Source organism: Rhineura floridana, chromosome 15 (genome assembly GCF_030035675.1).
Source record: "Rhineura floridana isolate rRhiFlo1 chromosome 15, rRhiFlo1.hap2, whole genome shotgun sequence".
NCBI lineage: Eukaryota > Metazoa > Chordata > Lepidosauria > Squamata > Rhineuridae > Rhineura > Rhineura floridana.
The window spans coordinates 13,321,261-13,445,260 of NC_084494.1; the positions used below are offsets into that span (position 1 = coordinate 13,321,261).

The 124,000-nt window shown below is 44.7% G+C and overlaps 1 protein-coding gene across 5 annotated transcripts; it reads left to right on the forward strand.

The window, feature by feature from the left end:
- Positions 1-53,968: 53,968 nt before the first annotated feature.
- Positions 53,969-121,636, forward strand: GRHL3 (grainyhead like transcription factor 3). Of its 5 annotated transcripts, XM_061597120.1 has the most exons (17): positions 54,034-54,181; positions 69,078-69,213; positions 79,149-79,335; positions 80,405-80,466; positions 82,557-82,893; positions 84,890-84,969; positions 85,790-85,943; positions 86,832-86,943; positions 87,610-87,704; positions 94,004-94,162; positions 97,793-97,871; positions 101,132-101,265; positions 102,838-102,875; positions 103,581-103,669; positions 104,230-104,315; positions 107,670-107,734; positions 120,671-121,636. In XM_061597120.1, the coding sequence occupies exons 3-17, from the start codon at positions 79,183-79,185 to the stop codon at positions 120,783-120,785; spliced, it is 1,758 nt and encodes a 585-aa protein (XP_061453104.1). In that variant the 5' UTR covers positions 54,034-54,181; positions 69,078-69,213; positions 79,149-79,182; the 3' UTR covers positions 120,786-121,636. The 5 variants fall into 5 exon arrangements, with proteins under 5 accessions (XP_061453105.1, XP_061453104.1, XP_061453103.1 ...); XM_061597121.1 differs by lacking the exon at positions 69,078-69,213 and having other exon boundaries at positions 53,969-54,070; XM_061597119.1 differs by lacking the exon at positions 69,078-69,213.
- Positions 121,637-124,000: the final 2,364 nt, after the last annotated feature.

Consider the following 124,000-nt stretch of genomic DNA (forward strand, 5'->3'; position numbering starts at 1 on the left):
TCAAGAGGACATGTTGCTGGCCGCATCATTGCAAGCCTTTCCCAACCTTTGGATCCCCAGATGTTGCTGAAATACAATTCCCATCATTTCCACTGAACATTGGCCGTGCTAGCTAGGACTGATGGAAGTTGTAGTCCAACAACATTTGGGGATCCAAAGTGTGGGAAAGGCTGAGTTAGGTGATGTTACTGGAAGGGTCGGCTTTATCATTAGGCACAACAAGGTGGCCACCTCATGCAGCAGGCCAGATCAGCCCAGCACCCACACTAAGCTAGCCTGCTGCCCACAGGTGTGGCTGAGGACTCTGTTTTGTCACTACTGTTGAAGGCAACATCTGCACCAGACATGTAAAGCACTGTTATAACAGGTTAACAATCATGGCTTCCCCCAAAGAAACCTGGGAGCTGTAGTTTGTTAAAGGTGCCAAGAATTGTTAGGAGACCCCTTATTCCCCTCAGAGAGCTACAATTCCCAGAGTTCCCTGGGAAGAGGAATTGATTGTCAAACCTCTCCAGAAATTAGTTGGCTCTGCTGTCATTGGCTCTGGCTCCATGCATGTTGGTCCCTCTGTCTTCTGTCCTTCCTGTCCCAGTGAGCACCAGCCACCAGTGGGTTTATCTTGAGGAGGCATGCATAGGATTGCTCTGCTGCAGTCGCTCTTTTGCTGTGCATGACCTCAAGGCAGCTTACAGCCGTTAAAAGCAATCAAGTACAATAAAACCTAGCACAAAGACAACATAATCACAGAAATAAAAAGCAGGAGAACCAGTAGATTAAAAAGCTTATGTGCCTGCAAAGTTTAGCAGAGCCAGCTGAAGAAACTGAAACGGATACATTCACCCATCCCTAGTTGAGAGTACTGTGTAGTTTCCAGCTTCTACCTGCTGCTACTAGTGATGGAATAAGCTCAGCCTTATTAGTCTCTGTTTTGACATGAGGCGACATTCAGACAGCTCTGAGAGGAGAGACGGAAGGAGCCCCACCCAGGACAACAGGTACCAGCCTGCCTGGCCACCTGAGGAAGTCCACCTGTCATCATTTATAGCAGGCATTGTAGTGCGTCATGTTTGGGCCAATGTTTCAGGATTGGTCACAGATCATGAGGTCGGTGCAAGGCAGGTTATTTAAAACAGCCTAATTTCCTCTGGAACCGAATTCATTAGTATACAGCTCTTATGCTTCTTTCATAGCATGAGCTACTCTTCGCTCCTGTCTGCCAACCACTCTCAGAATCATAGGGAAACCATTCCTGTATTTTTAAGAGAATAGGGCTGACATCCCCAACCCAGAGTGCAGGAAGGGCCATAGCTCAGTGGGAGAGCATCTGCTTTGAATGTAGAAAACTCCAGGTTCAGTGCCCGGCATCTGCAAGTAGGGCTGGGAATGTTCCCTGTCTGAAACCCTGGAGAGCCGCTGCCAGTCAGTGAGTTTAGACAATACTGACCTAGATGGACCAGTGTGCTGACTTAGTATAAGGTAGGTTCCTGTGTTCCTGTCCTAGTGTCGTAACTTCTAACATTCACTGCTAGGTAATTTCTGAGAAGGACAGCTGCTGAGAGGGCCTGGACAGGCACCTTGACCCCACCTCTCACATTTGTAGAGAACACTGCAGTTACTCATTTTTGAAGAAAATGCACTCTGCATATGCTCAAGGGTGCTCTCTTTGATATTCCTCCAAATGTCCCAGATTTGGGGCTGGGTTCTGGCTCAGTTAAGCTCTCGATAAAAACCACTGGAAACCTGCTCCAAAACAAAACAAGGAGAAAATGCTGTGGGAATAATTGTTAGTGTTTTCACGTTCAATGGGATAAATTTGATGTTTAAGGGTAAATGTATTACCTGGTGAAGGGTGGGTGGTAATAATAATAACAATAGTAGTAATAGTAATAGTAATAATAATAATAATAATAATAATAATAATAATAATACACTGGCTTTTCTGTGGATGCTGAATTTCTGGTCCATGGCAACTTGTATACTACTGTATACTCTTACAAGATTACTGATTATATTTGTAGTCCCATCTGTCCTCCAATGAGTCCAGGATGGCGTACAAGGTGTTTCCTCCATTCTATCCTCACAACAGCCCTGTGAGGTGGCACATTAAACTGAGAGTTAGGGATTGGACCAAGGTCACCCGGGATGCTTCCAGATTGTTGATTCAGTCACATAACAGCACATTCAGGTTGCACAATTGTCGTTGATTAGGAGAATTATAGATGATTGGGAGGTCTTGTGCAACAAACCCTCTTCCCCGAAAGACTGGACTTTTTGCAGTTAGGAAAGTGGTGAGGAAATACGCTGGAAAGTGTGGGATAAACACTTGCTTTGATGCAGCTTCATTTAACCTCCCCACAAACAAATCAGAATGAATGTTTATAAAATAGTCAGTATAATCTAATCTCCCTGCAAACAAAACAAGATGAATTCTCAATAAATAGATCATCTGGAAGCACCCCCAGGGAGTTCCATGGCTGGGGAGGGATTTTAACCAGGGGGAGGTGTAAACCCAACATGCTGTCCTGTACACCACACTGGCTCTAAATACATGGACTCTGCCACGTCCTGACCTTTCACACATTGCTGTTCTATACTGCAGTATTGTAGATTACTGTAGAGCTACACTGTTGTAAAGCTAGTGTGGTATAGTGGTTAGAGAGTTGAACTAAGATTGGGGAGACCTGGGTTCAAATACCCGTTCCACACACAGCCAAGAAGCTCACTGGGATGACAATGAGCCAGGCACCATCCCTCAAACTAGCCTACCCTGTAGGGTTGCTGTGAAAATGAAGGGTGGAGCGAGAAGAATCATGGACGTCACCTTGAGCTTGTTGGAGGAAAGGTGAGAAATGAATGCAATAGATACATAAATAGTAGAAAAGCAGGGTGTAAATTCTTGGAAATATAGGCACAACACATAGATATAATTGTATTCAGGACAGTGATGCACGGAAGATGGCAAGATATTGTTTCAGGTGACCTACAAAGGACCTTCATCATTCTGGTAAAGCGTTTGTGGCGGTAGACAGAAAAAATCAACCAAGGGGGAAAAAAATCTGGCACTGATACAGTTAATAACGCCAAAAAGCAGAGCAACCCTTGTAAAAGAAGGGCACAAAGGGAGGGAGAGTGGCAGCTGGGAAATGCCACATGCCTGAAACAATTTCATCCGGCTTTGGAAAGGAGCAAAACTTTGCATCACAGACACAGAGCTCCTTTCCTGTCTTGCCCTCTCACCTTGAAGGTTTGCAGTGTCTGCAACCTTTATTTCCGTGAGGGGATGGGGGAAAGGGAAGACATTGAGCAGCAAAGCAGAAGGGCGTTGCCAGGCGCCCTACATTCAGTCTCTGTGATCAACAGATTCATGCAGGTGCCGGAGGCGATACAGGCGCATTTTCATCTCAGAGAAGCTGCAAGGATGTGGTTTAGTGATAAATAAGGGCTGCTGTTTATTACCATCCCCCTTACTCCATTCTCCTGGGAACTGCAGACGACGAGGAAAGATGTTCAAAGATACACAAGATGCTTTAGGCACCTGCCTATAAGCCAAGAGGGGATTAAATTCAGAAGCTAGGCTCTCTTCTTTTTTTAGCGTCTTTGAAAAGTTTTTGTATATCATGTCTCTGTGCACCTAGCCCTAAAAATTGTACAATGGCCAGTATAAGGGAATTATTCTGTTTTCCCCTTATTGGTATTAAATATGGTTGCTGAGCAATGAGCTTTTGCTGTCGCAAGGTAAGCGTGCAATAATTCCTGTGGTTATTATGCGCTGTTGGCTACGTATTTTTACCTCAGGCTAACTCATTTTCAGAGCTCAGATGAATATTTGCAAATATTTGAAAGGTGCTAACATTTCTCATTTTGCCATTCGCATTTTGAACGTGAAATAATACCTCAGCGTCTTCTTCCTTTTTTAATCACAGCATTCAGCTTTGCACAAAACCCAGGTTGATTCTTTGCAAACTGTTTTTTTACAAAGATTGAAATATGAGGTTGATTTTAACAAACCCAAAATACGTTCATTTCCAGCTATAATTTGGAGAGTGTGACGCATGAGGAAATGCTGACAGGCACGTCACATGGAGAGAAGATGAATGGCGGGGGGGTGGGGGAGGCGAAAGCAGTTTGACATTACCAAAGTGGAGAAGAGCTGCTGTTTACCAGAACCATGGAGGGAAGGCCAAGAGGTAATTGGGTTCAAGTTGCAACAGTTTGGTTGACAATCAGGAAATGTTTTGTCACTCTCCTAGGATGGTTGGAATGGAGTCATGGGGGGAAGAGTTGTCCAGGGAGACCGTGGAATTACCTCCTCTGGGTCTTCCTGAGGGCCTCTTCACATGAGACTGTTTAGGGCCTGTAGGTAGGGTAGAGCAACAAATGTATCCCCCATGGGGTAAGGGGGACACAGTTTTCAGGTGGGTCAGGTAGGTGCATGAGTGGGTAGCAGGGACAGAGAAAGAGATGTGGTTTTGAATGAAGAACAGAATTATAGAATTGGAAGGGGTCTGGTAGATCATCTAGTCCAGGGGTTCCCAAACTGTGGTCTCTGGACCACCAGTGGTCTGTGAGCTCCATTTAGGGTGGCCCACAGCATGCGTGCATTAAATATATTGATTTTTAATTGTACTTTATTGCTTCTTTGATTTCATATATTGTATTTCTTGTATGACCATTTGAATTCTATGGAATTCTACGAAAAAGGACGTGGCTGGCTGGAATCTGGAACAGGAGCACTCTGTACTGCAAGATTTTGTTGTGGGCCCCTTTTGTCAGATCTATCTGTCTAAGCCAGCCAGAGCCCAATATTCTGTCAGTTTCTACACTGGGGTGGGGAACGTCTGGCCCTCCAGATATTGCTGAACTACAACTCCCATCACCCCTAGCAAGCATGGTCAGTGGCCAGGGATGACAAACAGCTGGGGGCTATAATAATGATGATGGATGGATAGATCAGGTCTATGGATCCAGTGGTTCAGTTCACATAAAACAGGAGTAGCCAATGTGATGCCCTCCAGATGTTGCTGGACTACAACTCCCCTCATCCCTGACCATTGGACATGCTGGCTGGAGCACCACGTTGGCTGTCCCTGTGGGAAATCATAGTCAATAGTTTACCATGAACACCGCCATAGGTTCAGCACCTTGGCCAGCTCCTCAAAGTCCAGATTAAAACTTGGAGCGGATTCCATTGCCCCACTGACGGGGAGTCACCAGCCAGCACTGCCTTAAACTCCTTGAAGAATAATAGGATTTTTAAAAAATGAAATTATAAACATATATAGAATTTTTGTGGCGGCCTTACAGAGAGGTCCAAGGTGAATTTAAAGTGAGCTTAAGCCAAGAGCCTGTGTACTATAATAATGTGTTGGACTTGGAACCAGGGGGCTTCCAGATTATTTTCTGGTGGGATTCAGTCACATACGGGCAAAGTCAGGTTGTACAGTTCTAGTTGACTGGGAGGTCTTACACAACAAACACGCTTTCCCAAAATATCAGACTTTTCACTATAAGGAAAGCAGAAGGAAATGCCCTAGAAAGTGTGAGGTAACACTTGCTTTGACGTAACATCAATGAACCTCCCTGCAAACAAATCAGAAGAAATGCTCATTGAATAACCAAAGTTGTCTAACCTCCCTTCAAAAAAATCAGGAAGAATTTTCAATAGACAGGATGAATGTTCAATAAACAATGAAGGTAGAAGCACCCTTGGTTTCAAACTTCACTCAGCCATGAAACTCATAGAGGGACACTGGGTCAGCCGCTGTGTCTCAGCCTAGCCTGACCTTCCTCACAGAGTAGCTGTGTGTGTTTGAGGGAAGGAAATAGCATAACTCAGCTGACCTGAATGCCGGAGGAAGGATGGAATGCAAAGGTAAAAAAAATAGATAAGTACTTTAGTGATAGGGGCATATGTTGAAATGGAAATGGACTGCCTTCAAGTCAATTCTGACTTATGGCGACCCTATGAATCAGGTTTTCATGGTAAGTGGTATTCAGAGGGGGTTTACCATTGCTTCCCTCTGTGTCTGAGAGGCAATGACTGGCCCAAGGTCACCCAGTGAGCTTCATGGCTGTGTGGGGATTCAAACCCTAGTCTCCCAGGTCGTAGTCCAGCACCTTAACCACTACAACACGCTGGCTCTCTGGGGCATATCTTAGTCATTCTAAAACAGGAAAAACCTATGTACTTGTCCTCTGATATGTTTGAAGTTATTTAATGCATTAAACACTTTTAATGTTAAAACAATGATATTAAATTTGAATTCAATAAAAAGTCAGGGGTTCTTCATTCATCCCAATTTATTTGCTCTCATTTGCCAGAATTAGAGGTGAGCAGATCTATCTGTTTCTAGTTCATGCCTGTTTCACATGCTTTCATTCAAAGCCCATTCCATCCCTTTCCATCATTCAGCTATTTATTTTTTAAACCGCATGAAAATTAGCATCCCCCCCTCAATGTGCATTTTGGAAAACACTTTATCCTGATGTACACACATTTTATAAAATACATATTTTGGTACGCTTTTCTGAGCCATGAAATATAGCACCAAATTTTGGTGTGAAAAGCCAAAAAGGATATTCAGATTCTGCACATTGGTCTGGGATGTATAAATCAGTTTGGTTCACTTATAAAAAGTGGCCTAAGTGAAACCTCCAAGCATCCCTAGTCAGAATACTTGACAGACATGAGCACTGAACAAGTGTATAAAGTGCCTGCACATTTGCCCCCAACACCACTTTAAAAGCATGCAAATAAGCAAGCAGAGCATTCAGACCAAACTGAAAAGACACTAATCATGCAAGTGGCAATTGCTACAATGGCTTTAAACAATAGCCATTACATCCCCTGCATCTGGATTGGGACCTGGGGGGGGGGGAGATTTAATGCTTTGACCCTCCCGCCCTGCAGTCCCAATTTGGTGTTTGATGAGGGTGAGGGCACTCCCTGATGGGTAATTGGTTGTGGATGGGCTTGCTCCTAGGTAGGGATGGAAAGATCTGTCATTTTCCATTCTCTATGTGTCTTATTTTTTCCAGTTCTCTGCATTTCTGCTGCAATTTGTGGTGGTTTCTTTTTAAATCCTCATGAATCTTCATCAGCATTTTATTACAAATTGCTCCTAGTAAACACATTTTTGCATGCAGTTTTGACAAATGTTCTCACAAAAATGCTGAAGAATAAAATAGTCGCTCAACAACTAGGTAGGACTCCCCAGCTGGCACTTTTGAACCTGTTCACAGGTAACAATGCAGACCCGATTAACAATTGCCAAACACTGGAAGAATTTGCAAGGAACCAGCCTAACCCTTTGCTGTAATAAAAGTGTGGCAGATAATATTAATATTAATTATGTGAATACTGCAGAGAATAATAGGAATTCCTCATTGTGTTTGGAATTCTTGATGCAGTAATACCTTGCAAATAGTGGCTGAGAAGGATACTATGTTAGATGCTTGGTTCACAAGGATTTTCTTAATTGCATATTCCTGCAGAAACCTGGAGAAGTAAGTTTAAGAGTGGAAAAATGAGAAACTGAGAGAATCAAAACAGACAGATCTTGCCATCCCTGGTGTGTACATTCTCCATTCTAATGGGGGGGGGGGTGGAATATAACGTTCTGGAGAAAAATGTGCAAACAAATGTATGCTATGGATGCTTGGGTTTTCCCAACAAGAGAGTAAAAATGCTGGATCCCTGTTTGGCTATTTCCCATTCCAGGCCTGGAAAAACTTTCCAGAAGGCCCACACATGGCTTGCCTTTTGACAAGTACTGCTTGAGGTGTGTGCTGTGCTGCTGCTGATAGAGCAGAATCCATTCCAAGAGCTGGGAGCTTCTCTGATAGCAATGACGATTAATTGCCAGCCCTTTCAGAGAGGAAATTCAGCTTGTCAACTCAGCTGAGGCAGATTGTAGCTCTCGCAAAACAAAACAAAACCCCCAAACCCCGCCCTAATTGCCCAGGTGAGTTCAAAGCAGCCCTGTGGTACACCTTGCCGGAAGTTCACACACCCTCTTATCCTATCATTAGTGATTTCAAAATAGCCCCAGATGTTTAACTCACTGAGGCCAACAACATGTTTATGTTTCTCCCTTAAAAACAAACAAACCACTAAGTTGCAAACATGAGTAAGAGTAAGATAAAGGTACTGAGTGAAATAGAAGATAAGGACATAAGAAGAGCCTGCTGGATGAGCCAATGGCCCATCTAGTCCAGCATCTTATTCGCACAGTAGCCACTCCAGAGGCTGATGGGAAGCTCTCAAGCAGGACTTGAGTGTAAGGGCACTCTTCCCTCCTGTGGTTTTCAGCAGCTGGTATCAGGAAGAATACTGCCTCTGACTATGGCTAGCAGCCACTGATAGCCTTTTCCTCCATGAATTTGCCTAATCCTCTTTTAAAGCCATCCAAGTTGGTGGCCATCACTGCCTCTTGTGGGAGCGAGTTCCATAGTTTAACTATGCCCTGTGTGAAGAAGTCCTTTCTTTTGTCTGTCCTGAACCTTCCAACCTTCAGCTTCATCGGATGTCCATGAGTTCTGGTGTTATGCGAGAGGGAGAAAAATGTCTCTCTGTCCACTTTCTCGATGCCATGCATAACTTTATAAACGTCTGTCATGTGACTGTTTACTCCGCCTCTTTTCTCTAAACTGAAGTTAGCCTGTATTTAACTCTCCTCTGTGTCCATTTAGCACCAGGACTTTTCCATGTGAGGCCACAGCCACACCTCTTCTTTAAAGAAATGTATATGACGTGCTGAGTATGCTAAGCAATTGCAGCCCGTCCTCACACAGTGAGATTTCAGAAGTGCAGGAGTTCTTAATGTCTTCACACTTTCTACCAAGAAACTTACAGTGTGGTATATGTGTTTTTCCTCTCCACCTCACCCCCTTTCATCATGGCAACAACTCTGGGCATTTGCAGGTGACCTGACGTTGGCTATTTTAATGAGCATTTGTTTTGATTTGTTTGCAGGGAGATTAGATGCCATTGTGTCAAAACACACCTTCCACTGCAATTTACTATTGCTTCTCTTAATGCAAAAAGTCCAACTTGGGGAGCAGGTTTGTTGCACAAGACCTCTCAATCAACTATAATTGTGCAACCTAAATTTACTAGAGTGTAACTGAATCCCACCGCAAAATAGGGACAGTCTGAAAGTGCCGCCAGAGGAGTAGGTTAAGCTGAAGGGTAGCAACTGGTTCACTCAGTAAGCTTTGCAATCGAAAAAAGATTCAAACCTGGGTCTCCCTTATTCTAGTTAGGAATGGAAGAGGAATTTGTTTGATTCCTGTTTTAATGCAGATCTTACCCACTTCCTATTTCTTCAAACAGTCTGTGAATTGAAAAACAGCTGTCCTTTGAAATTCACACTACCCCAAATTTTGTGATGCAGTTCTCCACCAAAACCTGTGAATGAAGATGTGTATAGTAGGGGGAAATGTGCGTTTCCCAAACTATATTCATATATGAATGAATGAATGAAAATAAGGTACAATATGCATTATATTGCTTGCAAAAATAATGTGTACATTATGCAAACTTGCATACAAAAATGTGCCTATAGGAAAATTATGCACTAAAACACAAATGAATTTTCAGGAAGAGTAAAAAAATAAATGTGCAAATTGATGTGGCATTGTGGTGAATTGAAGACTGGAAAAAATGAGAAATGGGACGAATCCATAATTGACAGATTCAGCCCTCCTTAGTCCTAATCCATCACTCTAAGCCAGGGGTTCCCAGACTGTTCTCTGTAGATCATCTGCAGTCAGCGAGCTTCGTTTAGGAGGTGGTCTGTGGCATGCCTGTATTAAATATTCATATTGTTTTTTAATTGTATTTTTATTGCTTTTATCTCTTATATTGCATTTTATTGTTTTGTAATTTGAATTCTATGGAATGCAAATTGTAATACAATAAAATACAATATCAGAAATAAAAGAAGCTTTCAAATGTAATTGAAAATCATGCAGCTTCTAGCACAGTCCATTATAATTGCTACGACAGGCAGACAAATCATTCGCAAAGCCCCTCAGGAATTTTCAAGTGGTCCATGGGGAAAGGGGCTTGGGAACCACTGCTCTCAACCACTGTAGCTCTCTAGTATTGTCCCACCTCCTTTGACAGCATTTTGAGAGCACAAACCATTTTTTAAAATGCTTGAAACATATAGGTTTCTTGGGCCACCTGTACTGGGCCACTTCCCCCACTGCTAGCAGACCAGCAAACCTGTGTGGCCTTGCAGGGCAGGGAGTTTTGAAGTCCTAGTTCAGAATATAATATGAAAAAGCTCTTTGTCCATGATTCTGCATAGTTGCTGATGCTTACTCTCTGTCTCTTGAGTTTCTAGGCTGCCCTTCAGCATAAGACTCTAAGGCAAGTGTATAACTGCTAATAAAATTACAATAAAATGAATGGTAATCTGTGATAATCATACTGAAATTTGGGAAGATAAACACTGCAGTGAGTGGTAGGTGGTCTTGCACCTCCCTCAGAGAATGATCAGCCCAGCAGGAGAATATGTGTGTCAGCAGCTGCTTTAAGTAGCTACATGTTTTACTCCTGTGACAATGGTTTATTTTTGTCCATCCCTGAAAAATACATCTCCAAAAAACAACCCTCCAGCAGGCCTATCTTTGGGTCTAGCCTAGCTGTTCATTGCTTCTATTCTGATTTCTCCCCTTCCCTTCAAAAGACCTCCCATAAGGGTTAAATTAAACAGCCTCACATTAGTGCTAATTTAGGGGGCTAACCTTTCTATTCTGTATGTAACAAAAGCAGCCAGAGACGCGACCACACGCAGCCTCAGCAGGGCACACACAACTCGGACATCTGCAAAGTTTTTCCTAGTTCCTTTCACACATAAGGGGTGGGCAAGAGATTAATTGTAGACTGTAATTACTGTGATTTGAGATGGGAGGGGGTGAAGTTTAATTTGAGAAATTTTGAATTGTGTTTGTGGTCAACCTACCCTTCCCTCAACCACAAAAAAAATGGAAAAGCCTTTAATTATATTTTCACTAATGAGTCTTTCTCCTAGAGATGCCAACTGGCCAGAAAAAAAAATAGCCCAGATTTCTTCTTTGCCTGTTGCTTACAATGGGAGGGTGGGGTGGGGAGAAGATTTTCATAGCACAGAGGTAAGCAGCATTATCTCCTAGGGCCCTCCAGATGTCCTTTTCACTGCGTATATGTGATGATTTGTGCTCATGATCTGAGCTGTCACAAGGGTTCAGAACCTGTGGCTCTCCAGATGTTGCTGAACGACAACTCCTACCATCCGTGGCCATTTGCTAGGACTTATGGGAGTTGTAGTTCAGCAACATCTGGAGGGCCAATGGATCCCCACTTCTGTATATTGGGATGATCACACATAATCCAGCTTTCAATGCTATTGGGGGGGCGTGGGAAGCACTGCTGTAGGAGAATGCCATTGGGTGCATCTTTTCTCACCGTTGCCTGACAAGCTGCACCTTCCAGGTTTTTCTCTTCTATAAAGCTGTGACAAATAGTCCAGGAGTCCACCTGGGACCTCCTTTTCACTTAGTCACCCCAGGAATGGCATTGCATCCTTGGAAAAAGTGTAACAGAGAGGCGGTCTGGCACAGACTTGTTGCAAAATTTCCAAAATCACATCTATCTTCCTCCCTCTCAATCTCTTCTAAAATTTCTAAATCTTCTAAAATGCCTAAATTTTCTACACCACCCTTAGGCAGTTCCCCATATTCTGGCCTGCTGGAGCAAGCAGGATTCTTCCACTGCCCCGCAGCAGATGAGACACTCTTCTCTCACAAGTTGGAAATGGAGCCAATGACTCCTCTGGACATCCTGTTTTATTGCATATTCATGATTATTTCTGCTGTTGATGCTATCAGAGCAGACCCAGTCGGTCCCGCTTTCAAGATTGTTTGCACCCACAAACATTTTGGGGCAGACATACTGCTTCATTTCCAGTGCATATCCCATAACTTCCTGCTGAAATCCCGTAACTTTTTATTCCACAAATGTTCCAGTTTATTTTTGTCCCGCTTTTGTTGTGCTATAGCCCCTCCGGACAACGATCATGTGGTAGCATTAGGAAAGCATCTTAGCACAAACAAAAGCAGAATAAATCCACCATGAATGCACTACGATTGTGTCAAGATGTTGCAAAATACATCCACAGTAAAACGCCAGTCTGGAGGGGTCCATACCAATGATTGCAACATGTGAAACTGCTGTAAAAGGAACAGAAGACAGAAAAATATTGGCAACTGTGCATACTCTCTACATAGTGGTGGCGGCAAAGGTTTTAAAAAAGGCTCATTGTCTGAATGTTCAGTGCTCAAGCTGGATATCCTTACCCTCAAACTGTCTGTAAATAATACTGAGACATAGTTTAAAGCTGTTTTTCAAAAAGATGTTTTGAAGCTATTTTGTTTTAATATGTTTTTAAAGTCTTTTGTTTTTAAGATGTTTTAGAGTGTTTCAGTTTGCTTCCCTAGGCTCCTTCTGGGATTTAAATTTAATAAAATAAAATGCCACAAATAACCCTGTCTCTGCTGTTAGGGTCCCAAAAGCCCAGGTCTTGGTAAGGGTTTTTAGTTCTGTAGCATATTGCTCTATACTTTCATCCATTTTCTGCATGCACGTAAAGAATCTATGCTTTTCAAAGGTTTCATTCTTTCTGGGTATACTCCTCAAATTTTGCCATTACTGCACTGAACTTCGTGTTTTCTCCCTCTGCAAACACATCTCCAACGCTTCCTCCCCCACCACATGTAACAGTACTGATGATTTTACTATATTAGGTTTCCCTTCAGCCCCTGTGGCTACCAGATATGAGTTCAAATCTTTGCTTGAATTTCCTCCAATTTTCTGCAATATTCCCAGACATTTTCAGGCTTGATGGAGGTTGTAAAAGTTCCATAATGACCGTTGTGCTGAGGAAGCTAGTGGTTCTTCTGCTGTTAAATTTAGACCAGGCCTCAGGCCTCTGGGTGGGGCCCTTCTGTCCTACAGTAAGCTGCCCCAAGGCAGAAGATGTTGGAATATGTGAGGTTCAGCTCCAACTTGTGGGTTGAGGCTGCATGGGGTTAAAAAGGGTAGCTAGAGAGGAGACCTCTTGGTTGCTAGGCTATACCTATCCCTTTGATCTCCTGCTGTCTCTTCCTTCCTGCTAGACTGATATGCAGAGGATGTTGATCCCAGTTCCTTCCCTCCTTCCCAGTCTTCTTCTTTCTCTTGAGAGGGGAGCAGACATATTCCTTTGTCTCTCCCTCTCCTCCAAGCATGAGGGCAGACACTGGGCTCAGTGTTTGTGCCTCCAACATAGCTAGTTAGCTAGATATAGGACTCTTTCCTATCAAGCATGTACTTCCAGAATAAAGTAGTTATTTCTTATTTTTGAAGCTTAATGTCTCTGTCTGACTAATTTGCAGGGAAGGTATAATCTTTAGCAAAGATTCAAACACACACACATAAGCACGCTCAGAACTCTCCGTTCCCAGCATCGCGACTCTCCGACAGAAGAAAGCTACGCATTGCTTCAGAAGCCTTGTAGTCTCACCTTCTGATACCATGTAATATGCTTGGGTTCGATAGATAGAGCCAACAGTTAACAAGGTAGCTTTATTAAGTAGTAGGGAGTAGAAAAAGGAGACCAAGCAAGAGACAGCTTGAGTCCACAAAGGAAGCTGCAGACCTGAACCTACAAGATCTGAACAGGGTGGTTCCCGACAGATGCTACTGGAGGTCGCTGATTCATAGGGTCGCCATAAATCGTAGTCGACTTGAAGGCACATAAAAACAAAATTACAACAACACCTGTTTTCTCCTCAAGCTCCTCCAGTCAGCCAGGCTCCACCCCCTCACCTCATTCTTCAGGGATTCTTCATTCTAAGCTCCCATCCCAATGTTTCTTGTAAGGAAATGTCTCTAAATTACTACAGTCACTACAATAAATAAGTATTTTGAGCTGATGCCCCACTTGTGGTTGGTGTGATTGGCATTTTCTAGATCAGGCCAGGAAAGGTGGTAGCCACTGTTGGTTTGTGCACAGCGCTTGATTGCTTTGACCTCTTACTCAAGGTGTGGGAAAACGCTTTCAGGCTGAGGGCCACATTTCCCTACTGCAAGCAGTGGGCAGGGCAAGAGGCAAACAATGGATGTGCAGTGGATGGTGTGACTCTCACCTTTGTACAGTAGGCTACATTCCAGCCATGCAAAACCCAGAAGTTTCTGTGCAGGAACATGACCCCACTTACATCTCTCCATCCTGCATCCAAGCAAGCAAGAGGCATTGTCACAGTTAAAGGATGCAATCCAGCGAGGCAAAAGCACTCGATGAAGGTGTGGTGCAGGGCCAGTCAGGAGTATGGTCTGGGGAGCGGGGGTGACCAGAGCGGAGAGCCCTGAGGACCAATTAAAGAGGCCTGGAGGGCCACAATCCCCCCCCCCCGTGGGCCTAAGTTTCTCCACTCTTAGTTGCTCACAACGAGAAAGTGTCGTTCCTTCCTGATAGCTTCCTTTTCGGTCCTGTCTAAATATTCTCATTGCTGGGGAGCTGGTGGTCTCCAAGTCAAGTTCCACTTCTAACAGGAACCATATTGAGATCTTCCGTTGTTAGATTCTGAGTTATATTCCGTGCTGATCCTACTCAGAGTAGACCCACTGAAATCAATGGACATAGGCACATTAATTTTACTGGGTTTACTCTGAGTAGGGTTTAGTTGCATACAGCTCTCTCTGCTTCCACGTAGGGTGATCAAGTGGAGGTCAGATGTTGTTGAATCAGGTGCCTCTTCTGGGGTGCATCCAAATGGGTGTTTATGGTGGGATGGGTGCTCCTCGTCCATGCAAGTTTTTCACTGTGTGAAACCTATTGAAATTAATGGACTTGACTAACTTAGGTCTCTTAATGTCAGTGGGTCTCCAGTGAGTAGAACGTAGTTGAGCGCAACCCTTATATCTTCCCTTTGTTTTCTCTTCATAGCTTGTTATTACTAGTTAATATTTTTTTGTAAATTATGTACTGCTCTTTGTCAAATAATAAGCAGCTTCCATCTGTATACAACATAATCTCCATGCAATGCAATCAATAAATAAACATATGTAAATGCAATTCCAACTTTACTATTCTACTGTTCTATGATAATGAACACAATGAATACATGCTAAGCAGCAATCTCCAATTATACACAATATCATCCTACGAACAACCTCCACAACACTGTAAAATCCAGCGTCGTAAGTTATTACCTACTTATCTTGGGTGCAACTATAAATCCTAATACATATCTAATAACAAGAGCCTCCTGAAAAATAAAGGAGGGGGAAATCAGCAGCAGGGTATTTCAAGTGCAGAAACAATATACAAGTGCACAATCTCTCTCTAGTTAAACTATAGCTCAGGGGTTCCCCAAAGGTGGTATGTGGACTACCAGTGGTCCATGAGCTTCATTCAGGTGACCCGAGGTATGTCAATCTTGAATATTCAAAATTATTTTCAATTTTCAGTTTCATTGCAAAATATAATTTCTTATGTTGTATTTTATTATATTACAGTTTGAATTGTATGGAATGCAAATTGTAATACAATAAAACACAATATATAAGAAATAAAGGAAGCAATAAAAAGGCAGTTAAAAACCATACAGCATCTGGCACAATGCATTACAATCTCCACAACCGGTAGAAAAAAACATTAATTTTCAAGTGGTCTGTGGGGGGAAATGTTTAGGAACCACTGCGCCAGATTATCAACTCCTTGAGAAGGGGACGTATTTCTCTTTTCTCCTTATTATATAAAGAGCAATGTACATTGATGATGCTGTATAAATATATATATTTCAGAGCTTGGGAAAGTTACTTTTTTGAACTACAACTCCCATCAGCCCCAGCCAGCATGGCCACTGGATTGGGCTGATGGGAGTTGTAGTTCAAAAAAGTAACTTTTCCAAGCTCTGATTTTAGTGTATTTAAACTTACCCTCGTTGTTTTACTGACAATTAAGCAAACTGGATATGAGGCAGGTAGGGCAGGTGGTTGCACTGAATCTTTGACACTGCTTAAACTTTTCCCAGTCGGTTCATATTCTGAAATAGCATTGCCAGCTTTTTTTCTGGCAGAGCTCCTGTGCCTTTAACAGCTGCATGGCAGGCATAAATTTAACAGGTGAGAAACTTTTATCCTGCATATAGGTGAAGTACTAGGAGAGAGCTACACCTGCTGAACTTCTGCCTGCCACGTTGCATTGATAGGCACAGGAATCCTGCCAGAAAAAAAGTTGGCAACCTTATTATAAAATACAGGACATCTCTCTCTCCTTTGCCCTCCCCTTTTTTTCTGCTTTGTACGCAGAGCATTTTAATAATAAGCTGCAAATATCTGCAGTCTGATTCATTTTCCTCTTAGCTGACTTGGTATTGTAAATAAGGTTGGGAGATACGGGCACCTGCCTCAGGCGCAAGCTGGAGAAGAACACAAAAGTGATCCCAAATGTCATGCCATACTATTGATGTGTACAAAACTAATATTTAAAATGTTGTAATGTTTTCAGTTTTTAGCTTGGAATAATTAGATGTGGAAGATTAAGAGAAAAAGTACAGGCGGTGTTCAATGCTAGTCCTACTCTGAGCAGGAGACCCATTGAAGTTAACAGGCATAGCTAACTTAGGTTCTTTCATCTCATTGTGTCTAACCTGAGTAGGACTTAGTAGAATCCAGCTAAGTTGGAAAGTACTTTTTCACACAGCACAGAGTTAAACTGTGGAATTTGCTCCCCCAGAAGACAGTGATGGCCACCAACTTGGATGGCTTTAAAAGAGGATTAGCCAAACCCCTCCTCAATTTATCCATCCTTTTGTCTTCACAGTCTAGCATCCCCACCACTGCCACACTGCTTGATGATGATGATGATGATGATGATGATGATGATTAATAATAATAATAATAATAATAATAATAATAATAATAATAATAATAAAGCAGGTTGGCTGAGGTTGGAGTCCACATACTGCAGCTGAAATGAATGTATTTAATTATTATTGCATTTATATCCCACTTTTCCTCCAAGTTGCTCATGGTGGTGCACATAGTCTCCCCCTCTTTCCATTATATCCTTACACCAACCCTGTGAGATAGGTCAGGCTGAGAGACCATGTCTGGTCCAAAGTCACCCAGTGGGCTTCATGGCTGCGTGGGGATTTGAACCTGGATCTTAGTCCAACAGTATAACCCACTGGGGTTGGGAGACAGGGCTGTACATCTTCAGACGGGGGGGGGATCCCAATTTGATTGGACCCTTGCATTAAGAAAAGAAAGCAATACCTCCCTGTTTGCACGGAGCTTTTTATGGAAAGGGATATTTGGAGATTAGATTTAACTGTCATACTTTGGACACATCATGAGAAGACATGATTCACTAGAAAAGACAATAATGCTGGGGAAACCAGAAGGGAGTAGAAAAAGAAGGCGGCCAAACAAGAGATGGGTTGATTCCATAAAGGAAGCCACAGACCTGAACTTAACAAGATCTGAACAGGGTGGTCCATGACAGATGCTCTTGGAGGTCACTGATTCATAGGGTGGCCATAAGTCGTAATCGACTTGGAGGCACATAACAACAACGACAACAATTTTTTCAATTAAAAGAGACTAAAATTGCAAATAGCTTGGGGGGTCGCAAAATGTTTGGAGCTTACAAAGGGGCTCCTGTATTCATAAAGGTTGGGAATGGCTGTGCTAGGGTGTTCCAGAGAGGACTCTTTCCCAGCCATACCTGGAGGTGCTGAGGTTTGTGCCTGGGACTTCCTGCCTGCCAAGCAGGTACTCTAGCGCTGAATAACAGCCCTTCCCAAAGGTGTTCTCTGCCACCATTAGAACCAGAGTGTTGCGTTTCTTACTTGGAAATATGGGGACACCATGCAGGGACGTGGGTGGAGAAACAGACAAATATAGGAGGGATGGCGTGTTAATTGACACGTCTGAAGGCACTCTACTGAAGACCGAAACTTGCAGCTGATAACGATCGAGGGATACGATAGAACAACAGCTTCCGTGTGATAGCGTACAGCTTTCACCCCAAATCCTTGCTCCTATGAAGCTGTTCTTTTACAAGTACCAACTGGAGTTGCTTATTACAACAGCTGTTCATCAGAGCTAAGGAGAGGCAGGCTGGGATGGGGGAAGAAATTGTGAAGTGCGATGGGGAGGGCACGATAAAATGGTTTCGCATTTTTAGCACCATGTGATAGCTGCAGGATCAGGCAGGAGACTGTCAGATTAGCTCTTTCATCATAACCATATCACTTTAGCTTTGGCTTCCTCCCTTACTGTGATTTTGCTATCTTGTCTGTTTTAAGGATATATGCATATGCATTGCTGGATCAGTCCAAGCCCGCTCTAATTCAGCATTCTGCATTCAGCATTCATGCATTCTGTCCCAAGCAGCAGCCACCCAGATGCCCCTGGGAAGTTCACAACAAGGGGATGAAGGTAACGTTTATGTTTATTTATTTATAGCACATCTGTACCACTCAGTTACCCAAAGTTCTCTGGGCAGTTTAAAGGTTAACACTACCCGTCCCATCCACACCCGTATACCACATTAAGAGTCATGGCTTCCCCCAAAGAATCCCTGGGAACTGTATTTTGTTAATAGACCTTAAACTACAGTTCCCAGGTTTCTTTGGGGAAAGCCATGACTCTTAATGTGGTACAGGAGTGCTTTAAATGTATGGTGTGGATGTGACCTCTTTAAAACCAAACGTCTAAATTAGCACAAAAAATAGCCCAATACACAAATGGCAACTGAGCAGTTTGCAAGACTAAGGAACACTGGTGGAGCACTTTCTAAAAACCCAAGGAGAATAAAAAGGACTTCACCTGGTGCTGAAAGGAGCACAGTGAGGGTACCAGGCGAGCCTGTTTGGGGAGGACATACCACAACCAGAGTGCCACCTTGGGCTCAAGTTACAGGAAGCTAGATTTCAACTGAACATCAGGAAAAACATCCTAACATTTACAGGAGTATGACAATGGAACCAATTATCTAAGGAGGTGGTGGCCTCTCCAATACTGGAGGCCTTTATCAGGCAGCTGGACAGCCACCTGTTGGGTATGCTTTCAGTTGGATTCCTACATTGAGCGGGGGGTGGACTGGATGGCCTTATAGGCCCCATCCAACTCTACTGTTCTCTGATTCTACCTGGAGATGCTGGGCCAGAGACTGAACATGGGACCTTCTGCATGCAAGGCAGATGCTCTACCATTGAGCTATGTTCCTACCCATCAGCATTTTAGTGTGCATTCATCCTAATGTACACATTTTTATATGCAGCTTTGCCTAATATGCATTTTTGCAAGCATTTCCCTCCCTCCAATATAATGCATTTTGTAAGTTCTCTTCACTAATATATGCCTTTTTATGCACACTTCCCCCTAATGTGCACATTTTATACAGATTCTTTGGTTGAAGAACTGCAAATTTTGAAGGATAGCTTCATTTTTGTTTGTGAATTGTCTCTGGATGTGTAAATTAGATAGGCTTGCATGTAAATGGGAACCAAAGCACAATTCTTCCCTGACTCTCCTTGTATATACTGTAGTGATCAGAATGATAGAAGATAGAACTTCCATATACAGAGGAAATATACCCCTGAATACCAGGTGCTGGTGAACAAGCAGCACAGGGATGCCTTCAGTTTCACACCCTACTTGTGAGCTGGTTGTATTTGGAAGTAGGGTGCTAGACTCTGTGAACCTTGATTTGATTCAAACTCGCAGTTCTTGTATTTTGATAAACATAGAACCTCTAAGCAGTTTACCCCCCCAAAGAAAATAAAAGACAAAGTTAAAAACGGTTTTTTTAAAAAAAAATTCAAGATGTAATGAAAATCAACAGTTAAGCTAAAACCAGAATAAAACGCATGTCACATTCTACATTTCTGGATAAGCTTGCCTGAACAAACACATTTTTAGCAGATGAAAAGAGTCCAGCAAAGGAGCCTGCCAGATGTCAATAGGCAGGGAGTTCCAAAGTGCACGTCCTGCCATAGTAAAAGAATAATTTCTTACAAGTGTGGAAAGAATATTATGTGACAGCTATTACAGTGTTAGTCAGGCCCGGCGCCAGGCATGACTGGGTCCTTGGGCGTCAGCCTGCCCCGGGCCCCTGCTCCCAGCCCCCCCTACAGACAGTGCGGGACCACTCCACCTACCTCCTGTCTCTTTCTGTGAAGTCCTGTGCGCTGGGCACGCAGGTCGCTGCCATCAACCAAGATGACAGCAGAGACTTCTCTAAGGGGCTGATACCCCCGGTGCCATCTTTGTTGAAGGCACGCATGTGCGCTACACCGCGTGCATGCACATGCCTAGCATCAATCAAGATGGCAGTAGGGGCACCAGCCCCTTAGGGAAGCCTCTGCTGCCATCTTGGTTGATGGCAGCTGTGCGCACAGCACGCAGGGCATTCACAGAAAGAAAGGAGAGGTAGGTGGAGCGGGCGGGTGCCGCAGGCCTGCATGGTCTGTGGGGAGGTCTGGGAGCTCCATCTCCGCAATCTGCAGCAGGGTCTCAGAAGGAGAGCGCTACCCCCACACCCTAAGAAGGGGCCCTTCAGGGGCCCTTCTGGGCTGCAGGGGCTCTTGGCCCTTTGGTGCTGGCCCTGGTGCCAGTTCTGCAGATCAAAGTGATCTAGTGATCACACATGGGGTCAAGGTGATACCTCAGGTAATTATCTGTCCATGCCAATTAAGCCTCTCTTTTGTTCTTCCCCACCCACAGATTGTCCTGTAATCCTGTACAGAAGACCAGATCAAACGTCAGCCCTGCCCCAAGTGGGGGCCAGATATTAACTGAGACAAGTCCATGGTTGACATGATAGCCACAGAATTGTGAGCTGCTCCTGACAGGGTGACCTCAAGGTGAACATTAGAGAAGATGAAGATTCTCCAAGACCACCAGATTTGGGGTCCTCAGGACCACATTTTGAGACTTACTTGAGACTGTAACACCAGGTACAGCCATTCAAAATGGGTCAGCTACCAGAAATCCTATGCAGCCTTTTGCCAAAAATGACTCATATGCTCCCAAGAAGTTCTCTATCACCATGAGGACTAGCTTTCTCATGGGGGGGGGGGGGCAGGATGGAAAGCGTAGAACTTGTGGCTGATAACAGATCAAACCGTACATAGTCCTGCCCGTTGCCATCTCACTAATTTCTGGGCTACAAAGTGTTCCTAGATAGAATCCAATTTAAGCACATTCTTCCCCTGCTACCTAATGCTTTCATGACTTATGCCATGAATGATGTCATGCTGTATGCAAATTAATGAATCTTGACTCTGAATGAGTAAAGTATGCTGAAACCGAGGTCTTCCTGGAGCCTGGATTGATTCCTTGTTTCACAGTGAAGAAATACCCAGCTGTCAGCTACTCAGAAGGGCTGGAACCTCCCTTGCCATTGGGAAAGGATTTCCCACTGCTGCAACTCCAGGAGGCAAACTCACAGCCACTGAGTTAGGCCACTGCTTTTTCATTCCTTTCTCATTCATCTCAGGGCTGAATTTCCAAAACCAAAGATGCCATGGAGGCACATTCTGAGAAAGCCTTCTCTCTCTAGCCCACCCTCTGCTTTGGTGGGGAAATAATCTCAGAGGTCCTCTTGTGTCATTTATTTTACATGGGATGGCTAACCTTTTTTGGATTGCCCTGTTGCAGCTCCTCCGGGGACCACGTGGCAGTAGTGAGTGTGGCCCCAGAAGTGAGCGTGGACACAACTAGGGGCAGCTACAGTCCTGCACACACACACACATCCATGCATCACTGTCATGTGGAGGGGACCGAGGAGGTGCCCAATGTCAGGATGGGGTTAAAGATGCAATCCTGCAACTCCTTTCAATATGCGTTGCATTGCGCTGCCTTCATGCAAGCAAGACATGTTTTCCCATCTTTTTTTGCATTCTGTCTTTCAAGGTACCCGTGTGTTCTGATAAGAGCTAGAAGCAGATCAAAATGACTGCTATTTCCCCCCCCCCAAAAAAAAGAACTGCAACCATCATCTCTTAGTCTTTGAAATCCACGGCAAAGAACCTTGTAAGTATTTTGAAGGCTAATAACGGCATTTATTGATTTATTTTTAATTTATTGCACACATTTATAAACCGCTTTCCAGCCAAAGCTCTTGATCTAGTGTACAACAAAATGAAATCCAAAAGATACAGGTTCTGAAAAACATACAGCCATGACTACAATTGCACAATTAATATATCATAAAATGACTGGGTCACATTTTCAGGAAAGCCTTCCTGAACAGAAATGTCTTCGGTAGGCACCTAAACAGTAAGATGCTAGGTGCCTGTCTAATTGTAGCTGGTAACTGATTCCAGAGGGCGGGAGCTACAGCACTAAGAGCCTGCTTTCTATTACAAACTAAGCACACTTCTGGGGCATGCGGTACTCTTGTGCCCCATCTGAGGAGCAGAGTGGCTGGACAGGGCTATATTCGGCGAGGTGCTCTCTTGGGTAACCTGGTCCCAAGTTATGTCTGAAGCTGGTGGACTAGAGTTGACATCATCAGATGCATAAAAGAATATATTTGTCTGGGTTCAAAGGGGGAGGTGTGGTAGCAGTAAACAAAGCCATGAAATGCAAAAACGACAGCGTGCGTATCATTTGTAAACAGTTTTGCATTTCATGACATTTGACCTCACTGTTTACTCTTTGAGGTACTTCAGGACTTCTTGTTTTTACTGCAACAGACCAACACGACGACCCCTCCAGAAATATGTAGTGGTTAGTATACTCTGCGATCTTGCCCACTGGGTTTAATCTAATGTGCAGTACAATCCGATCCATATTTACTTAGAAGTAAGTTCAGTGGGCCTTCTTCCATAGCAAGTATGATTAGGATTGCAGCCCTAATCAGCCTGCAAAGGACTTCCTAATTGCAATGTGGTTTTCTCATCCTCACTCCTGTTTGTTGCTATTAACATCGCGTATAATGAAACTGAAGAGTTCTGCAAAGCTTAAATAAAAAGTCTCAAATCCCTCACTTTCAGTTGGTCTGAACAAAGGTATGTCTTTTTTTAAAGTAAAGGGTGCAGTTTCATTGCGTTGCAGTTTCAAGCATGGCATCTCTCTCTCTCTCTCTCTCTCTCTCTCTCTCTCTAGTGCCCTTTGGGTGTAAGTCCAACACCTCTTTTTTTGCTAACTGTGGCAGCTATTTTGTGCTGGCACCTGTGCACTTTTATCAAGACATGAGTACCGGCACCTCTTTTTGTACCAAAAACTCCCCGCCACTGTCTGTATATTATGTATGAGGAGCTTATGGGAGGAAGACACAAAGGGATGTGGCCAGAGTGTCCTTTTGTGTGGGATCCTGTAGACAAAGCCCATAGGAAACAATGGTGTGGATAATGGTTTGTGCATTCCTGCGTGAAGTGCCGCCATCCATGCACGTGGTTCTTTACAAAATAACATCAGCAAAAATGACATGTCTCTCATCCAAGGAGTTTACATTCTAATATACTTGCCTGTGTGATCTTCCTTCACTCCCAGCCTGTCCTATTCCTGAGGCTGTCAGCAGTACATTCATTCTTCCATAAGAACATAAGAACATAAGAAGAGCCTGCTGGATCAGGCCAGTGGCCCATCTAGTCCAGCATCCTGTTCTCACAGTGGCCAACCAGGTGCCTGGGGGAAGCCCGCAAGCAGGACCCGAGTGCAAGAACACTCTCCCCTCCTGAGGCTTCCGGCAACTGGTTTTCAGAAGCATGCTGCCTCTGACTAGGATGGCAGAGCACAGCCATCATGGCTAGTAGCCATTGATAGCCCTGTCCTCCATGAATTTGTCTAATCTTCTTTTAAAGCCATCCAAGCTGGTGGCCATTACTGCATCTTGTGGGAGCAAATTCCATAGTTTAACTATGCGCTGAGTAAAGAAGTACTTCCTTTTGTCTGTCCTGAATCTTTCAACATTCACGAGTTCTAGTATTATGAGAGAGGGAGAAGAACTTTTCTCTATCCACTTTCTCAATGCCATGCATAATTTTATACACTTCTATCATGTCTCCTCTGACCCGCCTTTTCTCTAAACTAAAAAGCCCCAAATGCTGCAACCTTTCCTCGTAAGGGAGTCGCTCCATCCCCTTGATCATTCTGGTTGCCCTCTTCTGAACCTTTTCCAACTCTATAATATCCTTTTTGAGATGAGGCGACCAGAACTGTACACAGTATTCCAAATGCGGCCGCACCATAGATTTATACAACGGCATTATGATATCGGCTGTTTTATTTTCAATACCTTTCCTAATTATCGCTTGCATGGAATTTGCCTTTTTCACAGCTGCCGCACACTGGGTCGACATTTTCATCGTGCTGTCCACTACAACCCCGAGGTCTCTCTCCTGGTTGGTCACCGCCAGTTCAGACCCCATGAGTGTATATGTGAAATTCAGATTTTTTGCTCCAATATGCATAATTTTACACTTGTTTATATTGAATTGCATTTGCCATTTTTCCGCCCATTCACTCAGTTTGGAGAGGTCTTTTTGGAGCTCTTCGCAATCCCTTTTTGTTTTAACAACCCTGAACAATTTAGTGTCGTCAGCAAACTTGGCCACTTCACTGCTCACTCCTAATTCTAGGTCATTAATGAACAAGTTGAAAAGTACAGGTCCCAATACCGATCCTTGAGGGACTCCACTTTCTACAGCCCTCCATTGGGAGAACTGTCCGTTTATTCCTACTCTCTGCTTTCTGCTTCTTAACCAATTCCTTATCCAGAAGAGGACCTCTCCTCTTATTCCATGACTGCTAAGCTTCCTCAGAAGTCTTTGGTGAGGTACCTTGTCAAACGCTTTTTGAAAGTCTAAGTACACTATGTCCACTGGATCACCTCTATCTATATGCTTGTTGACACTCTCAAAGAATTCTAGTAGGTTACTGAGACAGGACTTTCCCTTGCAGAAGCCATGCTGGCTCTTCTTCAGCAAGGCTTGTTCTTCTATGTGCTTAGTTAATCTAGCTTTAATAATACTTTCTACCAGTTTTCCAGGGACAGAAGTTAAGCTAACTGGCCTGTAATTTCCGGGATCCCCTCTGGATCCCTTTTTGAATACTGGCGTTACATTTGCCACTTTCCAGTCCTCAGGCACAGAGGAGGACCCGAGGGACAAGTTACATATTTTAGTTAGCAGATCAGCAATTTCACATTTGAGTTCTTTGAGAATTAATGGGTGGATGCCATCCGGGCCTGGTGATTTGTCAGTTTTTATATTGTCCATTAAGCCTAGAACTTCCTCTCTCATTACCACTATTTGTCTCAGTTCCTCAGAATCCCTTCCTGCAAATGTTAGTTCAGGTTCAGGGATCTGCCCTATATCTTCCACTGTGAAGACAGATGCAAAGAATTCATTTAGCTTCTCTGCAATCTCCTTATCGTTCTTTAGTACACCTTTGACTCCTTTATCATCCAAGGGTCCAATCGCCTCCCTAGATGGTCTCCTGCTTTGAATGTATGTATAGAATTTTTTTTGTTGGTTTTTATGTTCTTAGCAATGTGCTCCTCAAATTCTTTTTTAGCATCCCTTATTGTCTTCTTGCATTTCTTTTGCCAGAGTTTGTGTTCTTTTTTATTTTCTTCATTCGGACAAGACTTCCATTTTCTGAAGGAAGACTTTTTGCCTCTAAGAGCTTCCTTGACTTTGCTCATTAACCATGCTGGCATCTTCTTGGCCCTGGCGGTACCTTTTCTGATCTGCGGTATGCACTCCAGTTGAGCTTCTAATATAGTGTTTTTAAACAACTTCCAAGCATTTTTGAGTGATGTGACCCTCTGGACTTTGTTTTTCAGCTTTCTTTTTACCAATCCCCTCATTTTTGTGAAGTTTCCTCTTTTGAAGTCAAATGTGACTATGTTGGATTTTCTTGGCAATTGGCCATTTACATGTATGTTTAATTTAATAGCACTGTGGTCACTGCTCCCAATCGGTTCAACAACACTTACATCTCGCACCAGGTCTCGGTTCCATGACCAACTGGTCTAGGGAATAGTCATTTAGAATATCTAGAAACTTTGCTTCTTTGTCCATGCTGGCTTAGGTGATCCATATTTCAGTTTTCCTCAGGAAGGGAATTCAAAGCCTGCTCTCTGATTTTGTCAGGATTCGGAGTCAGCAACCAATCCATTCCAATAGGATGGGTTGTACACTTCACCCCCAGAGACACATAATGAGAAGACATGATTCACTAGAAAAGACAATAATGCAGAAGGGAGTAGAAAAAGAGGAAGACCAAACAAGAGATGGAATAAAGGAAGCCACAGACCTGCACTTACAAGATCTGAACAGAGTGGTTTAAAACAGATGCTGTTGTAGGTCGCTGATCCATAGGGTCACCATAAGTATTATCGACTTGAAGGCACAAAACAACAACAAAGGATGCTTCCTTATAATGTGTCAGACCATTAGTCCATCCAGCTCAGTATTGTCAACGCTGACTGGCAGCAGCTTCACAGGATTTCAGACAGGCATCTTTCCTTCCCTGTTTGGAGATACCGGGAATTGAACCTGGGACCTTCTGAATGCAAAGGTGATGCTTGACCATTGTGCTATGGGTTTTAGACCCTTTCTCAAGACCTCCTGGGAAAGGAGAACGCTCAGGGTGAGAATCCAGAACTAAAGGTGTACCCAGTGTTAGGCCTACTCAGAATAGATTTATTTATTTATTTATTTAATTACATTTCTAGACCGCCCTATAGCAGAAAGCTCTCAGGGCGGTGTACAACAAATAAAATCACAATTAAAATATGAGCAAGTGTGAAAAATATAGTACAATTATAAAAACATTAAACATGATAAAAATCTGAAATAGAGTTGCCATTGAGTTTATAAATTAAGATCCATATTAGGTTTAAAATATTAAATTTAAAATGATTAAAATGCCTGGGCGAAAAGGTAGGTTTTTACCTGGCGCCGAAAAGATAACAGAGAAGGCGCCAGGCGTATCTCGTCTGGGAGGGCATTCCATAGTTCGGGGGCCACCACCGAGAAGGCCCTAGATCTAGTTGTTGATCTCCGGGCCTCTTTATGAGTTGGGACCCAGAGAAGGGCCTTCGACGTCGAGCGTAGTGAACGGGTAGGTACATAGCGAGAGAGGCGTTCCACCAGGTATTGCGGTCCGATGCCGTTTAGGGCTTTATAGGTAAGAACCAACACTTTGAATCTGGCCCGGAAACATATTGGTAGCCAGTGCAGCTGCGCCAGGACAGGTGTTATATGGTCAAATTTCTTTGTCCCAGTGAGAATTCTGGCCGCATCATTTTGCACTAGCTGAAGTTTCCGAACCGTCTTCACAGGTAGCCCCACGTAGAGTGCATTACAGTAGTCCAATCTAGAGGTTACCATAGCATGGATAACTGAGGCGAAATTCTCCCTGTTCAGATAGGGTCGTAGTTGGGCTACCAGCCGAAGCTGGTAGATGCATTTAAATTAATGAACATTACTAACTTAGGTCCATTAATTGCAATGGGTCTACTCTAATTAAAAATAGTTATATAAAGCCCTATACAGCTTGGGTCCAGGCTATCTGAAGGACCGTATCTTCCCATATAAGAATGTCCGAGCCCTGAGATCATCGGGGGAGGCCATTCTCTTGGTCCTGCCACCCTCGTAGGCACATCTGGTGGGAACACTTAAAAGAGTCTTCTCAGTGGTTGCCCCAGGCTCAGGAACTCCCTTCCTAGGAAAGTTAGACTAGCTCCCTCCCTGCTGTCCTTCCATTGGCAGGTTCAGATTTTTCTGTTCCGACAGGCTTTTGGGAACTGATTGCAAGGGCTATTAAATAGGGTGCTGTTTTGACTGAGTTGCATTTTGGGGTGGTTTTTTTAATCACTACGTTTAAATGGTTTTAATGTTATAGTTAATTACATTTTGTTGTTATTAACAACAGCAAGAACAACAATAACTATATTAATGATAATAACGGTAACGACAATGGCAATGATAACAACAACAATAATAATAATTCTATACAACCCATAGGGGGAGGCTGTTTTCCACTGGGCTCATCTCCAGCTGAGCCTTCCTATTCTAAAATTTAAACTCCTTTCCCCACCAGCCTCAGTAGCTCTATTTTGCTTGCTGTGGGTGATAGTGAGTTGCATTAAACTAAGTAAGGGCTCATCTACATGGGAGCATTTCTTCATAGGAAATACACTTCTTTTACCTTCGCTCTTCAGTTGCATTGTCTGTAGTTCCTGCCCAAAAGTTAGCTGCCAATCACTTTTCCCCATTCACACAAGCAGGCATTCCTCTGCGGAGGATTAGTCTCACTTTTTCCTTATGGCCCTGCCCTCTAATTATACATTTCCACTCCCTCTGTTACTAAGGTGACCAAGCATGCCCAGTCTATTCTACAGCTGCAGTAGCTCCTTTTAAAAAAAAAAAAAACACAAGTGTGAATATCTGTGTTCCCCCTGGTAGGATACAACTGAAATACAAATTTTTGTTTCAGCAGTGTTGTGCTTTTGGGGGGGAAATAAAATAAAGGTACCATTTGCAGCAACGTAAAAAAGGACAGCAGGATTGAGGAGAGCAACTGGAAGTTGTTTGTGAGCCTGCAGGAATATAAAATGACCAAAGGGAAGAGGAGGGAGTGGGTGTGGAGAGGTGAACAATTGACATACCCACCTAAAAGCATCAAAGTAAAGCATCTGCAAGCACTAGAGAAATAGAGTGAAGAGGTTTTTTTCTTCCCTTTTCATATTATCAGTGGATTGGGTTAGTACAGATTTACAGGAGATGTGAGTAGAACCAAACACACAGTAAACCACTGTGTAGGTGAGCCCTAAGTCACAAACAGATCCCACTGGAATTCAGTGGGTCTTGGCCATGACATAGATACATATTTTGCACTTGTTGTTGCTTAGCTACCATAACACATCAGACAGGCACAATTTCATTGTGCCTAGTGAAGACCTTACTTTTTCAACAAGCCTTCTAAGAGGGGAGGTTTTTATTCCTGTCTATCTGTACTGGAGTTGTAATGGTGTAAACATAGTCATTTATTTTTAATTGTATTTATATAGAGTATTGTTTTGAATTGTTTGTATATATGGAATTGTTCTGAATTGTTTTCACTAGGAAATTGCTTCAAGATATTTTATGGAAAGTGAGTCATAGAGAGAACCATATATATATGTGTGTGTGTGTGTACATTGTACATTTGCACAGTGAATCCACTTTTTAAAAAATCAAACTTTTTGTGGTAAGGAAAGCAATGGGGAAATGCATTGGAAAATGTGGGATAACAATTGCTTGAAGTCAGATAACCTCCCTGAAAACTTTGGGCAAACAAGTCAGAATCAATGCTCAGTAAACAGGACTCTTTTGCACTTTGCTCCAGTTGGTGGATCTTGGGGTCCCAAGTCAAAAACGAAGTAGATCCTGCGAGCCTCTAAGTCTGCCCACCCCTGCTCTAGTGTCTCTTTGCATCAGTCGCCTCTTTGGCTTTTTGTGACCCTTGGAAGGATGAGAGAGACTTCAGGAAGTTTGATTGCTCTTAATTTATCCTTTCTGCCTCTGAGTGCAGTTGTGGTTCTGTGTCCTTAAGGCATGAAATGCCCTGAACCCTTTGCCATTGCCCTCTTGTTGAACCAACACGAATGAGAAAGAAAGCAGATAAGGGGGGGCTCTATCTGTGTATTTTCTGGACATCAGCCTTTTGGTCTCCTGATGAAAGATCAAACAGAGCCAACAGACATCACCGATCACCATCACTAGACCCTCTTTTGCTGTCTGGTATCTGCCATCTTCAAACCTCTGATGCTGGCTCATCCCACTGTCCTTGCTATCCCTGGAGGCTGCGAATATCCAAGGGACTTTGCAATGACTTACACATTCTCTGTCTAGCCACCTGCAAGCTGATGGATACACCCTTGGCAGTATAGCTAAAGCAGTCAACGAGACAGGCAGCTAATTAATTCGCTTTCGCTTAAGGGAACTGGAAAGGTAAAGGATTCAGAGCTACCTGGCAAAGCCCAGGGCGCCTCCTCCTAAAAATAAGATTTTAGGCTGCAATCCTAACCCTGCTTACCTGAGAGTAAGTTGCATTGAATTCAATAGGACATACTTCTGAGTAGACATGGTCACAGTAGGCCCTTTATTCCTGACACACATCAAGGGTAGCTGAAGGCATGACCCCAGTCTAGCTAAAGCTAGTTGTACGGGTGAAAGCAGTGAAGCTTTCAGGGCTAACACTAGGTTTTTATTTATTGTCAACATTTATGTACTGCCTTCCATACTAATTCCCAAGATGATTTGCAGTCTTAAAAGACAATCCAATAAACACAATTTCAACCCAATATAACTAGAACAGTTCTCAAGGCCAGGTCTCAGAAATCCTCCCCGCACCCCCTCCACAAGGCCTAAGTGGATAAATGTGTTTTCAGGAGTGCCGGAACTTAGCAAGGTTGTCATGCCTGCCTTATAGCTGGGGGGGTGGGTGAGATGGTTCTGTAAACTGGGTGGCACAACAGAGAAGGACCTCACCCTGGTTGCCACCAGAGGTAACCTCGAGGCTGGATTACTGCAATGTGCTCTATGTGGGGTTGCCCTTGGCCCTGGTGCTGAAGTTCCAGCTGATGCAGAATTTGGTGGAAAGGCTGGTGATGGGGGCACATGGCAGTCCTGTGAAATGCTCTACCAATAGAGATTCATCAGGCATCTTCTGTTCTGACTTTGAAATGCCTGCTGCAAACTTTCCTCTGTCACCAGGCTTATGCAGGGAATTAAGAAGATCTCTTTCTACAACAGTTAGTTAATGACTTTTGGTTTTACATTTTTATATGGTTTTATCGTGTTTTTCTTTATGTGGTTAAGAGCTTTGATTTTTTTAATGAATAGTGGTATATAAATTGTTTTTTATAAATAAATATATTTCAACAGGCTGAGGACCAACCAAACTGAGCAACTCTAACCACATAGATCACCCCAGCCTCATCCTGAGATTTCAATAGCTGGGGTGATCTATGTGGTCAGAGTTGCCCCCTGTGGTTTGAGGAGGCACTGGACAAGCTGCTCTGTGCACCTCTCCCCACCCCCCAGCACCAGTCTGGTGGGCCCAGATCAGAGCTTGGAAAAGTTACTTTTCTGAACTACAACTCCCATCAGCCCCAGCCAACATGGCCACTGGATTGGGCTGATGGGAGTTGTAGTTCAAAAAAAGTAACTTTTCCAAGCTCTGGCCCAGATTTCCCAAAGGTTCTTTCCATGTGGCTGGTGGTCCCTGTGTTCCTAGACCATCACAACTTCCAATGCTGTTAGCAGACACGCTAAGATAAAAAAAGAAAAAGAAAAATCCATGGATATTATGAGTATGAAAGGGCTACAAGTGATCTATTATTGGCATTCAATAATCTCTCCTTTTGGTTTGGTATTATTTTTGAATTCTGTATCAATGATAAAAAATTTACTTGAAAAGAAACAGTTTAAGCTTAAGATGCAAGATGTTGCATATCTCAAAGAGCTGCAGATATAGTTGTACAGTTCCATTCTATACATCAGGGTTCTGAACCTGCAGCCCTTCAGGTGTCGTTGAACTCCTAACGCCTATCAGGGATGACAGGAGATGTAGTCCAACATCATCTAGAGTACCACAGCTTCTCATCCCTGCTATACACGTTGACTTGGAGAGAAGACCTACTTTGTTCGATGGAGCTTACTCCTGTCCCAGGTAAGTGTACCTGGCATTGCTGTCTGAGTCTCACACTTGTTTTTTTTAAGTTTATTTAAACCAAGGCAGTTAGAATCTACTCTCAGGACAAAAAAAGGGGAAAAACAGATGTCCAAAGCAGCCTTCAAAAACGAGTGTTTTACAGCAGGAGTTCCCAAACGGTGGTCTGTGGACCATCAGTGGTCTGCAGTAGGTCTTGAAGAACATTTACAATTTGGATTCTGTGGAATTCAAATTGTAATGTGCAAAATTGTGATATAAAAGAAGCAATAAACATACAATTAAAAATCTGACAGCCTTACAATTGCTACAACAAGCAGAAAAATCATTGAGTGGTCTACCAAGACCTCAGCAATTTCCAAGTAATCCATGGGGGTGGGGGTGGGGGAAGTTTGGGACCCACTGCTTCCTGACTTGAATCAGGACCTCTCCACTCCTTGTCTAACCATTGCTCCGCACTGGCTCTTTCAAAGGCATGTTAACCATATATCTTTGCATGATGTTCTTTCCTAAACCACAGAGCAGGCAGTGAAGAGTAGCACAAACTGTCTAACTAACATAGAATCATAGAACAGTAGAGCTGGAAGGGACCTATAAGGCCATCAAGTCCAGCCCCCCGCTCAATGCAGGAATCCAAATCAAAGCATTTCCGACTTATGGCTGTCCAGCTGCCTTTTGAATGCCTCCAGTGTCAGAGAGCCCACTACCTCTCTAGGTAATTGGTTCCATTGTTATATGGCTCAACAGTTAGGAAGTTTTTCCTGATGTTCAGTCGAAATCTGGCTTCTTGAGCCCATTATTCTGTGTCCTGCACTCTGGGACGATCGAGAAGAGATCCTGGCCCTCCTCTATGTGACAACCTTTCATGTACTTGAAGAGTGCTATCATATCTCCCTCAGTCTTCTCTTCTCCAGGCTAAACATGCCCAGTTCTTTCAGTCTCTCCTCTTAGGGCTTTGTTTCCAGTCCCCTGATCATCCTTGTTGCCCTCCTCTGAACCTGTTCCAGTTTGTCTGCATCCTTCTTGAAGTGTGGAGACTAGAACTGGATGCAAGATGAATGTTGATCTTAACATTTCCTGCAGGCCAGTTTCCTACCTTATCTCTGCTGTCTGATGCCATCTTGTTCACATAAGCAGGCAGAATTAGGTGGACAGAGCATGAAAATGAATGAATGCGCATGTAGTACACAGGACAGTGAGACTTGCTCGGCACAAATATGTATGGCGCCACTTTAAGCTCCTTGAAGGAAACAAATCATGAAAGAATTTGTTGGCTGGTAGTGGTAACGGGGGTGGAGAAATTACAGAATGGCTTGTATCCAGAATAGAACCAATTGAAATTAATGGACCTAAGTTAGCCATGTCTACTAATTTCATTGGTTCTACTCTGAGAAGGGTTAGCATTTTATACAATCCAATATCTTTATATCAGGACATGAGTGAGAGAGAGCCAGTGGTGCAGTGGTTAGAATGATGGACTAAGACCTCAGAAACTCACTGGGTGACCTTGGGCCAGTCTCTCTCTCTCTCTCTCTCTCTCTCTCTCTCTCAGCCTAAACTACCTCACAGGATTGTTGTGAAGGTAAAATGAGGAGGAGGAGAATCATGTCTGACACCTTGAGCTCCTTGGAGGAAAGGTGGGGCATAAGTGAATTAAAAAAAACATTGTATTAAACATTACAAAGGGGGAGAGTAAACTCAAGAACCGAGGAGACAGCCATGTATTTATCAATAGATCTAGTTTTGGCCCTTAAAAAAAAGAAAAAGGAAAGAAAGAAAGAAAGAAAGAAAGAAAGAAAGAAAGAAAGAAAGAAAGAAAGAAAGAAAGAAAGAAAGAAAGAAAGAAAGAAAGAAAGAAAGAAAGAAAGAAAGAAAGAAAGAAAAAGTGATATCGGAAGCCACCCTGAGTTAAGTTCACACCAAAATGACTGTTTATCCCACTGATTTTTTAAAAAATAAAAAATAAAAAGAAAGAAAAAAACATTCCTTTTGCAACATTTGGCTGAATAGTGGGGCACTAAAAACATCAGAGATGGCAGTTAGCAAATGTTACTGCTGGCCCCTAAGGGTGTGGGGATTTTCCCTCCTGGTGGAAAATGCCTACTGCGGGACAACACAATTGTGGTTACAAAACAAGATGATGCTGCCGCCCTATCATTGCAAGGAAAACGACTGTGCTCCTTCTTACTCTGTCTTCCCCCCCCCCACAGAAAACATCATCTCCTGCTGAGGTTGAGGAACATATTAAGAAGACAGCCCTTTGCTTTTCTTCAGGATGCCTTTGAGAAACCCATGAGCATTGCTCAAAGGCAGCAGATTTGGTTGTTTTGATACTATTTCATTTCATTCCTTTAGAAGATTTCTAAACTGCTTGATCAAAGAGCTCTCCGGGCAACGTACACACAAAACTGTAGATAAAAGTGCAGCTACAATCCACAACCCAATTGAAAAGCAATCAGGCATCAAACCAAAACGAAGGGCTGTCGCTCAGTGGCAGAGCATCTTCTTTGCGTGCAGAAGGCCCCTGGTTTGACCACCGGCCTCTCCAGGCAGGGCTGGGAGAGACTCCCAGCCTGAAAGCCTGGACAGCCACTGCCAGCCAGTGCACACAACACTGAGCTAGATGAACCAATGGTCCGACTCAGGCCAAGGCCGCCTCCTATGTTCCTAAAACAGAGATAAAGGGCCCTTCCCAAATGTCACTATTTTCAAGTGGAATCCAGATGAGCTGGCTCTCGCCGGATTAGACCATGGGTACAACACTGCATCACGTAAAATGGATGATTGTGTTGAGAAAGGCTCTCACTAACCTAAGAAGAACCCTGCATCTGTGTTGGATTTGCTTTTTAATATGTTTTTTTTTTTAATCATGTTTTTAACCCTTTTTAAAAGATGTTTTTAAAGCTTTTAAAAAAATGTTTTTAACATTGTTTTGTTTTAATGTATTTTAAGGTCTGTTTTTATGATGTTTTAAAGTGTTTTTAGCATTTTTGTTTGCTGCCCTGGCTCCTGCTGGGAGGAAGGGCGGGATATAAATCAATCAAACAAACAATCAATAAGAACCCTGCTGGGCCTGTCTAGTCCAGAATTCTGGCCAACCTCTGGGTATCCCCCATGCAGGGCACGAGCACAACAGCACACACCCCACTCGTGTTCCCCAGCAACTCCGATCAGCTCCAGCAAGCATGGCCGATGAGCAGGGATGATGGGAGTGGTCATTCAACAACATCTGGATGGCCAAAGGTTCCCCATCCCTGCTATACAGCCAGAGCCATCATGACTAGAAGCCATTCATAGCCTTGTCTCCCCCATTAATTGAGAACCTTTTCCTTCATGTCTAAAGCCTTTTTAAAGCCACTCAAGCTGGTGGCCATCACTACCACTTGGAAATGGGAATGGACTGCCTTCAAGTCGATCCCAACTTATGGCTACCCTATGAATAGGGTTTTCATGGTAAGGGGTATTCAGAGGAGGTTTACCACTGACTCCCTCTGCGGCTAGTCCTCCCCAGCTGGCTAACACCTGCGCAGCTTGCCACAGCTGCACAAGCCAGCCCCTTCCTTGTCCACAACTGCCAGCTGGGGGGCAGCTGGGCTCCTTGGGACTATGCAGCTTGCCCACGGCTGTACAGGTGGCAGGGCACGTAACCCCTGAGCCACTCACTGTGGGGATGATCTTTAGCTGGCCCTTTGCACCCAGGAGACATGAGTGGGGATTTGAACTCACAGACTCTGGACTCCCAGCCAGGCTCTCCTCCCCACTTGACTCCTGTTTAAAACCCCAGAGAGCCGCTGCCAGTCGGTGTAGACGTTGCTGACCTCGTTGGACCAATGGTCTGACTCAGTATACGGCAGCTTCCTAGGTTCCAACATTCCGCTTCATTGGATCCCAGGTTGTTGCATTACACGAGAAGGCGAACGAGATTTCCCTATCCACTTTCTCCCCACTTGCCTACCCTCCTATCTCAGTGGTGGCAAGTTGTTAGCCTTTTTTTCAGAACTGAAAGCGATGTACAAAAGCACACATTAAAAACACGTGTAAAAACAAGAACAAAACAACCTATACACACACATCAATCAATTATTTTGAGCTTTCAGCTAGTCAACATGGGATCTTTTTGTGATTTGCTGGCTGCCCGTTTTGTTGTCATTCTGTTCTTGCCTTGTTTTGTTTTTTAAACTGATCTGGATTTTTTTTTACATTGTTTTATACGGCTTTAAAGAACATGTGTGGGCTGTAAATGTTTCAAATAAATAAAAATACATACATATTTCGCTGAATTCACCCCGTCACTTTGGCCCAAACTGACCAAGAGTTTTGACCACTAAAATCAGGCAGACTGATTTTTATGTAGCCTAAAATGAACTTTGAATGGATTTCACAGGGGATGAAAACAGTCACCTGAGCTATCCAGACACAATGTATTCGAAATAGGAAATTGGAGGGAGGGGAACTTTTTAATGTCAGGCAGTCCATATTGTTTTCAAAGGCAAGAAAGATCCCAGACCCACATATCAGAGAGCACTCTCCCCCTTCTACTCTTGAGATCTGGTGTGTTAGAATAACAACAAAGGAAAGACCAAACAAAGGGTATGACAAATCAAATAGTCCAAATTTGCATCTTGAGAAAGATTTTGAAAGAGGTTTCCTCTTCTTCTTCCCAGGAGTGAGCCTGGGGTTTTTGAGCAACCTGCTTTGTATATCCTGATCAGCTCAGATCATTACATACAGTCGATAAGTGTTGATGAGTCACATGGAATCTTTTGCAGGGATTCCCCAATAGCCTTCTCCACCTGGGAGAGGCAGAAAGGGGTGAATCAGGGCCAGTTCACAGGAGAACTCAGAGCGTGACTGGAAGCAATTGCTTTTCTTTATAAAACCGAATTGCACTGTCCATGTGACTAATAACAAATCACCAGAGTTGTCATTATTATTACTACAGATGAGACCTGCAACAAAATGTTGCAGTGCAGAGTGCTCCTGTTCAAGATACATGCAGTGAGCTCCTAGGTTCAAACTGTGACATCTTCAGGTAGAGTTTTGTGAGAGATTCCTGTCTGAAATCCTGGAGAGCCACTGCCAGTCAGTGTAGACAGCACTGATCTAGATGGATCTATGATCTGACTTGGTATAAGGCAGCTTCCTGGGCTCCTGTATTCCTATTCCAGCCAGCCATGCCCTTTTCCAGGACACTCCATTCCATTTTCCCTCCCCGTGTTTTTCTGCTGTCATTTCCCCTCCCCCCCCCCAACAGTAAGCCAACATTCTGCAGCCACAGAACATGCTCAGTCCTCCTCAGGCTGTTGTTGTTTTTTTACTGTAATTTCCCCCCCTAAAGTTTTATTTTGTGCTGCTACAAACCTTGGGGTGTTCCCCAATCTGCTGATACCCCCCCTTGTGTGTGGATGGTGCCCTTTTGTCTACATAAGAACCAGCACTCAGAGAATGAGTTAGCTGTTAGTATATTGCAGAAAGTACTTCTCACAGCAGCGCATAGTTAAACTATAGAATTCCCACTTGGATGGCTTTAAAAGAGGGTTAGGCAAATTCATGGAGCAGAATGCTATAAATGGCTACCAGCCACAAAAGGCTATATCCTAGCAGTGTGCCTCTGAACACCAATTGCTGGGAATCACAAGTGGAGAGAGTTGATGTTGCACTCAGGTCCTCCTCGTGGGCTTCCAATGGGCAACTGGTTGGTCACTGAGATAACAGGATGCTGGACTAGATGGGCCACTGGCCTGATCCAGCAGGCTCTTCTTATGTTCTTATTGTATGTGAAAATTTAAGCCTTAAAAAGGAACCATTGCTTAAGCAGCAAAACACATGATTTCCATGCATAAAATGTTCCCAGGTTCATTTGCAGGCATCTCCAGGTAGGGCTGGGAAGTGGGAAAGGCTCCTTATCAGAATCCCTGCCAGTCAGTGTAGATAATATTGAGCTACCTAGTTGGACCATTCATCTGACTCAGTATAGAACAGCTTTATAGGTTCACATGACTATAGTCAGTTTATCATTCATTCCCTTCCCCTGGGGGAACTCCTAGCTCTGTGAATGGTGCTCAGTCACAAACTGAGAATCTTCAGCACTGATCTCCAAAGGCCAGTTCCCAGGATTCTTTGCAGGAAGCAATGGCACCTAAATCGGTTTCATGCAGTAGTGTAGTAGCAAATCTAGAGTCCAGAGTGCAGGATCCCTTCATGATAGTCATAGCCATGCCCCTCTTTTTTTGCTGCTGGCTTGAGAATGTGATCCTTGTTAATGCCTTTTCCCACAACAACAGGCACCCCTAGGAGCCAGTTAGCATGAAAGAGAAGAGTGTTAGCTACTGAAAAGAGTCTTCCCAGTGGCTGACTTGCCTCCTTTCACTCCGATTGGCTCCAGTCAGCAGGAAAGGACAAGGAAGCATGTTAAAAGACTCTTCTCAGTGACCAACACATTCCCCTTTCATGCTGATTGGTTTATAGGATGCTGGAGACATTGGGACCCTGCTCCCCAAAAAGTAAGGGGTCTAAGATCCCCTGAGACTTTAGATGACTACACTCCTGGTTTCATAGCATTAGATACGCCCTTAGGATTCATTTCAGCTCCAGGTGAGAACTAAAGTTTTAAGTCAAATGCATGGTGGGTTTTTAGATGGGCAGAGAGAGGTGACCTAACACGGGCCGCTTCTAGACTCTCACTATTTTGTGGATCGGATTCAGTCACATAACGGCATATTCAAGTTGTGCAGTTAAAGTAGTTTCTCGCAAAACACCAGGGCAGTTTTCTGAATCATAAAAACATTTAATAGTAATACACATGGCCACTCAGGAGACATTTTAAAGAGCTGCCAAGGCCTTGTTGGCTCAACCCCCCCCCCAAAAAAACCCCAACCCTCAAGAGATGCCTGAAAGTCAAAAGCGAGAGAATGTCTGCTAAGTCTCTGCTGAAAGAGTTCCATAGCATGGGATCGGTGACACGAAATGCCAGACTTCTGGTCGAGGCCACTCAGGCCTCTGTAACGGGGGGGGGGGGGGACAACTAACAGCACTCCTTCAGATGATGTCAGTGATCAGGCTGGGAATCTTGGACAATCAACCTGCTTCTAAAACAAATAAAAAGGGACTTTTTGCACTAAGAAAAATAACAAGGAAATGCACTGGAAAGTATGGGAGAACAATGGCTTGGCATGACATCATCTAGCCTCCCTGCAAACAAATCAGGAGGAATGCTCAATCAACAGGGTATCTGAGAGCAATCCTAGTTAATCTAGGAGAGAAACCCAGACTTGAGGAGGCCGGCCATACACAATCCAAGAGCCAAAGCCCAGCTGTGGTGGCTGGCGCTGATGGGAGTTGTAGTCTAAAACATTTGGAGGGCACCTGGTCGGGGGAGGCTGCATTAACATGATGTCTGCCATTTTGGGGTCAGAACCTATGGCCCTCGGAAGAACTGTTTAGTCCGCTCTGAGAAGTAGAGCGTTGCTGTGGTACAGTCATATCCTGTGTGAATCAAGGACAAAATGGGCTATGTAACTGACTTCTGACAGGAATGACCAGGCACTGCTATTTACAACCAGCTCTGTGAAAGCCTTGGGCAACTCCCTAGTGTGGCTGGCCACCTTCCCATATTCTGAATGACAGCTCTGAAAGCTAAAGAGAGAAGCTGCGTTCTTCTTCCCCATAGTTTTGAAAGGGCGTCTTCATCTCATGGGTCTCTAAACGACACTTTGCTAAACTTCAGCTGCTCCAAAAACACAGCGGCCAGATGACTAGCAGGCTTCCACTTAGATCTTCTGATGTTTTATCCTCTGATGTTTTGATTCATGTTTAAAATGTATATTATCGTATGTGTTTTTATTTTTTGTGAGCCGCTTTAAGACCCAGATGTGGTGAAAAGTGGGGCATAATTTTTAAAATAAACAGAAATTAATAGTGGTCCCCACCAGTGTTCAATTTACATGGTGGCAGAAGGACCCAGGTCCCTACATTTCGCGATGACAACCACACACAGCTGCATGGAGGCTAAAATTCAGCATTGGAGCCTATGGATTTTATTGCAGGGCTCCGTCCTCATTCATTCTTTTATTTGTCTTCCACTTTTTCACAAGGTTGTGCCCAAAGTGGCTCATGACTACTTTCTCCCATGATTTAAACCCTGAGCCTCCCTCAGTGGTGGCATCTGTGGCTCCTCCTCTTCCTTCCCATCCTGTTACTCACCCAGACCATTGGTCAAGGGGACACAGAAAGCTGAGGAAGCCAGTGACACAGACTGGGAGCGACCCTCCAGGATTTCAGACAGGGTTCTCTTGAAGTCTTATCTGGAGCTGCCAGGGATTGAACCCCGGGCCTTCTGCATGCAAAGCAGATGTTCTTCCACTGAGCTATAGTCCTTCCCCAAAGACAGGAACATAGGAAGCTGCCTCATACTGAATCGGACCATTAGTTCATCTAGCTCAGTACTGTCTACACTGACTGGCAGTAGCTCTCCAGGGTTTCAGACGGAGTGCTTCCTTGGGACCTTCTGCATGAAAAGAAGATAACCTTCCACTGAGCAGGCGGCAATACAGAAGAGAAGGAGAAACAGCTGTCACCACCACAATTGGCCAGAGGTTGGTAGCAGGTCCTTCTGGGCCAACATGGACTTGTCAGCTGCCCAAGGGCACAGATCTACATGTGGAGTGGGAATTCTGCCTTATTAAGAACATAACCAAGGGGGTCATGGAAATCTCCAGATGGATGTTTACTGTGGAATCAATGTGCTCCTCATGCATGTATGTTGTGTGCATCCTCCATCCACATGCTGTCTTTGGCATCAAAGGCCCAATCAGCACTATACATTTAATGCACTATCATAGCATTAAACAGTCATGGCTTCCCCCAAAGAATCCTGGGAACTGTAGTTTGTTAAGGGTGCTGAGAGCTGTTAGGAGACTTCCCTTCACAGAGTTACAGCTCTCAAGAGATGGTTTAACAATCAATCCCTCTTCCCAGGGAACTCTTCCTAGGAAAATGTCAGCCTGTATTCCTTCCCCCATTTAATCCAGATGTATCTTTTCTGGGGAAAATCCAACAATAATAATAAATATATACAGTATATTTTCAATGATGGCAATAGTCCATTTGCGATATCTCAGCAACCTGTTTGCAAATTAAGCCCGCATCTGGTTCCAGGTCAAGTCTTATTTATTTATTTAGACTGGGGGTTCCCAACCTGCAGTCTGTGGACCACCAGTGATCTGCAAGCTTCATTCATGTAGTCTGTGGCATGCCTGTAAAAATATAATTAAATTTTTTAAATTAAAATTAAAACTCGTACAGCACAGCACATTGCAATTGCTACGACAGACAAAAATAAATAAATCCTGCAGCGGTCCTCCAAGGCCCTCAGCAATTTTCAAGTGGTCCACAGGAAAAGAAGCTTGGGGCCACTAATTTAGAAAGATTTACAAACGGAGTAATGAAAGAGCTCTCTAAGCTGTGTGTGCAACAAAATTGTAGATAACCCACAGATAAAATCCTCAAACCTATTTTAAAAAAGTGTATATGATATAAAAATCATGAAAACACAGATAACATCAGTAAAGCTTTTAAAGCAAATAAAGGTAACCTAATTATACATTTGGGTAGGCTTGCTGAATTTTTAAAAAAAAGTTTCAGCAGGCATCTAAAACAATATAGTGAGGGTGCCTGCCTAATGGTAATTATTCTGGAATAAAAGGCAGCAATCTTGCATATATGCCCCCAAGCCGGTCTCTTCGGAGCCCCCGTTCTGTCTGATCTGTATTCCCTCTATGCAGAAACCACTCTGACTGCTCGCTACTTCCCATCTCTGATTCTCTAAAAAGTCACAACAAACAACTCTTCTTGGACTAGGTGAAGGGTGTTCCTGAAAGTAACCTTAAACTGAAATGTGCTCGGTGTGGTGGTGTGCATGTTCATTGTTGGCATATTTAAACTGAAAGTGGTGGCATCCAAGACACTTCAGCTGTTTGCAATCCAAATCTTCCTTTTTGCTATAAGGAAACTGGTAGAACTAGCTAGGAAGGAAAGGAAAGAAAGCACCAGGAATTTTCCAGTTGCCCATCTTTTACCTTCCCGACCTCTGCTGCAGAGTGTAGAAATGTCCCTTGGAGCAGGGGAGAGGGGTCAGATTGTTTGTTCTAGCTCCTAGCTAGGCACTGTCCATTCAGAAGAGCCAGGGATGCTTCTCATACCGCATTTTTTCAGATGCATCTATGGGTCACTTTAAGGTGTGTGTGTGTGTGTGTGTGTGTGTGTGTGTGTGTGTGTGTGTGTGTGTGTGTGTGTGTGTGTGTGTGTGTGTGTGTGTGTGTGTGTGTGTGTGTGTGTGTGTGTGTGTGTGTGTGTGTGTGTGTGTGTGTGTGTGTGTGTGTGTGTGTGTGTGTGTGTGTGTGTGTGTTAGAAGAGGGGTAGCCAAAGTTGTTGGGGAAGGGCCCTAAGTCAGTGGCAGAGCATCTGCCTTGCATGCAGAACATCCCAGGTTCAATTAGTGGCATCTCTGGGTAGGGCTGGGAATATCCCCTGCCTGATACCCTGGAAAGCTGCTGCCAGTCAGTGTGGACAATACTGAGCTAGATGCCGACTCAGGCTATAGCAGCTTCCTCTGCGGTGCCCTCCAGATTCCAATCACTGCAGCTGTTCCAGTTGTCACAATGCTGTCCCCTTGTCCTGGATCTCTCTGCGTGTGGGTGCTTAAATCCAGAGCTTGGAAAAGTTACTTTTTTTGAACTACAACTCCCATCAGCCCCAGCCAGCATGGCCACTGGATTAGGCTGTTGGGAGTTGTAGTTCAAAAAAGTAACTTTTCCAAGCTCTGCCTGTGCCCATCACACAGGCACGGGATGTCTTGCATGTGTGAATGAGTGTCACAGATGTTAACACTGTAGACAGAAGGTTCAGATGGAAAACACAATGCTTTGCTGTGGGGCCAACTCTCCCATACAGCTCCAGCTGCTGAGTGCACAGTACTCAAGTGATTTGCATGCATGTGTGAACATGCCCTTATCTATTCCTGCCACAGAGGTTATCCAGTGATGAGTCCAGCTCCACCAATTGCCAGTGCAATTGCCACTTAATTAACTCCTTGGCTGGTTATAAATTGATGAGCTCCTCCACCTCCCACCAGCCATCATTTGCAGTGGAAGATTTATCCCAACGCTAACACCATTGCTGCCTGATCTTTGCAGCTGTTCCCGCAACTAGAGTTAACCCAGGGCTCCTCCAGATGACCTATTTATTGAGCATTCATCCTGCTTGGCTTGCACAAGGCTTATGCGGATGTTAGATAATATCCAGTCTTTATTGAGCATTCATTCTGATTTGTTTGTGGGCAGGTTGTACAACATGCAACATCCTGATTTTCTTCTGGGGTATTTGCATACCTTCCCATTCATCATTGGTTCAGTCCACACTTTTCAATGCATTCCGCTGTCACTTTCCCAACTGCAAAACCCTGTTTCTTTTTTACAGTGGATTTGTTGCACTAGGGAGACAGGGTGCTTTAATTGTGCAAAGCAAAACTTCCCGGTATATGCTTGAATCCCTCCCACAAAATACAGACAGCCCCTCAGTAATAAGCAGTAAGGATGTCAGAGAATTCCCTCAAAATAGGAAATGGTACCAGAAATTGTGTCCGTTTGTGTGTCCGTCTGCAAACAGGAATGGAAATCAGGCAGGAGAATATGATTAGTTTTCTTTGTTATTTTTTTTTCCAGACTGCAATTCGCTGTCAATATTTTTTTCAGTACATGATATCCCACACACACACACACACCTTGAAATGAATGGTGTGGAATTATGTTATTAAATATGGCCACAGTGAACAGCGAGCTGAATAAGTTTGATTTTGCAGAATCCAAACTGCAGTGGAACAGAAACAGTGTTGCATGTGATGGATACACTGCTGAACAAGAAATCATGCCTTTTTCTGTCTCAAGGAAGCAGTACCCAACCTTGCCAGCGCACTTTTGCTCATCCTCACATCCAAAAGGCACGTCTGTTGGTTCTGATGCGCCATGCTGCAGTTGGGCAGGCTCTTAAGTTAAGTGCTCTGCCATATTCTGCAGACTTTCACATTTGTTGTGAAACGGACCACAATCGTTTCATTTCTTTTTAAGATTCCCCTTGAAAGACCAGCTCTGTTCTGCTGCTGTTCATCTTAACTGCCTGCCTCGCTTTTATTTTTAGCATATCATAAAGGGCTTTTGTTCCAAGGTATATTTAACAGGGGAGTGGAGAGGGAGTGGGCCAGCAGTGTGTGTATGGAGAATGTCCCCTGCCCTCGTCGCTTTCTTCCCACCCATTTCCCCAAACACTCCCAGAAGGTGGAGTATCAGTTTTTAAAAGAGAGAAAATACAACTTTAAAATACCAAAATCAGACAGAGAGATAGTAATATCTAGGTGCCCAAGCCTGGAGGAATCTTGGCAGCTTGGAACAGACATTATTTTGGAAATTATTTCAACATGCTCCTAGTTCTGCCTAGAGCACAACAAAGGTGGTCTCTTCTACATCTGAGATTTTTTTCTGGCTAGCACTGATTGCAAAAATGCAATCTCGCTGTAGAGCTTTCACCTCCCCCCCCCCCAGTTGCAGGTACCCTACCCACAGGTACCCTATACCTCCTCTAATGCGACTCCACAATCACTCTGGTCTTAATCGAAAGCAGGAGTGTAGTCATCCAAGGTCTTTTTTAGGAGGACAGTCCCTATGTCTCCAGTGTCCTACGAGGCAATCAGCATGAAAGGGGAACATGTTAGCCATTGAGAAGTCTTCTAACTTGCTTCCTTGTCCTTCTCTGCTGATTGGAGCCAATCAGAGTGAAAGGAGGCGAGTCAGCCACTGAGAAGACTCTTTTCAGTAGCTAACACTCTCCCCTTTAATGCTAGGGATGTCTGTTATTAGGGAGAATGCATTAACAAGGATCTCATTCTTAATCCAGCAGCAAAAGAAAGGGGGGAATGGCATGGCTGTGACTATCATGAAGGCACCCTGCCTTTCTGAATTTGCCACGGCGTTACTGATCAAAAGTGCCATCTCCACCTATGTGTTTGCTCTGATTAGAGCTCAGCCTAGCTCTGACCCATCCCATCCCCCCACCACATCTCCCATTCTGTACTTCACTCCCTTCTCAGACCTGGATGCATTTTCTTCCCTAGCTACATCCTTCCTTATGCATGCAAAGCATCTATGACTGAGATAGGATTTTTTATTTTTATTTTTCAAAAAAAGGCATCTGCCGTTGCAGGCCTGGTGCTGGCGGGCAGCCAGGTCAGGCATTGGCCAAGGGCCCCCACAGGGGATATGGGGATATGAACCAGTGACCGCAAGACTAGCACAGGACACAAATGCCACCAATGATCCATCAGGTTCTTCTGCCTTGCTTGCCCACTGGCCAGGCATTTTTAAAACAGTGAAAGTGTGGCAACCCTTAGAGAAAGGTGGGGACTATTTTTCAGACCAAGGGCCACATTCCCATCTGGGCAACCTTCCAGGGGCCATATGCTAGTAGCGCACAGAGCCAGTGGCAAAAATGAGCAAAGCAACTGATGTAAATGTCACATTTGTGTAATAGGCTACTTTCTACACTCGCTCACTCAGACAAGGAGGAGGCATTTATGGAGTTCAATGGCAAACTCCAGCTAGGCAAGAATATCCAGGGAGGCTGTGAAGCAGGGCTGGTGAGGGGTGTTTTCTGGGGAGAGGTGTGTCCAAACTCTTTGCCGTGGAGGCCCTAAAAAGTCTCACATCAGCAGTGGGGCTGGGTATATTCCAGTCAAACAATGAAGACATGTACAGCCAGGTGCAGATTCGTTTCAAGTGCACCCAGACAAAACGGGCTTGCTGCTTTTTAAGGAACTAGTGTGCACGTAGCCTAAGCAATAGGAGGAAGCTGACAGACTATGCCACCCCCTAGACTGGTTGTAGGTACGAAGGCGAGGGGTGAGGACTGACTGAGGTTGGTGGGGCACTGCCACATTTGCCCTTATGGGCCAGCCTCTACTGGACTGTGGCACTGTACTCTCTCTTCTTTGACCTAATTTTCACCAAGATGATGAATCTGTGTCGACAGTAGCTGGGAGCTTGCATTACACTAATGTATCATCATCATCACCACCATCATTCCTCTGCATAGAAAACAATTTGTTTATTCGTAATTCATAAAACAAATTTCTCCAGGCATCTCACAGATAAAGAAATGATCGAGACATTAACTGCAACAGTGCTACGATACAAACCACAATGAGCTTAAGAGACAATCAGCACAAGTACCAAAACCACCCTAATATTTTATGAGAGGGTGGTATATAAATATTTTGATAAATGAGCAAAACTTCCCCACCTAAAATTAGGCTGTTCCTAATTTAGATAACCAGGAGGACTGGGCTTGTATGTGAGCTCACTTCAGTTGTTCAGTGGAGGCTCGTCCTTCAGGACTTATGGGTAACTGCTGCACTAAACTTAGCCTGCCCTCCTGCCTGTCTTTTTCCTTACAACCAGTCCAGGGGGTGGTACTGCCTGTCAGTTTCTTCCTCCTTAGTCTCAGGGTACGGACACACTTGCAGTTACACTGGTTCCAGTGTGTTTCCACCTCTGTGTTGTGAATCCGAGGACACATGGAGTCAGTCAAACTCCTCCCCTTTTTACTCAAAATCTGGGATTTTTGAGATTGGATGCATTTTCAAGCCCAGTTCCCCAGATTTGCCCAGATCCCCTCCCAGACCAGTTTTAAACCATTCAGTGAGCCATATGTAACCAAAATAAGCATATCATATAAAAGGGAAATTATACCCCCTTCGACAGTCAGACTGCTGCAGGCATTCCTGTTCAAACAAAGTTAGTGAACCCTGCATGTCGCACTGTCTCCCCAATTTCACTGCACAGCTATGAAGCTGGGCTACTTTAAGCCAGAAAACCTCTGCTTTAGGAAGGGAAGAGAGAGCTTTTCAGAGTTCCGTTAGAGAATAGATCCCATGGCCAGGCCCGTCCTTAGCATAGTTGGGGCCCCCCACATTTCTCTCTTTCAAACCTTCCGCCCAGAATAAGCCAGCGCTGCACAGCTGATGAGCGGGCAGCAGGCAGCACAAGGAAGCCACTCAGGCACAAGGAAGCCACTCAAACCTCCCGCCTAAAATTAGCTAGCTAAGCGCCGCATGCACACCCGCTTCACAGCTGATGAGCGGAGAGGGGAAAAACCGCTCAGGCACGCAGCCGAAGAGCAGAAGATTCCCCAAGAGCGGGAAGCAGCTGGCGAGACTGCACAGCTGAAGAGAAAAAACCCTGCCGCAGCCCAGCTTATCACCAAGCGCAGGGGCCCCCCAAAGCGCGGGGCCTGGGGCAACTGCCCCTCTTCCTGGTGCCTAGGGGTGGCTCTGCCCATGGCCTTATGATTTCTGAACTTTCCCAATCTTTGAATTGCTCACACCTCTCAGGTCTGCAAAAATCCGGCTGGTCCAAGACAAGGCACAGGAGGAAAGGGAAAAGGGAGAATCTTCTGAGGGGATGATTCACACTGAGGTTTAATGTGAGTCTGGTGCTACTTGCATCCCCATTTAATTTGCATGGTTCACATGATGTTGCAGGCAATCAGCTGCTAGAACGCAGTTTTCCCCCTTTAAATCCATAGTAACACAACCCTCTTTTAATCTGAAAAGGGAAGGGGGGAAAAGTCTCCAAAGCCAGGACAATTTGTGGTTCCCTGGTTTTCATTCATTAATGTTTCCAATGAAGGTAGAAAGTCTCCACATACACAGAAAGACTTTTGGAGGTCATTTCTTAATTAAGTGACTTACAAATGTACACTTGCTCTAGACTTTTTTCCTGATACCCTTATTGTAACTCAATTTCTTTGTATTAGTTGAGACTCGTTCTTATGTTTGGCTTGATGTTTATTAAATAAACAAATAAATAAACAGATTGGTGAATAAACCCCCTGTGGCTGCAAGGTGTGTCCAATGGAAATGCCTTGCTGTGGGCAGTCCTGAAAAGTCTGACATCAGCAGTGGGGCTGGGTGTTATTCCAATCAAACCATAAAGACATGTACAGCTGGGTGCAGATTCGTTTCAAAGCGCACCCAGACAAAATGGTCTCACTGCTTTTTAAGAAACTAGGGTGCGCGTAGCCTCAATGCTGCCCTTGTGCAACTCAACAGGGAACAGGATGGGGAGAAAACTCAAATTAATTGGCTCTGCCTACTGTTGGTCTCCCTGCCTTCCATCCTACCAGTCCCAGTGGGCACTAGCCACCAATGGTTCTGGTACTGAAAAAAAAAATCCCTAGGATCCAAATGTGTGAGCACTCTATTCTTTAACTCTGTACCTTTTGCACTTGGCTCTGGTTGGTCGATCTTGAGGGTTCTAGCAGGGGTGTAGCCATCCAGGGTCTCACAGGGCCTTGGACCCATTACTTCTGGCTCCCTATGTCCAGCATTCTATGAGCCAAACAGCATGAAAGGGGTGCGTGTTAGCAACTGAAAAGAGTCTTCTAACTTGATTCCTTGTCGTTTCCTGCTGATTGGAGCTAACCAGAGTAAAAGGAGTTCCTATTAGTTCCTGCTTCAAAAAGCCAAGGTGCAGAGAGTGAGAATTCTGTAATCGCAGAAGAGGAGACAGTGAATCCTGTTAATAGCATCCCATCTATGTCATCTATGTCTGGTAGCAGCCAGAGATAAAACGTGTAGACACTGAACTCAGTAATTCGAGCAAAGCTCAGACAGTGAGAAAGGACAGTCAAATGGTGACAGTGACAGAGAAGCAGTATAATATTTAGTGTATTATATCCTATGCTTTTTAAAACTTAAAATAATCTCAGAACTCTCCATTTTTTATTTTTAACCCCTATTTATATTATTAACAATAATAACTTTTCTTTTTTGTCTTGGTGTGTTCCCCCCACCTTAATTTATATATGTATACATGCTTTGATTGTATAAGCTATATATGTTAGTACATTGTAATAGGGTATCTATTTTTCTTTTAAAAAATTGTACACTTAAGAAATGGAATAAAAATAATTTTATTTTAAAAAAGCAGTATTCAAGACAGGCCAAATTATTCTATAGTCTTAAAAGGGGGTGTGGCTATGAAGGGGTGTGGCTGTGAGGGGTGTGGCTGTGACTATTGTGAAGGGACTCAGTAGGAGCCGCCCTGGGATCTTACTGGGAGAAAGGGCGGGATATAAATCTAATAAATAAATAAATAAATAAATAAATTTCTGAATTTGCCACTACACTACTGGGCTCTAGAAATGAAAAAATAGATCCAACCAAGCTACAAATGTATTCTATTATTTTTTAAAAACTCATTATGTAAAACTTTTAAATTTAGTAATTTATATTTCGAGGCCCCTCACAATCTGAAATCCTAAACTTCCTTAGCTTGTGCATAGATCAGGCACTGTCTAAATGGCAGGCTTCCCTAGTGGGAGAAGATGGAAAGATTTTTACCCCTTGGTTGTAGTTACCTATTGAGGTGGGCGAATTCAGGCAGATTAAATATCAAGTAGAGGAGAAGGGAGACCAGGGTTCGAATCCCCACACAGCCATGAAGCTCACTGGGCGACCTTGGTCCAGTCATTGCCTCTCATGAAAGCCCTATTCGTAGGGTTGCCATAAGTTGGTATTGACTTGAAGGCAGTCCATTTCCATTTCAGAGAAAAAGGAGGAGGAGGGAGATAATGAGAGAGAGCACGCACTGAACTTTTTTCTTCCTTTGGAATCAGCTTGTTCCAACATGTCTTCTGGAATTGCCTTCTATCCCCAACTGGAGTGAGTCACAGGCCAGCCCATCCTTTGCCTGCTCTCGTTGCAACGTGGGTGACAGAAACTATTCAGCAGGAGGGGAAGTGCTTGAATATTTGTTTTGTTTCTGTTGCATAAATCTTACTTCTCAATCATCCTGTGTTGGAGGGGTGTGATTTATGCAGTCAGTTAAGCCAAAGAGGTTTTAAATGGATCAATTAGTGGATTAAATATGAATGAATCTGCATGTGATTAAAACAAAAGATTGATGGGGGGGAACGTATTGTTTTATTTTCAGATGGTCCATGCATATATGACACTTGATACTTGATGTGTGCATGTGTTAAAGGGGAATACTTCTAAGATGGTGCCTGTCACCTGCGTTTAATAGGTGCCTATGTAAAAATAATGTGGTTTTTTAAACAATTGTTTGATTAAGTGGCAATGCCTATTTCACCAGCTAAACTTTATTAATCACTTAATGTAACTCGGGGTGGGGAACCATTTTCAGTCCAAGGAAAACATTCCCTTCTGGACAATCTCTCAGAGGTCACATGCCAGTGGTGGGCAGGGCCAGAGACAAAAAGTAGGCAGAGCAACCGATGTGACTCTTATCTTTGTACAGTAGCCACAAAAGTCAAACGTTATAGAAACCCGCAACTCTCCATCATCCATCCATTCATCCGTCCAAACAAGTAAGAAGCATTATCACAGCTCAGACACAGTTCAAGGAGACAGACAAAACACTCAAGGTGCTCAGCAAAACCAATAAGGGGTTTAGCCTAGGGAAAGTCTGGAGGGCCGGACAGTGAGCCTGGAGGGCCACATTCAGCTCCGGGTCAGAAGTTCCCCACCTATTATTTATCTATTTTATTTAACAAAATCTATCTATATACAATTGATTATTAATATTAATATTATTATTAATGATAATGATAATAAATAATTTATATCCCACTTTTCATCATCTAGGTCTCAACATGGCTTACAACAAAAAAATATTTAAATTTAAAACATATATTAAACCTTGAACATTTAAAACCTCCTAAATTTAAATCCTGGGGGAAAAAAACCCTAGAATCTAACTGATTAAGGGTGCAGTACAATACATGCCCACTCAGAAGTAAGCTCCTTTGGGTTCAATGGGACTTACTCCCAGGTAAGTGTGTATTGGATTGCAGCCCAATTGATTAAAGCTGCAAACCTCAACTAAGTTACTCAGCAGTAAGTCCCATTGAACTTAGTGGGTCTTACAGCTGAGTAAAGATGTGTAGTGTACAAGATTGCAGCGCAGAGACGGCAGCCCTGTTTTGCTGGGTTTTGTTTAATTCAAAATCTTTGTACCCAACCTTTCCACTACTAAGCTTTCAAGGCAGCTTACAAATCCGGAATACGATAATAAGATGACAGCAACAATAATCAAGTAATCAGGTAGCTGTAAGGGGGGGAAATCTGCTAAAGGAAAATAAAACAGTTTTGACTTGTTGCCCCAAAAATTGAAGATTAGGCACCAAATAAATATTTACCATTTGTGTGTCACCCCAGAAAAGGCCCTATCACTGGTCCCCACCCACCTAATCTCTGCAAGTAAGGAGACCTAGAGGAGGCCATCCGAGGATGACCTTAAAGAACAGGCAGCCTTATATGGAATAAGGTGATCCTTCAAATGTCCTGAGTTGGTTGTTTTCTGTTTTGTGTGAGAGATGTACATAGACTTCCCACTAAAAAGCATGGCAGATTCACTCCCATTGGGCATGCCAGGAAACAGGATAAAAACACAGCAATAATGTCCAGGAGGAAATCCTAACAAACATTTCCTTTGAACTGGCGAATCCCATAACCAAGTATGTGGTCAGAAACTGCAAAGTGCTGTTTGCTTGCAGCAGTGAAGTCAAGTCTCTTTTTCCTAAGGGGTCGGAGTGCTATATTTGCCTGTCACATGCTAGCACTACCGTGTGCTGGTTCCTGACGCCTGGTGGACCAGGAGAACTTAATGTATGTGAGGGTTTATAGTGGGAAAGGAAGGATCTAAATAATTGTGATAAAGCAGGTGCGAGGAACCTTTGGCTCTCCAGAAGTTGCAGCTCCCATCAGCCCCTGCAAGAGGGGCGATCGGCCAGGGGTGATGGGAGTTGCAGTTCAGCAACATCTGGAGGGCCAAAGGTTCCTGATGTGATAAACAAACCATCTGCCACTGAACATGCTTGGGGTCTCTTTTTAACTGAGCCCTCAGTCATCTTACATGTGCTCTTAGCACATCATTGCAGCACCTACCTGATGAGGCTACAGATCTCTGGTGTGCGATTATGCATGCTCAGGCCAAACGACCTGGCTTAAACAAGATCCTCGCTAAGCAATGCAGCATTGCACAGTTAAGGTCTTGCAGCCTAGCATCACGTTTCAATCAAGGCATTGAAGAACAGAAAGCAGACGCAAAGTCTTAACATTGCTTACCTGGGAGTAAGCCCCATTGAATTCAATGGGACTTACTTCTGAGTAGACATGGTTAGGCTTGCAAGGAAAGAACCTTGGTGGGGATGAAGAGGGAGGCATTTGAAGGGGCTGGCAGAGCTATAGCTCAGTGGTAGAGCATCTCATTTGCAGGCGTGAGGTCCCCAGGTCCATCCCCTGGCAAGCCTAAGTCGGGCTGGGAAACAGTGGTGGCTCATGGCTCCATGTCACTGGGGCAGTGGAATCCACTCCGGGTTTTAGTCTGAACTTTCAAGGAGCTGTCCCAGGTGCTTTCAGCACCTTAGACGTCTCTCTGAAAGTTTGGACTAAACCCCAGAGGAGATTTCACTGCCCCATTGACATGGAACCACCAGCCACCATTGCTGGGAAAGACTTGGGTCTGAATTAGGGTTGCCAGGTTCAGGGCCTGAGAATGATTTTGTATCTTTAAGAGAAGAGATAATTCAGCCAACTGCAGGTTTTCTTGCAACACTGTAATGGGAAAAACCACAAGGTGAAATTCTCCCTTCCCCCTGCACAACTTTTAAAGATACAGAAGACCTCGTGGAGGCTGGGCCTGACAACCAAGAGGTCTTCTGTATCTTTACAAGTTGTGCAGGGGGAAGGGAGAATTTCACCTTGCGGTTTTTCCCATTACAGTGTTGCAAGAAAACCTGCACTTGGCTGAATAGTCTCTTCTCTTAAAGATACAGAATCATTCTCAGGCCCTGAGCCCGGCAACCCTAGTCTGAATCCCTGGAGAACCACTGTCAGCCGGCATGCCATAGACCACTGTTCTTTGACCTTGGGTCCTCAGATGCTGTTGGACTACAACTTCCATCATCCTCGGCCTTGGCTAAGCTGGCTGGGGTTGACAGGAGTTGTAGCGACAACATCTGGGGACCCCAGGTTGAAGGACCGTGCCATAGACAGTTCCACACTAGACAGATCCATGGTCGGACTTGGTATATGGCAGCTTCCTATGTCTCCCATGAAATGCGACGATGATAACATCTCAAAGAAGTGGTCTCAATCACTCTGTCAGGCAGTCTTTTCTGACCCGGCACCCTCCAGATGTTTTGGCTGGGGCTGATGGGAGTTGTAGTCCAAACATTTGGAGGGGCGCCAGGTTGGGGAAGTCTGCTGTAGCATGACCAAATGCAATACAAAGCAACTGAAAGGGGGTTGTGTATACAGGGGGAGAATTTCAGCCTGTGCAGCTTCTCTGCTCATCCGCTTGAGGGGTGAGAAAAGTTGACTCTGCTCAATGTAGCAGTGCAGGGGCAAATTGAGAAGTGCAGGGGCAAATTGAGAAGTGCAGGGTCCCTTCATTATAGTCACAGTCACAGTCACACCCCTCCCCCCCTTTTTTGCTGCTGGGTTGAAAATGAGATCCTTGTTAATGCCTTCCACAACAACAGACGTCCCTAGGAGCCAATAAGCATGAAAGGAGAGTGTTACCTACCAATCAGCAGGAAATGACAAGGAAGCAGGTTAGAAGACTCTTCTCAGCAGCTAACACACTGCCTTTTCATGCTGATTAGCTCATAGGATGCTGGAGACATAGGGGCCCTGCTCTCAAAAAAGTAATGGGTCTAAGACCCCCTGAGACCCTGGACAACTACACCCCTGGCTCAATGACAAAATGCACCAGAGCTTTGACTCCGTTTGTGTTGCCTTTATTTGGCACATAACTCCTTTTTTCTCCTCCAATACAGAAGGCAACACACACGGCCAGGAATTTTTGTCCCTTGCAGACAGAAAAACACACACTCCTCTGTCTTCCAAGAAGGCCAGTTCTGTAGACAACTTCATTATTGCCTGGTCTAAAACCCACAATCCCTGAGAGCAAGCACAGAACCAAATGATTTAATAGGATAATCCACATCACACACCCCCTTTCTGTCTCCCACCAGGGATTTTCCTTTGCGTTTGCCTCCTCGGTCACCATCACCCCCCCCCAAGAAGGAAGATCCTCCTCTCAGCATCTGGCTGCTCGGTTTGCCAAGGGTTAACTGCTGCACCTGCTGAGGTGTACCTGTCTTCTGGCACCTGTCTCCTCCAGCCAATCAGAAGCAAGAGTCCCAGGGAACTTACCTGTCAGCAGAATGCCTGCACCACATAAACTTCTCACTTAAATCCAACTCTTCATTTTCCAGGTGATGTCTCTGTTTAGAAGACGGTATTAGGAGGGGGGGGAGAAATATCTGCCGCTCTTACTGTTCGCAAGGGATTGGAAAACGCTGGGGGAACATGTCTAATGAGATTGAGTAAGTCAATTGCTTTTTATTACTCCAAGTAATCCCCTCAAGTGATGCTGAGGGTTTCAGCCGAGACGGATCTCAAGCCTCTGTACGATTTGAGACAGCCGCTTCTCTGTCGGAAAGGAGAGGATGGGGAGAATCCCAGTTTTTCTGTGATGTTGTCGTCTAGCGTTCTCTGATGCCCTCTTGAACGCCAGCAAAGCTTTAGGACGCGCGATGCTTTCATGCGCTGCGTATTGCAGTTTGGCTTTGACGAAGCAATGTCAGTATTTTCCGAGCGAAATCCAGCCAAGGCTAAATACTTTGAAAGAAACTTGTCCGGTGGGTGGTAGTCAAGCATGTGCTTGCCTTTCACGCTGAAAGCAGTGGAAAAGGCTTTACTTTGGCTGGGTCGTGTTCTAAGCTGCTAAAGTTTGAAAAACGGGGGGTGTATTCCACTTTCTTCGCCTTCCGCTTTTCTCGGAATTCTTTAGCGTCCAGGATAATTGTCATTGACGGGTGTAATCGGGAATACGATTCGAGCTTATTGTTAACCTCTGGTGATGCTTTCCCCTGGAGGTGTCTAACTTGGACAGGATTCAGGATTCTTTTCAAAGACTAGTGGAATGACGGGAAGGAGTTCTGAATTAATTGGGTATAGGTATGTGTCTGCTTGCCATCTGGGACTAAATACTCCCAGAAGGTCTATTGCGAAGAAACTGTATTTAGTTCCTAAATGCTGATGAAGGTACAGATTTGGGGAGCTCACATATTATGCTGCCACTGTGGATTAAATAAGGGATGCAGGCTGATTGCAGAATGATCCCATGGTCTTCAACAGATCTCCTCTACTGTAAGTGTTTTGTGGGCTGTAGTGACGGGTGCTTGTAGGTAGAGAGTCCCTTTTTATGAATGGCACATTGTGGGTTAGAGGAGCAGCCCGGTACAGGCTTACTCGGAAAGACATTCCACAGAGGTTAATGGGACTGACTTCCATGTAAGAGGACATAGCGTTGCCACCTTGGTTTTGTTACAGCAAAGAATCTTGCGGCACCTTAGGGACTAGTGTATTTGTTTGGCAAGAGTCCTACATCAAATGCTTATGGAATATTGCATGGCAGAATTCCAGCAATGGGGGCCAATCCTCTGCTTGTGTTGATTCAGAGAATGTCGTCTGAAGTTAAAGGGAGATGCCCCTGCAGACCTCAAATCGGCTTGCATATGATTCACCCCAAAATACTTCCTTAACAGAACTGGGAGATGGAAAATCAACTCTTAAAGTTGTAGCTAGATCCAGGAAAGCGTGTGTGTGGTATGTTTAACCATTTCAATTGTGCGTTGGATAGTTGAAGATGCAACAATGAATGTCTGCCTCATAGGCACATGGATTTGGTATCAGGTTTCATTCTCAGATCTGAATTTCACCACTAAAAGATGTGGAAAGATGGGGTTTGAAATAGGGGGCATCTGTTATGTTGGGTGGGATTTTTAAGCAAGTATGAGGCTCTTTCAGATAAGGTCTGGATATTTTATTTTGCATACATTCTTGTTAAACCTAAAGAATAAGAAAAGCTTTCCTATTGGACTAAAGTTTAGTTGGTGTAATAATGTGAAAGCTTCAAAGTTTGTGCAGTAACTCTTTGCCAGAATGTGGAATGGAAGTTAGCTGACTAGCAGCAGTATGCAAATCGCAATTGAGCTCCCCTAAAAATGCAATTGTTGCTTCAGGTAGACTGTGGCCAAATTCAGTGCTCCGCCTGCCTATCAAGCACAGAACACTGTGACCACCAGGGGGTGAGGGACTTGTGTATGACCATACTTCTGGATCAGGTTCCTGTATCTTGCAACATTACAAATTCAGACTCCTGGTTCAAGAAACAAAACGTGCTGTAATGCTTTCTCCTTTTCAGGACATATATTTTCTTGAGTTAGCTTATTTATTGATTTTTTTTAAAAAAGATGAATGGTGTACATGATTGCCTGTCCATATGTACACATAGATGCCCTTAGGCTAGGGTTGCCAACTTTCTGTACTAGCATTGCTCCTATGTCTTTAATAGCAGCCAATTTTAAACAAGTGGAGCTTTTCCTCCCATTAAGATGATGCCATGGGAACAACTTGGCTTTTTTAATTTCTGTGGATCAGGCTGCCATTTATTTATTTACCCTATTTAAGGGTTGCCAGGTGTCTTGTATCTAAAGAGACAACCCTCTCTTTTTACGGAGTGACTTCCCCCACCACCACCTGTGACAACTTAGAGTTATGAATTTCCTTTATTGCAGCCCATCCCAACTCTAGGAGGCTTATAATATTTATTTAAACATTTTTTCCTAAAATGTTTTTGTTTAGGAAAGCCTTCCTAATTGTTATTATGTATGCTTACTTTTAAAATCTGTTGATTTAATGTATATTTTTATCACTTTATTACGTTTACTGTTTTCAAAGTCTGTTTGGGGAAGGGCTGTAGCTCAGGGACAGAGCATCTGCCTTGCATGCAGAAGGTCCCAAATTCAGCCCTCGGCATCTCCAGGTAGGGCCGGGAATGTACCCAGTCTGGAACCCTGGAAAGCTGCTGCCAGTCAGTGTAGACAGTACTGAGCCAGATGGACCAAGGGTCTGGCTCAGTATAAGGCAACTCTCTATGCTTTCTTTTTATTGCTACTTTAATGAATATTTTATACCATTTTATATAAACTGCTTAGAGTTTTTTTATTAAGTGGATTCTATGCTATTTTTTATTTTAAAAAAGGCTCAAAATATCTTGCATATGCAATTTTCCAGAAACACTACAATTTTGCCTCTGTTATTACAACTCTTGTCTATGTCTATAACACTTTCCCATCTTCTCTAACCATTTCGGGATGGAAGCAGACTGTTGCCTGCTTGCATTTCACATTTGTGCCATAAGACTCCTCCAAGTCTGCAGATTTGATCCTTACGCATTATTTCTGTTTAGTACCTGTAGCCAGAGGCATCTGTTGTGTGTTTGCCTCTACAAGGTTTTAAATATACCTCTAAGCAGTAGCTAGACGCCAGTTCTTAGATCAAAGTAACTTCAGCCTACCTTCAGCGTGGCGCTGGGACATATTGCTGATACCCTGGCTGCAAAATGCTGACTTATATACAAGCTGCAAAATGTGTGCACATACATGCTACCATCATCATTGTTGCTATTAAAGCATAGTCAGTGTACAAGGCACTTTATAGAACAGAAGTGGGGAACCTGTGGCTCTCCCCATGTTGGTGGACTACAACTCAGCCAAGAAGCTCACTGGTTGACCTTGGGCCTGTCACAGTGTCTCAGCCTAACCTACCTCATAGGGTTGTTGTGAGGATCAAATGAAGAGGGAGAAGAGCCAAGTATGCCACTTTGAACTCCTTGGAGGAAAGGTGGGATATAAACGTAATAAATATATAAACTCCCATCATCCCTGACGATTGGTCTTGCTGGCTGTGACTGATGAGAGGTGGCGTCCAACAATGGCTGGAGGGCCGCAGGTTCATCACTCTGGTTATGGAGCAACATAAACAAAAGATAAGAGGTCCTGAAGACTTACCCATCACAGTCCATGTAATGAGCAAGTGTTTTGACCTTGTCCTTTGTGAAGTCTTTGAACTTTAAAAGTTTGGTTTTCCTTATGTCTTTCCTAAAATGATGTGTGTGTGTGTGTGTATGTGTTTAGTTGTGTTTCTGACTTAGATAATATGCAATTCAGACCAAAGAGATTGTGTGAGTCAATGAGCCTGCTATTTGTGCCTCCTCGAAAAATTAATGGCTTTATTTGTCCTTCAAAGGCAATTACTGGCCTCTTCCTTTTGTGATGCTGAATGCTGATTTTTTTTTTTTTAATTGAGTACTTTCTGCCTTCTCTTTGGTTTATAGAACTCTTGGCTTTAGACTCTGGCTTGATGCCTTCAGCTCAATAGATGCAAGGGAGCCTGCCTGCCACCTGCTTGAATATTGTGGCTGCCATGCTTATGCAGATGTCAGGGGCCAGCTTTTTCAGAAACTATGGCTCAAGAGGAAGACCAGTGGCAGAGTATATGGGTTGGTTTTGACCTGAAGGTGTGGGCAGCTGAACTTTGCAAGAACTGCAGGATGCCTTCAAAGAGAAAAAGAAGGATGTTCTGACAACAACAGAAGTGACAAAGCGATAAGAGTTTGGGGATAGGCACACGGTTAAATAACCATTCCCTGGATAGTCAGGCAGGCCCTGGGGATTGGCTTCCCTCGATAGAGAACCTGCTTGCCAAAATTGTATTTTGAGCACTGCATTCCTGTTCACTGAAGCAGGAGGGGATAGCCCCTTTGGCCTGCCAGCTGCTGCTGAACTACAACTGCCATCAGCCCTAGCAAGCATGGCCATTGACCAGGGATAATGGGAGTTGTAGTTCAGCAGCATCTGGAGGGCACCACGTTGGCTAAACCCTGGGTTAGGTGGCTCCATCCTTCAGAGGTAGGAGGTTAGGCTGAGAGAGATGGTGACTGTTCCAAAGGTCGCGTCAATAAACGTCATGGCTGAGTTAGGACCTGGCTCTCCATGTTTGGCTGCATATGCACCATACATTTAAAGCACAAGATTTCACCCAAAGAATCCTGGGAACTGCATTTTGTTAATGGTGCTCTGTAAGGGGTAAAGTCAGTTCCCAGGATTCTTTGGGGGATGTTGTGTGCTTTAGCCACTACTCCGCACAGAGGAAAGATGAATAGTGTTCAGCATCCTTCTGGGACAAGGGACCAGTAGTGTAGTGGCAAGTTCAGAAGTGCAGGGTCTCTTAATGTTAGTTACAGCCACCCCTCCCCCTTTTTTGCTGCTGAGTTGAGAATGAGATCCTTGTTAATGCCTTCTCCCACAACAACAGACATCCCTAGGAGCCAATAAGCATGAAAGGGGAGAGTGTTAGCTACTGAGAAGACTCTTCTCAGTGTCTCTCGCCTCCTTTCACTGACTGGCTACAATCCACAGGAAAGGACAAGAAAGCATGTTGTAAGTTTCTTCTCAGTCGCTAACACACTCCCCTTTCATGCTGATTGGCTCGGAGGATGCTGGAGACATTGGGACCCTACTCCCAAAAGAGTAAAGGGTCTAAGGCCCCCCTGAGACCCTGGACGACCACACCCCTGAAAGGAGCCTAGTCCTGTGGATTTCTGAAGTATAAGCGTGCATTAACTAGAGCTGAAACAAAACTTGTGGAGGAATGTCTTCTTGCTGAAAATCTTATACTTTGAATGGGGCAGTGTGTTAAGGTTTCCACAAGGCTGGGCTTATTTTGGGTTGGATGGGTTAAGCGTAATTTGTTTCCAGTGAAAGTGGATGTGATTTGGCCTATACGTATTTAGATGGATCTGTTTTGAAAAATCCATTCAGTTAAGACATTTTGGATTGGCTTGATTAAAGTGATATCAGCACCAGAGGATGCATGGAGGCTGTGGCACAGGGGTGGCAAACCTGTGGCCTTATTTATTTATTTGATTTATATCCCACCCTTTCTCCCAGTAAGAGCCCAGGGCCTATGTATAAAGCAGCTTCCTATGTGCCTAAGATTCAAACCCAGAATCAATTGCTCAGAGGAGCATCTACACTGAATAATGCAGGAGCAAACAGCTTAGAGGTCTTTATTTATTAATTGATTAATTATTTGATTTATATCCTGCCCTTCCTCCCAGCAGGAGTCCAGGGTGGCAAACAAAAGCACTAAAAACACTTTAAAACATCATAAAAACAGACTTTAAAATATATTTTAAAACTACAACCATTAAAAACATCTTTAAAAACATTTTTTTAAAAGCTTTAAAAACATTAAAAAATAAGGTTTAAATATATATTAAAAAGCAATTCCAACACAGATGCAGACTGGAATAAGGTCTCTACTTAAAGGGCTTGTTGAAAGAGGAAGGTCTTTAGTAGGCGCCGAAAAGATAACAGTGATGGTGCCTGTCTAATATTCAAGGGGAGGGAATTACAAAGGGTTGGTGCCACTACACTAAAGGTCCGTTTCCTATGTTGTGCAGAATGGACCTCCTGATAAAGATGGTATCTGCGTCTCACCCTCACCTGCAGAGTGCAGTGATCGACTGGGATAAGACAGTCTTTCAGGTATCCTGGTCCCAAGCTGTATAGGGCTTTGTACACCAAAACTAGAACCTTGAACTTAGTCCAGTAGCTAATAGGTAGCCAGTGCAATCCTTTCAGTAGTGGAGTGACATGTTGGCGATACCCTGCTCCAGGGAGCAGTCTCGCCGCTGCATTTTGCACGACTGCAGCTTCCAGACCAACCTCAAGGGTAGCCCCACATAGAGTACATTACAGTAATCCAACCTGGAAGTTACCAGTGCATGGACAACAGTGGTCAGGCTATCCCTGTCCAAAACCGGCTACAGCTGTCTTATTAGCCAAAGCTGGTGAAAGGCACTCCTAGTCACAGAGTCACCTGGGCCACTAGCTACAAAGATGGATCCAGGAGCACCCCCAGACTACAGACCTGCTCTTTCAGAGGGAGTACGACCCCATCCAAAGTACGCCTTCCAGATGTTGTTGGACTCTCAACTCCCATCATCCCCAGCCAGAAAGACCAATGCTCCTGAGCTGTGGATGATGGAAGTTGTAGTTCAGCAACATCTGGATGGCCAAAGCTTCTCCATCCCTGTAGATCAGCCTTTCCCAACCAGTGTGGCTCCAGATGTTGTTGGACCACAACTCCCATCAGCCTCAGCCAGCATTGCCAGTGGCTGAGGCTGATGGGAGTTGTGGTCCAACAACATCTGGAGGCACACCGGTTGGGAAAGGCTGCTGTGGAAGATCAGTTTTGACATGATCCAAAAGCTGTCACTGTTGAAACCCTATCCCACGCTTTGTACTGAACAAATAGATAACATGTTTTGCTGGAGGAAATGGCTAGAACTACAGGTTTGGACTCTGAGCAGATGTATTAAAGTAGAGGAGAGGAGCCTGTGGACCTCCAGAAGTTGTTGGACTCCAGTTCATATCAGTCTCCAGCCAGCATGGCCAGTAGTCAGGAACTATGGGAGATGGGATCCAGCAGTGGCTGAAGGGCCACAGGCGCCCCATCTCTGTTCTCAAATTACCTGGCTGTTCTGGCCACGAAGCATCCAGGGCTCCATGCCTTCCATTCCCAGTATGTCAGAACAACCAGAGTGATGGTGATTTGCACATGACACTTATTAAAGTGTGCCTGCTAAGATGGTAAGTGCAGGCAAACTTGTGCTTGAAAGTGCATTGTTCACACTGGTATATTCCTCCGTACTGCCTTCAAGTCGATTCTGACTTATGGCGACCCTGTGAATAGGGTTTTCATGAGGCTGAGAGGCAGTGACTGGCCCAAGGTCACCCAGTGAGCTTCATGGCTATGTGGGGATTCGAACCCTGGTCTCCCAGGTCGTGGTCCAACACCTTAACCACTACACCACACTGGCTCCACTGATTATCAGCTGTATCAAGTGCTAACTTGCCTGTGTGAATAAGCCATCACCACAGGTGATAGAATGTAGATCCAGCCTGGTCTACACATTTTAGCAAAACAAGGCTGTAAGGGGTGGAGGATGCCATTTTTGAATGCTCCCAGCAAGTAAAAAAGCTAGTTGGCAAGGAAGCCCACTACCTGCTGACTTTTCTATCTGCAGGGAGTTACCCGTTCCGCACCTACAGTCTGTGCTGTCCATTCTGCCACCTTGTTCCCACCACATACTGCTACACGTGTAGACCAGGCCTTTCATATCACTCTCATATCCAGTGTGTTTCCATGAAGATATATCCCACATTCATTTGTAATCTAGTGTTGAAAAATACAGTAGTGCCATGCATGTGTGAACCAGCTCAGACTCATTAGGGAAATTGGAGCTGGCTCTTTCTCCTTCCCATCGAGGATATTTTCAAGGGCCACCCTGGGTTTGCTCTGTGTGATGTGTGCAAAAAAGGTAAAGGTAAAGGTGTCCCCGCACTTGTAGTGCAAGTCGTTTCAGACTCTTAGGGTGACGTCTTGCGACGTTTACTAGGCAGACCGTATATATGGGATGGGATTGCCAGTTCCTTCCCCGGCCTTTCTTTACACCCCCCCCCCCAGCATATGCCCGGTACTCATTTTACCAACCACGGATGGATGGAAGGCGCACAGGTCCTGAGAATCTGGGATTTGACAATGGCAAAACATGGCGAGAGGCTTTAAAAACTTTTTAAAGCTGCATTTCATTCATCAGAAGGATAAATGGGTTGGGAAAATGACACTTTTGCATGTGACCCAACTTTTAACATGCAGAGCTTTGTCAGTGAGCCAGATGTGTGTCATTCATGGCAGCAGCCAGCCCTGAAAGAGTTAACCAAGAGCTGCTCCCTGCTGTGGTTTTGTGGTCGAAACCATGATTGCCAGGAGCAAATTTTTGTCATGCAAAAAGGCGTGCTATTAAAATGTTGAGTTATGCTTTTAGTGAATGAAAAGGTTAAAGCCCTTCATTAAAGCGCAGAAAGGGGTGTCCTGCCCAAGGAGAAGGATCTGTTTTGTTTCTAGCCACACTGTTGCTGTTGGGTGTTGTTCTTTTCCCCTCCCCTTTTTACTTTAAATAAAATGATACACAGTTCTAATCGGAAAAGATAAGGGCATAGCTTACAATTGGATCTTTAAAAAAAAGAAGGAAGCCCAGACAGCTGTGTACATACCATACACTAAAGCACATCACTTCTCCCCCAAAGAATCATGGGAACTGTAGTTTGTGAAGGGTGTTGAGAGTTATTAGGAGATCCCTATACCCCTCAAAGAGCTACAATTTCTAGAGTGGTTTAACATTCAGTCCTGCTTCCCAGGGAACTCTGGAAATAGGGGTCTCTTAACAACTCTCAGCAGCCTTCACAAAATACAGTTTTCAGGATTATTTGGGAGAAGCCACGACTGCTTTGCATGTATAGTGCAGATGGGGGCATAGATTGTGCTAAGCGGGTGAGCCCACTGGCCAATTTCCATAGGACCACTTGGGCAGCTGCTGGTTTTGGGATACTGACAAAGAATACCGACCTAGGTAGGTGAATTTCACTGTGATCCTATAAGTAGGCATGAGATTGGATAATTTAATGCAGATTGGGCCAGATCAGAGGTTAAGTGTCAAGCAATCCTCCTCTTGCTTTGTAAAATTAAAGCATGCCAGCAGACTACAAGGATTCTAATAAAATAAGAGAACGAGAGAGAGTAGATCCCACAAGACCGATACCAGCCCACCCATCTCTAAATAATGAACATTCTGCAACCAGGATAACCAAGATGTTTCACCCAATATACCAGTGTTTGTGCTTGTGAGGCACCTCACGCCCTTTAAAAGCTGAATTTAAGCAAGCCAAAAGCCAGTTCTAATAAAAAGCTTTACAGTGTTTTACAAGGATTGAGGCTTCATTTGAGCCATAGGTGGGGCCTCTGGGGGAAAAGAAATTCCCCAGTACCAGGATTTGAGCGGCCTTTTTAAATCCTAAGAGTGTTCCCATGCTTCTAACAGCTGGATTTGGGCCAAAATTCAACAGGTGTAGCTTTCATGGTTCAGAGTTCAGTGTTTGGTAAATGTTTACTTGTTAAACAGAACAGAAATTAACTTTTGCACAAGTTTAAAACTTTGGCTGCATTTTTTTAAAACAGAGGACTTGACCTTCTGAATTCCAGACACTTTCAAATGTGTCTTTTGATAATCAACACTGAAGCATACTCATGAATTTAAAGCTTAGCATATTGCTTTAAAATTAACAAAAGCTAAGGATTAACTTAGTTAAATTTAATACTTGTACATCTGTCCCCCCCTTTGTTTGTTATGTTTTTTTTTAATCCTTAAATCCATCAGCATCCAAATCTGGGAATACTTAAAAAAATATTTTTTTGCACAGTAGGAGGATACAAATTTGAACTTCTGCAACAAATTTATGCTTGATGAATTTGTTTTGAGAATTTCCCCCTTGAATTAGTTTCAGGTCAAGAGATTAATTTTGGTCTGTCATGCAACTATGCCTGTGACCTAGTTCTGAAATTCGTGAAGGAGTTGCCTCTATGGATGTACACAGTGCCGTAATCCACACCTAAACACCTGAGATTTGAAATTCAGAGGTTCATCTCTAGGTCTGAAGGTGCAGACTTCAAATAGCTTTGAGACTCTTAAAGGCCCTGATTTAGACTTCTGTGTTTGTTAGTATTAATTAAGTGTGCAATTGTCTAAATCTTTAGCCTTGATGTTCCTCCAGGAAAGCATAAAGCAACCTCAAAAGACAATGAGAAGCAAGTACGAGGCTGGTTTTTAATAATGTTTCATGTCACACAATCTGGTTTTTGAAGTTGTTATTGCATCCTATGGCGGTAACCTAATAAGCATGCAGCTTTCTTGGTGTCACAGTTTTGAAACTGTACACTTAACAGTGCAATCCTATGTATGTGTTCTTGGAAGCAAATCCCATGGTGTTCAATGGCCCTTGCTGTTTGGCAACTGGGTTTAGGACTGTTGCCAAAAAGGTACTAATTTGCAGAGTTAAATACTAGGGTTCCAGACGGTACCGCTGTAGGGAGAGGAGGCCATATTTGTTAATGCTCCCCTGTGCGTAAACTTCCTTGTACATGGAAAACCACCACACCAGGGAGAAGGCTGTGCTAAAGCTTTATGCCTATTGTGCTGGTTTGCTACGTGTGTGAAATTCGTAAGTGGAGGACGCATGGAAAAATACGACTCCCATCCGAAAGAGGTAATGTGCACAGAACACCTTTGAAACCAATGCCAAAGGGGAACTTGCACATCTACTGAAGTTCCCATGTCAAGAATGAAGGCACTATTGCATAAATGGATTCTGGGTTTGAAGCGTTTTGATCTGGATAGCAATTTCAGTTTGAGCCCGTGTATAGATCTCCAGAGGGATAGCTGCGCTGACCTCTTGTTGCAAAAACAATGGCCATGTGCACACTTAACCCATATGGAGTGCAAAGTAGTAGTTTTCTCACTACAGAATTGTTCCTGCTCATCCTCAACATGCTGTTTTCAATCTAGATTGATTCTTGATCCTGCTGTCCACAAGGGTGGGTGTGGCTCTTGATATGCCTTCGAAAGCCCTCCTCTTATCCTCCCTGCCCATGCCCCAGTTGGATGAAGAAGGAAGTGATGATTGTCATACACACCCATCCACAACATAATTGGACAGGTGTTGATACAGCCCCCATTGCTTTCATTGTTTTCAAATCGATGCATCTGGGGTTAATGCAGAATCAATCTGCATTGAGCTTTTATTTCCAAATGAAATTAGTTTGTGAAAAAGGGCTTTTCAGGGGCATAAAATATACTGTAGGTCCAGACTGTGTGTGGACTAGGTAGAAAGCACAAGATCTCAGTGTGTATTGGAATGTAGAACGGGGTGTAGTTGTCTGGGATCTCAGGAGACTTAGGCTCCTTACTATTTTGGGAGCAGGGTCTCTATGTCTCCAGCATGCTACGAGCCAATCAGAATGAAAGGGGAGTGTGTTGGCCACTGAGAAGAGTCTTCTAATGTGCTTCCTTGTCCTTTCCTGCTGATTGAAGCTAAACAGAATGAAAGGAGATGAGTCAGCCACTGAGAAGACTTCACAGTAGCTAACACTCCTCCCTTTCATACTCAAAAAAAGGATGGGAGGGGGCATGGCTGTGACTATCATGAAGGGACCCTGCACTTCTGAATTTGCCACTACACTACTGAAGTAGAATATAATGTTGTGTGTGCACAGCCAACAAAGAGTCTTGGGTCACATCCACGTTATATATTGAAAGCACATGGCTTCCCCCGAAGAATCCTGGGAATTGTAGTTTACCCTTTACAGAGCTACTATTCCCAGCATCCTTAACACACTACAGTTCCCAGGACTCTTTGAGGGAGGCCAGGCTTTAATTGTATTATGTGGATGTGACCTTGGGGCATCTTGAAGACTTAAAATATTCCTTATGGAATAAGCTTTCACGGACTGCAGCCTACTTCATCAGAGGCATGAAGGGTAGATCTGTATTTCATAGGTTCCTAAAAGAGTGCTTGTTTGCATTAACAAAAGGTGATGGCTAGCTGGCTCAGAGGCAGTGAAGCTGACTGGATTCCACATGTGATAAGGCTCCTGTGCCCTTTAAATGGCAGTGTGAAAGGAAGCTGCATGTCTTCCTTTGGAAATCCTGAGAAGGCAGATGAAATCCTGAGATTGTCGGTCAGACCCTGAGGACTAGCAACCCCAAAGCCAACCCGGGAAGCTGGTGCTTGCCCTTTCTGAAGTAGATGCATTTATCCAGCCATTACTCTTCCCGTTGAGGGTGGGGAACCTCAGGGTCCAAAGGTGGCCCTCCAGGCCTGTCTACCTGGCCCTCGGGACTCTCCCCAGGGTTTCTCCCCAGGGACACACACCCTCACCACCTCTATTCAACGCCCTTCTTTTTTGCCTGGCTGGGATGCGTCCTTGAGCTCTGATAATACCTATTGCTAACCTGGATGGAGGCGGGTGTATGAGTGAGTGTGTGTCGAAACTAGCCTGCTGTACCAAGCTGCATTTGCTGCTCTGCCCACTCTTGCCTCTGGCATGCGGTCCCTGGAAGGTTGCCCAAATGGGTTGCTCCTCAAGCCGAAGAAGGTTCCCCACTCTTGCCCCACGAGGTGCCTCTGAAGCATCCTCAGAATGGGAAGCCACAAGCAAGCAAGTTAGAAGAGCAAAGAGGCTGAGTCAGAGGCTTGTCATCTAGCCCAGCGTTCTGATTCTGACGCTGGCCAGCCAGATGCCTCTAGAACAGTGGTTCCTCAACTTTCCTCTGCAAGGACCACTTGAAAATGGCTGATTGTCTTGGCAGACTAGTTAATGATTTCTGACTGCTGCAGCAATTATAATATACTGTGCTTGGTGCTGTATGTTTTTTTTAATATTGTTTGTATTGCTGCTTTTGTTTCTTATCTTGTATTACAATTTAAATTCTGCGGAATATGAATTGTAATACAATAAAAAAGCTACAATTTGTATTCTGCAGAATTTAAATTGTAATACAATAAAAGAGAAATGAAAGAAGCAATATACGCAAATTAAAAATCAATGTTAATATTTAATGTAGACATGTCATGGACCGGCTGAGTGAAGTTTGCAGACCATTGGTGGTCCACGGGCCATGGTTGGGTAACCCCTGCTCTAGGAAGCTCATGTGCAGAAAGTGAAGGCAAGAGCCCTCCCTCGGTATGTCCTCCGGCAAGTGGTATTCCAAGGTATACTACCTCTGAGCTTGGAAGTTCCATTGAGGAATCATGCCACAGCAGATGTTCATATCTGTGAATTTGTTTAAATCCCTTATGAAAGCCCTCTCTGCTAGCGGCCTTCACCATGTCTTGTGGCAGTGAGTTCCATCGGTTAATTATGTGCCGGGTCTGTCCTGGCCCTATTGCTATTCTGTACGCAGGTTGGGGTGTACAACTTGACAGAGGATAATTCCAGGAGTGGTTTGCCCAGTGGGGCAGAGCGGCTATGCTAGCTTCCCCGCAGGTGGGTCACTGTCGCTTATCGAGAAGGACAGGGGCACGGTGGTAGGGAGGGTATTGCTATTTATTTCTTGCATTCATATCCTGCCTTTCTTCCAAGGAGCTCAAGGTGGCGTATGTAGTTCTCCTGCCTCTCCATTTTATCCTCACAACCACCCTGTGAGGTAGGTTAGGCTGAGAGGCAGTGATTGGCCCAAGGTCACCCAGTGAGCTTCATAGCTGAATGGGGATTTGAACCCTGGTCTCCCAGGTCCCTCTCTAGCCACTTCGCCACACTGGTGGAGCCAATCTGTCACTCTTGTCGGTGTGTTTGCACTGCCCCAAACTCCGCAGCACCTCAGCTCTCTCCTTTCCAGTATGCAACAGCAACCCACCTGCAGAGAAGAAAGCATGGAGGCTCTGCCCCGCCCAGTGAGCCGCTTCTGGATTGTCCTGTACTTGAGGACCAGGCAATCTAGTCCAGCATCCCGTTCTCACAGTGGCCAACCAGGTGCCTATGGGAAGCCCAGAAGCAGGACCTGAGCTCAGCAGCAACTCTCCCCTCCTGCAGTTTCCAGCAGCTGGTATTCGGAAGCATACTGCCTCCTACCTCAGAGGCAGAGTGTGGCCATTATGGCTAGTAGCCACTGATAGCCTTATCCTCCATAGTATCTTTATTACGGTCAAGGACCAGCCAAATTATCCTCCATTAATTTGTCTTAATCCTCTTTTCAAGCTACCCAAGGTGGTGGCCATTGCTGCCTCTTGTGGAGGTGAGTTCCATAGTTTTAACGATGTGCTGTGTGAAGAAGTCCTTTCTTTTGTCTGTCCTGAATCTTCCAACGTTCAGCTTCGTTGGATGTCCATGAGTTCGACGGGAGAGTGGAGAAAACCTTTTTTCTATCAACTTGAGGACCAGTGATCCAGCATCCTGTGCTCACAGTGGCCAACCAGATGCCTCTGGGAAGCCCATAAGCAGAACTTGAGTGCAAGAACGTACTCCCACTCCTGCAGTTTCCAGCAACTGGTATTCAGAAGCATATTGTTTCTGATAGCGGAGGCATCACGCAAGTTTGTGTGGCAGCTAAAGCTCCTTCCCTCCCTTGTATTATTATCCTTATTCTTAGCTCCAAAGGATGTAGTTTTTCTTATACTTAACTGGTACAGCCCTTTCTTCCCAAGCAGGAAGACAGGCCACCTTGTCTGCTTTACAACTGTGGATTTCCCACCCCATCCCCATTTCATTTGCCCCCTTTTAGTCCGACAGCTACACAAAAGAGAACAACCTCGTAATAAAGGAGGAGAAATAAGTTTGTTTAACTAAGCAGAATTGCCCGCAGATGGAGAAGTCAAGGATAGCATGACAAATACTGCAAAGTGGTGGGTGGGAAACCGTCTTAGAGAGGATTTGGGGGCATTACTTGGGCTGATCTTCTACTGCCTGTTTTAGGCTTTAAAAAGAAGAGAAGCTAAACTGGAGGTGGGGGACAACGACAAGGACCTGCCATTGAGTGCCTACCTACTTACGTCATTTTATAGCCCTTCGCATCTTCAGCCCATAACCGATTTATCCTCACAACAACCAGGTATGGGGGAGAAATTCAATTCAGTTTGCATTGAAAGCTGAATTTATCAAATTTGCATTTTCCAAAACAATAAGGGGACTGAAATGCAGCCGTCCTTTGAAATTCGCACTTTTTTGAATTTTGCAGTGTGGTTCTTCTGCCAAGCAAGGTGTGCAAAAATGCATCTGCTAGGAGAAGTGTGCCTAAAAATTGATGTATTTGAGAAAATAACATTAAAAATGCATTATATTAGGATAAATTGCTTGCAAAAGTGCTGAAGAATTTTCAGGATGATTATAAATAATTGAATTTCAGATGAAAAAACTGGGGGGAAACAACAGAGAACCAAAATTGACAGATCCTTTTATCTCCAACAACAAAGCATAACTCTGTTTTGTAATTCGCAAGGGACTGGTCTAAAAGATCTGGTGTAAAAGAATAAGGGGAAGGCGTAGAGGCGTAGGCAATAGAGAGTAAGCAAAGAGGAGGGTGTGTATGTGCTGCAGAAGTTTGCACTATGGTTTGAACTTAGTAGCCAGTCTTTGGCTTAAAAGTTTGTCTATTAATTTAGAAGACTAACAGTGCAATCCTATTCATGTCTATTCTGACCCTAACTGGTGAAATCCTATGCATGCCTATCCCACTAAGTCTAATGGGACATGCTCCCAGCTGAAGGTGTATAGGATTGCAGCCTATATGCATCGATTCCACGCTATAGATTTCCTTTCCTTACAGATTCCCAACTCCACTCTGGTAGAATGAGTAGCATAAGCTTCCTCATGGTAAATGTCTGCTGAACTGCTTTGTCCAAACTTAATTCTGACAGGTCCAGGCCACCCATGCTTCAGAGCAGGCTTGTCAGCTTTACCTCTTTTGGGTGCTAGTCTACTATGCCAATATATACATCTATTTCCAAGGAGCTCAGGTCAGCAAATGTGATTTCTTTCCCCCCCCTTTTATCCTCACAATAACCCTGTGAGGTAGGTTGAGGCTAAGAGAGAGTGACTGGCCCAGGATCGCCCAGTTCAGTAGGGATTTAAGCCTGTGTCTCCCTGGTTCTAGTCTGACACTCTACCCATGACTTCAGACTAAGAGCTGTTCTAAGCTCCTAGTCCTTACCATTCTTGAATCATATTTATTTATATATTAATTAAACTTATATACCGCCCGACTAGCAATAGCTCTCTGGGCGGTGAACATCAAAAAAATACAATAAAATTACACAATCTAATAGAATAAAGTATATAAAAACTGTACAATCTAAAATCAGATACTACAGTTTAAAATTAAGTTGACTTAAATTAAAATGCCTCAGAGAAGAGGAAGGTTTTAACCTGGCGCCGAAAAGATGATGTCGGCGCCAAGCGCACCTCCTCGGGGAGACTATTCCATATTTAGCACTTTGGGAAATTGATTTTTCTCTGGCCTTTTAAAAATATCTTTTTTTAAGAAGGCAAATAAGTATAGCATATGGAAGGCAGACTAGATCCTTCATAAATGTGCAGATAAGAGAGTTTTGTGTCGGGGGGGGAAGCCTTTGCCAGTGGATCGTTATAGGACAGGTGTGGGAAGCTTTGGCCTGCTAGATAATGCTAAACTAGAACTCCCCATCATCCCTTGCCATTGGCCACACTTGCTGAGGTTGATGGGAGTTGTAGTTCAGCAACATCTGGAGGGCCAAAGGTCCCCCCAGACCTCTGGTAGGAGTATATGTCAAGTACCTCCCTATTTCTACCTGTGAAATGTTGGATGATGTGATTTTGGTCTGATCCTGCAAGACACCAGTGGTGCTGTCAAGGCAGGACTTTGTGGCTGATTTTGGGGCCCCATTGTGCAGGTGGGCCCACAAAGACAGGAGGGCTATTGGCTCACTACATTTTGAAGTAATGCTCATTACCATCTAAGGAGCCCCCGGCCCTGTAAAATCATTAAGTCTAGCGTTTAAAATTACTGTACTGCACCGCTGCAAGGGACTTGCAATTCTAGCCATGTCTATTCTGATCATGTACAGTATAATCCTAGGTATGTCTACCTGACCAAGTTCAATGGTTCTACGTTCCTGGGATTTCATTCTTGGGAGCAAATAGCTTAAAGCCGATTAGTTCTGCTGTAACTGTTGAGAGATCGCGAGCCTGTCCTGTTTGCTTTGTCGGTTTAAGACACGGCGGCAGACCAGGGGGAGTTTAATTTAAAAACAAAAAGCAAAGAGGAGACCACGCAAGGCTTGAAGTGAGCCCATCCCTGGGGTAAGCGGCCCCAGTGCTGATTCCCCCCCATTCCTTCTCCCCACTCTTTTTCATGTGAATATTTTGGATTCAGTCTGGCTGAAGGTTCTTGTCTGAACAGGATTAAGCAGAGTCGAGGGTGGTGAAACCTGAGTCATTCTAACGTGTGCGCCTTGGAGACAGTCGGGGCGGCACTGAAGGGGAGGGAGGGCTGCGTGAGAAAATTTAAAGACAACGAAACTTGCACCAAAAAAAAAGCACGAAAAGAACCCCACCTGTTGGAGTTTTCACGCAGTGGGTGAAACTAGAACTAGCGTTAATGCCATTAGTCCCATTGGTAGAGGCAGGTGGGGAAAGGGGGGGTGCGCATGTGTGCGCACGAAAGGAGGTAACATTTTGCTCTCCGACAATTGGGCTGGAGTTTTGATGTCTTTCATCTGATAGCCACAACTGTAGGAGCTGGACGAATTAGAGGGAAAGCTGTAATGAAATGTTGTCTTTGGAAAGACAGAGACGTGTCTTTTTGATCCACCCCGTGCATTTAAAGCACACTGATGTGCATTTAAAGCACATGGCTTCCCCCAAAGAATTCTGGGAACTGTGGTTTTCACCCTCGCAGAGCTACAAATTCCGAGCACCTGGGACAGATTAAGACATGTTGCTGAGGTCCTAAACCATGTCAAGACTCAGAGGCCTCATACTGTTTAAAAAAAAAAAAGAGGGGAAAAAGTGGTGGGAAAGTGACAAGGATTAGCAGACATGGTGCCTGGTATAGAACGCAATTTTAGAAAGTATTGGTAAGGCTAGCTCCCTTTGTCTCATCTTGAGGCCTGAGATGACATTGGGCAACCTATGGATGATGCAAGTGGACCAGTAGCCCTGGAAGGGGATGGGATTGGTTATGGATTGGGATGGGGAGGTCCGGGCTCAGAATTTTGGTGGTGGATTTAGGATTTTATATGAAAGGTTATTTAAGCCAAAACTATTTTAATTATAATAAATCTTTTTAGTTATCAATCTTCTTAGTTATCTCCAACATATTTAGAGTCCCCCTCACAATGTGAGGCTCTAAGCCTTTGCTTACCTAGCTTGTTCCTAAATCCAGCACTGCCCAGCAACTTTTACGAACTACACTTCCCCTGATTCTATGGGGGAAGCCATGTGCGTTGGATGTGTTTTAAATGTATGGTGCAGATGTGCAAAGATAGTGTTGGCATGTACATTCTTGAGTGTCTGGTTGTCAACTTTTCATTTTTTAAAAAAATTGGTCCCTGCTCCTATGCTTTTAACAACAGCTTCTTTTGCGGATATTATTTAATGACCATTGCTATTTCCAGGCTGCAGATAAAACCTTTGGCAGACAGAGCTGCTGTTAGAAGCACAGGATCATGCCAGGCTGTTGTTGTTGATGATGTTTTCGTGGCCATTTGACAATGTTTAGTGGTCCTTGCTGATTGGGCACTTCAAGACCACATCCACACCACCCATTTTAAAACACTTTTATACCCCTTTAACAGTCATGGCTTCCCCCCAAAGAATCCTGGGAGCTGGAGTTTGTTACAGAGCTACAGTTCCCAGCACCCTTAAAAAACTACAGGTCCATGATGGTATATGAGTGCTTTAAATGGATGGTGTGGATGTATTCAGTTGATGATGCTAATCTGAAAACTGTTGGGATGGGTCTGTATTGAAATGGTCAGCTTGGTTGTTTGAGCCACCTGGATTTTTTCACCTGTCAGCACTTTGGACTCCCCCCTCCCCCCGCCACAGTGGTTGCTGCTGTTGCAGACTATACGGCTGTTTGGTGATATTGTAATGGCCCGGCTATATCTGTCATGCATAGCGTGGGATGGGATGGGATGGGTGGCTGTCTTCTCCCAAGATCTCTGCCCATGCAGGGTGGGAATCTCGGTCATGTACTGATGGCAATAGTGATCTGGCCCTCCAGATGTTGTTGGACTCCATTTGCAGTCCAACAAGATCTGGAGGGCCATAAGTTCTTCATCCCTGTGTCATTGGATGCAATTAAGGCTGAGCCATCGACATTTGTTTCCATTCTAGCAAGTGGTGTGTGAGGCAGTATGAAATGCTTACAGGGCACAGGATGAGCTGATAAGCTACGCAGGGTTGAGCAGTGAGGCCTGCCATCTCCTGAGAAAGCCACAATAGGCCCAAGTGGCCCCTTGGCAGTTCCTGAGAGCTGCTGCTTCTGGTGCTGTTGTAAGCTTTCCAAATGAAGCCCTATCTGCACTATACTTTTAAAGCAGCATCATACACTTTAAACAGCCATGGCTTCCTCCAAAGAATCCTGGGAACTATAGTTTGCTAAGGGCGCTGAGAATTATTAAATGTAAATGGACTACCTCCAAGTCGATTCTGACTTATGGCGACCCTATGAATAGAGTTTTCATGGTAAGCGGTATTCAGAGGTGGTTCACCATTGCCTTCCTCTGAGGCTGAGAGGCAGTGACTGGCCCAAGGTCACCCAGTGAGCTTCATGGCTGTGTGGGGATTCAAACCCCGGTCTCCCAGGTTGTAGTCCAACACTCTAACCACTACACCACACTGGCTCTCGCTGAGAGTTATTAGGAAAGCCCTATTCCCCTTGCAGAGCTACAGTTCTCAGAGTTCCCTGGGGAGAGGGGTTGATCGTTAAACTGCTCTGGGAATTGTGTGGGGAATAAGACACCCTTAATAAACTACAGTTCTGACGATTCTTTGGGGGAAGCCATGACTACTTAAAGTGGTATGATACTGCTTTAGATGTATAGTGCAGATGGTTCAGAGAAGATATGTGGTCCTGCTTAATTATTGCATAGAGTCTGAAAAGCAGCTGTGGCCCAGTGGGGGGGGGGGTTCTTTAAGCTCTTACAAGAAGATGGCTCTGGGGTGGGGGAGAAACTCAGTTCAGTTCACATTTAAAGGTGAATCTACCAAATCTGCATTTCCAAAGCAACACGTGAACTGAAACCTTGCTATCCTCTAAAGTTCGCACCTCTCGAATTTTGCAATACAGTTCTCCAGCCAAGTAGTGTGTACAAAGATGTGCAGCTGCACACTAGGGCATAAAAATGCTTATATTCGTGAAAATAACTGCGAGAATGCATTATGTTAGGGGAAATTGCTTTGCAAAAATGAATGAGAAATTTCCATGAAAATGCTGACTACCATTTCCATGAGGATTTTTTTTTTAAAAATTGGAAATTGATGCAGAAATGTGAAGAACAACTTAAGACTGGAAAAGTGAGGAGAGAGCCGAAATGAGCAGATCCATCTGTCCCTGGGTAGGGGTGACTCATCCCAAACAGTGGCACCAAACTAGACTTATATTAAAATGCCCGTTTACAGTTCAGGCCTGTTATTAACTAGTAAGCAATAGCTGCTCTTTGATTCTGGGATGGTGGAGTCGAGAATGCTCTGAGAAAAACTCTTGCCCCTCAGGCCATGGTGCCTCTTAGAGTGCACAAGCACCCAAGGGTGGGGCTTGGCAAGGATGTCTTTCCCTCTGTCCCCTCTGGCAACGCTTGCTCTCTTTATTTGTTCTGGTTTTCCTCTTTCCTCCATTAGCTCCACTGAAAAGAAAAGCTCCGAGGAGAAGGTTCCCCTCCCCTTTTCTTATCATTGCCAAAAAAATCCCCAAACTGCAAGATAAGCTAGGCCAAGAGCATGCGACTGGCTCAAGATCACCCAGTGAGCTTCATGGCTAAGTGAGGATTTGAATCTGGGTCTCTGAAACCCACACTCTGCTATTTAATTATTTATTACATTTATAGCCCACCTCTCCTGCAGGAGCTCAAGGTGGCGTACAAACATGGGCCTTCCCTCCTTCTGATTGTATCCTCAACACAACCCTGTGAGGTAGGTTAGGTTGATTGATTGATTGATTGAGTTTATTACGGTACAAAGACCAGTTTAGGGTAGGTTAGGTTGAGTGACAGTGACTGGCCCAAGGTCACCCAGTGAGCTTCACAGCTGAGTGGGGATTTGGACCCTGGTCTCTCAGGTCCCAGTCTGACACTCTAACTGCTATACCACACAGATCTAAGGGAAGTGGTTGTGGCTTGACACAAGGCCTGTGAGGGAGGAAAGTAGTACAGTTGTGGTTGTAATGGCCACCAGCAGTGAGCCAAGGTATCATTGCCATGGTTGTTTTAGGCTCCATCCTCCTTTAAACAGCTATGGCTTCCCCCAAGGAATCCTGGGAATGGTAGTTTATTTATTTTATTTATTTATTATTTGATTTATATCCTGCCCTTCCTCCCAGCTGGAGCCCAGGGTGGCAAGGCTGCAGAGAGTTGTTTGGAGAGCCCTCACATAGCTACAATTCCCAAAGTGGTTTAACAGTCAGTCCTTCTCAGGGAGTGTGAGGGAGGGGCGTCAAACTGAATTACGTTTAGGATGCATAGATTGCAGCTGTCCCCCAAAACTGCTACTCTACTCCAAAATGATCCCTCCCAAAGTGGATTTACTTTAAACAAAATTGGACTCTTCTTTCTGCACCCTCTACTCTCTGTGTGTGTGTGTGTGTGTGTATTCTGCAACATCATTGTCAAATTAATCCTGGGGTTCTCCACATACATTTGTATGGAATGTGTAATTAGCCCCTCAGCAGCTCTTCCACAGGGAACTGAATTTTATTTATATGTTAAAATATTTCTGTATTGTCTTTCTGTCCCTAAAGAGGCATATAAGCTGTGTACAGTAGGGCCCCACTCATACAGCGGGTTACTTTCTGGACCCCCGCTGTAAAGCGGAACCCATTGACTTGACCAAAATGGCGCCCGACGGCAAAAAAAGCCGTAAAAGCAGAACAAGCGCTGTAAGAGCAGGGCCTTTCTGCAACTGACAACCGCAGCATTAGCGGAATGCTGTAAAGCGAAGTGCTGTAAAGTGGGGCCCTACTGTACATCCATCCATTTAAAGCACATCACTCCCCTCACTCCCCCAAGCCTTCTGGGAACTGTAGTTTATTAAGGGGATTGTAACTGTGAGATGTAAACTACATCCCCAGGATTCTTTGGGAGAAGTAATGTGCTTTAAATCTATACAGTAGGGCCCCACTCATACAGCGGGTTACCTTCCAGACTCCCGCCTAAAAGCGAAACCCTCCAAAAAGCAGAACTCCGTCAATAAAATAGCGCCTGACACCCGAAAAATGCCATAAAAGCGGAACAAGTGCCATATGAGTGGGGCCTTACTCTAATTGAAAGCCACCGTTTTAGCCGGCTGCTGAAAAGCAGGACCCTACTGTAGTGTATATGCAGTATTTCATCTTCCTGGGCAAATTTCTGAATGCAGGCATTGTCTGGAGATCTGTGCCTTCATATCTTCCGGCTTTTTGAGTAGCTGTGAATCCATCCAGCGCCTTTGGGATGGGATGTAAATAAATCCTAGGAACAACCACCACAAAAAATCAGTAGAACACTTGGCCAACTGAAGTCAAAGAGGAAACAAGCCCAGTTGCGTCGAGTTACTTGGTTCTCATGAGAGCCCCATGCTTCCTGGCCTTTCATAATGTTTCTGAGGAGTCGTTCCAAGGTTTCGTTCATAGTTAAGATGAATAATTGCATCCTGGAAAAGTGATGCTGTGCAATCTGTCTAATCATAACTATGATGCAAATATATATGCAGAGAAGAGTGATTGTCAGAGCTGAGCATAGGCCTTGAGTGGGAACCAGAAATTAGGAGGCAGAACTAGGAAATGGTTCTACCATTTTCCATGTGAAATCCCAGCCTGATCATGACTCTTTATAACAGGGGTGGGAACCTTTTTTCAGCCCAAGGGATGTGTTATTTTCTGGGCAACTTTCCAAGGGCCACATGCTAGTGGGAGATTGGGCCAGAGACTAAAGTGGGCAGACCAAGAAATGTAAATGTTACCTTTGCACAGTAGACTAGTTTCTACATATACTTCTCTCTATCCTCCATTTGAGAGCCAGTGTGGTGTAGTGGTTTGTGTGTTGGACTACAACCTGGGAGACCAGGATCAGAATCCCCACACAGCCATGAAGCTCACTGGGTGACCTTCAGAGGAAGGCAATGGTAAAACCACCTCTGAATACCGTTTACCATGAAAACCCTATTCATAGGGACGCCATAAGTCGGGATCGACTTGAAGGCAGTCCATTTCATTTTCATCCTCCGTTTAGACAAGCAAGAAGCATGATCAGAGTTCAAAGATACATTTCACCCAGAAAAAAAAACACTCTGGGTGTGAAGCAGGGTCACTGAGGGGCATGGCCTGGAGAGAGTTCCAAGGGCCAGATAGAAAGGCCTGGGGGGCCGTGTTCAGTCCTCGGGCCCGAGGTTTCTCTCATCTGTTTTATAGCCTTTCCTCTTGAGGGCAAAATGTACTGGGGTATCTTACTGTTACTAGCTTCCAAATTGTTTCTGGGCAAAATTCAAGGTGCTGATTTCATTCTTTGTGTGTAGGGAACCTTAGGCCCTCCAGATGTTGCTGAACTACAACTACTATCATTGCCATGCTTGCCGGGAGTTGTAGTTACAACAACATCTGGATGGTCAAAGGTTCCCCACACCTACTGTATGGATTGGGTCCAGGATGCCTGAAGCATTGCATGCTTTGGTATGAACATTTAAGATCTTTATCAGAGACCCTCCTCTGGGTGCCCTGACCTTCAGAGGCTAGGTGGCTGGTAGCTAGAGAGAGGGTGTCACCACCAAGAAATTGCCAAAACTTTCTGCAGAGACCTTTGGCTGGTGCCTATTTCATCCCCGTTTTTTGCTCTCAGATAAAGACTTTTAGTGAATAATACTTTAGTCCTGTTTTCATTGCCGGTTCTGTTGCAGATTATTTTATTGTTGGCCTCCTCTGCCTGTTTTAATTATTTTCATTGTTGTATATTTGTTTTAAGTTGCTTGCACCTTTTGTTGTGAGCCTTACTGAAAGGTGGAGTCAAAATATCTTAATTTGTTCAGGGCTTGGCTTCAGAGGTAGGGCTGGACTCTAGAAAATAACCAAGTAGGAGTAATATTGGGTTTCCTTGTTTGGAGAAAAAATCTGCATCCCCAACCCGCCCTTCCATCCAATTAGAACTCAATTAGGGCAGCTCACATTTATAAGATAAAACAATTGAAACACAACAAATTATCTTAATCTTTGTCTTAATCTTAATTTTTGGGAAGAAATGGAGGAGGAGATGAGAACGCATCCTCCTTTCACTGGTTTTTGTCTCTTACACCCCAAGCATGTGCAGATTTGCAGAAAGAAAGAAGATTTCAGGGGTATAGTTGTCCGGGGTCTTGGGGGGGGGAGTCTTAGACCCTTTACTTTTTTGGGAGCAGGGTTCCAGTAGGGTTCCTAAGTTTCCAGTGTTCTATGAGGCAATCAGCATGAAAGGGGAATATACTAGCCACTGAGAAGAGTTTTCTAACTTGCTTCCTTGTCCTTTCCTGCTGATTGGAGCCAATCAAAGTGAAAAGAGGTGAGTCAGCCACTGAGAAGACTCTTTTCAGTAGCTAACACTCTCCCCTTTCGTGCTGGTTGGCTCCTAGGGACATCTGTTGTTGTGGGGGAAGGCATTCACAAGGCTCTCATTCTCAGCCCAGCAGCAAAAGAAAAAAAAGGGGGAGGGTGTGTGGTTGTGACTATCATGAAGGGACCCTGCACTTCTGAATTTCCCACTACATGACTGGATACAATTGCACCCCTTTTAAGCTTCCCCTGGAAAATGCTGGAAATCGACATTCCAATACATGTTTTCCCTTCAGTTTCAGGTCTGTGCGCCTTCTGAAGAATGACGGGATGGGCTTCCAGAAATACTCCTATATGAACGAAGACGAGGCTTGGAAGAGTTACCTTGAGAACCCTCTGACAGCAGCCACCAAGGCGATGATGAGAGTTAATGGAGATGATGACGGCGTGGCTGCCTTGAGTCTCCTCTATGACTATTACATGGTATGGAAAGCAGCCAGCAGGCCCTGAAAATGGCATTTCTTGCAGCCTCCCCCAACTGGGTGCTTTCTAGATGTTTTGGCTATCACTCCCATCTGCCTCAGCCAGCATGTGCTATCTGGGGTGGATGGCAGTTGTAGTCCAAAACATCTGGAAGGCATCCCGTTGGGGGAGGCTGGTTTACTGCCCCCTATTTAAGTTCTTCACAGAGAAAATGCCCATAAACATGACTAGTTACCTAGTGCGCTTAAATGTATGGCATAGTCTCAGGGTCTACATTCTTCCCCTGTGGTAACTTGGTGGTCCTTATCCTGCCAAGTGGTCAGGAGAACTTCACCATAGATCAGGTGAAGATGTGTGGTTGTCTGGAATAGGTCTTAATCTCATTTGGATACAGGAGCACCGCTACCTCAAGTTTCGAAAGAACCTGTACCCCGACCCCGGCCACATTCACACAATACATTTATTACACCTTAAACAGTCATGGCTTTCCCCAAAGCATCATGGGAAGTGTAGTTTGTGAAGGAGACTCCTGTTCTCATAGAGCTACTGTTGTCAGAGTGGCTTAATAGTCCCTCTTCCCAGATAACTCTGAGAATTGTAGCTTTGTTTGGGGAATATAGGTCCCCTAATACCTGTTAGCACCCTTCACAAATGATACTTCCCAGGGTTCTTTGGGGGAAGCCATGGCTGTTTAAAGTGGAATAACAGTGGAATAAATGTATGGTGTGAATGTGGTCCCTGTTAGAGACTTGTCCATGTCTTGTCTCATCAAAAAGATTTGCTCCTCAGCAGAACCATTAGCAGCGAGTTATTGGCAAAGTAGTCACAGTTTTTGTTCGTTCAGAAAAGACTTTCCCCACCCCAACCCTGGCACAGGAGTGAGGGGTGGGAGTTGCTCCAGATGGAAACGGGGATGGTGTGAAATCACAATAAGTACTGATATTGAGGGGAAAGCGAAAGCATGGTCTCTTCAGCAAGCTGATCAACCCATGTTGGTAGTGGCCAGCCCAGAAGTATATCTCTGCTCCCTGTTCTACAGGTAACGTTTCTGTTTTTTCTGCCTTGGCAGGTTCCAAAGGAAAAGAGGATCCTTCCATCTGGAACAATGGGGCGCAATGAACTTGGGAAGAGGTGAGAGAGAATCCTGTCCCAGTAGGCCTCAAACATTTGCAAGCGCAATGCTTTGGCTTGCGTCTGACCAGCTTTCAAGTACAGTGCTGTTACTGTCAGAAAATGGAGACCACATATATAAACTTATTTCGCAAGGGGTCTTTGCAAAATCAACAATGTGTGCTTAAATGTGTGGTATGTATGCAGCCCGAAGTTTTGGCTTTGGCAAGTCTCTAGGAAGAGGTAATTCCACAGCTGAGGGCCAGGAGCTGAGAATGCCACTCTGGACAGCCATAAGATCTGACCTAGTGTATAGATCAGCCTTTCCCAACTGGTGTGCCTCCAGATGTTGTTGGACCACAACTCCCATCAGCCTCAGCCATTGGCAATGCTGGCTGACGCTGATGGGAGTTGTGGTCCGACAACATCTGGAGGCACACTGGTTGGGAAAGGCTGGTATAGATAGTGTGGTTAAAATGAAACCATTCCTGGTCAAGCTTACAGGTTGCAGTAGATCACAGTGGTGAAAGTAGTCTCAAATGTTCTGGCCTAGGCTGTTGCCAGCACCTTGAAATGGAGCTGGTGCAGCAGACCCTGGAGCACTGGTGTTCATGGGTTAAAGATGTGTGGGGCTCCAGAAAATGGTTTGGTAGACCCCCTCCCTCTCAATTTTCCTTTATTCTAGCCTGAGAGGGCTTGAATTTCACCCCATGTCCCCTGTGGTGGAGCTGACAAAGTACAGCAAGAACTAGGAGGGACAGGCTCCCTGTGGTCTCTCTGCACTGAGCATGAGGGTGATAAGCATGCTTTTGTTTCAACTGCTTCCAAAATGAGCAATGTTCTCCCTTTCATCCTCCTTGGCTTCCATGCCTTTCAGATAACCCTCCCAAAAATAAGTTAACGGTCCGTTGGAATCTCTCAGTTCAGTCCCTCAATTCCTGGACTCTTTGTACCCCTGAGCTATGTGTTTTACATATCTATTTCTGAACTACTGACCCTGTACCAGGGTCATGAAGTATTGACTCTCCCTGATCCCACCAGGACCGAGTGGTGGGAAAGGGTTACATTTAACTCTTTACCTTGCTTGGGAATGATGGGTTTACCATTTTTTGAGAGGGGGAATCTTTTCTCAGAGGTAGCATTTGGATATACAGCTGAAGACCTCTTGGGAATCGGAGTCCTTGTCCCTTTATGTGGCATATTCTCCTTCATGGAGGGAGAAATTAAAGCTTGTATCTCTCTTCCTTCTTCTGCTCTATGTACATTTCAAGGGAGAAAAAGGTAACCAACCTCTCCACCTCATGACCAAGGGGGCAATGAGTGAGAGGTTCAGAGGCTTCATATGTACAAGGGGAAGATCTCAAGGGCATCATTGCGCCCACAGGTACCATGTTGGCAACCCATAAGAACCTGTTGTATTTCTGTGCCCTCAGAGTATAAGGTGGGAAATCAAAGGTGCCAGAGACCAAGAATATGAACAGGACTCGTGAGGAGTGAACATAGCTTTTCACTTGCACAGCTCAAGTGTTTGGTTATGATGTGGTGATTCAGAGGCTGAAGTCTGTTTTAGTCATTCAGGCTTTTACCAAGTGGATGTGTAGGCCTCTCAGTACCACTGTTTCAGCAAAGCAAAGCAATTATGATTATTTTGTTTTAATTTAATTGGATTTCTTACCTGCCCTTAACCGTAACTCAATCAGGTATTGAGGAGCAGCCAACTGGGTACTCTAGCACCACATTCACACCAGACATTTTTCCACTTTAAGCAGTCATGGCCTCCCTCAAAGAATTCTGGGACGTGTAGTTCTGGGAGGGTGCTGAGAGTTGTCAGGAGACCCCCTATTCCCATCACAGAGGTACAATTCCCAGACTTCTCTGGGAAGAGGGACTGACAGTTAAACTGCTCTGGGAACTTGAGACCATGTTCTCCAATGTGGTTGTTTTGAGCTCAGACAACAGGCTTGTGAAATGCTGGAGTGCTACCCCTCAGCAAATGGTTGTTTGTGTTCATTTCTTGCACATCAGGTGCAGATGATTAGTAAAATGTCTTCCTGTCTGCCTTGCATGGCTAAGTACTTTTTTTTCTGGTCTGGATCCTTCTTCCCCTCTAGACACTGTCACGGGATGGAGTATGAACCTGATATTTCCTCCTTTGAAAGCTCTGCTCACCTCATGAAGCTCTTGGCTGAAAATGTTTCCATGAACCAAGAATATTCCGATGTGCCTAAGAAAAATGGCTTAGGGCTGGAGGGTATCCCCTCTCCTCACAAGCCACCTGCCCTGCCTCCTGGCACCAGCAAGTTGGAAACCAATCCTGAGAACTATATGATAACATCAGGGGATGTGTACGACAACAGCTCTCTCAACTCCCTCTTTGACGTGATCCCTGTGGCTCCGCCGCAGCAGAGGTGGCAGCCAGACAGCACGTTCAAAGAAGACCCTCAGGAGGTCAGCAGTGTGCTCGGGGATCTGGGCCTGCCAAAACGTTTCTAGAGCAAAACTGTGTGGCTCTGCCCATCTCTAGGCAGGATGTGACATGTATGGTATAAAAGGGAGCAGCACAAATTGCACTAATGAGGCGAGCAGAGGGAGTGTCCCTTATGTGCCAAGTTAGCCGTCATCGAGATTCAGCAGGGTGAAGTGGTTTGTTTTGATGGAAGGACTTCTTGACAGTCTCTCCACCATCCCTTCTGTTTCCTTTAAAAATGAACTCCTCTCCTTCGACAATGGCCAACCATGCTGTCTTCTCTGGCATATTGACAAATTGCCCCTCCCACCCCAGTTACATCAATGCTAGCTATTCAATCCACTGGACGTATGCAAAACATGCAGTAGATGAAAGGAGAAAAGGGAGAGACGTAGGCCACATCCATTCCCAGCAACCATTGTCTGACCCATCATCGCCATCTGCCACAAATGGATGCAACAGACGCATTCTTTGAAGCACTCTTATCCCACTTTAAACAGTCATAGCTTCCCCCAAAGAAATCTGGGAACTATAGTTTAAGGGTGCTGAGAATGGTTAGAAAACCCCTCACAGAGCTACAGTTCCCAGCACCCTCAACAAACTGTAGTTCCCAGGATTCTTTGGGGGAAGTTATGACTGTTTAAAGTGGGATAAGAGTGCTTTAAAGGTATGGTGTGGATGTGACCTGCCATTCTGTGTACATAGAGTGATAAAAAAAAACCTTGACAACATTGTGAAAAGATGTGGCTGAGGGCAGATGAAAAGCATAATAAGGGTCAAGAGAAGATATCCCATTCAAAGTCATGGAGCTGACATAGTGCCTTTGAAGGGCGCTGAGTTTCTGGGGAGGAGCGTGGGAATGTGTGCAGCCACTTGGTATGTTCCCTTTTGCATACTTCATCTCAAAAATTTGCACCCAAAGTAGGAAGAGGAAGCGTGTTGCGAGTTCCTGTTAATTCCCTACCTGACCAGGAAGTTGCTTGGGATGTGATTCATAATTTATTTATTTGGCAAAGTATCCTCCTTCCCCGTGGTAGAGAATTCCAGGAAAAAGTGGGACCTGAGAAGGTTCTGGATCATTATAGGTACCTATAATCCCTGGCTATTGACTCTGCTGGCTGGGGCTGATGGGAGTTGTAGTCCAAAACATCTGGAAGGCACCAGGCTGAGGGAGACTCTACTTTATGTATTAACCCGTAGCCGTCTCGATTCTCTTTTCCACCCCAGAATTTCCTTGGAAGATAGTTGAGAAAATATCACTGAAGAGCTGGACTCTTGAACTTCTCTCTTGTTCAGGGCATGATCCATTGGCCTTTACTGGGGTCAATAGATGAGGAGTCAGAGTTAATTCCAGCTAGATATGCCGACTTTGCTCATTTGTTTTTATTGCCGCTGCTTTGTAACAGCAGCCTGGCATGGCTTAGCAGGTGAAGCTTTTTCTCCATGCCGAGGAAAACATCCAACTGCTAAATTTCGGCACGTGGATAAAATATTTGCGTGGCATACGCTAGTTTTATTAAAATTCCGAATGAATGTTTTGCCTCGTTTCCAAAGGGAAACACTTTTGGGGTGTTAACTCTAGATGATATTCAGTGCTAGTCCTACTCAGAGGAGACCCACTGAAGTGAATGGGAAGGGCTGTAGCTCAGTGGTAGAGCATCTGCCTTGTATGCAGAAGGTCCCTGGTTCCGTCCCCAGCATCTCCAGGTAGGGCTGGGAGAGACTCTTGTCTGAAATCCTGGAGAGCCACTGCCAGTCAGTGTAGACAACACTGATCTAGATGGACCAATGGTCTGGCTCGGTAGAAGGCAGCTTCCTAGGTTCCTAACAGCCATGACTAACTTAGGTTCATTAATTTCAATGGATCTACTCTGAGTAGGACTTAGTTGGATACAACCCGAAGTTTTCATTTCCAGGGCTGAGTTAGAATACAAAAGAATTCATATACGGAGGTCCTGATTTTGCCTCTCTCTATAGACGCTGATCTTCAACGATATTCTGAAGTCCCAGACAGAAGCACCATGTCCAGAGGCTTATTCTGCTAGCGATGCCAAGAGGTAATTTGCAACTGATTTCTTGAGTGATATGTTTGCAATGAATTGCTCTGGAATCATATGCCTAGTATATTAAGGGGGAAATTTAGCAGAGTCCTCGGGGAAGGGCCATAGCTCAGTGCCTCGCCTGCAGAAGGTCCCCGGTTCAATCCCTGGTGGCATCCAGGTTGGGCTGGGAGAGTCCCTGCCTGAAACCCCTGAGAGTTGCTGCCAGTCAGTGTAGAACAATACTGAGCTAGATAGACCAATGTCTGAGTCAGCAGAAGGCAGCTGCTAGTGGAGGTAAGGTGGGTGGAGGAATTATCCTGCTTGCCTCCTCCATGTGCTCCATTTAATTACATCTAAAAATAGACCCGCTCCAGTTGCCTGCTTTACATATGGACAGCACAGATGCATGAATAAATACATACGGCTATCCTGTCACACACCTAGTTTGGCCCTTCTGATGCTTCTGTCGCTGGAGGCTGGTCCATTGGGAGAAATGGGGCACTGCCCCACCAACCTCAGTCTGCTTTTAGCCAGCCCCTACCTGTCTACCTTCTTTCTTGCATCCGGTCCCAGGAGTGGCAAAATGGAGTGGCCTTATGTCTCAGTTTTGCCCTTGTAGAACTCAACAGGGAGGAGGATGGGATCCTAACTGAGATGAGTTTTCTCTCTCTGTCATCAGCTCTGGCTCCATTTCCTGTTGGCCTCCTTGCCCATCACCCAGTCCCAATGGGCATCAGCAGCCACCATTAGCTTTTGTGTCTTTCAGAGTAAAATAGTATAAAACTGTTTGTTTACAATCTGCCTTCTCTCCTCCTTTTAAATTGCTCCATTTAAGTGACTTTGAATACACTTTGGGATCCCCAAAAGCTATTCACATCAAATCAGGTGACTCACCCATGGCCTACCTCAACAAAGGACAGTTCTACCCAGTCACGCTGCGGACAGCTGGAGATGCTAAATGTTTACACCTGTCCTCAAATAAAGTGAAGGTAAGGGACATGCCAAGAAAAGTTCCCACCAAAATGGATGTCAAACAGCTGAAACAATGGTTCGGGAGGTCTAATTTTTTTGTTTTCTGAAGCCAGAAATAGCTGTGGAGGTTTCAGAAACTGTAGTATATTCTCTAATCAGGGGTGGGGGAAGTGCCAAGGGCTGTGTTTCCCAACTGGAAAGTTGTTGACCAAATTCCAGTAGTGGGGGGAGATAGACCCACACACAATCACACACCCTTAATCACACAGAGACACACACAAAGGTATTTCTCATGGAAACAGAGCAATTCCACTGAAGTTTCACCTTTCATTTTCTCCATAGCCTTTTTTTTTTTACAAAGTGTGTTTTTAAAAAGCTCTCAAAACCCCTTTATCTGTCCTGACTCTGCAAAAGGCAAAAAGAACTCTGTAATCCCAGCAAAAGAATGCCAATAATACTGATGCACAGCAGAACTACAAGTCTTTCCTTATAGTTATTCAAAATCTCAAAACGCAATTGCATCCTGAAAACTGTATGCCCACAATTGCAAAATGCATGGGTACTTTCCCCATATTTGCAAGGTATGCAAGTCTTCCTCCCTGCTGAGACGTTTTACTATGGTCTTCTTGCAGCAGATCTTACAAAGGAGGGAGCTGCATCTGCATCCTTGGCACGGCATCAGTGCCCTTTTTCTTTTCAGCTGCTCCCCACTGAATAGTTGATGGGTGGGAGGGGACGCAGAGGCCCCCATGAAATCCAGCTGCAAAGCATATCCAACCCATGAGTTGGAACCCCTGTACGAAAGCACTGAGCAAAGTTTGATTTGATTTTTACAAATAGATATGTAAAATAATACCGTATATAAGGTAACGGGAGACACTTTTGACTTTCCCCCTTTCTCCCAGAGTGTCGTGATGGTGGTGTTTGACAATGAAAAGATTCCAATGGAGCAGCTCAAGTTCTGGAAGCACTGGCATTCCCGTCAACCCACCGCCAAACAGAGAGTCATCGATGTCGGTATGGAGTGGAGATGCTGTGGGATTTCTCCTCTAGGAGGGAAAATAAATGGATACTGGAGGTTCAAAGTGCAGCTCAGGGCTGTTAGAAAGCCCTTTTTCAGGCAGCCCCACACTGCTGTTTAAACCTCAAAAAAATCCAGAGCTGTGTGTGGGGCTGTTTACAAAAGACTTTCAAAGTCCAGTTGCGGCTTCAAAGCCTAGAGTCACCTGATGTCACTGTGACGTCAGGTGATTGACAAGTGGTTAGCTCTGCCCACCTGTCAATTTGACCCTCCAGGGTGGGAAAATAAGGATCTGGCCTGCTGGCCAGAAAAGACTCCCCACCCCAGCTATAGAGATGTGAGGGACAAAGTGGTATCGTTGCTTGTCCATAGAGAATCATGGTGAATGGATCCTTTCGGCTGCCCTGTTTTAACAGCATCCCTCTGCGTCCCCTGAAAACTCTTTAGAGCCACTCTGTAAGATGTGAGGGTCTGTCACCAGAAGAGGAAATCAGCAACTCCCTTCTCCCTATACCCCCTCCCCATCTTCACCTTAGAATCTAGAGGGAGTTTAGGTGTGGTTTCCGGTGAAACTAGAAGGGTGGGGCTTATCACACCTTGTTAAGAATATAGTAGTTATAATTGGGCAATTGAAGAGTAACTGCCTGTTTCATGCCTTCCAGCTGACTGTAAAGAGAATTTCAATACTGTGCAGCATATTGAGGAGGTGGCTTACAACGCCTTGTCCTTTGTCTGGAACATTGCTGAAGAAGCAAAGGTACGGCCAGGCCCATGCAAAAAATGCAGTATCCCTCTGTACTACTCTGTTTTATACCAGGTTTGACAGTTATGGTTTCTTGCAAAGAACACTGGGAACTGGAGTTCGGTAAGGGTGCTGAGAAATCCAAGAAGAACCCTGATGGATCAGGTCTAGACTAGCATCCTGTTCTCTCAGTGGCCAAGCAGATGCTCATGGAGTGCTGGCCAAAAACGTCTCCCCACCCTGGCTATAGAAATGCGAGGGACAAAATGATATCATTGTGTGTCCGTAGGAGGATCTGAGTACAACAGCAACTCTCGCCGCTTTGCATACCTGTTGCCGGGAATCATGAGGCATACTGTCTCTGACAGTGGAGGCAGAATATAGCCAATGTGGCTAGTAGCCCCTGATAGCCTTATTCTTCATGAATTATCTCTGAAGAGATTCCTAACCTCCCACACAATCACCATTCGAAGGGTAGAGACGCACTCACTGTTCTGCCAGTTCCAGTGCATCTCCATCTCTCTCTTCTAAAAACGGGGGCACACAACACTAGTCAACCCTCTCTTTTACTGTAAAACTTGGTGGGAGCAGCTTGAGTGTTTTTTTTTTTAATTTAGCTTCAGAGATTTCGCAACTGACTGGCAGATCATCCTGTTGCCCCTCCAGGTGTGGCTGATGGAAACGCTTTGCTCTAGACGACTAGTGTGCTCACAGCCCTAGTCTTTTTCCTTAAAAATAAAAAACCCTGTCTGTCGAGACAGCTCGGATGAACCCTTACAGCACAATCCTGTGCAGATCTGCTCAGAAGTAATTCCTGCAGAGTTCAATAGAACTTACTCCCAGCCAGCTCAATGCACATAGGATTGCAGCCTTAGCTCTGACACTTTTTATGGCCTGCCCAATGTGGTTTCTCCAGCAGCCTGAGCACAGATCCAGGGGCATCATTACCGGGGTGCGGGGTGTGTGGATCGCACCCGGGTGACACCATGAGGGGGGTGACACCCAGAGCCGCCCCGCCCGCCCCGTTGCCTGGCAAAGGAGCCGAGAAGCGCTCCGGGTCCTCCTTGGAGGCATGCAGGTGGGCGGGCGAGACCGGGAGCCGCATCGGCGGGGCGAGGGAGGCACGCCGGCATTCCCAGGCCTGCTTCTCCGGCTGGGTGCCCCTCCAGCGCGTGTCCTCCCAGGGGCATGGATCGGGGTGGCTGGTCTCACGCGCATGTGCAAGCTCAGCACAAGATTTGGGGGCTCACCAAGGGCCCCCCAGCACCCAGTCCGGTGCACGCCAAAAGCAGCCGCCCACTCGCTGGTGGTGAAGCCTGGACAGGCCTTCTACCGTCAGCCTGGAGCGTGTGCTAGACTGGCCACCCCTGTCCATGCCCCTGGGAGAGCGTGCACCGGAGGTCCGCACCCCCCCCCGCACTCCCGCTAGTGACACCGCTGCACAGATTATTGGTTTGCTGCAGATATACTTAAATTGGGTTGATGAACAAATGTCAACCTGGACTGAGAACAAGCCCGTGTAGTATGTGTGAATCTGGATTTTGCCCATGACACGAAAATATGCTTAGCAGGATCTGTTGAAATCCTTAGCACAGTGGTGGCTAACCTGTGGCCCTCCCACATGTTTCTGAACTACAGCTCTCATCAACTCCAGCCAGCATGGCCAATTGTCTGGGAAGATGGGAGTTGTAGTCCAGCAACATCTGGAGGGCCACATGTTCCCCATTCCTGCCTTAGTATTTCAGCATTAAACTATGCACCTAGCTCTCAGTGTTTTTTCCCAGCAGGTCTTAAATATACTTTCTAAGCTAGCCCCTTCCAGCTGGGTTTGGAATTTCCTCTGCACGCGTGAGGGCTTCTGTGTGTGCAGATGTGTGTCTTCTGTTTTGTTCCACTAGTGTCTCTAGTCAAACAGGTGTTGCAGGTTTTTGAAGGACTTCAGAAACCTGTGAACTGACATTGTGTTGGGCCAAGACTGCACACGATAGGCAAGGATGCCTCTGTTGTGCTCCCTGCAAGTCTGGGGAAAACTAAGTGTTTCATCTCCAGCTTTAGTGAAAAACAGCGGGGCCCCTCCAAAATGGTGTTTTATTGCAGGTATATTCTGCAACACAGCTTGGGAGCAGTAATCGTGCATTAGCGATGGATTTGTACTGGACGACCGTCCACACATCTTTCAGTTCAGCTTGATCAGTTGTTGTGTGGTGCCCTCCGCTTGCATTTAGACTCACTGTCAGGAAGATCATTCTTGTGCCATAGCACAGTAAAAATGGGAGGGGAAAATATACACAAGAACATTTGTGGTAGAAAAGATTGCAGGATTTCAGTAGGAAGCTGCAGGGCATGCATTGATTGGAAATGAAGCAGTGTGTCTGCGGCAAAACTTTTCCAGGCGCAAACAGTATTGAAAGCAAGATCTTGTATAATCCCCTTGATACCAACATGAGCACAAATCCTCATGACTACACAAGGACATCTGCCATGTTGCGATAGGGGAGAAGGTCTCTGCCACTTGTGACCTGCAAGCTGAAGATATCCCAACAGACATGAGCCATGGCTGGTTGGTGCTTGGCAACCCCCAGATTTTTGCTTTGCAGTCACAGGAAGATAGCGGAAATGGGTGGAAGGCTGTGTTTAGCTTGGTAGGTCACAGGTAGTGTTGGCTTGCAACAGCAGTATGTTGGATAGGAGAGATTATGCAAGATGCGTAAATGAAAAACAGTGGACAGGAACCTGCCACGCAATACAATGCATATCTACTCAAAAGTAAGTTCTGTTGACTTCTGTGGGGCTTACTCCCAAATAAGCGAGCATAGGATTGCAGCCATAGGACTTTCTGAATTTAATAGGAATTTTAGGTAGACATGGATAAGACTGTGCTGTTGGTATACTTGAAACTCGAGCAATTACTATTTTTGTTGTTGTTGTTCTGAGATTTCATTGGGCTGCCTTCATTCTTTTTAGCCCAAAGGCAGCCTTGGACTTTCTTTTTTTAAAAACAACAACAGAGGTTATAAGCCATCTTCAAGGTAACTGCTTCCGCACTCCCCCTCATTAGAAATATTCCAGGCATGTGATAGTCCCTTGGGGCACTTAGGTTAGCTGTAACCAGAAACATTGTTCACCTTCTAGCCCAGAGGTCTGTTGAAGGCGGAGACTTCAGGGACGTAAAACACCTGGGAGCTGCTGTTGGGGTCCTTTTTCTGGCACCTTATTTATTATTTATTGTTTTATTCGATTTCTGTTCCACCCTTCTTCCCAGTAGGAGCCCAGGGCGGCAAACAAAAGCACTAAAAACACTCTAAAACATCATAGAAATAGGCTTTAAAATATATCTTCCACCTGTCCTCCCAACCTCTAAACTAAGTGAGACTCGCTATTTTCTACCTGCAATGTTTGGCTGTGGCCTCACCTCTAATTCATGTCACTTCCAAACAGATCTTTAAAATTATTTGGAGGTGGGTATCCATTCCCAAGAGCCCCTAAAGACCACCTGTTTGTTCGGCGTTCATCCTGATTTGCGCAAAGTGTATGTGGAGGCTAGAATCATAGAATAGTAGAGTTGGAAAGGGCCTATGAGGCCATCAAGTCCAACCCCCTGCTCAATGGCTAGAGAATGTCTAGTCTACTGAGCATTTGTTCTGATTTGTTTAGGGGAGGGAGGTTGTATGAGAATCAGCATTCATTCTGCATTCATCCCAATTTGCTTGCAGGGGGTTGACACGTCTTCCTCTTAATAATTCATTCATCCCACGCAATTTAAATTACCCCCCAAATTTAATATTTGCCAGCACATGAAAATGACAGTTTGCCCAGCACAGCCATAAAACACAAGAAAAACATAAAGCAATGTTTGTATTAAAAAAGGCAGGTAGCTCTGAGCATATGTAGAGTGTATTCCCATCACTACACAGCAATTGCAGCCTGTCCCTACACAGTTAGCATTAAGCAATAGGGCTTTGTTCTGCAGCTTCTTTTCTGAAGACGAACACAACCTTTTTGTTTTGGAAATTAAACACTGCCCGCAACCTGCTTTGACTATAAAGGTTTGCCTTCACTACTGTACTCCAGTTCATTTATTTATTTTATTTAACAAAATGTATATACCACTTGAATATGTGGACAGGGGAAGTGCGACCGTGTTACCCTTACTTGATCTCTCAGTGGCTTTTGATGCCATTTACCATGGCATCCTTCTGGGCTGACTTGGTGAGATGGGGATCTGAGGCACTGTTTTACAGTGGTTCCGATCCTATCTTCAAGGTCGTTTTCAGAAAATAGCATTGGGTGATTGTCTTTTGGCCCCCTGGCAGCTGTGCTGTGGGGTGCCTCAGGGTACCATCTTGTCCCCCATGCTGTTTAACATCTATATGAAGCCCTTGGGAGCGGTGTCAGCAGTACGCTGATGATACCCAGCTCTATTTCTCTGTAACATCTGAACTGGGAGAGGCCATGCAAGCCTTGGAGTGCTGCCTGGACTCTGTGGTGGGCTGGATGAGGGCCAATAAACTGAGTATGAATCCTAGCAAGATGGAGGCACTGTGGGTTGGTGGTTCCCAAGTTCGGATAATTGGTCAGTTGCCTGCTTTGGATGTGGTCGTACTCCCTCTGAAAGAGCAGGTCTGTAGTCTGGCGGTGCTTTTGGATCCATCTTTGTTGCTAGAGGCCCAGGTGACCTCAGTGACTAGGAGAGCCTTTTGCCAGCTTCAGATGGTAAGACAGCTGCAGCCGTTTCTAGACCAGGATAGCCTGACTACTGCTGTCCACGCACTGGTAACCTCTAGGCTTGATTACTGTAATGTGCTCTATGTGGGGTTGCCCTTGAGGTTGGTCCAGAAGCTGCAGCTACAGCAGTGAGACTGCTCACTGGGGCAGGGTATCGCCAACATGTCACTCCACTCCTGAATGAATTGCACTGATTGCCCATTTGCTGCCGGGCCAAGTTCAAGATTCTAGTCTTGGTGTACAAAGCACTATACAGATTGGGATCAGGATACCTGAAAGACCGTCTTATCCCTTATATACCCAGTCGATCACTGTGCTGTGCAGGTGAGGGCCTCCTGCAGATACCATCTTATCAGGAGGTCAGTTCCGCACAACATAGGAAATGGACCTTTAGTGTGGCGGCACCTACCCTGTGGAATTCCCTCCCCTTAAATATTAGATAGGTGCCATCTCTGTTATCTTTTTGGTGCCTATTGAAGACCTTCCTCTTTCAACAAGCGTTTGAAGTTGAGACCTTATCCCAGTCTGCATCTGTGTTGGAATTGCTTTTTAATATGTTTTTAAACTTTTTTTAAAAAACAATGTTTTTAACTTTTTTAAAGATGTCTTGAAAGCTTTTAAAAAGTTTTTAAAGGTGTTTTGTTTTAATGTATTTCAAAGTCTGTTTTTATGATGTTTTAAAGTGTTTTTAGTGCTTTTGTTTGCCATCCTGGGCTCCTGCTGGGAGGAAGGGCAGAATATTATTTATTTATTGCATTTGTATACCACCCCATAGCCGAAGCCCTCTGGGCGGTTTACAACAATTAAAAACATTAAAAACAAATATACAAATTTAAAAACACATTTTTAAAAAAGCAATATAAATCAAATAAGGATATAGATAAAATAATAAATAAATAAATAAATAAAATATAAAGACCTCTAAGCTGTTTGCTCCTGCATTATTCAGTGCAAATGCTCCTCTGAGCAATTGATTCTGGGATATTGCAATGACACCAGCCTGATGGGTTTGAATCTTAGGCGCATGGGAAGCTGCTTTATACATAGGCCAATCTTAGCTCAGTGTAACTGAAGACCTTCCTCGTTCAACAAGCCTTTTAAATAGAGCCCTTATCCCAGGCTGCATCTGTATTGGAAAATGCTTTTTAAGATGTTTTTAAACTTTTTTTTTTAAAAAGATGTTTTTAAAGCTTTTTAAAAAGTTTTTAAAGATGTTTTAATATGTTTTTAATGGTTGCTTTGTTTTAATATATTTTAAAGTCTGTTTTTATGATGTGGTAAAGTGTTTTAGTGCTCTTGTTTGCCTCCCTGGGCTCCTACTGGGAGGAAGGGTGGGATATAAATCTAATACATAAATAAAATATTACCCACACTGACTGGCAGCAGCTCTCCAGGGTGCAGGCAAGAGCCTTCCAAGCCCTATCTGGAGATGCTGGGGATTGAACTGGGGACCTTCTGCATGCAAAGTAGATGCTCTGCCACTGAGCGACAGCCCTCCTCTGAGCTACAACCTTCCTCGAATTCACTGTAACTTTCAAAGTAGTGCAATGACCGCTGCTGGATCATGACCCCCTCCATTCTTCTTGCAGGTGTTTATTGGCGTGAACTGCTTGAGCACAGATTTCTCCTCCCAGAAAGGTGTGAAGGGTGTCCCTTTGAACCTCCAGATAGACACTTATGACTACAGTACTGGGACAAACCGGCTAATTCATCGAGCTGTCTGCCAGATCAAAATATTCTGTGACAAGGTAGGGAGAAGCCTTTTGGCAAACCTGTTGTGGGGAGGACTGGGGGATGAGGGCAGAGAGCAAGTGTGGTGTAGCGATTAGAGTGTTGGAGTAGGGCCTGGGAGACCGAGGTTCAAATCCGACCCTCCTCAATCAGAAAGCTCACTGGGTAGCCTTGGGCCAGTCACTTTCTCTCAGCCTAACCTACCTCATAAGGGTGGTTGTGAGGATCAAATGAGGAAAGGGAGAGCCATGTATGCAATCTTGAGCTCCTTGTAGGAAAGGCAGAATATAAACATAATAAAGGAATAAGCTTTTTAAACAAAGACATCACCCTTTTAAGAGAAGCTTTGCAAGAGCTGAACTGCTAGCAGAAGAACTTGGCTCTGATGAAAGTGAAACAAGTGCAACCTAAGCTGGGCAAGAGTTCACATGTAAATTAGTCAAGACTGGAATTCACACACTGGTTAGTCTCCAGTTTTTAAACGCTGGGAAACAAAACTGTTAGGTTGTAGCATGACTCACCTTGATCTGTGCTGCATCAGGTGTGTGTTTATAATGAAAATGTTATAGGAGGTTAGTCGGATTTAGTTAGCCTGGAGTGACATTCCATGTTCTGGATCCTTTCACTGAGGACCACACTAAATGTGACATTAATCATATAGATGCAATTAACATGAAGGCCTTTTTTAAAAAAATAGCAACTACAGGGGGGCCAGCCAGTGGAAGGACTGCAGGGGGTGGAGAGAAACATTAACCGTTGCCCCGCTGCTGTGGTTCTGGCAAAAGTTGCTCCCCTGAAGCTGCTGCATTGGGAGGGAGACTTCCATGCTATTTAGTTTAAAATAAATAGGCATGTTAATGTGTTCATATAATTAATATCCCATCTAGATTGGCCCTTAGACTGGTTCAGGTAGATCAGGTGTGGAGAACCTTTGGCTCAGAGCTTGGAAAAGTTACTTTTTTTGAACTACAACTCCCATCAGCCCAATCCAGTGGCCATGCTGGCTGGGACTGATGGGAGTTGTAGTTTAAAAAAGTAACTTTTCCAAGCTCTTGCTGAAGTGCAACTTCCATCATCCCTGGCCTTTGGCCATGCTTGCCATGCTTGTTGTAGTTCAGCAACATTTCCACCCCGAGCTAAATTGTTTTCTCACTGATCACACTTTCAGAAGTTTGAAGTGAGAAAGATATGCCTGTATATAGCCATCCTGTATTTTTGGCTTGAGTTATAGGCTGGAATCCAAAAGGCTAAGGGGTCCCAAGGACTTGGGTGTGTCCAATGGGATTTTGGACTTCTAGTTGTTTTGAACAGCAAATAGATGTGCACAGCCCCAACATCTTCTGAAAGTCTTCTCATCTTTAAAAATAAGTTGAGATGAAGGGGCTGCTGTTTGAGAAACACAGACCAAGAGTCCCTTTGGACACACCCACAGAGAACAGCTTGTGCAGTTATATTTATTTCATTATTTTTTATATATTGCTTAAAATTCAGAATTTCTAAGCAGTACAAATAAAATGTAAAAAAAAGACATACAGAGAAGAAGAATTAAAATTCATCAAAAAACAGAAAGCTATCTTACAATGTCTGACTGCCTTAAAATACTTAAGAGTTTCTGATAATTTTACCCCCTCAGCTTGAAAGATTATGATCCTCTTTCCCAGTTTGAAAGAAAGTTTCAGTGTCTCTCCAAACTCACTATCTCTTTTGGATATACTCCTTGGTAGTCAGACTATTTTACTTTATATAGTGTGGTGTAGTGGTTAGAGAGTTGGACTATGACTTGGGAGACCAGGGTTCGAATCCCCACACAGCCATGAAGCTCACTGGGTGACGTTGGGCCAGTCACTGCCTCTCAGCCTCAGAGGAAGGCAATGGTAAACCCCCTCTGAGTACTGCTTACCATGAAAACCCGATTCATAGGGTCGCCATAAGTCGCCATAAAACGACTTGAAGGTAGTCCATTTCCATTTTCCATGGTACAGGCTTTCCCAAATGTGAGCTTCATTTAGGTGGTTCCTGCCATGTTTGCAAAAAATGCAATTAAAAATCATGCAGCATGCAACACAGTGTATTTCAATTGCTACAATGGGAAATAAAACAAAACAAAACATCATTAAATGGTCTACCAAGACCATCAGCAATTTCCAAGTGATTTTGGGGGAAAAGATTTGGGAGTCACTGATGCAGTACCTCTTGAAGACAATTTTTAGCAAGGTCTGCCCTTTAAAATGTGTCAAAATCTTATGGTAAGCATTACAATAATCCTTAATAAAAACCTTGGCACCACCTGAGGCTTCCCTCCTCATGCAAATAACAGCTATAGAGGCACATTTTTTGTTATGGTGAGAGGCAGAAGGGCTGAACTCTTTCCCTGCTCCATGTGGTCCCAATACTGCCCATGTGTCTATTCACACTTTTTGAAAAACATGCACATTAACTGCATTCACAAAATTAATACTACATCTAGTTTGTCCCTAAGATAAATGCTTAAATTTGCATTGTAAGTTACTCGGGGCAGAGCACGCTGTCCCTGTTGTTGCTTATGTAAAGTGCCATGTTACATAGATTATAAACTAGTTCCTAACATTACCCCCCACCCCCATGCATGGTAACCAAGAAATGGACCCAAGGGCTGGGATATGCAGATAAGGGGCTGCCTTGGTTCTGAAAATCTCCCATTGAGCTCTGTGTACAGTAAATGGGCTGTAACTTGAAACACCATGTTTGGAGTGCAGGGAGGTTGAGAAACCTGGCCTCCGTCCCCTGCACTCAATCTCCCAAGGCAGGTGTAATCTAGGGTGGTGGACAGATGCACTAGAGGACAGAGCTCCTGCATTTTTAATAGCTACATCTGCTGAAATCCCCTCAGTTTCCTACAATTACATGTTAAACTGTCCTCTTTTCACATCTTGCAATCCCAGTAAAATCTCTGTGACGAAGATGTTCCTTTACAGGTGTACCCACTTACTAGTGGTGGTCGGTGTCCACTGGGGCTGGTAAGGTGGAGCCAGAGCCAATGATGGGTGGGACCAATTAGTTCTAGGTATGTCCCTATCCTCTTCCTCCCTGCTGCATTCTACAAGGGCAACGATGAGACTGAGGAGGAGGAAACTGGCACGCAGTGTCACCCCCTGGTATGGTTGTAAGTAAGAAGGCAGGCAGGTGGTGGCTGGTTGAAGGGCGGACTGAGATTTGTAGGGCAGTGCCCCATTTGCTTTAAGGGACCAGCCTCCACTGCACACTGGAGGTAACACCTGCCTCTTGCCCCCTGAAATTGGCAATGCTGCCTTCACAAGTGAGGATCTACCTGGAGGGGCAATGCATGTCTCCCAAGGGATCCTGTAAGATATCAAATATCCTTCCTTCCACATAAAATGTAAATGTACTGCCTTCAAGTCGATTCCAACTTATGGCGACCCTGTGAATAGGGTTTTCGTGAGGCTGAGAGGCAGTGACTGGCCCAAGGTCACCCAGTGAGCTTCATGGCTATGTGGGGATTCGAACCCTGGTCTCCCAGGTCGTAGTCCAACACCTTAACCACTACACCACACTGGCTCTCTTTCCTTCCACATAGCAATGGGCATTTTATTGATAATGAATAATGTGGATAAGGTTGTGGCTTCTCACCTCTTTGATTTCCCTCCCAGGGAGCAGAGAGGAAAATGCGAGACGATGAACGCAAGCAGTTCAGGAGGAAGGGAAAATGCTTGGACACCAATAACAACGGTTAGTAGAAGCCGGTGTGGGCCGTTTTATATTTATATATATATATTTATTGTCTGGGATCATGTGGTGCTGGCTAGAGATGGGGGAGAAATTCAGTTCAGTTCACATTTAAAGGTAACCTTACCTAATTCGCACTCTCCAAAACAATATGTGAAGCGAAATACATTTCTGAATGTTGCAGTGCAGTGCTCCAGCTGAGTAATGTGTACAAAATGCATGTAATAGGTTAAAGTGTGCCTCTAGATCAGCCTTTCCCAACATTTGGGTCCCCAGATGTGGCTGGACTACAATTCCCATCATTCCTGACCATTGGCCATGCTGGCTGGGGTTGATGGGAGTTGTAGTCCAACAACATCTGGGGACCCAAAGGTTGAGAAAGGCTGATCTAGATGCATATGGGTTATACTCCACTAGCTTTTACTCAGAGTAGACCCATTGAAATTAATAGCCATGACTAACTTAGGTCCATTAATTTCAATGGGTCTACTCTTAGTCAAAGTTAATTAAGTATGACCCTCTATTAGTGAAGAATAACATTAAAAACACATTCTATTGGGGGAAATTGCTTCGCAAAAATGTGTAGATTAGGAACACAAAGTTTCCAGAGGACTTGAATCACAATGATGTGGAAATGTGAAGAACCAAACTTAAGACTGGAAAAATCAGAAACTAGAAGAAACCAAAATTGACATGTTTGCCCATCCTTAGTGCTGGCAGAGGGAGGAACCAGCAGGTAGGGCGGCCCCAGGAGTGAAATACCAGATGATTAGGAACTGCCTTCCAGAGAGGACCAGTCACTTGCCTTGGGTTTGCAAAAGCAACCTGGCCTTAGTCACTGCCCAGAGGATTGAGGGCTGCTGGGAAATCTTCATCCCAGCAAGAGCACCAGCCGGGCCAGACCAGCCTGGCCCCAGCTGGATTCCAAGACCTGCTTTTGCAAACGCACCTCTACATTTATGGTGTTTATTTACTTACAGGATCTATACCCTGTCACGTGCCCTCCAAGAAGCTTACAAAACAAATCCATATTCAAAACAGAATTAGTAGCATGTCAAATAAAAACAGCAATAAAAGCTCCAAAAGGATAAAAGAGCAGACGAGCGGCAAGATAAAAATAGCAGCTAAAGCCAGTAGCGAGATCCTAACGTAGCACTAAAAGCTCTTCATGACACTGTGACCGAGAGAAGGGGCTGGAACTCAGTGGCAGACCATCTGCTTTGTCATGTGTAAGGTCTCAGGTTGGGTCCCTAGGCAGGGTTGGGGAAGACTGCTGTCTGAAACCCTGAGACATCAGTACTGAGCTAGAGGAATCACTGGTCTGTCTCGGTCTAAGAGAGCTTCCTGTGTTCCTCTGTTCCACCTGCCAAACTTCCAGAAGTGGGGTCCTGCAAAGAGTGTGTTCCTAGTTGATGGGGGCAGGTTGATATGGAAGGAGGCAGCACTTTTTAAGATGCCTCTTCACTTTGGCACTGTCAGACTGATCTGTATTCTCCCAGCACTTCTCCACTCTTTCTTGTGTGTCTAGTCTATTAAACTATAAGCCTGAGGGCAGGGCATGTCTCTTAATTTTGATCTATGTGTGGCACCTATTTACTGTCGGTGCCCTAGAAGTTGTCGTTAATATTATTATTATTAATAATAAGGTGAGACAGAAACTTATGCTGTATTCTAGACTTTTAACAATTTTCTTCAGGCGCATGTAATCTTTTGTGTCTGAGAATGAGATTTTGAAAATTATAGGAACTCGCTTTCCACGCAAATGTGAAATTGTCCCCCAAAGGCCTTGTTTATTTCAGAAAGCTCGAGGGGTGCGTGTGGGGTGGGCTGATTGGTCCGATTGTGTTAGTGCCGCATGAGGTTTGATACTTCTACTTCTGGGTCTTTCTTTGTTTTGTTTTTGTCTTCTGTATGATTTTTATTGGTGGGTTTTGTTTGTTTCAATTTTATTCCCCCCCCCCCAATTGTTTTATTTCTAAGCCACCGGATGGGACTTCTTGTGGGCTGAAAGCAGGGGTGGGGAAAACTGTCTTTTTTGGTTTCTCTTTTTTCCAATCTCAAGTTCAGTTCTATATGTTTCCACATCAGTTTGCGATTCTTTTTAAAGTCCTTATTAATCAGCAACTTACTCCTAATACACATATTTTTGTGTGTGGTTTTACCAAATATAATGCATTGCCCAGGGATGATGGGAATTGTAGTCCAGCAACATCTGGCAGGCACCATGTTGGCTACTCCTGGTTCAGGTTATTTTGTTAACAAGAGCCGGTGGTCCAAATTCCAGAATCTTGCAAGACAAATATTTACAGCAGAGCTGGGGAATCTTTGGCCCTCCAGACATTGCTGAACTACAACTCCCATCAGCTCCCAGCAAGCATGGCCAAAGGCCAGGGATTATGGGAGCTGTAGTTCAGCAACATCTGGAGGGCCAAAGGTTCCCCCACGCCTGCTCTTTGCTAATAATTCATCTCCACAATCTCCTCAAAAAGCAAAAGGGGGCAGTGATTCACCAGGGACAGATACCAGAAAATAGGGATATCAGGAGAGTTTGCTTCAGGACCAAAGTTAGGCATGAGCTAAGAGATCCATGTATTTTTCTTTGGTTAAAAGCCACTGGGGAAGGGTAGGCTTTGTGATCAGGGTCATGTTGCTGGAGAGGAGAGGTCAACTATCTCACCGTGCACTGTTTCCAAGACTTGCATTTGCTCCATGCTATAATTCTCTCTTTCTCCCCCGTGGCTAATATCAGCTTCAGACCAGTGGATGGGTGAGTTTGAAGCCAGGGAAATGGTTGAAACAAAAAGAACCCTTTCTGATAGCCCTGGCCATGATCCAAATTCCTCCTTCCCTGCACAGCTGCTTTTAAACAAAGAGAAAGATATTAGATTGGGTCCACTGTTAGTTCTCGGAACAAGCTTAAATTAATGGACATGGCTCACCTAGATCTATTGATTTTAACGGGTCTACTCTGGGTAGAATTTAGTAGGCTGCAACCCATTGGGAGCATGCTTGTGGATCTCCTATGTCTTGTCCAGCCTTCCCCCAACCTGACGCCATCTGGACATTTTGGCTGATGGGTGTTGCAGTCTAAAGCATCTAAAAGGCACCAGGTTGGAGGAGGCTGGTCTTGTCTTTTCTGGTCCTTAATTACACAGGTGGAGGCGCAAAGTCCTGGAAACTGCCTCTGCCACTCCCCTCTTTGACAAGTCTGTGTAGCAAGCATCGAACACGGTGGAAAAGGATGTTTCTCTTCTGCCTTTTAGGTCTGAAAAGCTGTTTGGTTTCAGGTTTCCGAGGCAACGAAATCACTTATCTCAAGCCGCAGGCTGACTTGGAAACCCAGCCAGTCCTGTTTATTCCACATGTCCATTTTTCAAACCTCCAGAGATGTGGAGCGGTAAGTCACCTTTATGGCCCACGTTGCACCTCCTCTGCACAGTCTCTTCAGCTTACCATATCCTGTTGCTACAGGAATGAAAGGAAGCAAGCAGTGTCATTGTCTCATTGTCGGACTTTAAGACTCCATTTTGGGTTATTTTGAAGGAATGTTTCAACTGCGAGGTGGGGTTTTTGGTAGAAGAGTGAAGGTTGTGACTCTTCAGATGTTGTTGTACTCTAGGCCCCATCCTCCCTGACCATTGGCCATGCTGGCTACGGCTGATGGGAGCTGAAGTCTGGGGCTGATGGGAGTTTTAGTTCAAAAAAGTAACTTTTCCAAGCTCTGCCAGCAACGCCTATAGATCCACAGGTTTCCCAGCTCTAGTTATAAAAAGTTGCATTATAAATTTTGCGTGAAGCAAGACGAAATCTACCAGTGTAAAACATAACATAAAAAGGTGACTGATTAAGGGCACTTCTACGCTACAGATTTAAATATATATTTTTTTTAAAAAATTGATTTCCCCTCTCCCTGGGAAACGTAAATGTGTGTGTGTGTGTGTGTGTGTGTGAGAGAGAGAGAGACCTGTGACAGAACTTCTTGTGTCCTCAAACTACAATTCTCAGGATTTGGGGGGGAGGCCATCAGAGTTAAGCAGAGTTTAGTCTTAGACCAACGTTCATAGTGTAGGTATCTGCTGACTGACTGTGTAGGAATAACTGGAGCGGGGGGGGGGGGAGGTCAGGCTTTAGGGAGGAATTTAAAAGTAGAAATGGAACCCTGTGAAGATGTGAGGAGATAACAGCAGGAATGGAGAGTGTTGGGCCAGATAAGCACCATTTCAGCACGGGAGGGAGAGGATTCAAAGGTCCTCTCTTGGATATGTTCAAGATTAAATTGGAAAAAAGCAGGATGCAATAATATCATTTGATGTGGGACTGTTCTCTTTTTGTGATACTGTTTTCAAGCCTCATTGGAACAATAATAATGCTATCACTACAAAGTCAGTTTCCTCCCTTTTTAAGACAAAGGGTTTTGTGCCTTTGACATGCATATCTAATGTGTATGCTCATTTCTTTGCTTATTATACTAATAGTTGCTCAGTGATGCCCCATCTGCACTATACATTTAAAGCAGCATTTAAGCAGGCATGGCTTCCCCCAAAGAATCCTGGGAACTGTAGTTTGCTAAGGGTGCTGAGAATTGTTAGGAGATCCCTGTACCTCCTCACAGAGCTACAGTTCCCAGAGTTCCCTGGGAAGAGGGATTGATTGTTAAAGCACTTTGAGAATTGTCACTCTGTGAAGGGAACAGGGGTCTCCTAACAACTCTCAACACTCTTAACAAACTACAGTTCCCAATATACTTTAGGGGAAGCCATGGTATGATACTGCTTTGAATGTATGGTGCAGATGGGGCCTGAGCTGAGTCAGAGAAAGATATGTGGTGTTGCTTAATTGTTGCATAGAATCTGAAACATCCTGGTTAGGAAGGAGACTTGCTCCTGAGGGGCTCTGTGCTTTTGTCCCAAAAGTTGGGGTTACTTTAATAGCAAAGGACTAAAGCATCTCTCTCTTCTCTCTTCAACAGGTATTACCCTCTGCTGGCGTTCCACACGACTCTAGCAGGTACAAAATAATGTTTTCTTTTCTTTGGCTCACCTGTCCAAAATATTTTTGCCTAATTGGACAGCCCATTGGCTCCACTGCCCCTTCCAGTTTTTATTTAATTTACACCCTCATGTTTCTCTGGGAACCTCAAGGCCACAAGAGTGGTCTAGGTGCTAGCCAGACCCAGGCCTGCTGAACTGTAGCAAGGTTGCCATATCTGGTGCCTTCAGAGCTGGAAACCTGGTGTATGCCAAATCTTAAGCTCCTTGACAAAAGAAAGGCAGGATATGAAAGAGCTAAACATAACATCGTGGGCATTCTCCTCTGTGACCACTATTGAAACAAAATGAATTGGAGCGATCTGAGGATGCTGCTTGAGGCTGAGTGCAAGAATATGCCATAAACTCAGCCATAATCCAGCCTTCCATAAAGGAATGGCTGGAGATATAAAAAGAATGTTCCACACCGTTGGTGTCTCTGCCATTTGAGGCACTTGATTTTCAGTGGCAAAGAGGGAGACAAGAAGGATCTGGTCTGTGGGGCATAATCCACTAAAAAGTCTTCTGCAGCAGGCCCATTCCAATGAATGAAAGCTGTGGGGGGGTATGTATGCAACACTGACATCTGCACTATATATATATATATATATATATATATATATATATATATATATATATATATATATATATATATATATATTGATCTTTCAATTTCCTTACTCAGGTTGCCCTTAAAACGGAGCTGCCCTTCATTTCCCGCTGAATTTGATCCTTTAGCTTCAAAACAAGCCAAAGAAGAAGACCCTCAACGAGGTAATATTGCTGTTGGAGATTCCACAAGTATATGCACACATATACAGGTCACATCCTTGCCATACAACTAAAGCACATGGCTCCCCCTCAAGGAATCTGGGAAACTGTAGTTTACCCCTCACAGAACTATAGTTCCCAGCATCCTTAACAAACTGCAGCTGCCGGGATTCTTTGGGGGAAGCCATGTGCATTAAATGTGCTTTAAGTGTTTGGTCTGGATCTGGCCACACAAACAGTTCAAGTAACAGGCAAGGAAGCCTCGGGGGCAAGAGACGAGTAAGGAGTGCCGTGGGCTTACAATGGCATAAGGAAATAAGCAACAAGAGTCCATGAGAAATGGGACTCCAGGCTCAAGACAAGGCCCTGAAAGGAGACAGTTGACTTGAGGATCTCATCAAGGGGCTGCTTGGTGGGATGAAGGCAACCAACTAGCAATTCCTAACACCTAGCAGATAAGGAGAAGAGGGGCTCTCTTTTTAATATGGTTAAAAGTGTCCAAACCTTGGAAGCCAAATCCAGACATAACAGCTGTCTTTTGTGTGCCTGTTTGTGTCTTTCAGTCTTGCTCTATGTGCGAAGGGAATCAGAGGAGGTTTTTGATGCTCTCATGCTGAAGACGCCAGACCTCAAAGGCCTGAGGAATGCTGTGAGTTTCCCCCGTACCTCCCCCCCCCGCACTTCCTAATCCCTTCTGCTTCATAAAATTTACTGCCTTGCGAAGCAACCGTAAATAGGGTGCAGGGATGGCCAACTGTCAGCCTAGGGGGCTAGATCCCCCTGCCCCCCCATGTCTATTTCATGTGATCCTGGATGGCCTTTCCGTATTTTAATTAAAGTAGGATAGATGGTTTTGCTTGCAGTTTCGCTCTTAAGGGAAAAGGGGGGGATGATTTCAAGTGGCAAGAAATAAAGACATTCCATGCGTTAAAGTTACATCACTATTACTATTATTTTGCAATGCAACCCAAGTCCAACAGGTTTACACATGCAGTGTAAACAAATGTGTGTGTGGACTGTCTGCTATGCTTGAGCACATTTGCTCTGTAACTGGGAAGCCTTTGCTGCTGTGTGGCACCAACTTCACCATGCGGCTCAGTTTGAGAGACACTGGTCACAAGCACACCATACATTTTAAAGAACTCTTATACCACATTAAACAGTTATTGTTTCCCCCAAAAACTCCAGGGAACTGTAGTTTGTTAAGGATGCGGGGAATTGTACCTCTCTGAGGGAGTCTCCTAACAACTCTCAGCACCCTTAATAAGCTACAGTTTCCAGGACTCTAAACAGTCATGGCTTCCCTCCAGAGAGTCCTAGGAACTGCAGCTCGTTAAGGGTGCTCCCTCCCCAGATTAATCTTGCAACAACCCTGTGAGGTAGGTTATGCTAAGATGCAGTGACTGGTCTAAGGTCACCCAGTGAACTTTGTGGTGGAGTGGGGATTTGGTCTCCTGGGTCAATACTCTAACTGCTCTCCCACGCATGGCACACTTTTCTGCATGCTGGAAGAAGCTACTCAAGGTCCCAGCAGGCCCAATGAGGCTTGTGCAAGAGAAGATTGCATGTGATTTAATGGAAGAAGAGAGCTGTGAGGCTTTTCTGCCTTCATCAGCACAATGTTGTGGGCCAGCCCTGATACCAGGTAGTGGAGCACAACCACTTTTGGGGTGTTAAATTTGAATACACGTTGTATATTGGATGATAACTATCCCATTCCTGTTCTGAACTTGCCCAGTGTGGGGACTATTTTACACAAGGCAAAGAGTGGCAGCCAATCGTAGCACCTGGCTATTTTTTTTTTTTGCTTGCTTCTTAATGATGATCACTTTCATATTTCCCACTGTTAAACACTCCTTCTTCAATCTGTTTCCCAGGCCTGTGTGTCTGGAGAAAGTTTTTTTCTGTTCATGTCTCTCTCCACATCTCGCTTCCTTTCCCTTGGGCTGGCTGGAAACTCCCCCCCCCAATGTCTTTCTCAATGTTTGAAGAGCACACAATGTCTAAGCATATTTCTGTGATGCCTATCAGCACTATTCCTGATAACCCCAGCTCTTCTTTGCTGAGGCGGGGGATAGAGCAAACAATCTTCTGAAATTATCTGATAGCCATTTTTTATGGCTGTGCTTTTGTTTGTGTGTGTGTGTGTGTTGGTTTTCCACACTTTTAAATTGGGGGAAAAAGCAAACAGCTCTTTGGAACAAAATGCCAGCTCACAGAATTGCCTTCTCTTTGCCCACGCAGCTGCATTCCAAGGGAAAGTGGCAGGGAAGTGGTCAGGAGGATTTGCTGGAGTGAGGCATGTGCAGCTCCTAAAGAATTTTTATTTTCAGACTTATAAACTGCTTCACACAACCAAAAGCTACCAAAGCAGTGTGTTACAATGAAATAATATAAAAGATTACAGAGTCAATAAACTAAAAAAAAGTAATAAAGCCATTTCCACCATTGTACAATTAATATTTCATAAAATGTAAACTGTTTAGAGGTTTTGTTGCAATCAGGTGGTATATACATTTTGTTTGTGTGGCGTAGTGGTTAGGGTGTTGGACTATGACCTGGGAGACCAGGGTTCGAATCCCCACATAGCCATGAAGCTCACTGGGTGACCTTGGACCAGTCACTGCCTCTCAGCCTCATCAAAACCCTATTCATAGGGTCGCTATAAGTCGGAATCAACTTGAGGGCAGTACATTTACATTTTTAAATAAATAAAATGACTGGGTCACAATTCAGGGAAAACCTTCTTAAAAAATTCTTCAGTAGCTGCCTAAATGTCAAGATGCTAGGCACCCATCTAATTTCCCCTGGCAACTGATTCCAGAGGGCTGGAGCTACAACACAGAAAGCCCAGTTTGTAGTACATATTATGCATGCCTCTGGGCCATGCAGTATCCCAGCAGTTGCCAGGTGAGGTTATTTATTTATTTCTGCTATTGTTATACTGCTTAATCATCAAAGTTTCTAAGTAGTATGCATGGAGATTACAAAAAGCATGCAATGGATAAAATCAATTAAAATTAATCATAAAAGCAGCAAACTTCCTTAAAATACCTGCTAAAATAAAAAGCTCTTTGTCAAGTCCCTGAAGCTTAGCAGGATCATAGAATCTTATGCACTCAAGTGATCTGGCCTTATAGCCTAAATTGCTTTAGGCTAGACTGTGAGGTCTATTCAGGATGAAGACCTGCGTTCAAATCCTACCTCATGATAATCTGCACCTGTACAGCACTTTCGAGTGCTCAAAGTGCTTGCATGGCATAAATGGCTTCTGTGTTCCCTCTTAAGTTAGTTTGGAATTATCTCCACCTTTCAGGGGATACCAGAAGCGGATGTTGCGGTGGGGAGAGTTAAAGGCAAGAGATTGTGGCTTTCCTAAGGTTCCCTGCATCAGCTTTCCCTACCCTGGTGTGCCTTCCAGAGGTTTTAGAGTACAACTCCCATAAGCCCTGGGGCACATCGTGTTGGGGAAGGCTGCATAATCCAAATGAGATTTGTACTGGGCACATCCTGGCACTGACTCTCTCTCTGCTAACAGAATATGCCACCAGCTGTTAGTTCAGTTAGACCAGCTTTGGGCAGGGTGGTCTCTCTGAGCTTTCATTCTCTGTCTATAACATGAGATCTACTTTTCAGATTCGTTGGGAGGATTTAATGAAATGAGAACAAGAAAGCACTTTATATTGTGCAATGCGAACACATTTTCCATTAAATGTAGGCATCCCCGTTCACACGAAACTTAGCCACCCTCTCTATTGAACTGAACGAGGAAGCCAGTGTTACTTCTGTACATCAGGCAATGTATTCTACTGCCATCTGAGCCCCCTTTTCATGAAAGTGACTTCCTTAAAGGGCCATGATGGGTCAGTGATTCCACCATCGCTTATAGTGTTTCCCGTTATTGCTAGAACATTACCCCTTGAGGAATGCCTCCAGTATGATATGATTTAATTTTATATGCATCTGATTTATATATTTGACAGAATTTTATTCTTATTTTCAGATTTCAGAAAAATATGGTCTGCCTGAAGAAAGCATCTATAAAGTCTACAAAAAATGTAAACGAGGGTAAGTGATGGCCCCTCCCCATTTACTCAGTGTGATTTGCTTGGCTCCACGTGACTTTTTGCAGTGACCTATAGACAGTAAGTGCTGTGCTCATGTTCCCTAGCAACTGGTACTCAGAGCAGAGCTTGGAAAAGTTACTTTTTTTGAACTACAACTCCCATCAGCCCCAGCCAGCATGGCCACTGGATTGGGCTGATGGGAGTTGTAGTTCAAAAAAGTAACTTTTCCAAGCTCTGACTCAGAGATATGCTGCTTCTGATCCTGGAGGTATCATACAGCCGTCATGGTGATTAGTTGTAACTCTGAGAAACTAAGAATGTGAGAAACTAAGAATTGACCCAGCCTTTCCCAACCCTTGGGTCCCCAGGAGTTGTTGGACTACAACTCCCATCAGGCCCAGGCAGCATGGCCAATGGTCAGGAATGATGGGAATTGTAGTCCAGCAACATCTGGAGACCCAAAAGTTTGGAAAGGCTGATTGAACCCTCTTCTTCAGGGATGGGGAACCTTTGGCCGCCCAGATGTTTGTGGACTACAACTCGTCATCCTTGACTATTGGCTGTGCTTGCTGGAGCAGATGGGAGTTGTAGATCGGCAACATCCGGAGGGCCAAAGGTTCCACACCCCTGTTCTCCTTGGAGAGACAAGCTAAACATGACATGGGAGATCGCTAATCAGATCTTCTGAAGTCTTTTTTTCTTTGGTTAAGAGCAGTGGGAGGGGGGATGGAATAGGGAAGAGGTGACTAAATGAGGGCAGCACTGATCAATGGTCAACCCTCTGGGGGTTGCATGCCAAAGTGAGTGTGGCCGAAGTGTGAAAGGGGTGTGACAGATGTGTAAAAGTGGGTGTGTCCATTTTTTTAAAAAGAAAAGGACACATTTTGGGGGTCTTGAGGGGGGTCACAGAAAAACTTGTGGCATCACAGAATCACAACAAGGAGCCTGTCAGGGAATGGTCAACTATATATATAAATTTTAAAAGATTTTTTTTTAAATGGATACATTTTGTGCGGGGGGGGCTTAGGGGGTTACAGAAACTTTTTGGAATCATAGCAGGCCAGGGAACCCATAGCAGCTGTAATTTTAAAGTATTTTTAATGGGAGGGTTTGAAGGCTACAAACTAACTCTTGGGGGGGGCATATGCAGGCTGTTGGTTAGCCACCCCTGGAATCAGGGATGCAATGCTAGGAAGGATTCATTTAATACTTCTTCCCCAGCCTCTTCATTAGATGGAAATCCCACCCCCACCCCTTTGAAGCTGCTCTTAGCCACAGAGAAAGGGAAAACGGATGCTTTCACCCTTCTTTAGCTAATAGCTGTTTTTGGGGATGGGGTTTTAAATCGGGGGGGGAAGAGGGAAAAGGTTAAACACTTCCCCCCTAGCAGTGTGACCTGATCTAAATGAACAAGTCGCCTTCTGTCAGGCTAGCCTACTGCACAAGATTATGTAGTGCTGCCCTCAGCATCTTGTTGAAGGTGCCTCAGGATATAAATTGGATAAATCTGCATGCTCTTGTTCCTGGAGAAACATCATCCGATAAGAGAGGGGCCTATATCGGTGCACAGCACTGTGGCAGAGGCCGCTTTGGTCCATGAGCAAGGCTGGATTAATCAGCATCGAGGGAGGGAAATAGTTTTGCCCCAGATTGGATTGCCTAGGGCAGGGCTGGCGGCCCTTAGCCTGTGGGCCAAGTGAGGCCCTCAGGACTCTGCCCCAGGCCACACCCCACCAGTCTCCCTGCCCTACACCCTCCTTGAGTGCTTCTGCTTGGCTGATAAGCATCCTTGAACGCTCTTACTTGGTTGTGGGTATAGAAACCTCTGGTGTTTGCATCTTTTGCATAGCTGGTCCCAGGCTATGGTCTGAAGGCACATGAGGCTGTCAGGTCTGGTCAGTGCTGGATGGGAGACTGCCTGGGAACCATATGTAAGCCGCCTTGGGTTTCTATCAAGAAAAGAAAGGCAGGGTAGAAAAGTAATAAATAAATAAATACTGCCGAAGGTTACATCCGTTGCCCCGCTCACTTTGGCTCTTGCCCCAGCTGCGTTTGGTCCTGGTCCCACCCATGTCAGGCATACAGACCCCAGAAGGCTGCCAACAACGGGATGCGGCCCTGGGGCTAACAACAGGTCCCCCACCCTTAGACTAGCTGGAGCCCTTGGAAAAAGCCAAACACAGAAGATCTGTCCTCATTTGGGAGACATGAAAAACCCAGCAATCCTGTAAGGACCAAATTATCCTATTGGAAAAGGAATTAACAAGAAGTGTGTGTGTGTATCTGTGCACAATAAGCCTGGGTCCTTTGATGGATATTTTGTTATCTCCCAAGGTAGTTGCCTGAGGTCACAACAGATTTAGCTTATCTCAATCATCAGGGCACCAGTGTTTGTTTCTCAAAGCTAGCAGGGTCAGAGTAACCCTCTGGCTTATAGCGGCAGATGACACTGGAACAATGCAGTCTTGGATGGAAAGTGTGTGTGTGTGTTGGGTCCCAACAGTGTGACTAATTTCGGTACAAATACAGCACTTAGTAGTTTTAGATGCTATCGTCCAAGTTGGAGCATCTGAAGCCTGACTTCAAATGACTTTGCCTACAGTCAGGGACATTAGCCTTCAAGACATCTAGCGTGGTGACATTTTTAATTAAAATAGAAAGCCGTGAACCAAAGGGCTGGGCTGTATGCTGTTATACTCATCATAGGGATCAGCACCTCCACAATGAATTTCCCACCATCCCTTCCCTATACTTTTAGCACCTCTTGCCTCATAATTTGGGGCTGATATATAGTGAAATTGCCCCACCGCACTACACTTCATCTGTGGCCCCCACAGAGACAGGAAAACTTCACAGCACAATGGCCCTGAGTCAGTGGCGGCTGCATGTCAATGGGGCAGTGGAATCCACTCCGAGTTTTAGTCTGAACTTTCAAGGAGCTGTCCAAGGTGCTTCCAGAGCAGATTCCATTGCCCCGCTGACATGGAGCCACCAGTTGCCGCTGGCCTGAATTATGAGCGATGCATGACACAGGCACAGTGGGGGTGGGTGGTTGTGTCTAGAGCATCAATCCTCCTGGCAAGTGTAATGTGTATTTCAGCTGAGGTCACAGTTGATCCCAGGGCAGGATGGCTATGGAAGCCATATTTAAAGCAAAGGCTAGATGAGAGCATGGCAGGAGTGGAGAATCTTGGGCCCAGGGGCTGAATGCAGCCCTCCAGGGCTCTTTGTGTAGCCCTTGGGGCTTAGAAGGGCCGTAGCTCAGTGGGAGAACATCTGGTCTGAGTACAGAAGGTCCCAGGTTCAAACCCTGGCATCTCCAGGAGGGCTGGGAGAGAGCCCCGACCAGAGCTTGGAAAAGTTACTTTTTTTGAACTACAACTCCCATCAGTCCCAGCCAGCATGGCCACTGGATTGGGCTGATGGGACTTGTAGTTCAAAAAAGTAACTTTTCCAAGCTCTGGCCCCAACCAAACTCCTAGTCAATGTAGATGACACTGAACTAGATGGACCAATCGTCTGACTTGCAATAAGGCAGCTTCCTATGTCCCCCAGGCCACGGCCCTCCGTGGCCTTGCTCCACACCCTCATTGGACGGTCTTTGAACCCTGAAAATGACTTGTGGTTGGCTAGAAGGAGGATGGTGCTGTGTGTGTAAACTTCTTTTGCGTAGCTGGCATGTAGCCTGTTATACAAAGCCCCATCTGCAGCTCCTCCCACTTCTGCTCCTGGCACTGTCCATCACTGAACATTTGGCCCCCAGAAGGTTGTCCATGAAGGAATGTGACCCTCAGACTGTAAAAGGACCCGCACCCCTAGCGTATGGCTCTCAAGGCGGCCTTGGTGGAGATGCAACAGATCCTGAACTGTCTTTCCTTCCACACCAACATTCTGCCTCAAGACCCTGCAAAAGCCTCTCAGCTGGTGGTCTCCACCGCAAGTTTGTTCTCTCGGGCTGCCGAGCCTTGATATCATTTCTGCATTCCAGCCATCTCCCCAAGTTCATCTCAGCCCTTCCCGCTCCCAAACTTTAGGGAACCTCTTGTTGTTGTTATGTGCCTCCAAGTCGATTACGACTTATGGCGACCCTATGAATCAGTGACCTCCAAGAGCATCTGTCATGAACCACCCTGTTCAGAACTTGTAAGTTCAGGTCTGTGGCTTCTTTTATGGAACCTCTGCATTACCAATTTCTCTCTTCCTCCCACCCCAACAGAAGGAGGGCTCAAGATTTACTTTTTTTTAAAGTGAACGTTGAAAGACTTTTGACATGACCTCGCTTCTACAAGGATACCTCTGGTGCTCCAAATACATACATCTCTGAGTGGGGCCTCCAGTATTAAGAAACTAGGAATTTAGGTCCATTACTGAGGTTCAGGAGAAGCAAAGTGGGAAGGTGCAGTTTGACTCAAGAAGCTTGGAGCCAAGAAGTGTATTTTTTTTTTCCAAATTACCCCAGTGAACGAAAGCAATTTTCCAGGGGCTCTCATAACAAGTTACACTTTTCAGAATACATTTCTCTCTTGGGTTTTTCTTTCTTTCTTTTTTAAATGCCTTTACTGAGGTAACCAATTTCTCTTTTGGGCCTAGCAATTTCTATTCAAATCTTTTTCCCCGGCCTAACAATTGAGCAGCCTCCCCGCTGGGGCTTAAGGCTCTTTTGCATTCCACCTTGCCATTTGAGTCTGGGAGAAGACAAAAGACCCTGACCAGGGGGAGGAGGCTAGACTGTTGCTAATCTTTTTCTCTCGCCCACCTCCCTGTGTTGTCAGACAAGGAACACGTTTGGCGTGGGGCGGCTGACCCTTCCTTCCCCTCTGTCCTAATCTTGTTGTGTCTGGAAAACTGCAGCGCTTTTTCGCCCATGGTGGAAACTGGAGAGTTTTGTTGTGGTTGTCTCCTGGGGCTTTGTGAAAATAGCTTTCTCTTTGTTTTCTGCGGAGCTGCACTGAAGGGTTCCTAATGTCACTAGTCCCTGCTTTCCAGAGAGGTCAAACCATGTTCTTCTGTTACAGCAAAAACAGTCTTAGAGACCAACACTTCTATGCTGCTATTAGCTTTCACGGACTATATGTGTAAACCTTCATAGACCAGAGTCTGCTTCATCAGATGCATGGAGTGTTGTCCTGAGTTGGCTGTTATATATAGCTGTATAGGGGGAGGGAGAAGTTCACTGTGCAGTCCGGGAGAAATGAAATGCAGGAAATACAGACAGTGATAACAGCATGAAAGCTTAAATGTCTGTAAAATAATTAGAGACTATTCACAGTGCAGTGCTGATGAGACCACAAACCTCCTGGCACTGGTCAGCTAATTAACACTGTAGAGGAATAAAAATCCGGGATCTTGATTCAGGTCACAGGTGATAGAATTGGACTTCTTGATATTTTGTAATCCAGCAATTTCACAGGAGTCATCCTTTGAAGCTCCTTTACTCAAGAATGGTCCATTACAGAGTGTTTTAGGAGGCTGAAATGTTTGCCCGCTGGTTTCTGTATGTTGCCTTTTCTGATTTCAGATTTGTGTTCATTTATTCTTTTGCATAGCAACTGGCCTGCTTGTCCTATGTAGAATGTCAAAGGGCACTGCTGGCAGAGAACAGCCTTTCTCTCATTGGTTGATGAATGAACCAATGTTGTGGCTGACATGAGATCCTATAACAGTTTTGCCCAAGTATTTATGGGGACAGAGCTGGCATCTGGGTCAGGTCTCTGCTTTGTGACCTGTTGTTGCTAGTTAAGTAGCTGTCTTAGATTAGGGCCCTGTCTGTACTTGAAGACTGACCTACCAAGGCCTGTGAGAGGGAAGTATGCTGTCCTGTATGGCCTTTCTAGATCATTGATGCTGCGTTGCCGTGATTTTAGCTGGGAGCTATATTTTATTGATTGATTGATTGTATTTATATACTGCCCCATAGCCGAAGCGCTCTGGGCAGTTTACAGTAACTAAAAACATTAAAACAAATATACAAATTTAAAAACATCTTTTAAAAACAATTTAAAACACAATTAAAATTTTTTAAACAATTTAATATATCCTTGATGGCTGCCTTTGCCTCAAGTAGTGAGGATTCAGGAGTGTCCCATTAAGGCTGTTGCTTGCGGGGGGGGGGCGGTGGCGAGATTCTTTCTTGGCTTCTTCACTGGGCAGCCGCTTAAAGCTTTGTCCATCTAGGCATTGCTACTTTGGGTGCTTCCATATGACCTGTTTATTGAGCGTTTCTCCTGATTTGTTTGCAGGGAGGTTAGATGATGTTGTGTCAAAGCCAGTGTTATGTCCAACCTGCCAGCTGGTGTTTGCCAGTAAACAGACATGCAGAAGCTATTTGGGGGGCATTTTTAGAGGAGATCAGTGGCCAAGAAGGGATTAAATAGCCTTTTCCTCACCTGTTGATTCTCCTCTGCACCCCCCTCTTTCTGACACGCGTGCGCACACACACACACACGTCCGCATTAAAGGGCAAACACATGTTTGTGAAAACACATGCTTGTTGGAATAGGTGAAGTTCCAAGCATAGAATCCAAAGAGAGGTTTGTGTTTTCTTTGCTAGTCTGTCTTCTCAAGAGAAACCAACAGAGAGTAAAAAGTTCTCTGCAAAAGAGCAAGCTCAGCAAAAAAAGAAAAAGGCTGAAGTGTTCAAAGTCTTTCATTGACAAACAAGCTCATTATCCCAATTGCTGTGTAATTAACTGAATGCACAGTCACAAGCTTATAAATGAAACTGGCAAAAGTTAATTAAAACAAAACACAGGAGCCTGACTTGGTCAGCTGCAAGCTGAAATGGGAAAAGACCAACTTTCTTGCATGAGGTCCCCAAGCAACCAGCTGCAGCTTTGTGAGGGCAGGAAGATTCAATACTTCTATCTTCCAACTTGCCTTTGAGGCTTGAAAAGATCCTGCCCCTGCCGTCATTTTTTATTAAATTGTCTCCTCCCTCTAATAAACCCGATAAAGCAAGAATTAATGTGGCATGGTAGCATAGAATGAGCTAGGAAGTCCTTACTCCAAGTGACATAGCACCTACTGGCTAGTGCCTGGGATGTCATTGATGACAAAAGACACATTGAAATGTTTGTGCTTTTTAGATCTGTTCTGAGTACTTCTGTAGCCCTTTAAAAGGAGCAAAGGATGGAAAATTCAAGCGAAGGCTACTTAGTCACCTGCTGTCAGTATTGCACAGCCATTTCGAAGTATCTTCTCATTAATTTTTAAATCCCTTTAAAATCCCTAGGAGGTGTGCTATCCCTTACTGATAGGCACACAATCTCCTCGTACTTCATTTAATGGAGTAACTAGGTTTTCTCCTGTCCCCACCAATATGGTCCAAGCAGGGCTGGCAAATGATCAAAAAACATAACAGTCCTACAGGATCTGACCAAAGGCCTGTCCAGCCCAGCATCCTGTTCTCACAGTGATGAACCAGATGCCCACGGGAAGCCTGCAAGCAGGACCTGAGTGCAACAGCACTTTCCCCACCTGCAGTTCCCAGCAACCGGTATACAGACATACCACCTCTGACAGATCATAGCCGTTCTGGCTACTAGTTTACATGGCTTGTCCATGAATTTGTCTAATCATCTTTTAAAACCATCCAAGTTGGTCACCATCACTAAGTTTTGTGATAATTAAAAAACTTTGATTATTATTTTATTTATTTTTGCTTTTCAGCTGAACAATTGATAATGAATATATGCATTCTTCAAATATCAATTTAGGTGACTTTTTCATATAGCTAAATTTTCAGGAGAGGTATTGGCCTGGCTCGTACATAATGCTAAGCCATGGTTTGTTTACCCAAATGTGGTATATTTGAACATCTGAAACTAGCCCTGCAAACACAGCATAATTTGCTTTCTGGTAATACCATGATGTGAAGCCATAGTTTGATGTTGGCTTATGACCCATGGCTTAACTATGGTTTGGTGTTACATCTGAACACAACAGCTGTGCTTAATCATGGTGTGTTTGGGCATCCCACTCTAGATGTACACCAAGCTACAGAGGCATGAATCAAGAGCAGCTGGAAACAATCCATGGTTTGGAGAAACAAGCCATAGCTTATTTGCTTATCTGTGAAACAAACCATGGCTTGTTGAATAAACCATGGTTAAACCAAATCATGGCTTAGCCCTATGTGCAAGCATAGTCACTGTTAGAAAGGAAACAACATTTTTAACATTTTCTTGTTCATTCCCAATTCAGCTTTAGTTAATTATAATTTATGTCATTTATCATATTGGGATTTTGTATCTTTCCACCAACGAGCGTAGGGTGGTGTATGCTGGGAGGGTGTCACCTCAATTTTATCCTCGCAGCAACCCTGCAAGGTAGGTTAGGTGAGCACGGCTGCGCCAAAGTCATTTAGCGAGCTTCATGGCTGAGCAGGGATTTGAACTTGGGTCTTCAACATCCTGGCCATTCACCTCAGATTGGCTCTCACTAAAAGATTGAAAGCCCTTGTTGCCACAGTATCTGCAGCACTGTATCAAGGGTGGGCTTAGACTGATGGTAGCGCGAGAAGAAAAGCTACTGCTGTAGCCCCTGAAAACAAACATCTACACAAGCCTAGAGGGAGGCTGTTTGTCCTGCCAAAGCTGGACATGTATCTTCCTGGCATGGGTCGGTTTCATCTGCAGAGCAAGCAAAGGGGCCCTCCAGTTTTGCAGGGACAGGTTTTCATGCCATGGGAACGAGCTGGCTGAGGTTTTCCAGAGCGGCTTCTGAAAGGAACAGCTGTGTCTCTGAACCGCCCTGGGTCCTCCACAAACCGCAGCCCTTCTCCCCTTGCCTGACAGGTGAGGAACATCGCCTCCAATGCCAAACTTTCCTCTGTTCCCTTGAAGGCCTCCTTGAGGGTGAGATACAATCGAGCAGCCCAAGTTCTCCCCCGCACCTCCCAATCAGTCCTTGGCAGATGAGCTCATTGCTTTCCTTGGCCCATGTCCAGGGCTCGCTCTTAAAATAAAGGCGAGCGGCAGAGTGAGAGAGCATTAGAGGGTGTGCCTCATGCAGCCCACAGCTGAGTAGGGCTCTAGATAAGGGGAAGGGGGCCTTTGACAGGCTCCGGATTTATTTATTGATTTGATTTGATTTATATCCCGCCCCTCCTCCCAGTAGGAGCCCAGGGCAGCAAACAAAAGCACTAAAACATCATAAAAACAGACATATATTAAAATATCTTTAAAAAATCTTTTTTAAAAGAAAAAGCTTTAAAACCCTTTAAAAAAAACAAAACTTAAAAACATCTTAAAAAGCAATTCCAACACAGATGCAGACAGGGATAAGGTCTCTTCTTAAAAGGCTTGCTGAAAGAGGAAGGGCTTCAGTAGGCACTGAAAAGATAACAGAGATGACGCCTGTCTAATATTTAAGGGAAGGGAATTCCAAAAAGTAGGGGCCACCACATGAAAGGTCCGCTTCCTATGTTGTGTGGAACAGACGTCCTGATAAGATGGTATCTACAGGAGGCAGGTGGTGATGACAACATTGTGCTAGGGACCGAATAAGGCCAACTTGTAACTCACCAAGCTGAATGTGTGGCGAATCCCTCCTGAATGTGGCCTGCCAGGTTGAAAAACAAGAAGATTGGGAAGGCACCCCAAACAGGCAAAGAAGTGGTTCATTCATTTGATTGAGACTACTTAAAATATGCCCCTGAAGGAAGCTGAGTGTTGGAAGCGTAGGGACGGAGAAAAGAAAGTGCTTTTTCACACAGCGCGTAGCTAAACTATGGAATTTGCTCCCACAAGATGTAGTGATGGCCACCACCTTGGACCGCTTTAAAAGAGGATCAGACGCGTTAATGGATGATCAGACTTTCAATGGCTGTGTTGTACCCGTCCTGGTTGGAGCCATCGTGCCTCTGAACTCTGGTTGCCGGGAACTGTAGGTAGGGAGAGGGTTGTGCTCAGGTCCTTCTTGCAGGCTTTGCCTGGGCATCTGGCGGGCTACTGTGACAATAGGATGCTGGACTATGTGGGTGACTGGCCTGGTCCAGCTACAGGCTCTTCTTTATTAATCCAAAACTTGTTGGGGCTCTCATAAATTTTTATTCAGACACCTGGCGTGAACGCCTCTCTTTTCCTCCTCCACCCCTGCCCCCATTTGTTGGAGAATCACCCTGTTTTTGCAAGCCCAGGAAAGAAGCAAAACCAGATTTGTGGAGTGCCTGGTGGACTGGAATATGTGGCTCGCAAGCTGTGTCCAGCTGGATGGGTTCCAGGTTGTGCCAGTCTGGGATAAGCACCAATCCAGGAAGTATCTTAAAGAGGAAGTACTTTCCAGCATGGTGGTTTGGCATGGATGGCTAGATGCTACTTTTTGCTGTGCCAGACAATGCACAGTGACGCCGTGTGAGCTGCAGGTGTTAGGCACACCAGCAGAATGCACCTGACACAGCATTCTTCCTGGAAGCTTGCTCTTTTGTAGCATGCAATCCACCCTTCTTTCCTCCAGGCAGCAATTTTGTGCTTTAGAAATGGTGAGAATGATAGAATTCTAGACTGGGGTCATTGTGTATAAGCTGTTACACTTGAATGAAGAGGGTCTTCTGTTTTAAAAACAAAACACCAGGGAAATGGCACCACAACGTGAGAAAGTCTTGCAATTCTTCCACAGTTCTTTGTCTGTTTCATATGCCTCTCTCTGTGTGCACCAAAGAGAGAGCTGATTGCAGTTGAGAAATGTAAAATATGACAATTATCTATCCAGTTCCTGACTTTATGGGCCTGGGATTTTCCCTCTTGTATCTGAGGCTGGCTGGCATTCCTTGAATTCTAGTATGGAGGGTGTGTATACCCTGTGATTATTTGCAGTAGGAAAGGGCTAAACCACATGATACATGGGAGACCTGTAATCAATTTCTCAGTCTTGTGCTTATTGAAAGATACAGTAGTTGCACAGGACTGCCCCCTTTATTTTGAACTTGATGTTCTGTAGTTGTCATGGAAGGCTTAGGACACACCAGTGAGTTTATTTTACAACAAGTTTATTGTCTTTCTCCAATTAGGTCTGTAAACATACCACATATTTAAAGCACATTGCTTCCCCCAAAGAATCCTGTGAACTGTAGTTTACCCCTCATAGAGCTGCATTTCCCAGCATCCTTAACGAACTACCATTCCCAGGATTTTTGCAGAGGTGGGGAGTCATGAGCTTTAAATGTTTGCAGCCTAAGACAGAGCAGCAAGAGGAAACAAGTGACTCCACCTAAATCCACTATCCATGTAATAGGTAAAGCAGGGGTGGGAAGCCTCCAGGCCAGTTATGGCCCTTCAGGGGATCCCATTGGGTCTCTGCGGCCATCTTCCCCAAACATGCCCAACAGTTGACATCACTAGTGACATCAGCTGATGGGCAGGAGGACAAAATCATGCAGCGAAAGCAGCAGGATTTAATCCCTGCTCATCAATTGAGCAGGGATTAAAGCCCTGCGCAAAAGCATCCTTTGAAGCAGCTCACACTTCAAAGATGCTTTTGCAAAGGCTTTAAGATCATAGAATCATAGAATAGTAGAGTTGGAAGGGGCCTATAAGGCCATCAAGTCCAACCCCCTGCTAAATGCAGGAATCCAAATCAAAGCATTCCCAACAGATGGCTGTCCAGCTGCCTCTTGAATGCCTCCAGTGTTGGAGAGCCCACTACCTCTCTAGGCAATTGGTTCCATTGTCGTATGGTTCGAACAGTCAGGAAGTTTTTCCTGATGTCCAGTCGAAATCTGGCTTCCTGCAACTTGAGCCCATTATTCCGTGTCCTGCACTCTGGGACGATTGAGAAGAGATCCCGGCCCTCCTTTGTGTGACAACCTTTCATGTACTTGAAGAGTGCTATCACATCTCCCCTCAGTCTTCTCCAGGCTAAGATAGCATCGGTGTTCCTGTTTACACAATCAGGAGATTTAGGGCTGCCTTAAAACCTTTGTGAAAGCTTTCTCCCTTCCCCCATTAACTCCCTGACACTGGGGGTGAAGGGGGAGGGGGGAGACTCACAAAGAGTTTTCAAAGTCCCCCTTCCCCCTTCAAGTCTCCAATGTTGGGAACTTAATGAGGGAAGGGGGGAGACCTGGAAAAGCTTTTCCCTCTCTCTCTTTGGGCAGTGCAGGAAGGGAGAGAAGGAGGCCAGTTCCCAAGTGCCAGCAGCAAGCACTGGCTTCCGTCTTTACCTCCTGGCGGTGGCAATGGCAGGCGGTGGGGTGGGGAATGAAGGAGAGAAGCTACCCTTCTCCCCTTCATCTTCCTGCTGCCACTACTGGCGGCATAAGGGACAGTAGGAATCAAGCTTCTTTCTTGCATAATATCAGTGGGTCCTTGGGACACACTGCAAGGGATTTTGACAAGTGGCCAGGGTTGCCCACCTGTCAAATTTGGCCTATGAGGCCAATCCTGATACTAATCTGGCCTATGGAGCAAAAAAAGTCCTGAGTTAAAGAGTGTTAGGCTTTTTGACTAGATTCAAACAAGTATGCATGCTATCAGAGAGGCCATGCTTTTCATCCCATCTTAAACTGATGATGATATTTATATCCCACCTTTCCTCCAACAAGCTCAAGGTGGCTTGCAAACATGATTCTCCCCCTCCCGATTTTATCCTTACAACAACCCTGTGAGGCAGATTAGGCTGAGAGACAGCTTCATGACTGAGTAGGGATTTGAACCTTGGTCTTCCGGGTCCCACTCCGACACTCTAACCACTACACCATACTAGCTCTCCAATAAACATTAACTTAAAAGTCATTTCTCTCCCCAAAATGGCAGTCAGCCCCTCAAGAGTGAAAGTTCTATGGCTCCCCCACAAAGATCTTGTAGCACAATTCTCTGTCTCAAAAAAAATAAATGGCAGAACTTTCACCTCTGAGGAACTTCTGTTGATGAGCTGTTGAAGGATGGCTTTGAATTCAGCATTTTTATAATCTTTTCTCTCTGTTCTGCTTCTGTTCCAGGATCCTGGTGAACATGGATAACAACATAATTCAGCACTACAGCAACCATATGGCCTTTTTACTTGACGTGGTAGAAGCAGAGGACAAGTTCCAGGTGACCCTCAAGGAGCTCTAAAGACTGAAAAGGCTGCCCTTCTACTGAGATGCTGCTTGGGAAGCTGAGTTTGATCCCACCCACCACCGCAGCCCAAACCATCGGCTCCAAGTGTTTGACTTGAACGCAATCCCTTTGGAGGGAGCGAGCAAGAGAGACAGCACCATGGCTCCACATGTGAAGAGTGCTTTGAAGATCAATGTGAATGTGGAACTTCTATCCATTGAGGAGGAGATTATTATTTTATACTTTATGATGATGATGATGATCCTCTGCCAGGCAATGAATTCTGACCTTTTTCACTGTTCCACACTCAGGAAAGTACCAAGTTCTGTCAGGCTGCGGCCTAGGCAGGGGAATGGCCTGGTGACTGTGTTTGTTGTTTTTGTTAATGGTTAGTCTTGGCTTCTCATGGCCTAATAGGCAAAACCAGAGCACTGGTCACACAGAATTGTTAAACTAGTTTCCAAGAGACTGTCACAACTGTGTATGAATGTTAACAAATGCACCCCCCGACACCCCCCCCCAGACTTTATACCCTCTCACTGCCTTACTACTTGCCCTCAGAACCCTGGATGTAAATACCCCCAAGAGAAGTACCTGGCAAGAGTGACTGTTTTATACATTTCTGATTCCTCTTGTTCTTTTATAAATATATATATATATATATAATATCTCTTTCTCTGTCTGTGAATATGTATAAATATATCTTGTTCTATATTGAACATGACATGCAGGAAGGCAGAGCATTTCAAAACCAGGCTGCTTCACATTTCCCCGGGGTTCTCTTTGTTTCCCCCCCCCCATTTTGTTCATTTTTGTTATTTTTTGGTATATTATATGGTTAATAAAGATTCCAAGATTGAAATCAAGCTGGGCACAGTGTAAATATTAGAGCTGTAATTTCTTCAGGAGCATTTTGGAAGTGAGAAAGCAAGTAGAACTTTTAAGTGTGACTTCTGGCAGAAACAATTTGGGAGCAGCAAAACTCAGCTGCAGCCTAAATACTTTGATAACACTTAATAGCCTGACCAGGTGTCTAAGCCAGGCCTCTGCTAGGAAGCAGTTTCTTGTACTGTAGGGTGCTTTGCAGAAACATAAAGCAGCACCTAATCGGAGGAAATGAGAAAAGCATCTTTAAGGAAGGTTAGTAGAAGTGGTAGATTCACCTGGTCCAATGCTTAATCTAGAAAAAAAATGGATTAATTAGAAAGGGGCCTGGCCTCCAAAGCCCCTTAATATACACCTAGGGCCATAACTGGTAGGGGCTGAGCTGTAATTGGGGATGGGAGTAATTTAATGAACTTTGTTACGCCCTGTAATTCATCACCCTGTTTGGTGATGGAAGGTTGCAAACAGCTGTGCTGTGAACATTTGCATCCAACTTACTGTACTCATTTTGGATCTGCCGTTGTGATCCAGTCCCACAGCCAAATCTGGTTGACTACTTTGTGTTGATGTCATTGCATTTATTATGTGATCTCTGATTAGCCGGAACCACTCAGGAAAGGACAACAGCTGGAGGGAGGAGGTGTCAAAGCTGGGGGATTTTGGGGGGAGCACTGATCTGCACTGACTGGCAGTAGCTCTCCGGGGTTCCAAAGAGGGAGTCTTTCTCTCCCCTATCTGGAGATGCCAAAGACTGAATATGGGACCTTTCTTTTACATCCATGGCATGTTCATCCTCAAACATTTCTGCGGGTGTGGCTACCTTTCCACCTCCTGGTGCAAGGCCCCATCTGGAAATCAGTTCTTGGACCTCTTGCACCCAAAGCCAGAACAAGTCAGACACAAGTCCTTCCCCAGTGCTGCTGTCTGATCCAAATCAGGGCCCCACAGCTGCTCTTTGCTAAAATTTAAAGAGAAAGGAAATCTGATCGTGGATCTTTGTTGTCTCTCTACTTATTATTTAAAAACAGATAATATAGGCCATCCAGTCATGGCAGTCTTTCATTTCCTGGGAATTACTGGATCGACTGGAAAATCCAGTGCTGTCCATCCTTAGGTGAATAAGGAGAATGAGAGAAACATTATTTTCCTATTGTGGTGGTAGTAGCCTTAGGCCCCTCCACAATGGAAAAAGAAAAATGGGACAGGATGCCCCAGGTCCATATGGCTGGAGGAACAAAGTAGCATATTTGTCTTTTACATTGGGGATGTTGGTTCAACCAAAGATTCAAACTGAGGGGCAATCTGCACAACCCTTTCACTATGTTTTATGAACGGCAGGCACACCTCTAGTCAAATAGCCCTTAATTCTGCACTTGGAGCATAGGAAGGTGCCTTATACTGGGTCAGACAGCTCTCAGGGTTTCAGGGAGGGACTCTCTCCCAGCCCTACCTGGAGATGGTGGGGATTGAACCTAGGACCTCCTGCATACAAGGCAGATGCTTTACCCTGAGTTATGGTCCATCCCTGCTCACTTGGTTCTAGTGAGTGCCACCCATCAGCTCCAGAGGGGTCAATGTCTGAGGGACCTTGTGGAGAGGCCAACCTCATGCCCCTGGTTCAGTTCATACAGCCTAAAGGTGGGGCTGGTAGAGGGAGTGAGGGAATGATTGGGAGGGTGGTGAATTGCTTGCAAGCAAACCACATGAGTGAGGCACATCTTCCAAAGCCTTGTCAGCATGCTTCACTTTTTATTCAGAAGCCATGGACTTTTTTGAAGATGAAAGCATACAGTAATTCTTGTGAAGTGACGAGAGCAGCAGCAAGTCCTACAGGTGCCCACGGTTATGTCAAAGGGCTTGTCACTCAAGTGGATGTGGCAACAGTCCAGTGACTGCAGGACAGGGCTGGTTTGGCCTGACTTAAAAGTTGTTTCTCAGCTGCTGCCTCTGTTCCCCCCTTCCCCCCCCCCCCCCAATGCAGATGGGATATGCATAGTAACCTTCACTTGAGTTTCCTTCCCGGAGCATAGAGCTCTACTTGTGGTAAAGCTGTTCACAAGATGAGAAGGGCAGAGCACACACACCACGCCGGCCTCAGGGCAGGATCAGCACAGCGTTCACCAGAGGCCATCAAGCAGCTCAGAGCACATCTGGCTGCTCACACCGAGGGGAGTGGGGTGTGTGACTGTTGTGGAGAAATCGCTATGGGAAGGGTCCCTGCACTTACTGATTGCCAATTAGGGGTGTTCACCTGTTACATTCAACACATGTGCAATCTGTGAACACAAATAATTGAGCTGTACAAATCAACAAGTGTACACTCGTTCACACAAACAAACTGCATG

Bases quoted from the DNA above. Each gene is read 5' to 3' on its own strand.
- GRHL3 (XM_061597119.1), top strand. The intron at 80,467-82,556 runs GTGAGAGAGAAT...CTTCCCCTCTAG, and splicing joins CGCAATGAACTTGGGAAGAG to ACACTGTCACGGGATGGAGT. The intron at 85,944-86,831 runs GTAAGGGACATG...CCTTTCTCCCAG, and splicing joins TGTCCTCAAATAAAGTGAAG to AGTGTCGTGATGGTGGTGTT.